Below are 142,656 nucleotides of genomic sequence, written 5' to 3' on the forward strand. Positions count from 1 at the left end.
AGCCATGGGAACCTGCTCCCAGTGGGTGGGAGCCTGGGGCAGCAGGAGCCTTGGGCATTGTCAGACTACACTGGTACGTGTGTTGGAGTCTAGGATCCAGGGCCGGCTCTAGCGTTTTTGCCGTCCCAAGCACAGCTGCGGCCATTCGGCGGAAAGTCCTTCCCTCCGACAGGGAGTGACGGCCCCGCTGCCAAATTGATGCTGAATGGCTGGACGTGCCACCTTCCTCTTGATTGGCTGCCCCAGGCACCTGCTTGCTAGGCTGGTGCCTGGAGCCGGCCCTGCTAGGGTCTCTCACAAAGAGACCCCTGGCACCAGCCCTTCCCATCTCTCAGGCAGCCAGATCCCAAACCAGACAGGGCTTTGCAGGTCACAGCCAACACCCCTAACCAGAGGGGGATGCTGCTCCACTCTGTACCAGCAACAGTTTGGCTTCAAACAGCCCCCCGTCCTTGCAGGCCTTGGCCCTGCTGCCAACCTGCTCATCCTGCATGCCCCTGACTTCCCTCCTCTCACGTCCCCCATTCTGCCAGCTCCACTCCCTGTCACAACCCCAAGCAGCTCTGCACCTTTTCCTGTGCTACCCCCCAGGATCCTTCCTGAATCTGCAGCTATGCCCTTCCCTCTGCTCCTTCAAACCCTACCCCAGACCTACTCCTCCCAGGTAGCCCTGTCCCATTATCAATGCCCCAGTCCAGCCTTTTCCTGGGCACTGCCCCTGAACACACCACCAAGCACCACCTCTCATACTCTTTCACTTCCAGACATCTTGATCTCCCAGTGTGCCAGATCCTCAGTGCCACAGACATCTCTGGGTCAGCAGGAATACCCTTGGATGGTCCTAGAACACCCTTGCCTACAGCCCCGGTGCTCCCATAGGCCACTGAATTCCTAGGGCAATGCCCACTGGCAAAGGTGGGTGCTTACCAGAGTGTTCTACAGGGACAGCTGTACCTAGTGGCCTATTCTGCGTGCACTCACTGAGTACATGAGCTCAGAGCAGGAGTTCTCTTATCTTGTTCCAAAGTTCCCTGTGAGGCTCCCTGAGTTCAACTCAACCTTTCACATCTTCCAGCTCCCTGGGGTGGGAAGGGGTTGGGTAAGGTTTCAGTCTAGCATTGCTGAGTCATAGCCGGCCCTCCACCTGCGTGACTCATCCAGCATTAGTAGAGTGCTTTTTGTGCTCCCATTAGGCACTGGGCCACTCACAGACACAGGTCCCCAAACCATCCCTGCTGCCAAGGGCATGCAGCCTACACATGACAGGACGCAGCGAGTGAATGGACATGGGACACTGAATGAAATTACCCCAGTGCTCATGGATGGGGCTCAGATCTGCCTGGTCTCAGCAGGAACCATCCTCAGGTGAAACAACCTGTGGTTAGAAAACCCAGTGTAACCAGTTCCCATGGTGCAGACACTTGCGTGGTTATCCTGCTTTCTTCCTCTCACCGTTTCTGCTAGAGGGCAGCATGACCACATAGCCACTGAAGCTAGGGTGGGTTCTAGATCCTGCAGCATCCAGCGCCAAAACAACCTCACCTCCAATCCAGAGCGGGTGCCATTTCAAGAGACTTGTCCTGTCCAGGAAGCCTCTCCCGCACTCCTCATAGACTCTAGGACTGGAAGGGACCTCGAGAGGTCATCGAGTCCAGTCCCCTGCCCTCATGGCAGGACCAAATACTGTCTAGACCATCCCTAAAAGACATTTATCTAACCTACTCTTAAATATCTCCAGAGATGGAGATTCCACAACTTCCCTAGGCAATCTATTCCAGTGTTTAACTACCCTGACAGTTAGGAACTTTTTCCTAATGTCCAACCTAAATCTCCCTTGCTACAGTTTAAGCCCATTGCTTCTTGTTCTATCATTGGAGGCTAAGGTGAACAAGTTTTCTCCCTCCTCCTGATGACACCCTTTTAGATACCTGAAAACTGCTATCATGTCCCCTCTCAGTCTTCTCTTTTCCAAACTAAACAAACCCAATTCCTTCAGCCTTCCTTCATAGGTCATGTTCTCAAGACCTTTAATCATTCTTGTTGCTCTTCTCTGGACCCTCTCCAATTTCTCCACATCTTTCTTGAAATGTGGTGCCCAGAACTGGACACAATACTCCAGTTGAGGCCTAACCAGCGCAGAGTAAAGCGGAAGAATGACTTCTCGTGTCTTGTTTACAACACACCTGTTAATGCATCCCAGAATCATGTTTGCTTTTTTTGCAACAGTATCACACTGTTGACTCATATTAAGCTTGTGGTCCACTATGACCCCTAGATCTCTTTCTGCCATACTCCTTCCTAGACAGTCTCTTCCCATTCTGTATGTGTGAAACTGATTGTTCCTTCCTAAGTGGAGCACTTTGCATTTATCTTTATTGAACTTCATCCTGTTTACCTCAGACCATTTCTCCAACTTGTCCAGATCACTTTGAATTTTGACCCTGTCCTCCAAAGCAGTTGCAATCCCTCCCAGTTTGGTATCGTCCGCAAACTTAATAAGTGTACTTTCTATGCCAACATCTAAATCGTTGATGAAGATATTGAACAGAACCGGTCCCAAAACAGAACCCTGTGGAACCCCACTTGTTATACCTTTCCAGCAGGATTGGGAGCCATTAACAACTACTCTCTGAGTACGGTTATCCAGCCAGTTATGCACCCACCTTATAGTAGCCCCATCTAAATTGTACTTTCCTAGCTTATCTATAAGAATATCATGAGAGACTGTACCAAATGCCTTACTAAAGTCTAGGTATATCACATCCACCGCTTCTCCTTTATCCACAAGGCTCGTTATCCTATCAAAGAACGCTATCAGATTAGTTTGACACGATTTGTTCTTTACAAATCCATGCTGGCTATTCCCTATCACCTTACCACCTTCCAAGTGTTTGCAGATGATTTCTTTGATTACCTGCTCCATTATCTTCCCTGGCACAGAAGTTAAACTAACTGGCCTGTAGTTTCCTGGGTTGTTTTTATTTCCCTTTTTATAGATGGGCACTATATTTGCCCCCTTCCAGTCTTCTGGAATCTCCCCCGTCTCCCATGATTTCCCAAAGATAATAGCTAGAGGCTCAGATACCTCTTCCATTAACTCCTTGAGTATTCTAGGATGCATTTCATCAGGCCCTGGTGACTTGCAGGCATCTAACTTTTCTAAGTGATTTTTTACTTGCTCTTTCCTTATTTTCTCTTCTAAACCTACCCTCTTCCCGTAAGCATTCACTATACTAGACATTCCTTCAGACTTCTCAGTGAAGACCGAAACAAAGAAGTCATTAAGCATCTCTGCCATTTCCAAGTCTCCCGTTACTGTTTCCCCCTCCTCATTGAGCAGTGGGCCTACCCTGTCCTTAGTCTTCCTCTTGCTTCTAATGTATTGATAAAAAGTCTTCTTGTTTCCCTTTATTCCCATAGCTAGTTTGAGTTCATTTTGTGCCTTTGCTTTTCTAATCTTGCCTCTGCATTCCTGTGTTATTTGCCTATATTCATCCTTCGTGATCTGACCTAGTTTCCATTTTTTATATGACGCCTTTTTATTTTGTAGGTCACGCAAGTTCTCGAGGGTAAGCCGAGGTGGTCTTTTGCCACATTTTCTATCTTTCCTAACCATCGGAATAACTTGCTTTTGGGCCCTTAATAGCGTCCCTTTGAAAAACTGCCAACTTTCCTCAGTTGTTTTTCCTCTCAGTTTTAATTCCCATGGGACCTTGCCTATCAGCTCTCTGAGCTTACCAAAATCCGCCTTCCTGAAATCCATTGTCTCTATTCTGCTGTACTCCCTTCTACCCTTCGTTAGAATTGCAAATTCTATGATTTCATGATCACTTTCACCCAAGCTTCCTTCTACTTTCAAATTCTCAACAAGTTCCTCCCTATTTGTTAAAATCAAGTCTAGAACAGCTTCCCCCCTAGTAGCTTTTTCAACTTTCTTGAAAGTTCTCTTGCCTTCTCTGGTGGCAGAGCACCTGCTGGAGACCATCTCCTTCTGCCAAGAAAGATGTCCGTGGTCACAACACGCACTCTCTCTCCAGGCACTATCAGAAATACCACAGTGCATGGGGCAGCTCTGCCTCTGTTTGGCCTCTACACGTAGGTGCGGATGGCAACAAGGCTTTAGCTTTTGTCTTTGTGCTTCAGCCTATTTCTCTAAACAGCCACCTCCTCACTCGGTCTTCACTGACTGTTTTCTCCAGCTGGACCAAACCTCCCCTACCAGAATATCTACTGTCTGACACCCAGGGCTACCTACAGCTTCTTCTCCAGCCCCGCTCCCTCTTAGAGCAGCATTTGGGATACTTGTCTTTCAAGTATCAGCCACAGAATCAGGTTGGTGCATTTCCTAAGCTGGCTGTGGGTGATCAGCTGGTGCATTCCTTAGCACCAGGTGCTTAGGAATATCACCCGCCTAGCAATGCAAGCGCCCACAGCATCTCTGACTGCACTGTGCCCATCAACGTGGTGTTCTGGTAGAGCCAGCAGAATGTTTCTAACAGCTGTTCAAGAGCATTTGGTCAAATCAAGCCAACAAACTCCCTTGCTGATATCTCGGCCCTTTCAGTCACTCTCCGGGGAACACTCACACCAGTAAAGAGTTGATTTGCAAGGATGTTCACAGAAGGTGAAAATGCCACAGATGCTTGTGCACTTCCTGGGTATGTGCACAGAGAAGGCGTCAGGCACATGTAGCGTGTGTTTTCTCTAGGGAGTTTTAATGCCTTCTTGGCAATGGGGGCTAGGAGACAGATCTTTGTACAGTACCCTGCACAATGGGACTCACTCTCTGCATGGGATTTGTGCAGTGCAATCATAACAATATTTACTGCTAACTCATACCAGCATGTTTGTGAGTGCTCCCCATGCACGAGGTACCCCGTCCCATGGGCATCCCAGGGCAGTCGCAGCGACAGGCTAGCAATGCTTTGCCAGGAAGATGGAGCGGAAACATTTGCACACAACACCCAGTAGGAATTCTACTGGAAAGCAAGGTGTAAAGCCTAGGTCCATCAGCGGCTGGTTCATGAGGTGCGGCTGACGGGGCAGCGTGTTCCAGCATCCTGCACTCTGCAGAGTCCACCCCTCTATCTCTGGGGCCCATGGGCCTCTGTCAAACATGCATGTCCCAAAGGCCATAAAACCCCTGGTCTTCCAGAGGCCCCATCAGCTGGTGCTGACTGTCCCAACCAGGTGCTCACTGCTGTAGACTTGCTGTCAAGGTCTCTTTCCCCACTTTGAACTTTAGAATGCAAATGTGGGGGACCTGCATGAACACTTCTAAGCTTAATTACTAGCTTAGATCTGGTACGCTGCCACCATCCAGAAATTCAGTGTCTGGCACACTCCCTGTCCCCCCCTCCAGACTTTCCCCTCCCTGGGTTGCCTTGAGAGGCTTCACCAATTCCCTGGTGAACACAGATTTAAACTCCTTGGATCTTAAAACAAGGAGGAATCAACCATCACCCCTCCTTCCCCCCCTACCAATCCCTGGTGAGTTCAGACCCAATCCCCTTGGATCTTAAAACAAGGAAAATCAATCAGATTCTTAAAAAGAAAGCTTTTAATTAAAGAAAGAAAAGGTAAAAATTATTTCTGTCAAATCAGGATGGAAAATGCTTTACAGGGTACTGAGATTCATATAGACCAGAGGGAACCCCACCCAGCCTTAGATTCAAAGTTACAGCAAACAGAGGTAAAATCCTCTCAGCAAAAAGAAACATTCACAAGTTGAGAAAACAAACATAAGACTAATCCGCCTTGCCTGGCTATTACTTACAATTTTGAAACATGAAAGACTGATTCAGAAAGATTTGAAGAGCCTGGATTTACGTCTGATCTCTCTTAGTCCCAAGAGCAAACAACAACCAAAACAAAAAGCACAAACAAAAACTTCCCTCCATTAAGGTTTGAAAGTATCTTGTCCCCCTGTTGGTCCTCTGGTCAGGTGTCAGCCAGGTTTACTGAGCTTCTTAACCCTTTACAGATAAGAGACATTAACCCTTAACTATTTGTTTCTGACACTTGCCCTCCACCAGCCTCTATGGCAGGTGGGTGTGTCCCTAGGGCAGCTGGTCTCTGGCATCACCTTCCCCAGGAGGGTCCCGCCTGGCTGTCTGGACATGCTGGGATGGCCCCTATGCCCGGTTGCTGCAGCTCCTTCCACTGAGCAGCACTGCTCATTCCTTCCGTTATCGGGGACTGTGTGTACCAGAGCTGTTCCAGTCCCCATAAAGCTATAAAAGCACTGCCACAGGTAGCAGCTCAGGGCCTTTTACAACCTTTTTATTGCCCCTCCCTGTCTCACTTTCCTCATTCTGTCTCACATCCCCACTGCTACCCCCTCCCTCATCACTATCCCCATCTCTCTATCCCTGTCTCCTTTCACTGAACTTCTGGCCAACTGGGCTCCCACCTTCCTCCCCACAAATGGCTTAAGGTTACACATGGCCTGGAGCCACTGGTAAGAGGAGTTTCCAATTCTTCCTCCTTGCCTTCCCCCCCAACTCTTCCTCCCTGCAGTCCTTCCACACCCTCTCCTGGAGAGCTCTTCCTCCCTGCCCCCCCCGGGGCCGTAACAAGGGCGAGGTGACTGGCGAGCAAGACAAAGCAGAGGGGCGCAGCTCTACCACGATCGGCGGCACTTTGGTGGCAGCCCTACTGCCGCCGCTTCTTTGGCGGCGGGTCCCTGAGTCCTTCTCAGAGGGAAGGACTTGCCTCTGAATTGCTGTCGCTGCTTCATTCATTCTTCACAGACTAGGTTTTCAAGAGAAGGAGAGCAAAGGACTGCAATGGGGCAGGGCTGCAGGCCAAGATGAAGGCACATCAGCAGAGCTTTGGGGGAGAGTTTAGGCCTGGCTTAGCAGGGGGATGCAGGCCAGGATTGAGGGGCAGTGGCAGACCTGTGCGTAGGGGCCCAGGACTGAAGCAGCAAGGGCTGCAGCTCGCACTGCAGGGACACTAGTAAAGCTGCACGTAGGGGCCTGTGAACAATTCCCTCCTGGGCCCCCTTGCAGCTGAGCCCCTCATGGTGCTGTTACTACCCCACCTCTTTTGGGTCTCTAAGGACTCCATGCCAGGCTCCCTTGCCTCACAAATCCCCCTCCTCAGGGCCAGTGTATTACTAACCCTAGTGCAAATCATCAATCCAGGAATAGGGTGGCCAACTTTTTACTCCCACAAAACTGAATACCCTGCCCTGAGGCCCCACCTTTGCTCACACCATCTCCCCTCCCTCTGTCTCTCATTCTCCTCATCCTCACTCACTTATTTTCCACTGAGGGTGCGAGCTTTAGGGTAAGGCCAGGAATGAAGAGTTCAGAGTGTGGGAAGGGGCTCCCAGGCTGAGGCGGTGGGTTGGGATGTGAGAAGGGGGTGAGGGCTCTGGGCTGGGGCCAGGGAAGAGGTACAGGCTCTGGGCTGGCGGTGCAAGTTCCAGGATGGGGCCATAAATGAGAGGTTCAGGCTGGGGCAGGCATTTGGGATGTGTAAGGGGTGAGGGCTCTGGTGTGGGGCCAGGGATGAAGAATTTGGGGTGCAGGAGGGGGCAATGGACTGGGACCAAGGGGTTTGTGTGGGAAAGGGCTCTGGGTTGGGCCAGGGTGCATGGTGGGGGAAAAGTGACAGCTCTCGCTGAGGATGCCAGCTCTGGGGTAGGGAACCTTTTTTTCTGTCATGGGCCATTGACCCACAGAAAAAAAACAGGATGAGTTGGCACTTGTGGCTCCTGTCCCCACAGGGGGTATCTCTTTTCAACTGGTGGCTCTGGTAAAAACTCAGACACCTGGTCACCCTATCCAGGAGTTCCATAACATAGTCCATGTCTCACCCCCAGGGCATGCAGTCCTTAAGAGGCCCCTGTCATTGAGTCAGCAAGCAAAGCACGGATGACGCTAAGGCAGCTTCCACATCTAGGCTGCTCTTCTGTCCCCTCCTGCCCTGCCAGGACAGCCATCCCAGCCCTTTTAGCTGGGAGTTCATCCTTACCAGGGGAGCTTCCAGCACTGCCCTTGTTCCATTAACCTCCCACCCCAGGCAGGCCAGAAAGTAGGCCTGGCCTAGCTCTTCCCCACCCCCTGATCCTCAGCAGGTTGCTAGCTCAGCATGGAAACCCCTTTCTCCCCCGTTACTTCCCTCTTCAGCGCTGGCTCAGCAGGCCCTGTACTGCCTTCAACCCTCTCCAGCCCTGGCTCTCCAGCTTGGGGAGATCACAGCCAACCCCTCCACTCATCACCTGCCTTCAACCTTCCCCCAGGAACTACCTCACTTGCTGAACCTCCTTGATAGGTCCAGGTGCTGCCCTGCCATCTTTATTGGCCCAACTGGGAGCACCTGCTCTAGCACAGGGGCACTGGGCCTGCTTCTTTTAAACGGGACGGGTCACCCTTGCCAGGGCCTAACCAGAGGGCTGCAGGGCTGAACTGAAAGACATGAGGAGGTCTTGGGGGAGGGGAGCTCAGAACCCGGATAACTTAGTAAGGAATTTAGAGATCACAGCTCTTAGAAATGGTTTAAATTCACCCAGTGGGCCTAATTCTCCTCTCCACTACACAGATTGTACCTGGGGTAACTGCTGGCTTCAGTGGTGTTACTCCTGATGCTGCAACACAGTGTGGAGTGAAGACTCAAACCCCAGCTAGCCAAACCTGGCAAAGGGTGCTCTGGGAAAGGCCCTTTTTTCAGTAATAAAGGAGAAGCAGGTGTCTAATCTAGTGGCAATCTACCATAACCTTTGCGCTCAATTTCATGGCTTTCTCCTGGCCCTTCTCTTTCTCCTATCCCTTGGAGAACAGGATCTTGTATAGGAGCGCCGGCAGGAGAGGGAGGGGCTGTCAGACAGGGCTCAGGCGTGATCTCTAGCTTGTGAGCACTTATCGATCTCCTGCTATCAGTGGACTGTGGCTTAGCAACGGTGCTGTTCCCCTGGCACAGAGCTGACCCCTTGGTTTTTGAGGCGCTGCCGTTTTGAACCATCCAATATGATTTGTACCCAGGGCCGGTGCAAGGATGTTCCACGCCCTAGGCGAAACTTCCACCTTGCGCTCTCCCTTCCCCCTCGCGCCTCCGCCCTGAGGCACACCTCCACCCCTCTCCGCTTAGGCGCCGCAAGCCTGGGAGGCGGGAGAAGTGAAGCGGCCACGGGGTACTTGGGGAGGAGGCAGGGCAGGGGTAAGCTGGAGCAGGGAGTTCCCCTGCATGCCCCCCCCGTTACTTGCTGCAGGCAGCCCTCCCCGTGCTCCTCTGCCCCAGCTCCCTCTGCCTAAATGCCGGCGGCAACTGGGGCGGCTGCAGATCTGACCACCGCGGTCGCTGCCGAAGAAAATGGCGCCCCCCAAATCCTAGTGCCCTAGGCTACCGCCTACGTCGCCTAAATGGTTGCACCGGCCTTCTTTGTACCCACTCGTCACTACAAATGTGTTAAACTCCTGAGGCTCCCTCAGGCTAGCGGCTGCTGGAGTCACTCACAGCAGGGCCTTGTGAGTGCGAAATGCTGCCCACTCAGAGGAGCATTTTATTTGGTTCCAGGGGACGTGGCGGCACAAAGAGCCAGGTGGGGGAATTGGCCCACAATCGTACACCGAGCCTACTGGTATGGGCCCCTCACCCCAGAGCAGATCCTCGCCAGGAGGCTCTGTGCTGCAGGTCAGGCTAAAGGGGCCTGGGCAGGGCTGTGTGGAGGGCCCAGGAGTGGAGTAGTGGAAGGCTGCGGGTCAGGAGCCTGGGGCAGTGGCTGAGCTGGATGGGGGTTGGGGCAAGCACAGCAGTGCAGAGCCTGCTCAGGCTGTCCTGGCCTGGCCAGTGCTCTCGGCCCTCCCTTTCACATGCATTAGAACAACAAATGAGGAGACCTAGAAAAGAGAAAACTGAAGGGAGGCTTCCCCGGGTCTCTGTAGCCACCTGTCCTTGTGCAGGGAGAAGCTTGTCTCCAACTACAGGCTGGCGGTGCTGGACTCACATAGCTCCCACATGGCTGTGCGGGGCTGGTTGTTACAAGAAGCCTGCGCTTGCTGTAGGGATAAAAGCATATCGTCCCACATCTCATGCACCCACCCAGCTTGAGTGCCCTGTGAAAAGGGGGAATTGTCCCCCAGCTTGCTGGGAACACGTCCTGCCTGCAGGATCCCTGCTCAGCCAAGGACAGTTCTGCTGACTTAAAGCTTCCAGATAAAGATTCCCGGGCTGTGTGCCTTGGCACTAGGGAGCTGGGTGGGGGAGTGCCTGCCCTGCTCCTGCAGTTAAATTAATCTCACAAGGGGGCTGGGCTGCCTACCAACTTTAGCTTGGAGTTTGTCCTCTGCTATGGTGCTGGGGTGTCTGGCTGTGAGGTCTGGATGGGCCCCACTGGACTATAGGTGTTTATATGGCTCTAGCACTGTAGGAGGCTGTGGTCTCAGCTTTCTAATTAACTGCTGGGCTCTCAGCTATTACTCCAAACATCTCCTACTCCCAGTGCCCCCCCTTTTTCCCTTTTCACACACCAATGCCTGCACATCCCCCTGTCTATCTCATCCCCTCCCACTCACAGGCAGACTCAGAAGCGCTCTTACTCCCACCCACCCTTCTTTTGCATGGTGCCCTTATAAGTGGGGCAGGGGGAGGGCCCAGACTCTATGCCAGCTGGTCAGTGGCAGCTCAGCCCTCCCTGCTCCCCAAGGAGATTAGCTGAGGTCCATGCACTGTATGGTACCTGGGTCTTTTGGGTCAGACCTTCAACCGTATGTGCCCATCTCCTCTGCACGGTTATTAAAGAGCCTGGGGCACTTCTCCAGAGCTGGGCTTTCCCACCCACACCCTTGCTTAAATCTTCCCCTTCCCCTTCCCCTCCCTCCAGTGTGCAGCAGGCTGTGTTCCTGCTGACCTCCGCCCTCCAAGCCCAGTGTGGCTGGTCACAGCGGTGCTGTGTGTGGACAGTCTGTACAGCGCACTGGGCTTCTGTGCTGTAGATGGCTATAGCGACGGAACGAACTGAACCCCGGAGCAGAGTGAGACACAGGAGGGAGCCTAGGACTTTTATAGAATTTTATTTTCAAATCTGGAGCTTTCATGGTACAATTTTACACGGCCAGGGACGGAGCCCGTGGGCCTCTCCACTCCCTGCCAACAAACTGGGCAAAGGAGAGGAGACAACCAACCCACCAGAGGATGCGCTCCGCAGCCGAGGCCACAGCAATACAATCCGCAGAGTCACTAGCTAAGCACAGCTTCCAAAGATGGAGGTGGTCTCCCCTCCCCAGAACATTCTGAGCTGCAAGGCAGCAGGTTGTAGCGGCACAGGAAAGGCCAGCAAGGCCTGGCACAAGGCTAATATCGTTGCTGCTCTCTTTTTTTTGGCACATGTCACTAGCTCACCATTTGGCAGTTGTGTGAATTCCTGTCTACAAAGAGTCAGAGGGAGGCACCTGCGGGCCTGAGCAGGATCCTGCCCTTCTCCCCGAAGTCGCTAGCTGGCTAGTGTTGGACAGGGCTGAAGATGGGGGCTGTGTTCACTCAGCAGTGCAGCCAGTGTGGAGAGCTCTGCATGGATGTTTCCTGGGGAGCTTTCCGGGGGTGCGGATATAGCCCTCCACCAGTGTTCACCCGGGTGGCAGGCTGGAAAGCAGCAGCATTCTAAGGGTTAATGGCTATGGTCTCAGCTGCTCCACCCATATCAGCTAGCTCCAGCCCAGAGCTATATTGGCACCTGCCTCTCCTGAACACAGGGTTGTGATCTCCCACAGCCATCCCTCACTGAACTAATGCTCCTTGAGTGTAAACAAACCATTCATCCAACCAACCCCCTCCAGAAAAACAATTCCACAGAAAATTGCGTTCCATTCAAACCCAATTACAAGCCAACCCAACCAGCTATTTGATGATAAGAAGTAGTCCAGATCCCCATGGTCTCACAACAGGCTGGAAGGTACAAACAGCATTTGAAGAAAGATGCAGTTGTAGAAATCAGTGTAACAAACAGAGCTCTAGGTCCTGGTTATATACAGCCTGAAAAACAGTGTAAACAAGATTGTTCCTGAAAGGAACATCGCGCTGAGAAGGTGCCACAGGGTGACCAGCACAGATGGGGAGTCTGCATTCCCCAGCGTTGTCAGAACCTGCTCTTTCAAGACAGAAGGCCAATATCGTGGCCTGTGCTTTCTGCTCCACTGCACATTAGAGCTTCATTTCTGTAAACAAGTAGGTGTGTGTAAACCTCTTGCCCACCCGCCCATCTTGGGGAGGGAGGCTGCAGCATGCTGCCCTAGTCTCCACGGCCAGTCGAGGTGAGTGAATACGTGAGCGGCAATGCTGCGGTGGGCAATACGACCTGGGCGGGTGCGGGGAGTTTCCTCCACTCCTAAAGGGCCTTGCTCATGTCAGACCCGGGCCACGAGGCAGCTCTGATCAATCGCTTCCAAGGCAGAGGTTCTCCTCCTCCTGCGCACACTTTGCTCAGGCTGGAAGGCCACAAGGCCCTTTCCACTAGCTGCCAACTGTGGCGCGTATTTGAGAATACAGTTTTTAATCACCATTAACATTTCCAAGGCTCCTGCTGGTGGTGGCATGGGCAGCGCCAGGGCGGCCAGATCTCAGAGGATGCAAACCACCTTCCATCCTGTTTGCACAATCACTGGAAAAACTTTCCTTGTGTAAACATTACATAATTTTAGTCAACATTACGCTACATGTTCTATGGTAATAAGGCAGTAAATAGGGTGTCATTACTCTGTAAGTGGTTGATAACCAGAGCAAGACACACGAGGCCACTGAGGGCTGCAGCCTGGAGAGAGAGACAGATAACACCCAACACTCACTTTAGTAAACACATTGCTTTTGACAATCAAAATGGACTGCATTGGTGGTTGAGAGGGTACAGCCAGGCACAGACTGTCACCCATGGCAGGGGGAGGTAATGCCTGTGCCTCTGGGGAAAACAGCAGCAATACACCAGTTAAAGAGGGCTGGGGGGGTTGGCAAACTTTCTTTTACTTCCATCTTCATGTCGGGTTCAATAAGCACAAATCCAGCCTATAAAATGACAGGGCTCATGAGGGCCTCCTTGGGATAATCAAAGTCCCCAGCCCCTTTGATGTGGGGAGGAAGGATAAGCCATCAGGGTGGCTTAAATGTCAAACTACAGTGGGTTGAAAACAGCTGCCCTCTCCCTCTTGACATTCAGGCCATTCTGAGCTGCGGGCCTTTGCAGCAGACGGGGTAGCTGTCACTGCTGCCAGGGGAGCGTTGGGACAGCGGGGAGGGGTGCACATGTGTGGACATGCACATGGAGCCGCCTGGGTATAACTCACTACGACCCTATTACTGGAATCTGTGCCCGACAGAAGTGCAGCCTGCAGTACAGGCCAAGGGAGATGCTGGCTCCTGTGTGCTAGGGACTGGCGTGTAAAATGGAGATAAGAGGCTGCTCCTCTATTGCAACAATGGTGCCCTGACCAGTGCCCTCCAGCCATGCTCCCTGGCTGGCTGGGACCATCTCAGAGCTCCTCCTCTTGGGCCACTTGGTGCTAACCTGGGACTTGGGAAATTGCCCACTCTTGGAGACAGCACAGGAGAAATCTCCCCACTCCCCTGCAGAGCACCCAGGTCTAGGTCCCACGGAGAGTGGTGTCCAGCCTCTCTCCCTGAGCCAGTCTGTAACTCTGAGGCTCCTGGGGACGTGAGGAGGGTGGGGTTTGCTCCAGTCAATACTAGGAAAAAAAGAGGACACTGCACATGTGATGGTGGCTAAAAAAAATCAGTGTTCTCTTCCGTCCTCCCTACTGAGAGGGGCCTGCTGGGGACTCGGGCCTTTGGAGATGGACACTCAGGGAGAGGCCCAGAGTGTAGGTGCCTTTGGAAGGCTTCTTAGAGGCTTGTTTCACTCAGCAGGAACTCTCACAGATCAGCTTTGCCTTCCTGTGTTCTAACTCTATGAACTCAGCAGGCTTTCCCACTCTGCCCGTTTCGAGCAATGGCTGTGTGACACAACATAGCTCTAACACAAACACAGGCTTCTACCCAGCACAAAACCTCAGTCCAGCTGGGCACAATTGGCAGCCTCTGCTCAGCACTCAGACAGTAGGAGACTCCTCCTGAGAACTGAAACGCATTGATGAGCTACAGTATATGCAGGACTAGAAAATCCAGGTTGCTGGGAGAGAGTGGGACTGGCCCTGGGAGCACCATGACAGGGGTGTTGGCAGGGCTGTGGAGGCACCAGGGCCGGAATAGCACGGAGTACTGCAGGTCAGGACACAACACAAAGGGAAGCCTGGAGAAAGCCGCTCCCTGGGCTCTGGGCTTCCACACGCACAGCCCCACTGTGGAAAGGCCAGCAGCAGCCCCTCTAGTCACAGCTGGGACTCGCTGTCAAGACAAACACTGTCAGCATCACAGCAACGGAAACAGAACATTCCGTAAAAATAACCATAGAAATTCTCTTCTCTCTGATTACAAAGATACAAAATGTATAAAACCCTCCCTGACCCCATCTCCTGCGGCCACCCCCTCCCCGCTCTCTCTCTCTCCCTCTCTCTCTCTCACACATACACACACAGAGTAGAAATGGTTCAGAAAGGAAGATTTCGGTCTGTTTGCTTTTGATATGTAACCAGCGGCACCAGCCTAGGTTTGCTCACGGTGTAGTACTTCTCCCCACCTCTGGGGGTGCCCTGTTAAGCAGGTGATTGGTCCATGCAGCTCCATTCTGGTGCAGAGGTACCTGAGACCCCTTCCTCCCAGAGATGGTTTGCCTAACTCTCCCCTCCACGAGTTGTCCAGAACCAATGGGTGGGGAGGGCGAGGTAGATTTGGGCCTCTGACCACCATCATCAGTTCTTTCCTTGTAGGCGCCTGGCACCCAGGGACTCCAAACCTCTGCTGAAAGTGTCTGGCCAGGTGATCATCCCTGCTTCTTCCTTCGTTCTCGCCGCAGCTTGGGCCCTTCAGGAATGACCTTCACTTCTTGTTATTCTTCTCAGGGAAAAGGAAACAAAATTAACAAATGTAGCCTCTGGTGCCTTACTCCCCAGGCCCAAGTGACACTCCCTGGACTCTCCCTGCTTGGCCAGGGGCTTGGGAAAGCATCATGCTCACCTCCTGGTGCAATAAATAATGACAAAGGCAGGGTCTGGCTGTGACTCCCAGAACAATGGCCAGGCCAGGCACATATAAGAAACGGAAGACAGATCTTTTCCCTTGGCCATACCTATTCACCCAAGTGCCTGTGCCATGCAGAACTGAAGGCAACAGACAGATCTGTACCCTGCTATGCATTCTAAAAAGCATAGCTCAGAGCCACTTCCCCTCCATCAGTACCCAGCAGGTGTGCCAGGATGGATGCTGAGCCCCAGAGGAGCGTAGGGGCGCCCCGTGGGACAGCTGCCCCTTTAGAGATGTTAGCACTTTCACCCATTGCACCAGTGTGACGCGGTCCTTCAGAGCGTCACAACCAGTAAGTACTTTTAGGGCCTAGTTTCATCCTATGGGGGTTGATCTCGTTTCACCAGGAGGCTTTGTGCTTTCAGATCCCATACTCCAGGTGGTAACACTTGGTTGCTCTTTCGTTTGTTTGGTAACTAAGTGGCTAGAAGATACAAACTATCCTCTGGCTATCTCACAGCATGGCCTGGACTGACTCAAAAGCTGCCCTGGAGAAGGAGTAATACTTACTCTGAATCTGGCGACAGCTCAGAGATACTGTGGGATGTAGCAGAGAGAGGTGGTGATGGGCACAGCACAGAGGGCGTTGAGGAAGTCTGCACAGCAGAAGGAGTTGCTGTGGTCTGTGGGCCAGAGGGAGTACTGGAGGATTGCACAGAGGACAGGACAGAAGAATTAAAAGAAGCAAGTATGGAAGAAAGGATATCTAATTGCTCAGTGGAAGGATGTTGGCTACGGATTGCTTCCAGATTTTCCCTAGAAGGTTGTCTCCTAGACAGAGGTTCTAGATTTTCTCGAGAAGGAAGCCTTCTAGAAAGTGGTTCTAGATTTTCTCTGGATGGCTGTCTTCTAGAAAGAAACTCCAGATTTTCCCGTGATGGATGCCTGCTAGGCACTGTATCCAGATGCTCTCTGGAATTAGATCGTCTGGATAAAAAGTCCAACTGCTCTCTTGAAGTTTGTCTAGCTAATGCTAGCTGGTCCCTTGAAGACTGTCTTCCTGAAAGCAGGTCCAATTGTTCTCGAGACATGTCTCGACTTAGTAAACTGTCCATTCGATCTCTAGATATTTGCCTGTTAGGCAAAGTGTTGAGCCACTCTCTAGAGACCTCTCTGACTGGCCCACAGTCTAGTAGTTCTCTTGACCCAAATCGACTGGGTAAAGTATCTAGATGGTCTCTAGAACCCTGCTTCCTGGGTAGTGTAGTCCCATGATCTTTCTGATCAGGCTTGGAAGCTAATGTATCCAAGTTTTCTCTAGACGCATGCCTGCTGGGTATATTTTCCAGATGTTCTCTAGACCCATGCCTACTAGGGATAGTGTCCAATTGCTCCCTTGATCCAGGCCTGTTGAGAATGATGTCCAGTTCCTCCCTGGACCCATGCCTGCTGCGTACAGCTTCCAAGTATTCCCCAGCGTCGTTCCTGCTCAGTTGTTCTCTGGACATCTGCCTTCTCATCAGCATGTCAAGTTGCTCCCGGGAAGAGTACCGGCTAGCTGGCTGAGAGAGGCTACCTGCACCAGAGTAGATTCTGCCATAAGAGGCAGCAGGAACAGCCCTGTGACCCAGGGTGGATGTTTTGTACCAGGAAAGCTCGTTGGTCATTCTGCCAACGGATGGTAAGCCTTGCAGAGCTGGAGGGTACTGGAGGCGATTCTTCAAAATCCCTGTGCAGACAGAAACAAAGTAGAAAGTGAAGAGAATCTCCGTGACAATGCAAACAACTCTCCTTACTATCTGCAAGAAAGCAAGGACAAAGAACTCGGCTTGGCAGCTTGGGCGGTCCTGCCCCTCCCCAAGATCACCCCAGGATGGAGGAAACTGCCAACTGTGTTTGCATGTTGCAAAGCTTTCAAGATCACAACACCCTGTGGCCAAGCACCACCTCACCTCCACAATGGATGCATGTCCCAGTCTACTCGACATGAGGAGAAGCCACTCCTGTCAGTGGGTTGCCTGTAAGAGTGCAGCACTCTTGGCTTAAAGCAGCAGAGGGGACATTACCAAGACCACCTCCCATTCTGTCCCCGGCAACACGTAGGGGAAGTTATAGCTCAAGTTCAGCCAAGGGAAATTTCCCCCTTGTCTCCGTTCCTTACACATTCTCTCTCTCTGACAGGCTCTCGCCCCACTTTCTGACTACGGGTGGATGGCCAGCCTAGCACACTGTCAGGGAGATGCTGGGCGTGCCAGGCAGGGGCATGGGGAGACTCTGGGGGTGCAGCCAGTGGGACACTGTGCCGGCTGGCAGCTGGATATGTGTCCACCCAGGGAGCACTAGGCTGGCTGCTCTGAGGCTAGTTACCTTTCCTCTGGCGCTGGGTCTGGGTGAGGGAGTTCTCATCCCCGCTGGTCAGGGCCAGGTCTGGCTGGTTGTTGTTGGCAGCATCCTTGTTGATGTCAAAGCCCAGCTTCCGCTCAGACCCCCATTTCTGCAGAGAGCAGGGGTGAACCTCACATTCGCCCAGTGCTGGCCAATAGGACATCAGGTCATTGCCATCCACATCTGGAGAAAAACAGTGCAACATTCCGGGGGGGAGGGGGAAAGAGGAATCAGAGTTATTCCCAGCTGTGAACGGAGCAAGGCCTGCTATGACACTCACTGGGATAAGGTCCCAAGGGCTGCCTGACCACCAGTAATGTGCTGTGGGGCCTGCAGGAGCAGAACCAGCAGATGGGAGGGATGAGGCGCCTTCCCTGCCTCTGCTAGAGTCACCACATCTCCAGGTGGTACTAACCCCTTCCTGCCAAAGGGGACTGCTCCCAGGACCCACCAAGCAGCGCTTTGCCTTTGGGAGGCCTTGCATCAATCACATCAGACAGCAGCTACATCAGAAACACTCACTGTGGAAGGAGACCTCCAGCTTGGTCTCCCCATGCACCCTCCCTCCCAAGCTACTTAGACCCAGGCAGCCATGGTGGCTCCCAGGCGGGCCCCCCTGCCTGTGGCATGGCTTTTGTATGGTACTTGCCTTTGGGAGTGGTGCTGGTGGGGTTGGTGAGGAGCCGCTCGCTGTGTGCTGCCCGTTTGAACTGGCGCTGGAACCGGCCCCGGAGACGCACGTTCTCCTCGCTCTCCGACGACGGGATGGAAAGGCTGCGCTCCTCATCCAGGGAAAGGTCACTGTCTGAGTCAGAGTCTTGGTCTGTCAGGGCACACGCAGGGTGGAAGCGGTGGGGATGGGGGCAATCGAATGGCTTTTGAGCAGGGCAGGGAGGGAAGGAATCTTGGTTTCTGGGTTTTGCCTGCTAGCGTCCCAGGGTTATATCCCCCAGTCTAGCACTCCTCTGGCATAAAACACACACCCTGTGTTTGGACATTCCCAGGCCAGACCAGGGCCCCAGCCCACTGAGGGGCCTGTGCTGTTGTTTTCACCCTGGGAAACTAATTGGCCCAAGGGGTGCACTGGGCACTCCCTCCTCCCCCCCAGGCTGAGCATCCTCGGGAGTCTGAGTGACGCTGCTGGGAATGGCAGGTGCTCAGTGTGCAAAGGTGCAGCAAGAAACTATCACCTCAAAGGCTGCTCACTAATGTGGGAAATGCCACTTGCTAGGGCAGCTTCTGGGCAGCACTGAGCCTTCTCACGTCCACGGGCAGGTCTCGGGGCGAGCCGGCTGGGTCTCAGCCTTACCTCCCCCTGCATCACGGTGAAACATGGCCACATCGAGGTCCGTGGGGCCAGTGTGACCAAGCAGGCTGTGATCCAGAGCTGAGCCCTGACGCGCCATCACATTCTCTCTGAAACACACATGGCAAAAACACTCAGACCCCAATTCCTCACCTGGCAGCATCTGTCCCTGTCCTGGGGTAACAGAGTGCTCTCCTCTCACCTCCCATATCATATCTGTGCCTGGCAGAGAGGTCAACACTTGGGCAGAGCCCTGGGACAGGGCAGAGAAGGGACTGGAACAGCAAGGAATGCTGCAGGGCAGGAGCGGGGGCCATCGGCAGAGCTAGGGAGAGCTCAAGACTGGAGTAGCAGGGGGCTGTAGTGGGTCAGGAGCAGGGGGCACTGGAAGAGCTGTGGGCAGAGCCCTGGGACAGGGCAGAGAAGGGACTGGAACAGCAAGGAATGCTGCAGGGCAGGAGCGGGGGCCATCGGCAGAGCTAGGGAGAGCTCAAGACTGGAGTAGCAGGGGGCTGTAGTGGGTCAGGAGCAGGGGGCACTGGAAGAGCTGTGGAGAGCTCAGGACTGGAGTAGCAGGAAAGCCCGTTATGGGTCAGGAGTAGGGGGCATGGGCAGAGCTGTGGAGAGCTCAGGACTGGAGTAGCAGGGGGCTGTAGTGGGTCAGGAGTAGGGGGCACCAGCAGAGCTGTGAAGAGCTCAGGACTGGAGCAGCAGGCAGGCCTGTCATGGGTCAGGAGTGGAGGGCACTGGCAAAGCTGTGGAGAGCTCAGGACTGGAAGTCTGTGGTGGGTCAGGAGTAGGGGGCAAGGGCAGAGCTGTGGAGAGCTCAGGACTGGAGTAACAGGGGTCTGTGGTGGGTCAGGGGTGATGCAAGCCAGCAGAGCTGAGCATGGAGTCTCAGGATTGAAGGTCATAGCAGAGGAGGCATAGGTAGCAATGGTCCAGAAGGGCCAGGAGGTGACACCTGCATCTCCAGAAGGAGGCAATGCCCTCCCCATTCCATGGTGGGCCCCACTCCCATCCCACTCCACATCTGTGGTTTCTCAGCTGTGGCCGTGTGGGCCAGCAGCCAGCCAGATGCCTCCCCCTCTGGCTGCTTCCTACCTGAGGTAGCCCCTCTGGCTGGAATGGGTGCGGGCTGAGCGCACGCTGCTGACTGAGGAGATGGTGGAGGCCCCCAGGGTGATGCGAATGAGGCCGCTCTCCTCAAACAGGGCCGTGTTATTATAGGCGTTGGGGCCCTGGCGAGGAAGACACGTGGAGAATTTGTTAGGAAGACTCTGCAGCAGCTGGATCTCGAGAGTCTCTCCCTGCCCCGGCCCAACACTGTAAAGGGCAGGGGTGGCCTATGTCCATTCAGGAGTTTCCAGCCTCAGGCACCGCGAAAGGGTTCTCTTCCTTCACTGGCGAGGGTCCCACAGCCTCCCCGTGGGGCACGTGGCTCCCAGGGACATGAAGTACATGAATTCAGACATGGGCTGTGGGGCTAGGACCTGGCCACGGGGTGGCTGCCTGGCTGAGGTCTTTCCCACTGACCTCCTGGAGCAGGACAGCAAGGACCAGTTAACCTGCATGCTCGGTGGAGAGGGTGGGCACAGGGAGGGATTCCCTCTCAGGCAGAGTGCAGGCTCAGGGACGGAGAAGGCTCTTGTCTTTGGGCTCACCCACTGGGGCAGTGCCCTTCCACACCCACCTGCGCAGATCTAGCCGCCTCCTCGCCCTGACTCTTCTTGCCAAGACAGGCCAGTTTCCAGGCCTCCTGCACCTCTTCATTCAGGACGCAGAACAGAACCAACACGGCCAGGCCCTGTGAGGGAGGGGAAGAGAGGCTGTGAGCCTGAGTAGGGAGGGCAGGGAAGCACTCAGCACAGCCGGGAACCCACACTTCCACTCTTCCTGGCAACAGGGCAGTGCTTTGGCCATTCAGGAGTGTGCTAATGGAGTCAGCCAGCTCTCCTCGATCGCACTGCCTGGCACTGCATCCAGCTACGTGCGTTTCAGTCAGTCACGTTCACACTGCACCCGGGCCTCCAGCATAGCACAGAGTGCTGCATCTAGACCCCTGACAGGGCAGCAGGGCCACAGAGTGGAGGCATTTCTGTGCTCACCAGACTCATGACTCTATTAGCCTCTAGAAGAGGAAGGGACAAGCGGCTGCTCCTTGGAAAGTGCTTCCTGCTGGCCAAATTTATTGTGGGTCTCTGGGGGAAGGGAAGGGGAACAGTGCCTGCCATATTATCCCATCTGATGCGTGAGGCCCAGCAGTGGTTAAACCAGTTTCTTCCCCCAGGAACCAGCGTGTCTGTTCTGGGGTAGAATTGCTGACAGAGCTTTGGGCCACAGACAATTACTAACATGGATAGGCTCCAGTCAATACAATGACTCAGTGCTAGGAGCTTGGTCTCACAAGATTGGTCTAGCTGCTCTCTGGGCCGTCAGAGACTTATGAGGAGGGCCTGCTTGCTGAAAGCTCCTGGGCCCAGTGGCATGGATGGGGAGAGAGGCTGCCTAAGCGTGACGGGGTTAGTGGAAGAGGAAAACTGAAACTGAGATTGTCTGGGCAGCTCTGATTCTGTACTGTGCGCACAGTGACTAGGGAGCAGTCCGAAGGCACATGACAGCGGTTCCAGGCCCACTAGGGTCACAGTGACAGCGAGGAGCTTAGCAGGCCCTTGGCTTTGGAGGTGGTGGGGGATAATTGGCTATACAGAAAAGCTTAGGATGGGGGAAGGGGTAGCTCAAACAGTGGGTGCTGGTGGCTGTTAGCTTTCCCCTGCGTGCAGTTCCCAGCAGCCCAACTCTTTGCTGATTCATTTTATGACAGCAGAAAACTCCACTGAAGATGGTTATTATTGTCCCATGATGTCCCAGAGCAGGGCTGCCTCAGAATGGGTATAATTAAATCATAATAACCAACTCATTTGGGCTTACAACTGAAGTCTCTTCTTGGTGCAGCAGGTCTCTGTTTCTCTAGAGCAGCGGTTTTAGCCTATGTCTAAGGGGTCCACGAAAGGTGGTCATTACCACAGAGCAGTGATTTTCAACCTGTGGTCTGCAGACCCCTGGGGGTTCACAGAATGTCTGAGATTTCCAAAGGGGTCCTCACTTCCATTCGAAATTTTTTAGGGGTCCACAAATAAAAAAAAGGTTGAAAACCACTGAGCTAGGCTACAGAATTAGCAGGTGAACATGGACAATGACCACTAGAGGGAGCAGTCAGTTCATGAGTGAGCGGAGCAGCAGGAGGGGGCCTGAAATCAGGAGCTCCAGGGCAGCCAGGGCTTTAGCTAAAGGAAGCCAGAATGTCTGGCGAATTTGTGAGCAGAGAAGGAGAGTGACAGAGCGGAAGGGCACAGTCACTGCTGTAAGGGAACACCTCTGTCTGTGTAATGCTCCTAACGAAGGGAGGCTCGGTGCAGGGCCAGCTCTAGCCATTTCGCTGCCCCAAGCACGGCAGCACGCCGCGGGGGGCACTCTGCCGCTCACCAGTCCCGCGGCTCCAGTGGACTTCCCACAGGCGTCCCTGAGGAGGGTCCGCTGGTCCCACGGCTCTGGTGGACCTCCCACAGGCATGCCTGCAGATGCTCCACCGGAGCTGCAGGACCAGCAGACCCTCTGCAAGGATGCCTGCGGGAGGTCCACCGGAGCCCCCTGCCGCCCTCCCAGCACCTGGCAGAGCGCCCCCCGCAGCATGCCGCCCCAAGCATGCACTTGGCGCGCTGGGGCCTGGAGCTGGCTCTGGCTCGGTGGGACAGTTCTTGAGAGCCAAACCCACAGGGTGACTGGCCAGTGGGAAGCTCGAAGTGCTGAGGGGTTAGTGTTTGCCAATGTGTTTGAAGTGTGCACCAACCTCAGCTTGTCTCTGTGCCATACATACCAGAGAGGCATGAACAGCTAGTGTGTGTGTGTGCACATGAAAGAGCAAGCCCATCAGCAGGTGTGTCAGTGTGTGTGCATGCACATGCGTGTGATAGAGCCCATCAGCAGGTATGTCAGTGTGTGTGTGCATGCACATGCATGTGAGTGGCAGAGTCCATCAGCAGGTGTGTCAGTGTGTGCACGCGCACATGCGTGTGAGTGGCAGAGCCCATCAGCAGGTGAGGATTTGAGCTGTTTGGAAGAATCTGTTTTGTGTTGCTTTCCTAAGATAAACCTGCTTGCTGAGTAAAAGCTCAGTGTACAGCAGACCTTGCAGTGGAAAGAATAAAACATGGGAGCTGCTGTAGTACTGCAAGGCAGGTCTGAGCTGGGGAGGAATGCATGGGGGAGCTGGAGAGCGGGAGAGCTCCAAGAAGGCTCCAGGGCTCCAGAGCCGGGTTGGGCCATGGAGCTGAGCACAGGGGAGCTGGAGAGCGGGGGAGCTCCAGGAAGGCTCCAGGGCTGGGCTGGGCCATGGAGCTGAGCACAGGGGAGCTGGAGAGGGTCTCATGGGGGAGCTGGAGGAAGAACAGGTGAACGCTGCAGAGTGGGTGCCACCAGACCCCAGCTCACTGTTTCCCATCTTTCCTGCGCTCCTCTTGTCTGTCTTGTTTCCCTTTAACCTGCCTTTCCATTGTTTACATTTTCCCATCACTGATCCTAGTCCAAAGGCACCAGTGAGAGATGCTCCCGAGGGGAGGGGCAGAACTCCTGCTTGGCCTCCCGATGGGCAGGCTGGATAGAGAGTTACCTGGAGACTGCAGAGGACAGTGTGGAGGTAGTGGAAAGCCAGGACACTGTTGTTGACAGCCAAGAGGCCAAAGAGCCAGGTAGTGCTAATAACTAGAAGCAGAACAAAGGAGCTTCGCAGCATCATGCTGGAGAGAGAGAGAGGCAGACAGATACACACACACACAGAGACAGGGACGCAGAGGTTAGAATCTCTTGTTAATCTACAGTCTATCACTCAGAGACAGAGACAGAGGGGAAGTACACTCCTGTCCTGAGCCACCAGCTCCCCACTCTGCACGCCAGCACCACAGTGGGACAATACACTCCCTGCAGCACGTCTCCAGCTCGTGGGCCCACACCCAGTCTGGACAGATCACTACAAGCTGAGCACTGACAAAGCACGTAGGAAGACACAGCCCCAGCCCCAAGGAGCTTCTCTTCTGGACGAGACAGACAGGACGGTTCAGACACAGTATCCCCAGGGTGACCATTTGGGCTCAGGTGAGGCTTAAGGGATGGCTTGGAAGAAAGCAGTGAAGGCAGGAGCGAAGAAGATGCAAAAGGGGCATTTAGGAGGGCTGGGAAGAGCATAGGCAGCAAGAGGGGGAGAAAGAAAAACAAGCACAGAGATAGAGGCTGGAACGGAGCCCTGGATACAAGGACAGGAAGCAGGAATGGAAATGGCAATTGATGGGGAGCCAGTGGTAAGGTTTGTGCAGGGGACTTACATGGGCAGAGCAGTGGGAGAGGAAGCACCTTTCAGCAGAGGGCAGATGGACAGACTGGAGAGGAATAAGGTGAGATGTGGGGGACTGACAGGAAGAGGCTGTGGGAGCGGGGATAAGAGGAAAGGACGGATGTTAGAGAAGTGACTGATATTGGCAACAGAAGCAGTAATGGAAGGTGACTTCAAGGCTGAATCCAGGCAACAGGGAGGCCAGGTAGATTTTGACAGTGATGGAGAAGGGGATGACTTGTGGGGAAGGGAGAGAAGTTCAGATACTTGTGCCAGGGAACAGAGCAGCAGACCCTCCACTGGGATCCTGGCCAATCAATACTCACAGAACTGATTTCTTCTTGGTCTCCTTCTGACCTGGGGAACATGACATCTTGGCCACCAGCAGGAACATCATCCCATTCATCTGAAAGCACAGAGAATGGTTAGAAGCTGCTCTGCTGCTCCTACACTGAGGCTCTCTTTCTCTCCAGTCCTCGATCATGTGCCTCCACAAGCTCCTGTACCTGGGAAGCTGAACTCTGTGCAGACCCAGGCTCGTCCACCTCCTCCTCTCTCTGCTCTACACAAGCCCCACTTCTCTGGGCTACATACTTCTGCCTGGGCTTGGTGACGTGTGACAAGAAAGGAAGCCCCGGGGGAGGAAGAGAGCACAGGAGAAAGGAGCAAAGCTCAAGGGATAGAGAAAATATAAATGGAGGAGGGAAAGCAATGAGAAGAGGAAGAGGCATCAGAAACCAGGGGAAGGTAAGTAGAAGGCAAGGGCAGCAAACAGATGGAGTGCAAAGAAGGGGAGGCCATGGAGGGGTGGGCCCGGACTCAATATAAACACAAGAGGAGTTTACCACAATGACGACAGTAATGGGGCCTGCAAAGCTCCAGACCAGCTTATCGTGGATAGAAATCCAGCAGAAATCTGGATTCCCATAGCCCTCTGGGTCCAAGCCAACGGCAAGTCCTGAGGGGAGAAAAGGTAAAGGTCAATTCCACGACACAGCCACCTAGGAGACAGTGGGGTCACTTTGCACTTCCACTGTGGCCTCTTCCACCAGAGGATTTCAAAGCAGAAACCAAACATTGGTCAATGCAGCCTCAAAATGCTCCTTGGAGAGCAGTATCATTGTCCTCATTTACAGATGGGGAAGACTGCAATACAGGGAGGAAATAACTTGCCCCAGGCCACAACAGAGAGCTGGGGCAGAACCAGGGACAGAACCCATGTCTACTTACTCCCTGTCCAGTGCTCCTCCTTTCCCTCGGTTCCTGCCAGTGCCTCTGGCCAAGTTGCCATAGCAATGGTGATATCTAGCAATGGCTAAGCTGTCTTTCCTGCTTTGTGAGGTCTGTGTCCTATGCCTCGAGATGTCCACCTCAGCAGAGCCTCACAGCAGGGCATTTGCTGCCAGGAACACATGTCCCCAGTGGTGATGAACCTTGGGAAATGGATTGAGATGAATTGCCAAAGAACATTTGCATCTCATGCTATGACTCCTAGAAGGGCAGGAGCTTCATGGCCATCAGGCCAGAAATGGTGCGAAGCCTTGTAGGTTCTTCTGAAAGAGTAAGACCCTGGCCTCTAAACCCTACAGACATTTCACACCAGAAAACTACAGCTCACCCTCTGTTGTGGTATCTACCACGTCAAACACAAGGAGTGGTATAAATGCATAGTGTCTTCATCACTGCCTTGTGTCTAGATAACTCCTGCACCATATTGTAGCTTACTGACTGTGTCTCCATGGTCTAGAATCCGTCAGCGGTGTTGCTCCTGGCTAGACCCATACAACACAAACACACACACAGTGGCAAATATGGATGCTCACAGACATGCACATACATCCCCTCCACACCTGTTCCCCCACCAGGCTGGACAATGCACATGGAATCAGACAGGAGACAAGCTCTGAGGCCCATGCACTGTTCCTTCAGCAGCTGGCATTGACCAAAGGGGGTTTCTGAGGCCAATGCCTTTGGCATCGCCCAAGCCAAGCAGTTTCCATGTTGTAGCAAGCTTTATCCATTTCCTCCCTCCCTCAGAGTGGGAACCTGTCTTCCCAAGCATCTTTGCCCAGTGTGCGGTACCTACCATTGATGATGGCAGGCACCCCCCAGCCAATGGCATAATAGAATCTCATGGCTCCAAAGTTGATGTTGCGGGCTTCGGTCTGCATGCGATAGATGTGGAGGCCCTGCACGAAGAGCCAGGCGAAGGTGGAGAGGAAGACGTAGTGCAGCAGGATGGCAATCACAGTGCAGAGGAACTGAAAGGAGCAAATCACCACTCAAAGAGTGGACAGTCCCTCCAGCTGGGGAAGGGGAAAGGCCCTCCCTTGCCTGGCAATCTCCCTTGCTGCAGCAGAGTCAGTCCCAGAGCATTTCTGACATCCCCATTCTGCTCTACACATGGCAGGGAGCTGGCTTGTGGGATCCTGTACCTCTGCTGCATGCCCCTGACCTAAGCTGCTGATTCCCAACCTCCTAGAAAGGGGCTAGAAGTCTGGGTCCACAGTCACAGTAATAAACCCTGGAATGACCCACCTCAAATAGCCCACATCCAAACCAAGCAGACTCATAACCCTGCTCATGTCCCTCTCCAACACACATGTCAATATCCCTTGGGTAGGTGGATTGAGTGATGCCATCTGTTCTTCAGGGATGTGGGGAACACGCTGTCATTTCTGAGGCTTGAAACAAAGACCTAGCTCAGATCCAGGAGCTGCTCCATTGGTGCTACAGGAGACTCTCCAGTAGTCACCTCACTTCTGAGCTGGATGCACTACAGCTTCCAGGAGTGAGAGCTCATCATCCCATCAGACACGGGCATCTCCTGATTAGCAACAGCCTGCCCTAAGTCGCAACCAACTGCCCTGTGCCTGAGAGTTGGCACCACAACCCAATGCTATGGCTGGTGCCAGGGCCCTAAAAAGGGTTGGGATTCCGTGGTGAGGAGCGTGGTATGAAACGCAGAAAGAAAAGATTGGATTACTTCAAAAAGATAATTTAGGGGGAATCTCCCACTCTTCCCCTATGCATCCCTATGAACCTGGGAGGTTGCATCGTGCAGGATGATTCCAGTGCTCAGGTTGCTTTATGCAATACTCACAGGGCCATTATTTAAACTAGGTCAAATATGAAACACTGGAGACTAAACTAGCAAAGCATTTACACTCCTGCTGCATTCACCCAACAGTTCTGTTCTCCTGGGCCTCCTTCCTACCCTCTAGGTCTCCCCATCTGATGACTGCAGTACTGTGTCCAGTTGGAGTACTGTGTCCAGTTTTGGGCCCCACACTACAAGGAGGATGTGGAAAAATTGGAAAGAGTCCAGTGGAGGGCAACAAAAATGATTAGAGGGCTGGAGCACATGACTTATCAGGACAGGGTGAGGGAACTGGGATTGTTTAGTCTGCAGAAGAGAAGAATGAGAGGGAGATTTGATAGCTGCTTTCAACTACCTGAAAGGGGGTTCCAAAGAGGATGGGTCTAGACTGTTCTCAGTGGTACCAGATGATAGAACAAGGAGTAATGGTCTCAAGTTGCAGTGGGGGAGGTTTAGGTTGGATATTAGGAAAACAAATTTCACTAGGAAGGTGGTGAAGCACTGGCATGGGTTACCTAGGGAGGTGGAATCTCCTTCCTTAGACATTTTTAAGGTTAGGCTTGAGGAAGCCCTGTCTGGGATTATTTAGTTGGGGATTGGCCATGCTTTGAGCAGGGGGTTGGACTAGATGACCTCCTGAGGACCTTTCAACTCTAATATTCTATGATTCTATGATGCCATCACACCTAGCTGCACTCAGGACTGTTTCCTCCTCCCCTTACCTGATTCTCAGTGCGATTGATTCCCAAGAGGAAGAGCAGCTCTGAGAAAAAGAGGGTGACAGATATGTTGGAGTGGATGCCCCGGGTGTTGGACTTGAGGCCTTTCAGACATGTCAGGAAGGAGAAGGTCAGCAGCAAGGCCACAAGAGAAAGAGACACCAAGGAATAGGTGACAATGGCCAGGGTCTCCAGGTCACCCTCCAGCTGCTGCAGATGGAAACCACAGACAAAAGGCAGAATCAGGCAGGAAAGCATGAGCATGTGTCAGCTTCAAAGGTCTCTCCCTCTGGCTGGGAATTAGATGGGAGAAACAGCCTGGGATTTTCTGCTACATTTCTGCAGTAGGCACTGTCTGCACCTGTGTTACCCAGAGTTCTACCCTGAACATTCTGGTGCGTTTAGATCATGGTCTCCACCGCATCAACGGGTGCTCCATTCTGCTACTTGTCCATGGTGTGCCCAGCACAACCTCATGGAAATACATCCTCTTGTTCTGGTTTTCACCATTGGTGCTTCCGGCCTTCCCTCCCCCCAGCCTTCCTGCTCCTTCCTCCCTTCCCTCCTGCCTCTGCAGAGGTAGGGTTACCTCTCGGTGGGAGCTATCCATCAGCACCCCAAAGGTGCCAAACTGGGAACACTGGCAGCGCACATGCGTGGTGTTTCTGAACACGAGATCACAGTCCCTTGCTGTCCAGAAGCCAGAGGGGTCAGTCCTGCAGCCACAAGAAAACACAGAGCAATCTCAAAGGAATAGGCCTTCAAAATCACATCTCCTGTCAGGCCCTGGGAGGTCCGGGGGTGCATAGGTCAGGAGCATCAGCCTGCTCAGAGGTTCTTTGGCTGCCTAGACAGGGTCTCTACTCCTCCTAAGGTGCAGGATGTAACAGGATATTTCCATGTTCGGATGCTGAAGCATCTACTCAATGCTGCCTGAAGTTGGTGACTTGCTCTCAGCAGTAAGGACAGTGCAATGTGCCAGAAGGCAGCACCTTGGTGGGCCAATTCCACCCTCCCTGGTGCTCCCCCACCTCTGCCCTAGCAAGAGGGCTATGTGACAGAGCTCCGTCCCAGCACACAGCCGCAAGGATGGTTCAGGAGAGTCAGGGAACTAGTTAACATCTCCAGTTTCTTTTGCTAAACCCTTTGAAAGCAGCAGCAGTGAATGGCCTCGGAGCTAGTGAGACTCTTGGGCTGAAGCGTGGCACAGACAGGCTGGGCACTTACTGGCTGGAATGATTCCACTGGACACAGAGGGGCTTGCTCCGGTTGGCTGTCTCCAGCAGGCGGAACTCCAGCACCAGGGGCGTGTCCAAAGTACCCTGGACAAAGGTGTGGTTGCTGAACACAGACACGCTCACTATGGGGGAGTTCATGATGGGATTCTTGGGCAGTCTGCAAGAGATGACAAGGGTCTCGTCACTGAGCCCATCATCTGCCCAACCGGTCAGACCCTTGTCAAAGAATGCGAGGGGGGTGACAAGGGCTGGGCTGATAGCCTGAAACACATCCGCCTGCACAAGACAGGCTGCACACTGCCCACCCAGCCTCAGCCCTGCTTTAGGCCATGGAGAGAGGGCAGTTCATCCTCTGTGGTCCATCCAGGCCTTGGACTCTTAGAAGGCTGCCAACACAGGGGCCAAGCAGGACCCGTTGTGAGAGTGGTTTCAGTGTTGCAGATACCAGCTCTGGACAGAGCCCCTAGCCTCCACACAGGCCACTAGGCAGCAGTCAGATGAGCCAGGCTGGAATGCTGAAAAGCCTCGCACCCCAGAACCTGCATGGCTGGCAGTACCCAGTTGCTTGCCGCCTTCTCTGTAGAGAGCGCATGTCCCGGCAGGGTGACAAACATGCAGTGGCCAGTACCTGAGACTGCGGCGATCCACCTGGTAGCGAGCTGGCAGCAGCCCCCCCAAGGTGCGGTAGATGATGAGGATGATGATGGTGACAGCAGGCTCGGGCTCCGGGAGGGCCAGCTCTGGGGAGGAGCTGTCCACTGTGTCGTTCACTTCCCTGCTCATGGGCGTGGGGGCTGCTGTGGGCAGAGCTTGGGTCAGAAAAGGTGCCTGTAACAACAGTGTCTTGTCTTGTTCTGAGGCAGAGCGTAGAGCCCGGGGGAAGGAAATGCCTGGTGCCACTGGCAATCTCTGTGGCCACGGCTCATGAGCCACATACCAGTGCTGGGCACTATGTAAGGGACACAGCGGTGTCTCTTGGGAAGAAAGTTGTACAAAGCCCCATTCATCTTTGCTGGGGCTGCAGTGAGGAGCCCAGAGAAGTCCATGGCCATAGCAATTTTCCCATTATGGGAGGCATCTAAGACGTGGATACCACCTGCAGGGTCCCTGTATCATGGCAGCTTCCCCACCAAGGCCAGAGAGGCCCTCCCGAGTCCAGCATTCGGTGCTATTCCCAGAGATCGCCAGCAAGCAATTCTAGACACTCCCTGCAAGGGCATAGCAGGCTCCCAGCTCCTGCGGGCCCGGCAGTCACAGTACCAACAGGATGCTCCCTCCCAGCCCAGGAAGTGAGGGGCTCTCTCCTCTTGGCCCAAAAAAGGTACCAGGAGCCTTTGGGGTAAGGCACAATTGGTTTCTGAGGTCCTGGGGCAAAGGAATCTCTGACAGTCCCAGGAGACAGCCCAGGCTAGGATTCTGGCAGTTGCATGTCCCCTCACCAGCTACCCTGCATGCAGTGCTTGTCCCTTGAGAAGATGGTACTGAATACGGTGCAGGGCATGAAGAGAGGCCCAACAGAGCCTGCTGGGGAGGCAGCCAGTAAACCATGGTCATTCCCTTGGGCTCAGGGCAGCCATTCACTTACCTTCAACTTTGGGGGGTGTAAGCACCGAGAGTGGCAGCACCACGTGGGTGTGTGGGTCCCACATGGCCTGCCCCCGGAAAAGGCTGCTGTGGTAGCGGGGGTAGCGCCGTCGGACGTGGGTGTGGTTCTCCATGCGGTCAATGCTGAGCACTGTGTGGGGAGGAGACAGAGGAATCAGGGGCCTGGGACAGCTCGGGGAGCCAGGGCGCACGGTCGTTACTCTGGTTGGACAGCATGGCAATGGGACAAGTTCAGCGTTCCAGGGTTAACACGTTTGCTCCTCTCTTTCGAGTAACCAATTCAAATGTGTCTGAGGTCAGGAGTGCAGTGTGATGGGCTCAGCCCAGCCACTTGCGGATCCCCGGTCACATCTGCACTTGCAAAGCGGAGGGAGGGAGCAATGCTGTGGGGAGTGAGAAGAAAGTCCAGCTCCCGTCTGCACTTGCTAGCTCTCTCTGTGCTCACTTTCAGGAGCAATGCACTCACTGAGTTTGCTGGGCCTTGATGTGGGGACTGTAAAGGCACATGTTCATTCCCGTACATATGCTTCCTAATAGGACCACGTGAGAGACCCAGCTCCATGTGAGAGAACTACCTATGGATGCATGCCCCAAATCCACATGTGAGTTTGGAGAGAGTGGAACCAGTCAGTCTTCTAGTCATCAGAACCTCATGGCAAAACCTCAGCGAGTTAACAGCATGTAGCCAAGGGTATGCTGGCCCCTTCTGCGGGGTTAGCACTTAGGAGGAGTTGTAGAAGGTTGTGGTCAGTGGAGCCTTTCCTAAAGGATTTATGGAAGACTGGGAATAACAGACAGGCAGCAGCTTTACTGTGGTAGAATCACCGTCCCAAAGACACCTACTGGCTTGCGGCTCCCTTGGGGGAGTGTTCAGGGCAGTGAGGAATAACTTCTTTAGCTGACACTACTGGGGGAATAAACTGGAATGGAATTGCTATCATTGCGATTTGGCCAGGACAGAGGGGGTAACACCACGACTCTCACAAAGAGCAACGGGAGCTTTCATGACCCGAAGGGGTGGGGGCCATGATTTTAGCTTTAGATCCCCTCCAGCAGCACAGCACCCCAAGTCTCAGCTGACTCAAAGGAAAGACCACCACTTTCTGCAGCACTCCAGGCTTTCCTGGGGGCCTCCCACCCAACAGCTGACCAGCTGCGCCCTCCTCAGCTGACAGTCACAGATTAGCATTTGTGCCCATTGTAACTCTCTGAGGTGTGGTGTCAAAGCTGCATGCCTTGCACCACCACCCTCCTGGCAACGCTTCCAGCCTGCTGCCTACTCACTGATGTTGGGGGTCACCACACCAACGGGGTTCAGGTAAGTGAGTTTCATGTTGCTGGCGAGTGTGCCCGTGTACTCTTTCAGCTGCTCCATCAGCCCCATGCTGCCGTGTTCACTCTGCAGCAGCATGTCCCAGTGCTCCTGGTTCTCCGGGGCCAGCACCGAGCTGCCTGCCCTCAGCAGGTTCTGCAGACAAAGGGAGAGTCTTCAGCGGGCTTGAAGGTAAAAGACCTTTGTTTGAAATCTTCTAAGCCTCCTCTCTCTGTAACCTTCCCTGCCTGCTGCAGGTGAGTCAGGAAAGAAGGGGGACAGGGTGTTCTCAGAGCTGAGCATTGCACCACTGGGAGACAAGCCCACACTCACCCTTCGCTGTACTGGGAAGGGTTGCCTCACTCAGTCCACACTGGCCCTTGTTTGGTCGCTCTCCCTTGGCTCTCCCCTGCCCACCGTGGGCTTCACAACCTTTAGCTACTCGCAGTAGCAATGAGATGGGGCAGGCACCACCCCTGATGGCTCACAAGCCATGACAAAGGTTGCAGCCATCCTACCTGGAGGTAAGGACCTCTGCTCCACAGGGCTCAGAGCTGGGGCTGGTGAGGCTGAGAAGGCAGCATCCTTCGTCCCAGAGAAGCTGTGCTGTGGCTGACCAAGGGGCAGTGCCAATGAGTTCTGCCTTGCTCAGCAGGGAAGGGTAAGGATGAGGGCTCCTCCCAACAGGAACAGCGCTCACCTCATTGAAGTGGGCGTCCTGGGTGGCCGTCAGGCCGAAGCCATGCTGCCTGCTTTCAAACTCCATCAGGTGGGACAGCAGGCGGTAGGTGATGTGAACGTCATTGCCAAAGTAGCGCTCCATCTGGTCCGTCACCACGCGCAGCCGGTGAGCCAGCTTCTTTGCCTCAATGGTGTTCAGCTCCGTCTCGTTCCGCTCCAGGCCCTCCAGCTGCCAACAGAGAGAATGAAGACAGGATGAAACAGTGCGATGTGGAGCTAAAATCTGGTCCCTCCCTCCCCAACTTTAAGCTAGGGGTAACAGGGAGAAAGGCTGAGGAACTAAAGTCCCAGCTGCTGGGTTGGGGGATCAGATTGCCCTTGGACTGTGCTGGCCATCTCTGCAAGCCTGTCAATAGAAGGATTATCTCTAGGGACAGTCACAAGACCAACGGAAGGCACTGGGACCAAACAGTAGCTCGAGTGAGCAGCAAACTGTGCCTCAGGAACCTGCTCCCCAGGGAGAGAAGAAACCCCTGATGACAGCTGGGTGTCATTTAACTCCATACAAGCGGGTCTGATAATTATAGAGACACCCCTTCAGCTGAAATCTAGTAAACTTCCAAAAGAAGTTTCAAAGTGGTTTCAGGTGCCACGTCTGCCCAGGGGCCCAGCCGGCATTTGCTGTGGTGTTACCATCACATTTTCCTGTTTTAAAACAGACTCTCTTTTCTTCTCCGCTGCTGTGTGAAAATCCACACAAACCACCAGGTGAAACTGACTATACTAGGGAAAGGGCTCTGCACAAAGTAAACAAACTCGGGGGAAAGAGCAGCTAATACAATGTTTTCTCTCCCATCTCATTTAATTACAAGAATCTTCAGCATTAGTCATAACTGAGGTGGACTAAACAATATTCAGAGAGAATTTTGATTGTGACAGTTGAGAGCATCCTTTTAACTCTCTACATCTACAGGCTGTTTAGCTCTGGAACAGCGGAGCTCGGTATTACTGAACCCCAGGCAAACAGCAGCTAATGATTTGTTGTTGTTATCCATTTGTGTGACAAAACAGTGAACAAAAAAGTAACTTCAGCGGAAGCTCCCCAGCAGGGCAAAGGAATTTCAAAGACAGGCTAAGAGTTGAAATTAACAATTCAGCTGTAATGACTTGTCCCAGTGCTTGGAAACTAAATTGTTAGAGGAACCTAAAGATTCCTCATTTAATCTTACTGATCAGCCAATAACTAAGGCTATGTCTACACTAGAGAGTTTACAGAGGCGCAGCTGTACTGTATTTGCTGCTGGAAGCTCTCCCTTGTAGTCACTCTATGCCAATGGGAGAGCTCTCCCATTGACATAATTAATTCACCTCCCATGAGCGACAGTAGCTCTGCTGGCAGGGGAAGCTCTCCCACCGACATAGCGCTGTCCACATGGGCACTTCTGTCAGTATAATTTATGTCGCTCGAGGATGTTTTTTTCACACCCAAAGGGACATATGTGGTTGTGTAGACATGGCCTAAAAATGAACACACTGGGGGTAGTGAGAGAGAGGCTGCATGCATTTGAAATGGAGGATGCTGAATCATCTGATCCTGTGGCCCTCTTGGGATTATTGATGCTTTCTCTTCGAATACTGGGCTGGGATAAATGCACTTATTCATCAGGGGCAGTTTGTGCTTGTGATAGTCTGACAAATTAAACTAAAATTAATCTCTATTTCAAGGAAGGGCAGGTTTGGAGGATCCAAGTACTGAGAGGGGCTCCTGGTGGAAGCAGGGTCATGTTCTGGTCCCTTCTAGGGCCGGATTTTCAAGAGCTCAGCACCCATAATTGGGACCGGATTTTCAAAAGAGCTCTGATGTTGGGTGCACGGTAGGTACTGAGCATTGTGGAAAGCCGAGCCATAAGTCTCACAAGGGTAGCTGCTGAGCACTACAGAAAGTCCAGCCCTTATTTAGGGGCCTAAATGGGAACTGAGCTCTTTTAAAAATCTGGCCCTGAGCTCTTTTGAAAATGTAGCTTCCAAGGGCTACCCTGTCCCAGTGAGCTGCAGCCTGGAGAAGAAGTAAAGGGGGCAGTTACCAGCATAGAGAGCTCCTTGAAGGCAGGCGATGTGCAGTTGAAGAGATCGGGCTCCAGCCAACCTTTCTCTTCATCGCAGTAGCGAATTGCTGCACCTGAAAGAAGAGGGCGCTGCAGATTCAAAACTCAGAGATGTGGGACACAGCTTCCCAGCTGGTTAGGATACTGCTGTTCCCAAAGCTAACCCACCACGCTGTCAGTATTGCTCAGAATAGCACCGGGAAGTAACACCAAAGCCCAGGATTGCTGAGGGGGCCAGCTGAACTACCCATTCTGAATTCAACTCGCATTCATCTGGGAGTTGTCACTAGCAAGTCAGTCTTTGAACAGTTCCAGTTTCCATAACAATTCACCCAATAACTGGGAAAAATCATGATCAGATTATGGGTTGTTTTTCCTATTTGTGGCATGTGATTGGTTACCCGTGTAACACGGTGTAGCTGACTGGATGAGACTTTTAGAGAGGGAATAATGAATAGCAAATAATAAGCAGTGTAATTCACGGGGGTTTGGGGGCTCAGTTCTATGCAACTTTGCATATTGACAGACAAGTATGTACCTCCCCCAGTGCTCACCAGAGCCCACAGCTGACTAAAGACATGACTGACAAATCAATCCACCTGGCCTGGTGCTTGCATTCACTGAAATCCCTGCTGGGACACTGCATCTCTCTCTCACAGCCTTTGTCTACTTAGAACTTTTTGACACAAGGAAGTCAGTATGTATAACTACACTGGTGTAATTATACGGTTTTAGTTACACCAGTATCTCCCCCTGGGTGGTCACACACATTCTAGAATAAGTGTCCACACAGAGAGTTACACCTGTATAGCTACAGCAGTACAATTATGCCAGTGTAGTTATGCTGGTAGCTTTCTCTGTGTAGACAAGTCCTTAAATGATAAGCTCTTTGGGCAGAAACCATTTCCCACTCTGTATGTACAGAGCCTAGCACAGTAGGGGTCTGATCCTGGCTGAAGCCTCGGAGCTCCTGGAATATAAATAATAATATATGTACTATCAACCAGTTCTGTTTAAAAACCATCTACATAACCAATATCGTCATTAACAGCCTCCCAGCAGGGTCCACGGTATCCATCCCCAAAGCAGCACAGTGATAATCAGCAGCAGCAAGTGCATCATTAATGCTAGTCAGTGTCACACCCCACAGACCTAGCTATCACATGAAGCACACCATGCACTATCGCCATGAGTGGCACCAGCATTGCCCATGTCAGTGTCCGGAACGGGAGCAGCGCCAGCAGAACAACAACTCAGCACTTAGGGGGCTGCACACACCTCTCACCCTCAGCTGGGTCAATGGCATTATCTCAGTTTTACTGATGGAGAAACTGAGGCTCAGAGTGGGGAAGCAACTTGCCCGAGGTCAGACGGGTTGGTGGGGAAGCCAGAATGAAAGGTCAGGAGTTCCTGGTCCAAAGGAGCTCCCACGTTCAGCCTTCCAGCCCCTTCATCATCATCATCATCATCACTATCTTTGCCTACAGGTTTCTCCTCCTCGTCCTCCATATTGCCAACATCAGCATCAACCCAGCTACCCAGGCCAGAGATGGAAGGGGCTCAGTGGTGGAAGTAACCAGCAAAGGGGGACCCACTCTCCCTGTTCTCTGCTTCCTGCCCTCCCTTCAGCAGAAGACTGAGCCTTAATCCCCGTAGCAATCCCTGTAGCCTCCATATTTTGGATAGGATCCTGCAGAACATTCTTAGTCACTGAGTTCCTTTATCAAGGCTCCCTTCATGATGTGCTAACTAGAGAGTGGCCCTTCCCATCCAGAAGGGTGAATGGACAACATGGCATGTGAGATAGTAGGGTTGCCAACTTTCTAATGGCACAAAACCAAACGCCTGGCAACCCTAAAGGTAGGGTTGGGGCCACTCTACTTCCAGAACATGGGACATGATGAAGCTAGGCCATGGATTGCAGTGATTCCCCATTGAACTGGCCCAAGGGCCATAAGCCGGCCTGCCAGGCACAGAGATCTCCTCTCTGACAGCTGTGAGTTTGTTTCTGCTCTTTGTGCACCCCAAAAGATCCTCTGCCTTGGCCACGCATAGCCCCCACCTTGATCAGTCCAAATGAGGTCCTACTACTGTCACTTATTTCCATGGACTCTCTTATGGCCCTTCATCTGCCTTCCCCGATAGATGGCAGCTCCTTTCCTCTGGTCTGAAGGCAAGTGCCCACTAGCCTTTGTGGCCCATAGCACCCTGCGAACCAACTAGCAGCAGGTGCTAGCAGAGCAGACAGCACTTACTCTCCTCTTCCTCTAGTTACTAGCCCTTCCCCCTCAAAGCCTAAAGAAGTGAGCTCCTCAGTAGCCCATGGCCAAGGCTGACTGGAAACTGGCACACATCTCATAGGGACAGGAGCACTGAGAGATGCCAGCACCACAGCCTATTGGGCCACCCAGAGCAAATGATACAGTGTAAAGGCAGCAAGATATAACGGGGTGGGAGGGAGTCCAGCTGCAGTTCAATCTCTGCAGGTTAGTTTGCTCAGGGTTAGGAAAAGCAATCGAGGGCAGACATGGATATAAGGAAGCCAATGCGCAGTGCAGTATTAGTAACACAGTCAGCAGCCCTGGAAGCATGGGGTCTGCAGGTGTCTCAGGCAGGGAGAGGGGAATGAAAAGCCACGCAGCGCAGACCTTGCAACACATAGTGAGGGAAATGGGACAACACTGGGTCCTTACCTGCACCCCGCAAACCTGATCAAAAGAGAGCAAAAACGGGGAAGAGAAGCAACATGGTTAGGAGTTGAAACCTGGAGTGGGAGAAGAACGCACGTCCCTGGGGAAAAGTCTGGAGGAGGGGAGGGGCTGGGGCTGGGACCGGGACTGTCCCTTTTTGGGTCAGTGGCACCCAGGCTCAGAACCGCCCTGGATTCCCAGAAACCAGTGATTCCCATCTCCCACTGGCCTGGAGGTTGCTCTCCTCCCTTTCTGATGTGGCACTCTCCAAACTCAGCCATGGCTGGATCACTACAACGCACTCTAGCTGGGGCTGCCTTTGAAACCTGCTCGGGAGCTGGGGCAGAGTGTGGTTGACAGGGCCACATCAGATCTCCACTCTGCTCTGACTCATCTTTGCTTTAAGGTGCTGAATGTCATCTCCATGGCCTGGGCTGCTGCTCTCTTCCTCTGCCCCACAGTGGCAGTTACAACTGACTGGGACTCTCTGGCTCTCTGCAGCTAGGGTTGAACTCAAGGAGGAGGAGGGAGCAGCAGGGCATTGTGGGTGCAGAACCTTCCTCTGTGTTTCAGGGTGCAGTGCCCACAACATCTGCTCAGTCAGCAGTGGATACAGTGATAGGTAGGGCCGGAGGGAAGGGGTGTTCCCAGGATCCCCCTCCTGTTTTTTGTATGAGTGATGTTTGTGGACCAAAGTCTAGGCTGCTCAGAGAAGTGCCCTGCACTCCTGACTGTGTTGAGAAGACCCCCAGAGAAGCTCCAGTCAGGTAGCTTGGATCTCATTGTGAGGTTGCAGCCCCACTTCTCTGTCTGGAACAGGGTCTGTGCAGATTGCCTCTGCTCTCACAGCTCCTCCTGCTCTCTCTTTTCCAGTCCATTTTCCCTTAGACAACAATTCTCCGCACCTCAAAGCCCAGAGACACAGGCCTCCACAGCTCCAAACCTGACAATCACAGCAGCTCCTCCTAACTGCCAGGGGCAGTGCTAGCAGCAGGAGCTGGCCATCAGGGGGTTTAGAACCTTGTTGTGGACTGAGGGGGCGGGTTTTCATCTTTATGAGGCTGATGGACATGGCAGGATGTTCCCTCCAGGGCTCCAGCCACATGCCCCTTTCTGCAGCCATCCCGTGAGGATCACTTACCCAAGGAGCCTTTGGGACAAGGCACTGCAGCTGGGAGCCCAAACTTGGTCTGAGGCCACCAGACACCAGCTCTCAGGGTTTTAGGGCAGCCGTCATAGAGCACTGCAAATGAAAATGGAGGAGCCGAAGTTAAGCAGGAGCAGAGGGGAGGGGTTTTGCCCCAGGAGAGTGTCCTGCAGGAGGGGATCAAGGGCTGTGCCCCAGGAGAATGTCCAACACCATCTCTAAGATTCTAGTGCCTGAGCTCAGAGGCAGGCCATGTTGCTCTGGCTGCAGGTTGCTGTCCCATGCAGAACATACACGTGTCTCCAAACTCACCCTCACAGCCACTTGGCGTCACCTCTGCAAAAGGGCTGTCACAGCTGTTGCACTGTCGACCTATCACTCCGGGCCTGCAGTGGCACTGGCCCGTTTCCTGGTCACACGAGCGTGAGGAGGAGCCAATGGGGTAGCAGTCACAGGGCAGACAGGTGTCACTTCCTTTGGGACGGTAATGGAACTCCTGCCGGAGAGGGACAGGGAAGGCTGTTAGACAGATGAATCACGGGAGGGGGAGGAGCAGGGTGGCCACAGGAAGGGCCCCAGGGGAAGAGTGAGGGGCCTGGTACGATGGGGAAGGACACAGTGGGGAGGAAAGGGGGACCAGCCAGACAGCAAGAGCAGCTAGGGAGACAGGCACCTAAATTTCAGCTTCTTAACACTGCACTGGCTGGGCACATCCCCAGTTTGGGGATCAAGGCCAGCCCAAGGCCGGTGTGGCAGCATCCTATGCAAAGCAGCACATGCTGTAACTCTTCCAGCTTCCTCTCAACTTACAGACAGGTCTCCCCAGTTCTGTGTGCACGTACGCCCCACTTCCCACCTGCCTGCCGCTGCCCTCTCCCCTCCACTCTCTGTGAGGCTGCCAGCAGCAGGGGGGACTGAAGCACAGCTTTCCACAGGAGAGCAAGGACGGCCCTCAGGGAATTCATTCTCTGCCCCAGCTGGCCGGCAGTGGAGTCCCACAGGGCCAGGGCCAGGGGACTACAAATGGTGCTGGCAGGTTGGGTGTGCGCAAGGGGTGTCGGCCATTAAGAACAGGGTAGATAGTGGTTACCTAGAGTACTACAGGCCAGAGGAGGCCACCGACAAAGGCGGATGGGATGAGGGCCATGGCTCAGGTACCCGAGGGTGGGCGAGATGAGGGGTATGCGTGCACAGCTGCCCCCTCACCTTACAGTGGCACTGCCCATTGGTTTTATTACAGTCTGGGTCGAAGCCCTTGTTCACGTCGCAGTTACAGGGCCCACAGGTCGGGTTCCCCCACCAGCCCTTCGGACATTGCTGATCCACCCTGAGGAAAGAAACCCACAATCACCTGACAGCCTTCTCTCACTGACCCACTGTGTCCTGACACCCCCCAAAGGAGCACGGTCACCTTGTGAGTGCTTGTGAGCTACTGGGAGCAGAGTCTGGCTCCGAGGCTTGGCCCTCGCTCCCGGCAGGCAGCAGGCTTCCCCACTGGGGTTGGAAGGAAGGACTTGCATTGGATTTGAGCAGTCCCACTTGGACACTATTCAGAGCAGCACTGATGGGTGCTAATGAGAGATGGATTCAACTTTCCCTCGGCCAGAGGGAGAGAAAAAGCAACACGGGGTCTTTGAGGAGGAGCAGAGTGGAGTACAGGGAAGGGAGATCCCAGGGGAGCCCCCATCCCTCCTTTAAAGCCTGCCCACCTGTCGGTGCCCTTGCACTAAGGAGTGCACTCTAGTGACCGGCCAGAGGGGGAGCGCTGCTTCCCAGGAGAGCCACGGGAGGGAACACACAGAACAGGACCAATCACCTAGTGCTCTAGAGCACATCTGTTGCTGCAGCTTATTCTCCACCCTGTGTCACCACCTCCTTCGCGGCTGCTTCTCCACTAGCCATTGGTAATGCTACAAAGGGAGGAGCCTGACCTCAGTGGGGCAGTAACAAGCAGTGGCCAATTCCAAGCCCTGACTTAAACACCAACATTCTCTGAGCACCAGGATCCCTGCAAGGGGCCTGGAGACTGTTGCTGGGAAGAGAGCCAAGTCCCCCCGAGGCTGGACTGCCCTTTGGCTCACCTGTGCTCGCAGTACTGCCCAAAGTGGTTTCCTCTGCACTCACACACGTAGCCAAGGGGAGAGCCTGGCTTCCGTCGACACACCGACTTATTCTTGCAGGGGTTCAGGTGGCACACGTCCATGCAGTCCCCACCGTAGTATCCTGAGGGGACAGACACAGACCTTCAGAACAGGGAGCGAACCACCTTGGCTTCCTAAGGAAACACTGTGAAAGTCCAGCTGTGCTGGGGTAGAGGCAAGAGAGGGATGGAGTTTATTCAGGTGGATGTCAGGGCATTATGCTCTCTGAGCCAGGCCAACCAAACTTCTGCCTGCCGCTTTCTAAAGGGATTTCCAGTCTCTGGCCGCGACTGGGTTTTAGCCTCTCAAAGGTGAGCAAGCTACCGAGTGACCCATGGCTCAAAGTGCTATGACTCAAGGGAGCGTTGCTGTGTGTGGAAATAGCCCTGAGGTGTGGTGGCAGGAGAGAGGAGCCAGGCAAAGGGGAGAAGCAACGAATGGAAGAGAAACAGAAAAGGGAAACGGGGAGTGAAAGGAAGCCAGAGCTGCCTGCCACTCTGTTGGATGGGCCCTACCTGGCTGGCACACACAGGAGTAGCGCTGCCACTCATCCCTGCAGACACTGTTGGCAGGGCAAGGGCTGGAGTCACAGGGGTTGGGCACGCTGCATCCTGCCTCCACGTTCAAAGCTCTGTTGGGCTTGGGCAATGCCATCCCAGAGGGCGTGTCACCTAGGCGCACCCCCTGAAAACCAAGTCAGAAATACATGGTAAAGCCAGGTATATTCAGGAATGGGGCTCAGGGCTTCAGCAACAGGAGCCTGGCCAGGGTGACCCAGCTTGGCTCTAAGGCAGGGACCCTGGTTCCACCCTTATGGCTGCAGGAGGCTCCAGTCAGCAGAGCTGACTCCTACAGATCTGAGAGGTGCTGCCCTAGAACCGAGCTCCCCAGAACTGCCAAGGGCCCTGGAGAGTCACCCAGCAAACATTGCCAAGCCGTTCCCATCAATTCCCCTTCCCTGCTGCTCACATCCTGCTGCTCCACCCAGTGGTCACCTTCCATTCTTCCAGGGCTCCCCACGAGAGTGCTCAAGTCTGAAGCATATGTCCACAGGGGCTCTGGGTGCAGCCCCTGGGAGCGGAGGGCCCTGGACTAAATTCCTGTCCGTGTCTGGAAAGGCCTCTGGGAGCAGCCTCTGCAGCTAGGTCTGGGGACTCTAATTTTCTACCTCTAAACACCGCCCAGTGTGGGAGGCTGCTGGAACTGAGCGCTCACCTGTACGCAGCCCTTCAGACCACTCTGCACCTCGCCAGACCCTGGGATCCCCCCAATATGAAGATGCTTCACCTTCAGCCCATGCAGCTCATTTCCAACAACCACTGTGTCCTGCAAAAGAGGCCAAGAAACAGGAGCTTCACACAGCCATCCTGAGACCCCAAACCTGGGTCTGCAGGTCACCGGACTCCCTTCCTGCTCCACACAACCCTACTGTGCAGAGATCTAGTTAGGTACATGGAGATGTACATGCCCAGCTACCCCCGAGGCCAGTGAGAGGCATATTAGCAATGCCTAGACAGACAGATGGAGTCAAAGATTACAGATCTCACGGTCAGGACCCCAGCCCTCACACTCTGCTCCCCAGCCCCCCTGAGTGAGCCCAGTGGCTGGGGATGTGAGGCTACAGACCTGGTAGAGCCCAAAGTCCAGGTTGACAGTGATGATATAGCGCATGTCACGTCCACTGCGAACATCTCGCAGCTCCAGCTGGAGATCGTGCCACTTCCCGTCGCTCAGGTGCAACTGGTCCAGGAGGAGCTTGGTGGTGTGCCCAGAGCCTCTACTCACCGCGAAGGAGAGCATGCCGGAGTCCAGCTGAGGAGAAGGGGAGCCAGTGACAGAAATGGTGAGCAAGGCTCAAGCCAGCTCAGGTTACTCATAGACTCATAGACTTTAGGGTCAGAAGGGACCAATACGATCATCTAGTCTGACCCCCTGCACAAAGCAGGCCACAGAATCCTACCCATCCACTTCTATAACAAACCCCTAACCTATGTCTGAGTTATTGAAGTCTTCAAATTGTGGTTTGAAGATCTCAAGCTGCAGAGAATCCACCAGCAAGTGACCCATGCCCCATGCTGCAGAGGAAGGCAAAAAACCTCCAGGGCCTCTGCCAATCTGCCCCGGGAGGAAAATTCCTTCCCGACCCCAAATATGGTGATCAGCTAAACCCTGAGCATGTGGGCAAGACTCACCAGTCAGCACTCAGGAAAGAATTCTCTGCAGTAACTCAGATCCCATCCCATCTAACATCCCATCACAGACCACTGGGCATACTTACCTGCTGATAATCAAAGATCAGTTGCCAAAATTAAGCTATCCCATCATACCATCCCTTCCATAAACTTATCAAGCTTAGTCTTAAAGCCAGATATGTCTTTTGCCCCCACTACTCCCCTTGGAAGCCTGTTCCAGAACTTCACTCCTCTAATGGTTAGAAACCTTTGTCTAACTTCAAGTCTAAACTTCCTAGTGTCCAGTTTATACCCATTTGTTCTTGTGTCCACATTGGTACTAAGCTTAAATAATTCCTCTCCCTCCCTGATATCTATCCCTCTGATATATTTATAAAGAGCAAGCATATCCCCCCTCAACCTTCTTTTGGTTAGGCTAAACAAGCCAAGCTCTTTGAGTCTCCTTTCATAAGACAGGTTTTCCATTCCTCGGATCATCCTAGTAGCCCGTCTCTGAACCTGTTCCAGTTTGAATTCATCCTTCTTAAACATGGGAGACCAGAACTGCACACAGTATTCCAGATGAGGTCTCACCAGTGCCTTATATAACGGTATTAAAACCTCCTTATCTTTGTTGGAAATACCTCGCCTGATGCATCCTAAAACTGCATTAGCTTTTTTAAAGGCCATATCACATTGGCGGCTCATAGTCATCCTGTGATCAAGCAATACTCCAAGGTCCTTCTCCTCCTCTGTTGCTTCCAACTGATGTGTCCCCAATTTATAACTAACTATAACTATACTTCCCTTCCTCCTCACTACTCCTTACCTGTGCTTTGAACGTGGGGATGGGTGCCCAGCTCAGCCAGGAGCCCGCCTGAGACTTCCCAGCTCTGCGCCAGCCAGGAATCTGCTGTGACACATAGCGTGTCAGCCCTGCTGCTGCACTAGACTGGAGGATAAGTCACAGGGACCTGGCTCTGACAAACCCCAACTGCAGTAGCTGCTTCTGGCCCCATGCATGGAGCTACCAAGTGGCAGGTTCCCTCTGTATTCGGTGAGCAGGCTTTCCTCTCAGAGCTGGGAGGAAAGCATGGGAGGCCCTGCTGCCCACGCTGCATTTGTGGCTGCTGTGGCAGTACCTGGCAGAGGATGGTGGTGTACTGGCCAGCATGAGCCTGAAGCAGCGCCCCATCCAGCTTGCGTGTCCGGAACGCCAGCCCCACGTACCATGGCATGGAGATTTTCACCTCATTCTTGAAGTCCCAGGAAAGGATGCTGTTGCCATGGAAATAGTGAGCATGGTGCATGACTGGAAGGGAAAGCAGGAGCATGAGGCCTGTGGAGGTTTGGAGCAATGTGGGGAGCACTGATTCCCACCCAGGGCCTTCACTCACACTTCATTTGGCAAGGGAGACTAGATGGCTCAGTCTTTGCAGGGTCTGAGCAGACCACAGCCCGGCTGTGCCTCTTGCCAAAGAGGGGCAGGAAGCTCCATGTACTGCCGTCCCCAGAAGGCACCAGCCTCTCAGAGGAGTTATGTATTTATTTCTCCAATCTCTACTGCACCTGTTGCCAGGGCAACTGGCCACTTCCCTTCTGGGAAATAAAGCACGAATGCTGGTGACCCCACACACCGCAGGGCCCCGGTGGGGAACCCCTGTAGGAGCGACTCCCACTGACACATGGACAAGACCATGCAGAGCCTTCAGCCCCACTGGCTCCTTCTCACCAGAATGTTCAGGGACAGTTTCAGACCAACACGTCCCTGGCGCACCCCCAGACTGCCTCTCCGCAGGACTCACTCACCATGCCTGCAGTCCTTGCCCCCGAAGCCCACAGGGCACTTGCAGGAGAAGGTTCCCCAGCCCACTGAGCAGGTGCCACCGTTCTTACAGGGGTTGGAATCGCAGAAGGTGTGCTTGGCGTGGCATCCTGGGGACATTGCCGACACGCGGCCAAGGCAGAGACAGAGGAGGGGACTGTTACTTGCAATGGCTCAGCCCTGACCTTCCCCTCCCAGCACCTTGAACACTGAGATGGGGGAGAAATCTCAGCAGTTCCTCAGAGCGACCAAAGGTGGAAGCCGCGGCTGAGATCTCTATGCCCTGGTCAGTACACAGCCACCGTGCTCTGCCCTCCTGCCCAGGAACCAGGGCCCCTTATTGTGTGAAAAGACAGCACAGAGATAGAGTGACGTTTGCCAGGGAATCCCCCTAGGGACAGGCTGGCTTTGCATTCTCCATATGTGCTACCAGACGTAAAGCTCCTGGATGGTGCAGCATGGCAAAGCGCTATTTGGGGATGAGAACAGGAGTCTTTCACCGCTAGGATCCTGGCTGGAATATGGCCCAGGTCTGGACTATCCAATGAGATGTGAAATAAGTTGCTGTCTGTTCAGGTCCTTGGCAGGGCAGAGGTGTCTACTTCACAAAGAACACCAACAGAACTGGCAGGCCCTGCACTCCTGGACTTAATGGGCTCTGAAGACCGAGTTTCTCTCTTTTTCGTGGAAAGAGTCGGGGTCCTGTGAGGAAGCTGGTGCTAATTGCTGCCTGTGCAGTTGTTATTAGAGCCTGAGCAGCCCTGTCCATGGACAGAGGATTCTGTGTCCTGGGCTGTCAGCCTAGCAACTTTTGGTAGCTCCGTTTTGGGGAGACAGTGGGGAGCAAGGAGGACATGTAGCCCCCGGGCCATGGTACAGAGCAGAGGTGCCACACACTCCTGTTACCTGCAGAGGTCCCATTGTTTGCAATGTAGGTAGCCAAGTCGATCCGTTTGCTGTCGATGTACAGGTCTCTCATGCACCCCACAAAGTCCCTGTGGGCCACTGGGAAGTTCTCAGGCAGATTGGGAACCCCTCCGAGGAGCAGGGGCCCTGTGAGGTCGAGGGACCTGTGAGAAGAGGCCTGTAAGAGGCATTTGTGCAGAGATCCGGGCCTCACACAGCACTACACTGGTCCGTTCCCCTCAGTGCAGCAGGAGGCTGTTACAACCTGCTGGGGATGGGAACAATAACTGAGGTCTCATCCTGGGTCCCATAGCCAAGGGAAAGAAGCGGAAGCTCCATGCTCAGGCTCTGTGGCAATGTCATCATGCATTAATGCCAGGCCTTTGACACTGTCCTGCCAGCCAGGCATGCAGGATGTGGGACAAACTGGAGACAACCAGGACTGTGGGGGACTTCTGGCTCCGTGGCACCCCAGCTTTCCCAGGTAAAGTGGAGTATACGCTGAGTGGGAGCAGTGTAGGCTCCTTCCTGTCAGGATTTGGAGAGCTCAAAGCTCCCTTTTAGTCTGGTTATCCCTGTTCCTGAATCCCTCACCCTCCTGCAGTGAGCAGCAGGCCCTCGGGACACTCACTTCTTGGAGCTGGACTGCGTGCCCTCTGCTGCGCAGGAGTAGTTGCTAATCTCACTGCCGAACTGCAGTGCCACTGATGCATCGCATTCATCCACCATCAGGATGGCCACCTTGTCTTTGGAAGGCCCCTGCACCACCCCCAGGGAGCCAATCTTGGGCTGAAACAAAAAAAACAAGGAGTTAGTAGGAGGTTTCCCTCAGCGCTGGCTTCTTCAGCACAAGGAGACACACCATGTGCCTCAGATCTGCAGGTCTCTCTGGGTGGCCTCCTAGCCTGCATCCCTTCTACTTTCACAACGATAGAAAAATGAGACCCAACTCCCATTGGTGACGAGGCCTATCAGTGGGACAAAGAAGGCAAGAAGACAGGTCTCCTGGCTAGGAGAATCAGAACTGGAAAACTGAATCAAGGCTTGGAAGGCAGGACAGCAGGGACCTCCCTAATGAACTGAGGGTCTCCTGTCCCGGACATCCAGCCTCAACATTCCCAGCCCCTCAGCACTGCTCAGCTCCCCCAAAATGTGCCTGCTGGGGAATTCCACTCAGTGATTGCAGCTCACCAATTCCAGGCTTGCAGCCAGTGGCACAAACAGGATAATCCCAGGGAGAGAAAACAAAAAGTGGCACGTACCTTGTTGTAGTAGCGGAGCTGCACTGTATGCCATTGCCCATCACTCACACCCCCCGGCAGGTACGGGGTCACCAGGGTGCTTGACTCACCTGAAAAGCACAACGCTGTTACACATGGTCAGACAGACAGACGTGGTCAGGCAGGAGGGAGCAGTGCAGCAACGAGGGTGTGAGTTATGCATCCACAGGGCCACACTCATTCCCTGCAAACAGTCCCCCATGCACCCAAACAGCCGCCTCGCACACCATGTCATTTACACACACACACACACACACACGGAGATACACACTAACACACCAGTGTACACACCCACCCGCACCTGTAGGAACAACAGAGAGTCATAGATTTTAAGGCCAGAAGGGACCCATCCAATCTGACCTCCTGCATACCAGAGGTTACAGGAGTTCCCTGTATTAATTCCTGCTTCACGTCGAATAGCTGTGCTTGAAGTAGAGAAGATCTTCCAGAAAAACATCCCATCTTGGGGAATCCACCTCAACCCATTGGAACAACTTACTAAGATTAATTCCCCTCACTGTTAAAAATTGTGCCTTATTTCTAGTCTGAACTTGTAGAGTTTCAGCTTCCAGCCACTGGAGCTTGTTATACCTTGTCTGCTACATCGAAGAGTCCTCTGTGATCACACTTCTGTTCTCTACGTAAGTTCTGCTAGACTGGGATCAAGTCACCCCTTAACCTTCTCTTTGTTTAGCGAAATAGACTCGGGGAGATTAATCTTTCTCTAGAATGCATGTTTTCAATCCTTTAATCATTCTCATGGCTCTTCTCTGAACCTTCGCCAACTGCTCATCAAAAGAGGTTACACTCACTAACTCCAAGTTGTTGGCTGAATGTTTTCAACATCCCCTCCTAGAAGATGGATCAGAGACACAAATGTCACCCTGCATGTATCAGTGCATAGCAGGCTGGGCCACTGCCTCCCTGGTCACAGTGTTGAGTGTTGTTCTTTGATTCACAAGAATGACAATTGCGTTTGCTTTGGTATTTCTCTGGCAGGAACCCAAGCAAAGAAACCAACCTTCACATTAATCTTCTTTAGTATCAGAGGGGTAGCCGTGTTAGTGTGGATCTGTAAAAGCAGCAAAGAATCCTGTGGCACCTTATAGACTAACAGACGTTTTGGAGCATGAGCTTTCGTGGGTGAATACCCACTTTGTCAGATGCATGCCACATGCATCTGACCAAGTGGGTATTCACCCACGAAAGCTCATGCTCCAAAACGTCTGTTAGCCTATAAGGTGCCACAGGAGTCTTTGCTGCTTTTATTAATCTTCTTCCCAACTTTCTCATTGTTGGCTTTCTTCCCACTAAGCGGCCCTCATGAAAAGAGCTGATGCACAGACAGGTCACTTGGAGGCAGTGAAATTACTGATGAGCTCTCTGTTATTTTTAAGAGGGGAAGGAAGCCCCTGCTACCTAACGACATGCGCTCCAGTGAGAGGCTGGCTGGATACCGAAATGAGGAAGGGATGAGCTTGCTCTGCACTCTCAGGCAGCTAAGCCAGAGAGCTAAGGACTTAGCCATTTAGGGAGAACGCTAGTGAGCAGATGAACAGCACCAGAGAGCTGTGCCTGAGAGGATAGATAATGACACCCCAGGAAGGGGCTGCTGATCTCGGAGACAACATGCCTGCCCTGACCCCTGCAGGAAGTGAGCAGGCAGAAAAGATGTGCCTGAATAGACTTGAAGCACAGTCACCCAGAACAGAGGGAAAAGAGAAGCCTAGCAGCCCAGCTGACCTCCCATGCCCTGTTCATACAGACCCCTGTCTGCTCATGACAGACTCTTGCAGCCCATCATACATCTAACCCCCGCCCACAAGCCTGACCCCAGCAAGCTTCCCTGGCATTTTTCTACCACTAAGACCTAAGCGGCACTAGAGCTGCTGCACTTGCATTTCCACTGGGAGAGTGAGCGGCCTGCCAGCAGCTGAGGTCACCGTCCAGATACTATTACAGCCATACAGGTGAGAGCCGTTTCCTTTGGTAATTGCACATTAGCTGATTTGCAGCTGATTGGTTTTGCTGAGCTTGAATTGCTTGGGAAGTGTTTTACTGCGCCTGCTGAACCCCATGAAAGGGAATGGGGTTGGGTATCTCGGCATGCAGGGAGTTGAGCTGGCTTTAAACCACTGCTCAGAAACAAGAGCTTCTGGGCCATACGTTAGTTTGTCTATGTTAGGCATCAGTTTTAAAGTAGAGCGCGGTTTCCTCCTCATGGAGCCGAGCCCTTCATCCTGAGAGCACAGCAGCAAAAATGGGCTTTCACGGGCCTTTCAGATTTCATCTGATTGGAATGTAAGTGACCTTTAGTCCCCCTAAACAACTATGTGCGTGCGCACACACACACACACACACACACATCGCTCCACTGCCTTCAATGGCGATAACACACACACACATACACACACACACACACACCCTGCACTGCCTTTGATGGCGATAACACACACACACACATACACTGCCTTCAATGGCAATAACACACACACCTCTCCACTGCCTTTGTTGGCGATAACACACACACATACACACACACACACACACACACACACTGCCTTCGATGGCGATAACACACACACACACACGCGCACCCCTCCACTGCCTTTGATGGCGATAACATACACACATACACACACACACACACTGCCTTCGATGGCGCTAACACACACACACACACACACACACACACTGCCTTCGATGGCGCTAACACACACACACACACACACACACACACACACACCCCTCCACTGCCTTCGATGGCGCCCTCACTGCCTTCAAAGGCAATAACACATGCACATACACACATGCACTCCTATGCATGCATACACACTCACATCCCCAACATACACTCCTACACACACACAATCCTATGCAAACACACACACCTCTGCATTCACACCTCCTGCCACCTTTGATGGATGCCACACACACACACACACGGGTGTGCACTCCCTCTCTCATAGCCATACCCCTGTGCACACAGCCCCTCTCCTCCACCCTCACACACACAGGCTGAGAGGCTCTCGTGCCCGTATGCAAGTTGCTGCTATAGCCCCAGGGCCACAGGATCCGGGCACACGCACCTGTGGAGTATTTCAGCTGGACCTGCCCATCAATGATTTCCATGGCCAGGAAGTCATGCTTCTCATTCAGGCGCCCATTGTAGAGCAAGAGCCCGCTGCGCTCCAGGGTGGCAAACCTGACACGGAGAGCAGAGCACAGATCCTGGGTGTGCGCTCACGGGAGTGCAGAGGGAACAGTGCCCCTTAGAGAGTCACAAGGGATTAACTGATCCAGCCATTCCATTCCCTTTCAGCGGGAACATGCTAGGAATCCCCTGGGACAATACTTTCCAGGGTGTATTTACCCACAGCAACGTGCATTTACCCCGCAGCGGGCAATGATTTGCAGGAAGACCTGGACACCAGTACAAAAGCACATTCTGGCCTCTGGTTCCAAGTGGTGAATGAACTCTCTGCTAGAAGAGCTCTGTACTCACACCACGACACACACCTGAGGAGGCGGGATAAGCACAGCATCTATTCCCTGGGGCACCCTCCAGAGGAAGGGCAGGCTGGGGACAACTGTAGATGGTATTCCAGGGGAAATGCCCCCTCGAACAGAATGGGAAATCACAGCAACAGCTGGCACATCTGTTACCCCGGTTAAACTCCTTGAGCAAGAGCACTGAGAGGCCCTCTGGTGAGAGAGAGCCTGACAGGGCCCCATGCCGCTCTACCAGCAAGGCTCCAAAGAGGAGCTGGGAGGCGGGGGGGATAGAGGGGGGCTGAATGCAATATCTGGAGAGAGCTTTTCCCTGAAAATCCCAGGAGTGAAGGGTTTACAGAGTGCAATGGAAATGTTTCATAGGCCCCTGGGCTGGACAGGACCAAGGCATTTCAGTGGGGAGGGCTCTGGGCACTTTGGCAATTCACTGGACAGGTGGGCCCAGGAGTGTGCCCATAGTTGGTAGACCCTAGGCACTTCACAGGAGCCTCAGAATAAATTGACACACTCCCCTTCCCCTCTCCCCTCCGGTGCTTCAGCAGGAACCTGGGCTGGGAGAGTCCTTGGCTGGGTGGGTCTCAGACGCTTTGGCAGGGCCCTGGGCACCCACGCCACATAGAAGGAAGAGCAGGACTTACGAGAGGGAGAGGGTGAGGTGGAACCTCTGGCGCAGCCCCCGGAACATGACAAAGGACGTGGGGGGGAAGGAGCGTGTGGAGACTTCGCAGTAGGGCTTCTCAAAGCCCCCGGAGGGGCACTGGCATTGGAAGCCGCCGTCCGCAGAGTTGGTGCAGGTGCCCCCGTTCCGGCACACACCAGGGAGGCAGCGCCCCGAGCGGCTGTCCACCTCGCAGTTGTCACCTGTTGAGGAACGGAACAAGAGGCTCAGAACACAACCTGGAGCAGAGCTGGGGGGTTCCCAGCTGTAAGGGATGGAAGTCCCTGCCCCAAAGTTGCCTGGACAGGAACCAGCCAGGCTGGAGGCCAGCTGAACGGGTTTCCCTTCCCATAGCTGAACGAGCATCTGACAACAGCCCACAGGCACCCCAGTTCCATTCCCCAAGCACCAGGGTGGGCGCGGCCTGGGGAACCTTGCCCTTCCCAGGCCCTGTAAAGAGTCCCCCTAACAGGAGGCTGACAGCTGGCCAAATATCCTCCCTGACTGTGAGTCACTCAACATCGGGCCCATCAGCCTCAGTGCCAGTTCCCTGCTCCCCAAAATTCCCAGTGCTGGCCAGTTCTGCCCTGCCACACTGAGACCCCGTGTGTGTGAGACAAGCTGCCTGTGGCTCTGGGACAGACGTGGCCCAAGGATGGCCAGTGCACTCTGGGTGGCAGGATTTACCTGCCCTTTAGGGCTGTAACATTGGCCCCTGCAGGAATATGACAGACCTGCAGCTCTGTCTGTTCTCACTCCTTAGTGGAGGGACATAAGTCACATACCAGGGTGAAACCTAAAGGTCCCCACATGTCCCAGGAGGCACCATCTCAGTGGTGCCTAGCCCCATCACCCTGAGGCTAAGTGTCTCCCATTGCTAGGCGTGAGGCAGCTGAGCACAGCTGTGGGTGCAAGGCGCACAGGCTGAGGTCTGCAGGAGTACTCCTGCCGAGCTAAGAGAGCTCCCTTCAGATCCCAGCATATGCACAAGGCAGGTTTTCGCTCGTCACCCAGGCCGCAGAGCTCAGCTGTCACCCAAAGCCTCATCCCTAAGGAAGAGATGTTTCCCAGCCCTGCCTGCTGCCTCCAGTCCCCAGAGGGGCTTTCCTGCCCCGGATCCAGCATAGTCCAGAGAACAATGCCACAGCAAGGTCAGTATGGTGTGGGCACCAGAGCCTGCAGGCAGCTGTTCCCCAGCTGCACTAGGCTCTCCCTCACTCTTCCTAATCGTCACAGGGGTGAGCCTCTAACCTCCCCAAGCTCTGGAATTTGGAGCACTGGCTCTCCAGCCCAGTGGTTGCAGGCAGGGGACGCTTTGGGGTTTCAGTCCCTCTGCCCCTGAGCTGAAATGCATCTGCCTTCTGGGCTGCTGATACTGCTGCCAGTGCCAATTGTAACCCCATAGGCTGGGAGAGGGGACCAGCCTGGAGTGGGATGTGTACTGCTCACCAACGACCCACCTCCCAGCAGCTCTGAGAGATGAATCTGCAGACAGTGCCTCCCAGCTCCTGCTTGCATCTGGCCCCCTCATCCCCAACTGCAGAGGGCCTCTTATAAATCCTCCCTTCTTCCTCTTATGAGACAGGCTTGGTGCCTGGCTGAGATAGGTCAGAGAGTTCCTCCTATGACGAGCCCAGACCCAAGTCATCATGACGCAGCCCAGCAGAGTGATCCAGTTGCAGATGTGGGGAGGGCAGCCAGAGGCAACCTCCTAACGCAGAGAGTCTCAGGAACAGTGACACAGCGAGTTGGGCCTCATATGTGCCTCACTCCACAGAGTTCATTCAGTGCAAGCACTTCCCTTTGGAGCATGAGTGCAGGGATGTGACCTGATCCCTGCAGGTACCTGGCCCACGGCACACCTGACCAGGCTTCACTGATGGTTGGACCCAGCAGCTCTGACCTTACCCCCAAGTTGGAAGCCACTAAAGATCCTCTCTGTGTTGGGTTAGATGGGCACTTACGGTGTGGAGATTCCCAAAGCTTTTCCCACATCAAAGCCCCTGCTGCCAACTAACAGGGTCCTACATCCTGGCACTAAGCACTAACAGGTTAGTATATTGCATAGCAAAGAGATCCAAGCAGAAGGAAATGCTTTGTAAAGGCCAGTGAGACACTACAAAGGTCCTCTCTGGCTTTTCACTCTGTTGCAGCACTGATGGTAGCTGTCCCCTCCAGAGCCCAGAGCTCACAGCTATAAGTGAAATAAGTTTGCTGTCCTCAGCCTAGTCCTTAAAGGAGGTTTGTCCACAACCCAGAAGCTACCAGGGGTCTCTGCTCGGAGAGGATTAGGCCTGGATAAAAGAGAGGTTGCAGGTCAGAAGTGAGGGACATCGGCAGAGCTAGGTAGAGTCCCAAGAATGTAATGAGGGGGAGGCTGCAGGTCTGGGCTGCAGTACTTGAGTAGAGCTTTGCTGGGACCAGAATTAGCATACCAGGGACGCTGAAGTGTGGACCGAGCTGCATTGGCTGCACAGCATGTGGGCCCACAACTGGAGCAGAAGGGGGTAGCCCAGGTCAGGACTGAGGAGTTGCAAGGGAAGACAGGAATAGCAGCAGATTTTGCTGGCACTGAAAACCATCCCATTTCCTTATTTTAATCTGTTGCCTTGGCAGCGGTGTTAGGAGTAAAGGGCACACATTACTGCTCCCATGAAAGGACTAGCAAAGAGATGGAATGGGGTTAGTGCCCCAGACTAACAGAACCTGGGTCATCCACGGGGAACCCAATCCACAGCCAAGAAACCAGGTAACATGACACAAGGCCTGGCTTTAGTGTAGTAGCCTAATGGACTGGGGTATTCATTATAAACCACCAGTGTAACTGCCATCCGATGAACTTTTTGACAGCAGGCCCAGGAGAAAGGCTAGGGACTGCATAAACTCTGGAGAGTGAACTCCTCTCTGTCTTTAGAGGGACTCTCCTTTAGCTTGGAACCAGGAGCGGCGCCAGGGTTTCTGGTGCCCTAAGCAGAATTCGGGGAGCGGCATTTTGTGCACTCCCCGTGGGGTGCTTGGGAGCTTCCGGTTCCACTCCCATCGCGCCGCCGAAGGAGGACCCTCCGCCGAAATGCCGAAGGCGATAGCGGCAGTCATTGAGCTGCTCAATTGCCTGCCGCTGTCTTCCGTGGCTCATTGGCAGAAGGTCCTTCTTCGGTGGCACGATGGGAGCGAAACCGGAAGCTCCCGTGCGCCCTGTGGGGAGCGCATAAAATGCTGCCCCCCGAATCCTGGCGCCCTAGGCGACCGCCTAGGATCGCCTAATGGAAGCACCGGCCCTGCTTGGAAAACTGGCTTGGGGGCAGCAATCCTGCGTTGGCCTTGGGGAGAAAGGCTGCAAGACCTAATGGGTCTTTTCCATCTCTGCTTCCTGTGCTGTTACATAGAAGTCTGTTGTGCATATGCTGTTAGAAAAACAAAGTAATATCCAGGGCCGGCTCTAGGCACCAGTGCTCCAAGCATGTGCTTGGGGCGGCACCTTCCAAGGGGTGTCACTCCGGCTCCTTTTTTTTTTGCTTGGGGCGCAAAAAGCCAGGAGCTGGCCCTGAGTGGAGGTGAGCTGTGGCGGTGGGGGGCACGAGGAGGGACACAGGAAGTAACCTGGGAGAGGGGGCAGAGGAACCGCTCCCTCCCCCAGCTCACCTCTGCTCCACTGCTGCCTGCTCCCCCAAGCGCACCGCCGCTCCGCTTCTCCCCCTTCCTCCCATGCTTGCCATGCGAATCAGCTGTTTTGTGGCAAGCCTGGGAGGGAGGGGGGAGAAGCGGAGTGGCGGCGGCACACTCAGGGGAGCAGGTGGAGTGGAGGTGAGCTGCAGCGAGGAGGGGCACGGGGAGGGCTGCAGGAAGTAACCCTGGGGGGGCAGAGGAACCGCTCCCCCTCAGCTCACCTCCGCCTCCTCCCCCGAGCGTGCCGAGGGAGGGGTAGGAGGAGAAATGCAGTGTGCTCGGGGAAGGAGGGGCTGAGGATTTGGGAAAGGGGTTGGAATGGGGTGGGGACGGGGCCGAGCTGGGGGGGCCGCAGGAAAATATTTTTGCTTGGGGCGGCAAAAAACTTGGAGCCGGCCCTGGCAATATATTTTATTGGATCAACTTCTTCTGCTGCAAGAGACAAGCTTTTGCACTTACACAAAGCTCAAATGCTTGTCTCTCTCACCAACAGAAGTCGGTCCAATAAAAGACATTACCTCACCTACCTTACCTCTAATATCCTGGGACTGACACAGCTACAACAGTGCATGCACTGTTGTCATTTGCCTGCATGGCCACTGGGTGGCGCTGCCTGCCATTCAAGGCCATGGCTGGAACTTCGGCAGGGTCCTAAGTTCACACTTGCACCATCATTCAGAGAAGCTGAACTCTTTGCCATGGCCACTGAGGCAGGAAATGTCAGTTCCACTGGGGTTTCTGTCTGCTGCCTGTGGCTCTGGAGAGGGAATGGAGGGGTAAGAAGGGACGAATCCCTCTCTATTTCAATACTCTCTCATTAGCAACGAGTCCCACTCTGTCAGCCTCACTGCATACGAAAATCAGCTCACAGTTCTGAACTGGAAGTCTCTGCCCCAGGGAGGCTGGAAGGGGCCCCCGCTGCATGAGGGGAAGGATCTGTGGGTCAGTGCTGTGGGGCATCAGCAGAGCTGTATGGGGAAAGCCGAGGTCTGGACTAGCAGGGGATGAATTGTATCAGCTGAGCAGTACTGGGATGCTTCAGCAGCTCCTGCCCACCCTTTCCTGAGTACTCAGCACTCCAGTCTCTTGGTTTCACATGCCCTCATTTCATCAGTTCCACTAAGAAGAAACCCTTATGGCCGTGCCCTGCAGCACTGCTGGTGGAGCATCTCACCTGCACGCTCTATAACACAGCTAATGGAGGAAGCTGGGTCTCCTTTCTTCAACAGGAGACTTCTTTCTCAGGAATGGCCAAGGTTGACAGGCTCCCTTTCTCCATAGGGAAAGCACCTGTAATCCCCAGAGTGTTGCCCTAGGACAGCTCCAGGGAAGATCTCTGAAGTCGTTGGCCCAGACCTCCAAAGATATTTAGGCTCCTAACTTCCACTGACTTCACTGGGAGTTGGGATCCTAACCCCCGGGGAGGAGCTGGGCCTGTGACCCGACTGGTGCAGGGTGCCAGGTTGGAGAGCACCAGATTTATCTACCCACCGAGAGGGCATAGGCCAGGGAGTGGTAGGGCAGGCTTCCCTCCCATGCTGCCCTGCCCGTGTGCCTCAGCCTTGCCCTGGAGGGACTCTGTCCCCAGGAGGTGAGGCGTTTACTCTCCAGGGCCATTCTGGTATGAGCTTTCCCACAGGGAGTGATTAGTACCACCCCGTGTGATCCTGCAGGAACCAGACTGGCACCCCACACCCATTTCACATAGGCCATGGCCACAATTACAGCTACAGCTGGCCAGCCGGTGAAAGGCTCTGTCTATCTTTCCTCCAGCCCTGGAACAGCCAGGCCCAGTGATCTCAGCCCCATCTTGGAAGGGGAGCACTGGAGGTGGAAAGCGCTATCTCTAGTTGCCCGCCCCCAGGCTAGCCACCACCCCTTTCACCTGGGTTATGTTTGTAATGACCCCACATGGTATCTGGAAACGTCTGTCCCTGCACTGTACCTCAGCTCAGGACGAACCTCCCAGCCTTTCCAGAGGGACATAGGGTGACCAGATGTCCCAATTTTATAGGGACAGTCCCGATGTTTGGGTCTTTTTCTGATATACCCCCCACCCCATCCCGATTTTTCATGTGTTGTCTGGTCACCCTAGCCGGACACCACATGACCCTTGGGAATCCCCACATCCTGGTCTCTGCAGTCTAAGTCCCCACAGTTGCCAACTGCAAACTGGAGCCCTTGTCAGTGGCTGCGAGGACGGGGGATTCCCACACACACCTGCTCTGCCTGCTGTAGGTTTGCAACATCAGCCTCCTGTTTTCTCTTTCCCTGCCCTGTGTCTCTCTTCTACCACAGATCAAGGCTGATCCATGCAGCTATCAAAAGGGGAGTTCCTGTCACTTTAAATCTGGGAACAGGCAGCCATGCACCCAAGGGAACCAGAAACATTTTTCATTGTCTCTGAAATGAAAGCACCCTCCCTTCCTTTGATGGGATCAGTAATGTATTCCTCTGAGCCGGCACTGTGGGGGGAAGGGAGTGGGGCTGGAAGGAAGGAAGCAGCAGCCATGTTTTATTCATCCCATCTGGAGGGCTGGGAACTCCTCCCCCTCCTCCCCTCTTCCTCAAGTGGTCGCAGGCTCCAGACAGGGGTAGCTGTAGGTATTTTGCAGCCCCAAGCACGGCAGGCAGGCTGCCTTCGGTGGCTTGCCTGCAGGAGGTCCCCGGTCCCTTGGATTCGGCAGCACGCCTGCAGGAGGTCCGTTGAAGCCGTGGGACCAGCGGACCCTCTGCAGGCATGCCGCCGAAGGCAACCTGCCTGCCGCCCTCGTGGCGACCAGCAGAGTGCCCCCCGAGGCTTACCACCCCAGGCACGTGCTTGGCATGCTGGTGCCTGGAGCTACCTCTGGGTCCAGAGCTCCTCAGAGCCCAGGGCTTGCAGTCCTGGACCCTCTGCTCTCCCCTCTTGGTCCGTCTCTCCTGTGGTATCTATTACACTGGCCCTTCCCCCACCCAACAGCATGTGTCCCCCACACCCACCCAGAACTTCCTTTGGAGTACTGCCCCATACCTTCTTCTTCTCCAGGGAACTAAGGTGCAACAGCTATTCACTTCCCTCCCAACACCAGCCCACCCCTTTTGTGCTGAAGGAGCACAACCAGGGCCGTCCCCAGAATCCGTTTCTGGACGTTGACATTCAACCTAGCATTAGCCTGGGCCCATCACACAGGCCTCCCCCCGGTGACACATATCGGCGCAAATCAAACAGCCCTCGAATGAGATGGGGCTACATCACATTGGTGACATGCTGTGGGGTAAGCAGCCTGATTCTAGTGAGCACAGAAACCCAGGGCCACCCCAGCATCCATCTCAGTGCACAGGGATCCAGGACAGTCCCCAACTCATTATTCCAAGAGAATCAGCATGCAGGGAGCCATCTGCCTGCCAGGCCCCAGTATCTCCACAGCCTAGCTCTAGGTAAGGCCTGGCCTGGACTCTGTGCTGTTACCCCACCACACGTTACAGGCTGCTGTTCCTAGGTCATTGGGGCCACAGGGTCAGGACAAGAGCAAACCAATGTGGGGAGCATGGAGCCTAGTGGAAGGCCCAGGTCCTGGAGGGGTGCCTATAGGCTAGGGATTCCTATCCACATGGGTGTGTAACCAGGCTGGAGAGGAAAGGGAGAGAGCAATGGGCCATGGACAGTCCATGAGAACCCTGTGCATGAGGGAGAAGGAACAGAGCTAGGAGTAGGACAGTGAGAGTCCTAGGCACTGACAGACCCCTGCTCACATCCAAAGGCCCAATCTGCAGCAGTTTCTGGCTGCTGCACACACCCCGGCAGGGCAATATATCCTGTGTGCACACAGGTGCTGGCTGGCCCAGGCTACCTGCCAGGCCCTCCCAGCAGGCTGACACTCCCTCTCCCCACACGCTGGCTGAGCTATCCTTGCCCGTGTTGGTCAGCCCTGACAAGGCTTTGACCAGACCAGGGGATGATGCTCAGAGCTGGGCTCAGGTGACAGAGCAGGAGATAGGGATTGAAAAACAGGTGATGAGGGCTATGGAAGCACTTAGACAGACAGACAGAGAGAACCCGGGGTGGGAAGGGGCGGGGGGAGCTGCCTCTTCCCATTTTGTCTCCTTGGAGCTTCCAGAGCCCAAAAGAGAACTACCCAGCACTAGGTCCTGTTACCTGCCCGGCTGCTTGTGGGGGATGGGGAGATGGCGGGAAGTGACAGGGAAATGAGCTCATTAACCTCTCTGCTAATGTCTGTTCACACTTTAAATGCTGAGGGTTAATTTCTATTGACTTTGCTTATCTCACCAGTAACCACCAACACAGGAGCTGCTCACAACTCTGCCATCTGCTACTCCCCATCCCCCACAGCAATTCTTCCCAGCTGAGGGGAGCCCCAGGCCTGGGACCCAGCAAATGAGATCCTCACTCCACCAGCAGCCACAGGCTCCCTTCCCACTTCTCTATGCAGCAAGCACAGGGCTAGTTTAGGAGGCCAATGCCTCTGCCAGTCCAGTCCTTGCACCTCTCCCCATGTCTCTCAGTCCTGACCAAGAGTACCCCCATCTATTGCAGTCCTAGTATCCCCACACAGCTCTGCAACGCCCCTCGCTCCTGACCTGCAGCACGTCGACTCCTCCAGGCCTGGCCCAGCCCCACCACAGCTCTGCAATGCGCCTCGCTCCTGACCTGCAGCACCTTGACTCTTCTAGGCCTGGCCCAGCAGCACACAGCTCTGCAATGCGCCTCACTCCTGACCTGCAGCCCCTCAACCCTTCCAGGCCTGGCCCAGCCCCACACAGCTCTGCAATGCCCTTCCCTCCTGACCTGCAGCACCTCAACTCTTCAAGGCCTGGCCCAGCCCCACGCAGCTCTGCCAATGCTCCCCAGACCCAGTCATGCTCCTGCAGTGCGAACTGTTCCTCATGCTCCCGGGGGGCTGGCACTGGAGTACAGATTCACATTTCAGCCTAGCAGCCTCTACACTCTTATTAGAATCTCCTTCCCTGATGGACAGCACAACTCAACCTCTCCATTCCTTCCCAAGTAGCGGGGGTGCTGGCAGTTCTGGAATGATGCTCGGTCTCTGCATTTCCCTGGGTAGAATATGCCATGCACCAGCCAGCCTTACTTCCCCTCCTAGGAGTGGCTCCCTCCCTGCCCTCTCACCTGCTGGAGGAGGAGACCTAAATGCACAGAGTGGCTCTGCCAGGCTGATAAACTGACTGGCTGGGGAGACGCAATAGATCTGGCTGCCTCTTCCAGCAGCACTGTGTGACCGTCACAGGCTGGAGCCTCCATCACAAGTCTCCCTAGTGCTCCCTCAGTGCACTCTGCAGCAATGGCTCAGAGGAGCAGGCTCCTTAGCAGTTTGATTTCCCCAAGTTAAATGAAACTTTCTGATTTGTCAGGGACAAAAGGCTGCTGAGGATGGAAAGCTCTAGCCACTGAAGAGCTGAGGGTGGATTCCATGTGTGGGAGGCACCTGAATGTCATGTCTGCCAGCCTGGAATAGATATCTGTGGCATTGCAGCCATGAGCAAGTGGGAGGATGAGGAGAAACAACCGCCTCTTTCCTCCCCACCCCACGCACATTCCCTAGCCCCTGAGAAACTGTTGTTCTGAGAAAGCGATTGAGTGAAGAGGACGGAGAGTCCCCTCTCCATGGAGTAACCCCCAAATCTCCACTTCCCGATATAACTGGGCTAGGACAAGGCATTTCGCTTTAGTCAAAGGGTTTCAGCCTTGTTACAAACAGCTCCATAGAGCCGGGAGCTCCCCTGGCTTTGATTCCTGGTGCCAAGCATAGGGCCATGGCATTTTGTACCTATTGCCTCCCGTCCTGGTTAAACCAGCAAAACACAAGCCAGGTGACATTTACAAACTCAAAGCAGCAGAATCCACTAAGTCTGCAGCATTAGCTGCTGATTCCTCAGGAGCGAGGGGCATGGGAAGAAACCAGGAGACTGCTCAGGGCCGTGTTAATACCACTCTCCTTTACCCTGTTACATACAGCACCACGGAAACATGGGGACTTCTGTGGGGTGAGAGGGCAGCAGCCTGGCCGACAGAATTGCTCAGCCCAGTGCTAGGCATTGCCCAGAATGGGAGGAGGCCTCTGCCTAGACTATCTATTGTCCACCCAGGCAGACAGAGTCTGACAGACCCACACGGGGTCCCCATTCTGGAAGGATGAAGGTTAAGTTGACCAAGTCAGCGTTTGCCCCTGTGGTTCTAGCAAGCCATTCCCAACGAGACTCTGACACGCTGCTCCAATGTGTCGTTTCGGATACAAAAGCCGTAACCAACCAACCCTGTTCTGGCTCCTTTACAGAGCGAAGACCCAGGATTATTACGGCTGGAAAGGTGTGTGGCAAAGACACGTCCGAAAGCTGGTCTCTTTATCCTGGGATAGCAGAGACCCTCTTCCCCACTGATGGCCAGGCCTGGCAGAGCTGTGCCCACAACACGGTGTGCTCCTCCCCCTCAACGAGGATAAGGCACTTACCTGTGAAGTGCTGGAGGCAGATGCAGGAGTAGCCACCCTCCCTGCGGGTGCAGATGCCCCCATTATGGCAGGGGTTGGAGTAGCACAGGTTGATCTCGGTTTCACAGTAGTCCCCAGTGAAGCCCTGCGGGCAGCGGCAGCGCAGGCCTGTGATGGGGTGGATGGGCCGGAAGAGGGTGGATGGGGAGGCGATGAAGGGGGCTGAGCTATCGAACTTGAGCACTGAGATGCACTTCATGTAGTTCTGGCATGGCTCCCGCAGGCAGACGTTGTCATCGAAGGGCAGCACCTCCAGCATGGAGACGGAGGTCAGAGTCATGCGCTTCATGTACAGCTGCTCCTGAAGCTCCTCTGAGCTGAAGAAGTGGCCGCCTCGGGGAGCCAGCGCAGAGAAGCTGACATTCAGCACCGAGCCACCCACATCCGTGTCATTCTGGATGTTGAAGATGAAGACATCCTCCTTGGGTGTGGCCAACACAGTGGCCACGCCCTCCAGGAAGCTGGTGAGCAGTGGCGAGAGGAAGCGTTCCTGCCACATGTTCTCCAGCCGCACCGTGATGCTGTTGGCCAGCATGTCCTCTGTGATGACGATGACACGCAGGACGCACTGGGCTGTCACGCTGTGGATCCCGTCTGCAGAACAGACAAGGAAAACATTAAAGCATGGCAGCTGTTTGACTGGAAGATGAGGGCATGAGTGGGATAGAGCTCCGAGTAGGGCCCTACCAAATTCACGGTCATGAAAAACATGTCACGGACCATGAAATCTGGTCTCCCCCCCATGAAATCTGATCTTTTGTGTGCTTTTACCCTATACTATATAGATTTCAAGGGGGGAGACCAGCGTTTCTCAAATTGGGGGTCCTGACCCAAAAGGGAGTCGCAGGGGGATCACAAAGTTATTTTAGGGGTGTCGTGGTATTGCCACCCTTACTTCTGAGCTGCCTTCAGAGCTGGGCAGCCAGAGGGTGGTGACTGTTGGCCAGGTGCCCAGCTCTGAAGGCAGCATCCCGCCAGCAACAGTGCAGATGAAAGGGTGGCAATACCATACCATGCCATCCTTACTTCTGCGCTGCTGCTGGTTGTGGCTCTGTCTTCAGAGCTGGGGTCCTGGCCAGCAGCTGATGTTCTCCAGCTACCAAGCTCTCAAGGCAGCACTGCTGTTAGCGGCAGCACAGAAGTAAGGGTAGCAGTACTGCAACACACACACCCCCAACTCTTTTTTGGGTCACGACCTCTACAATTACAACACCATGAAATTTCATATTTAAATAGCTGAAATCATGAAATTTGTTATTTTTAAAATCCTATGACCATGACATTGACCAAAATGGACCATGAATTTGGTAAGGCCCTATCCATGAGTAACCAGAGCTCCACAGATCCCACTTCAAGCTTGGCCTAAACCCCATGGCCAGGCCTAATTGCTGTGGCTACTCCAGCACCCAGAGAGAAGTCTCTGCAACAACTTTTGATACACTGAAAATTGGAGCGTATCACTGTGTTTAGTGTGAATAACCCACTTAGGTTAGCCCTTCCCACACTGGTATTTAACTGGCTATTGTATTCTGTTCATTACACTACCTCTGCATGTACAATTCTCAGCGTGCCACTGACCGGTGTATTAACAACACAACACAACCGCCACAGAAGTTGTCAGAGGGAAGCTGAGTCTCTGGCAATTGAAAAGGGCAGCTTGGGTTGTGGCCTAAGGATGTTACTTTTGAAATGATTGACAGTGAAACAGTCAGCAATGGTGCCATTTAAACCGTCATGATTAAGTTTGAGAATTAATTCTCCACTGAGTGTCAGAGGGCAGTTCCATTACAGAGTTATTGTTTCAGGCACTCTGCAGACTCAGGCAGACATCCCTGCATTGATTACATTCAGGTCACATTTGGAAGGCTTCCCTTGCTACCATGTGGGCTAGATATTTTTTTTAAATGATAGCTGAGATTCTGGAGCATGAGTCTGTGCCAGCACTTAATACATGGAATCACAGACTCCATAAGGCCTGTATATATAAACAACATGACAGGGTGTGTACCAGAGTGCATGCCTGCTGTGCTCAGCACACACTGGACCTGGGCAGAGTCTGCCACTACGTTTCTGTTTGATTTGGGTCTTTGCACACTTGGGAGCAAATTGGATGCTCATGAAAATGAGCAAGCAATAGTGCTGGCTAGCTGTGAGCACAGCTGGGGGAGGGGCTGAGGAGTAAGTGAGCACTGGGGTGGCGGGAGCTAAGAGCAGATAACTGGGTTTGAATGTGTTTTGGCTACTAGTATTCGGAAAATTAATTCTTTCTGCTTTTCCCTCCCCCTTTCCCTCTGTCTTCTCCCCTTCCCTCTCCATCCCCTTCCTCTCTTCTCCTGGGTCTCAAAGGCTCTATGCCTGTCTCAATGCTTCCTTCCTCCTCACCATCTGCTCCCCATCTCATTCTGCTCTTCCTTCCTCCCCCAACTTGAATTTTTTATTCTCTTTTATCTTTATCTTCCTTGCAAACAAACTCCAGTCCTTGGGATCCTGTTCCATGCACAGTTCTGTGAACATCCCTGGAGCTTGCTGAGGTGGCTGCCCCTTCCCTCCGGAGCACAGGCTACTAGCAGCTAACACTCTGCATCCCCATGACTTCAGATTCAGAGTCCTCAGCTCACCAAATGCTCAGGGGCAAGCCTGCCTCCTCTGGAATGAGAGCGGAGAGGGACCCTTCCTCTAGGCCGCAGATCTCAGTAAGCGATGTACAATCGAGGCAATGGGCTGTGTGGGACTCCCTTCAAAGGCCAGCAGGGATGCTGTGAGTCTCCCTGGCAGTGAGAGACTGCCCCCCCCGCCCTCCCAGGGCCTGCCCACCTAGCAGCGTAGATAAGAAAACAAAAGGTCACAAGGCAGACTCCTGGGTCTAATACTGTTACTATTATTGTCCATTATTAACTGGTTTCTACAGGGTATTCCAAAGCTTCCAATATTTCACAGAATTCAATTCATGTAGAGATCACTTTCCATACCCTGGGCATTCTGAGCTGGCTGCCCCTTCCCCTGGTGTCCAGGCTGCTGCTGGCAGCCGACACAGACCTTCCCCTGACTTTAGACTCAGCATCACTCCACTTTCCCTACCACTAAAATGCATCTTGCTTTGGGTGGAATGCAGCAGCACTTCCCAGCAACACTACACAAGAGTTTAGCACAAAACTTAGATACTGCAGTGATGAGTAGGAAAGTAGGTAGATAGAGCCAAGTTAGGGTTTAGCCATAGAATGGAAGAATATAATTACCCATTTGGGGTTTTGCCAGGACAATGAGACTAACACCCTGAATCTTGCAAAAATGCCATGGGTTCTTTATTCATCAGGAATGTGCTGGACCATAGTTTTCCATCCTGCTAACTACCCTACCTGGTATTAAGCCTGCTGGTCCCTGGTATGGCTGTTCTTAGCCTTCCCTGATCTAACTAGGGAAAAGTAGGTTTCTGTTATGTCTACACTAGCACTTTTGTCAGTATAATTTCTATTGCTCAGGGATGTGAAAAAACATAAGTGACACTGACAAAAATGCTCTCCCCTCCGACATAGCTACCGCCGCTTGTTGTCGATGAGAGAGCTCTCTCCTGTCGGCACAGAGCAGCTACACGAGCGATCTTACAGCGGCACAGCTGCATCAGTACAGCTGTGCCTGTAAGCTCCCTAGTGTAGACATGGCTAGGCAGTGATTTTATTTTTTTAATACTAACTGACAGCAAATTAGTGGCTTTGTCAGGAAATATTCCAATGCCCCATTTGATCACAATGCCAGCCCACTCACCCCTCAGCCACAAAGGGGCCCCTCCCTTTCCTCCTTCAAATCTTTTCCTGGAAGACACTTCTTCCTGCAACCCCTGCTCCCTTCAGGCCCCACTCATTAGAGACGTCAGCTGAATTGCACCAGAGATCAATCTGATCCTTCTTCTCTTCATGAGAAATCCCCACATCTTCACGCCCCTTCTGCATTTTTCTCTTTGTAAGCCAGGAAGCTCTTCAGGGCAGGGCACGTGCTCTGCTGATGCTCTGCGAGGCCGTGGGGAAATTTATAATGCTATAGGAATGTTTTATAATAATCATAGGAAAACTTTCAATTCACCATCTAATGGAACAATCCATCTTCAGACTTACTAGACAGCTGCCCTGGTGTCATTTGGCACTTATCCTTCACACGTACAAGGTGCTATTCCTTACTTATCTACTCCCGGGGTGGCTGTTGTGTGAACTTTTCCTATGGGCGGCACCACACGCAACACAGACTCTGGGAAACTCCAGATTTAAAAACAAACCTTCTTCAGCAACAAGACTAGCACCAATACTGTGAGCCAATATTCACACCAGCCTCAGTGTTTAGAACAGCTGCAGCAACTCATGCCAAAGCAGCCCCTTGCTGGACCAGGGGAGGTGACTTAGACCAACCTCAGCCACTCTGCCTCTGACCCCAATACCCCTTAAAAGTGCTAACACAGGAAGGGTGCTGGAAAATGGATGGAGCTGGTCCCCTGTAGAGACACAAAAGGCCTGCAGGCTACAGAACCAGAGTCCTCCTCTCTCTCCCCTTCCTGAGCCAGTGCCATCATCTCTGCAAAGCACCACTTGAAAGAGCCTTGATTGGTTTCCTGGAAGGGGCATTACTCTTCCCCTGTCTGCTGCAGAAAGATTGGACCTGGCATCTGACAGGAAAATGGATTCCCCAGAAATGGCCTCGCACATTCCCTTTCACAGAAACATGGGGAGTCTTTAATCCACGCTATTGTTAACATTTTTGTGCCAAGTTCAAGGAATATCTTGCGGCTTGGGACTCAGCACACACAAGGGAGGGGCGCTCTGATTTATGACACAGCTTAGGGTTCAAAGGAAACATTCATCTTGGCAGAAAAAGCGAAGAGATGTGAGTGGATTTATAGGGCTGTGCCACTGTGACTAGGACAACTTACATGGACTGGGAGGGAACCCCACCTTCTGCAACTGCCTCCACTCCTCCCACTCACCCCCCCACCCCCAGTGTCCCACTAGGGAACCCCTGCAGCACTGAGGAATCCAACACACTGTCAGTCTCTTTTCTTAACCTCCCCTCCATGCCCTGGAGAACCCCAACTGAGGGGGGAGACATTCTGATAGTGCCTTTCGACCCTTCAGAGGAGTTAAATCAGCAGTGGGCACCCACAGGTCAATACCCTGAACTTGAGACGCTGAAGGTCCCTCAGGATACTCCTCTGAAGGTCCCTCTTCCCAGAGTTACCATTTGTGGAGGGTGTTAGCATATCACTGCCAAGCAAATGCTAGAGCCCAGACAGAGGGGGACACAGGACCATTCCAGAACTGATGCAAACGGACTCAGGGCTATGGGAGGTCTGATGGAATGCCCTCCCCCCGCCAAGAAATGACATCCTTATCAATCCCCCAGCTGTGCTGAGAAGACATAGCCCATGCATCAGTGACTGACCTCTCCTTGGAGGTTTCAGTGTTGCTGGCATGATGATCTGCCTGAGCTCACACAAACAGCAGCCTCCTAGACCTGCCCATCAACCCAGTGCTGCCAGACCTCACTGCACCACCCGGCCCTATCTTCTACAGTGCACTGATGCATCCAAGTGGAACTCACAGCATCCTGTTTCCCAGACTGGTGCAATCACCCGCCCTGCTTTTTCCAGGATACTCCCGATTCCCAGGGGATGCTGCTGTTTGCAGCATCATTAGTTTGTGCCCCAAAGGACTGTGGGCCAGCGCAACAACCTCAGCTCCCCTCACCACACACAATCATACAGCTGTGATACCGAGACTTTCTCCTGCACAACCAACCTGCTAGAAATACAGGACTCAGTTTCTCTGCACATAGCTTCCTGCTGTGTCACTGCCCCTAGAGCTGTAGCAGGGCCTGGAGGTGAGGGGGTTCGACCTTTTCCTTGCGGGCTCCTTTCTAGCCCACACTAGTAGTGACTGTGACAGCAGCAGCCCCAGGACAACGTGATTGTGATGGAATGGCTCTCTCCAGCAAAAGCACTTCTGGAGAATGAGAAGTCAAGTCATTACGCTCTGGCCCATACATCTCTGCTTTCTTTGTGCTTTACACCTTTCATATTGTTTCCTGCAGCTGAAAACTGAAAGATGAGTTCTCAGCTACTCCGTCTATCTATAACCCATGCTGCCTGCTCCTCTCCACTATAACAGAGCACCTCCGGATCCTCAGCCAGTGTAACCGCTCCATTAGCAGGACACCACATCAAAGGCGAGATGAGGCCCTCACGCAACAGTCAGAATGGCTCCTACCATTTCCAAGGTGGGGAGCTGCCTGAATTACTAGCGTAAGTGCACAGAGCTTTTTAACTCATATTAATAATCTCTGTCCCACCCTCCACAGGCTCCTGCACAGAGAAGCATCATTGTGTTCTCAGTGGAAGGTCTGGGCGGACCCAAAAGTCCTTCTGGTCTCCCCTACATTGTTCATATCATGGTGTTGTGAAAGGGAGAGCCTGTATCCTAGGGACAGCACAGCAGGAGGATATTATCAGCCCCTCGCTCTATGTCTGTGCTGCCTGCCCTGCCGCTGGGAGACAATTGCATTCGCTATCTCCTGCAGCGCTGACATAACCTGGGCTTCAATGCATTACATACAACCAGTGGGCATTGTTACTGGGCTGCGCAAGAGGGCTGACGCTCCAATAGACAGCTGCATTCAGAACTTACTGCGCTCACAAGTGAAACGAGTTTGGAGGACTCAGTCTAATCCTTGTTAAAGGCTCCAAATCACAGAGCCCAGCACAATCTGTCACAAATGGCCCCGTCAGAGGTTGAGGTTGTACGTTTGTTGGCAGCACTGGGAGCTGCAAACTCTCCTGAGCTCTAACTGGAAGCTTGGTCTCAGGAGATGAAGAGTCAATGTATTTAAGTGCTAAGCTCCCCATTTCACTGCAACACTGCTCCAGCCCCACTCTGCCTCTGAGCTGCCTGCGCAACTTGGCTGTATTGTTTCACTCTCTCCAGGGCTGCTGTGCCGAGACGCCAGCCCTTTGATTTCCTCAGCCCCATTTGAAGTTCAGCGCTTGGGAGGATTTAAAAGATTGAAATTTCTGCCTTTTCCCTCTCTGTAAAAGGTGACTGCTTTTCTGCAACCCTGAAAATTCTGGTGGAAGCCTCCCTCACAAACACCAGCAGTGGAGCTCTGGAGATAAGATTCAAACAGGGCTGAGAAAGGGGGAGGGGGCAGGAAGGAGAGGCACCGTAGCAATCACCCAAGAGCTAATCTCCTGGTGGATGGCTTGGGGGCTTGCTTTTCATTTTAAATCCAACTCGTTATGTTTCATGTGGAAGTGAGGCAGAAAATCTCATCCGAGTTCTCCTTGCGAAGCCCCCACTGCTGACTCTGTTTGACTCAGAGGCAGAGGAGGTGGTGGTGGGGATAATGGAGGGTACCATGCTCCATTAGACGTTAACACAGGCTGGCGTAGGCCAGAAAACAACTCTGGTCCAACCAGTACCAATAGGATGCTTTTTACCTGCTTAGATCTCAGGGGAAGAAGCAACACGATCTAACCAAGAGCCCTCCATTAGGTGTCCTGAATGTGTGCTCTCCTCCTGATTGTTGGGTGTACTGGGAATCCCAGACAAGAATGCAGTGACAAGAAGTTGTCAACATTGGATGACTGTTTGGTGGCCCCCGCGTGAGATGAATTTGAGGCCTGTGTCACAAAGCGCACCTCTATCAGAGAAATCAAGGACTGGCTAGGCCATAGAGCATAAACTCTGCTTTGAGTGCTACAGGAGGTTTTTCTGTTGGCAGAAAGTGGTAGGTGGGAAGCTTCCCCAATTGCTGCTTTGCTCTGTAGGAGAGAGGCCTTCAGTCCGCAGGACCATCATTCTAGCTTGGAAATCCAGACCTCAGAAGTTAGAGGGATGGCCAAGGGCTATGAAACACCCAAATGCCAGCTCATCCTCTCATCTGGGGCAAACTGAGCACCACCCACTCTACAGCGAGTGAGTCTTTTCATACCAGACCCTAAAAGCTGAGCTCCCGTTCATCCTATGTGGACAAGACAGATCCCTGGGAACTTCCATAAGAACTGAAATTTGCCCCATATCTCTTCCCTGCAGGTGCTGGATGTTGACTGCTTCCTCCCCACCCCAGAGGTGGTGGTGCCATTTATGGGGTACTCAGGGTAGTGAAGTGGTGAGGCACTCTAGCAGGCTGCCTTCTCCATCCTTTGGACCACCGCAAACAGGCTGCATGCTTCTGAGTTTATAGACACGGGTGCTATTCACTGGGTCCCCTCCACCAGTACAGCCCTGTACAACAACGTACAATTGGAAGAACACTTCCTTTCAGTCCACCCTGGGGAGAGAGCGAGGGAAAGATCACATCCTGCTGCATTCCCTTACCTTCCTTCCTGAGCTTTAACTGTTCCCAGCTGACAGGCTGATTGCTCTCATTAGCTCATCAGCCTGCTGCCTAATTAAGTCACTGAGCACCCAGCCCCCTCAATTAAATCCAGTCCCTGAGGGAAGTAGCTAGTACTGTACCTCAGGGACATCTACACTGCAAAAAACACCCTGCAGCCATGAGTCTCAGAGCCCAGGGCAACTAACTCAGGCCATGTCTACATCTAAAATTTTGCAGCGCTGGTTGTTACAGCTGTATTAGTACAGCTGTATAGGGCCAGCGCTGCAGAGTGGCCACACTTACAGCAACCAGCGCTGCAAGTGGTGTTAGATGTGGCCACACTGCAGCGCTGTTGGGCGGCTTCAAGGGGTTTCGGGGAACGCGAGAGCAAACCGGGAAAGGAGACCAGCTTCGCCGCGGTTTGCTCTCGCGTTCCCCGAACCACCCTGCAAACCGCAGGGAAGGAGACCTGCTTGTTCGGGGAACGCGAGAGCAAACCGCGGCGAAGCTGGTCTCCTTCCCCGGTTTGCTCTCGCGTTCCCTGAACCCGAGCAAGCAGGTCTCCTTCCCTGCGGTTTGCAGGGTGGTTCGCGGAACGCGAGAGCAAACCGCGGCGAAGCTGGTCTCCTTCCCCGGTTTGCTCTCGCGTTCCCCGAACCCGAGCAAGCAGGTCTCCTTCCCTGCGGTTTGCAGGGTGGTTCGCGGAACGCGAGAGCAAACCGCGGCGAAGCTGGTCTCCTTCCCCGGTTTGCTCTCGCGTTCCCCGAACCGCCGAGCAAGCAGGTCTCCTTCCCTGCGGTTTGCAGGGTGGTTCGCGGAACGCGAGAGCAAACCGCGGCGAAGCTGGTCTCCTTCCCCGGTTTGCTCTCGCGTTCCCCGAACCCGAGCAAGCAGGTCTCCTTCCCTGCGGTTTGCAGGGTGGTTCGCGGAACGCGAGAGCAAACCGCGGCGAAGCTGGTCTCCTTCCCCGGTTTGCTCTCGCGTTCCCGGAACCACCCTGCAAACCGCAGGGAAGGAGACCTGCTTGCTCGGGGTTCGGGGAACGCGAGAGCAAGCCGGGGAAGGAGACCAGCTTGATTACCAGAGGCTTCCTCAGGTATGCTGGGATACCTGCTTATTCCACGGAGGTCAAGAAAAGCGCTGGTAAGTGTCTATACTTGATTACCAGCGCTGGATCACCAGCGCTGGATCCTCTACACCCGAGACAAAACGGGAGTACGGCCAGCGCTGCAAACAGGGAGTTGCAGCGCTGGTGGTGCCCTGCAGATGTGTACACCTCCTAAGTTGCAGCGCTGTAACTCCCTCACCAGCGCTGCAACTTTCTGATGTAGACAAGCCCTCAGGCTCCTAGGACTCACGGTCTAGCAGGGTAGGCATTCCTGCTTATGCTAGAGCCCGGGCTCTGGAATCTGGCAAGGGGGAGGGTCTCAGAGCCTGCGTTCCTGCCCAAGTGGGAATGTCTATGCTGCTGTTTTAAGCCCTGTAGCACGAGCCCAGAGCTTGCTGCTGCATGGTTATTTTGCAGTGTACCTGTACCCTGGGTTCTTGTTCCTAGCACTCTGCCACAGGCACGTGGGGCTGCATGGTGCCAGGCAGAGGGGAAATATTAAATGGGATTTTTTACAAGTCCCAGATATGAAGGTCTCCAAATAAACAGCAGCCCTTTGGCCCTCTTTGCTCCGCTTCATCAATCAGCTTTTCACAGAGGTTGTTGCTCTAGCCCTGATTTTGAAATCCCCTATAGTACCCTTGTCAGAATCGGGAGGGGCTGGGGTCCCAGCATGGCAGCCTCTTTGTCCATGTGAGGGGGAGGCTGTTAGGACTTCGCATTGCAGCCCATTATCTGCAGGAAGGGAGGGGATTTGAGACTCTGCACTGCAAGCCCATTGCCTCCTCTTTCCTTGCCCATTTTCTGTTCCAGTAATTGCAAGTACAATCTGTGTGTTTGGTTGGTTCCATCCCAGTTGTTCCCACTCATAGACAGAGGAGCTCCCTTCACTATGCTCACAGGGTGTTCAGTGCCAATCAACAGGCAGGGGGCACGTGCCTGATTTATAGCTGTTAGAGCTTAGCAGACATGGGTCTGAGTTCTGGGTTGGACAGGAGAATGCCTGGAAGCAGAACCTCTGAGCAGTGAGAAGGCGACATGCTGGACTGGAGGCAGGGGGCTGGGTGTGTACTTGGCTTTGGCCTCATCTGCCCTGAGACTGGAAAGCACAATTAGCACCTGTCTAGAGAAGCCTGTGGATGAAGGAAACAAACTCTCCATCCCCATTCAGATGCTGCTGGCTAGACTTGGGATATGCCCCTCATCCCCACTGCCTTATATCTGAGCCCTGAACTGCTGCCTTCAGGCTATGGTGAGTAGGAGGCAGAGAGACATGGGGAGGGAGAGGCAACAAAAGTCACTGTAGCTGCATCAACACTGCCAGGCAGAAAGAGAACAAGGAGCTTCTGTCCCTCTACACCTGATGCCCACAGATCTCTGCACTCCCCTCAAGCCTTCATTGCCTCTTAAATAATGCCCATGTCCTCAGGGAGCAATGAGCTCTCTCCCTGTGGCTGATGTGACGGGAGGAGGGACGAAGTGTCTATCCAGCATTAGACAGCAGGACCGTCAACAGCTCATCAATACCTCAGATTGATCGACCCAGTGGGTCCCAGAAGCTGTGATGAAACAGGGAATTTCCCACGTGCTGCAGCGGCTGCCCAGCAGCTGTGTCGACTTTTCTGCTTAGCATATCTGACCCAGTGTGAAGTGCCCTGCGTGTTTCCAGTGCTACAGAAATGATAACTGAGCTAGTGGGGCAGCCAGTGTTGGACTCATCTCAGGACTTCCCTTTCTCTGGAGACCTGGGCGATGAAGAAGCAGCCCTGACGTCTCCTGAGGGGAACTCAGACCCAATGAAGGGGATCCCAATAATGTGACAGTTTGGATCTCAACCTTGCACACTCCCCACCCCCCCGGGCTGACTGTGTAGAATCAGCCCTTCTCACCCAAGTGCTGGGAGGGTCATTCTGAGGGGCACTTCCCCCAAATGGAATGTGCCTGAGAGCAAATTTCCGGGGGATCCTCTATTTCCCTCTGTCCTCACAGAATGGACTTGTGCCATATTAGTGCTGCAGACTAGGGATGACGCTGAGACTGGCAAACTCATCTCCCCTCTGATGACAAGCGATACCAGAATCCAGACCATGGATGGTGCTTCTGAAGCACAAAGCTGCAATAGAGACTCCACCAGGCCTTGACAATGCATTAGCTGTTTGCGCCAGCATGAAGATCTGTTCATTGTAACATACCACTCAGCCCCTGCTCTACACAAGGGAGCTGCTAGTCCAAGTGACCCCATGTGGGCTGTTCAGTATTCACTGTCTGCACAACACAATGCATCCCACTGACAGCACTGTCCTTGCGGAGCTCAGGCCTTTGCCTGGCCTCCCTGTCCCTGCCACATCAAGGGGAAGCAGATGGTTCAGGGAATGACCCTCCAAAAAAACAAAGAAAGCCCAGAGCTGACTGGAGGCACTAACACCCCGGGGAACCATGACTCCTCAGCCATTCTGATTAAATCCAGGCCCTGGTGAATGGATGGAGAGCCAGATATTGGTGAATATTCATGTCCTACAAAGAGGAGTGTCCTGGAAACATGACTACAGGGAAGGTAGCGAGGACGAGGGGGGGGGGGGGAAGAGAGCTTCCAGCCTCAGGGCACATCCAGGTCCAGCAGCAGGGAGGAGGGCTTGCTACTTTTGCATTGAATTGAGGTTTACAATAACCATGTACAAAGCTGGAGAGGTATATAGCTATAGAGATTGGAGAAATACATAGCTATAGAGAATTCTTTCTGGGTGCTGGCTAGTGAGTCTTGCCTACATGCTCAGGGTTTAGCTGATCGCCATATTTGGGGTCGGGAAGGAATTTTCCTCCAGGGCAGATTGGCAGAGGCCCTGGAGGTTTTTCGCCTTCCTCTGCAGTGTGGGGCATGGGTCACTTGCTGGAGGATTCTCTGCAGCTTGAGGTCTTCAAACCACAATTTGAGGACTTCAATAACTCAGACATAGGTTAGGGGTTTGTTACAGGAGTGGGTGGGTGAGATTCTGTGGCCTGCGTTGTGCAGGAGGTCAGACTAGATGATCATAATGGTCCCTTCTGACCTTAAAGTCTATGAGCCTATGAGATTGAGGGAGCAGCTCAAAGTGCTCCACCCCCTCAGGATAAGCCCACCTATCCTGATAGAACAGGAGCCCTGGATAGGCCTGCATGCCTCAATGCCCCAGGTGTTTGCACTGTTGTTGTAGATGGTTTGGTCCCAGGATATTAGAGAGACAAGGCAGGGTGAGGTAATATTTTTAATTGGACCAACTTCTGTCGGTGAAAGTGACCAGCTTTCCAAGAGGAGCCCTATGTCGCTCGAAAACTTGTCTCTCTCACCAACAGAAGTTGGTCCAGTAAAAGATATTACCTTACCCACCTTGCCTCTCTCACTTCCTCAAGGGAGATCCAGCTATACACCTGGAAAGCTGCTCAGCTACCCACTCCACCCACCTATTCCCGGAGGAGATACCCATCTATATGGCCTGACAGGAATCAGGGCTTGGCTACACTGGCGCTTTACAGCGCTGCAACTTTCGTGCTCAGGGGTATGAAAAAACACCCCCCTGAGTGCTGCAAGATACAGCACTGTAAAGCCTCAGTGTAATCAGTGCCGCAGCGCTGGGAGAGCTCTGGGAGCTGGGAGCGCAGCTCCCAGCGCTGCAAGCTACACCCGTAGAGGATGTGGTTTACGTGCAGCGCTGGGAGAGCTCTATCCTAGCGCTGGCGCTCCGACCACACTCACACTTCAAAGTGCTGCCCCGGCAGCGCTTTGAAATTTCAAGTGTAGCCATACCCTCAGTTGTCAGCTCCTCACTTCCCATTCCTATTCCAAGCTGCACCACTTCCTGTCCCTCCCTGTCACATACATACACCTCTCTTTCTCCTTTCAGACAGATTGAGATGATTACATCTCATTTGAGGGGGTTCAGGGAGGATTCTTTTCCATTCATTTACCAGCCTAGCCTTGTCTCAGTCCATGAGGTACTCAATGCTGCATTATGATGGACCATCCCAGGCTAACTTTGCAAGTGAAGAGAGGCTGTGAGGTCTCAGAGGCTGCCCTTGAGTTAATGGCCTGAGAACTGAAGATAAAATTGCAGCCACATTCTGTAAAAAAACCCTCTGAAGAGGAAAGAGAAGAAAGGAGCAGAGCAGCACAGCCAGACTTGCTAAAGCAGCCTAGCATCTTTATCTCCTCTTCAGTCACACTGGGGCCTCTTAATTTCTCACAGCCATGGGGCTGTCTGGCTTGGGGCTCCCTCTGTTTCTCCCCCACACACTTACACATTTTGCTGTGTCATTGAGTGCCCTGGAGCAGAGAACATTAGTGTGCGAGAGCTTTTGCAGAGGCTTTGTGTCCCTCTCTGCCAGAGAACACCTCTATAAAAGTAGGTTTGGGTCCATCCATGGTGGAAGCCATGGACAAAAGCTTGTCTGTATTTTGGTAAATAAATGGCCTTTGTGTATGATCTTTACATCCCTGTCCCAGGCTCTCTGAGAGCAAGGAGGACACAACATTCAATCCCTGGCCACAACCTCCAGTCAAGCTCATTTTATCTCCGCTGCATTGCTGGTAGAAGCATGAGCTTCTAATTACTCTCCACTGACATGCCCAGGACTTCCTGCTGGACCTCCTTGCTGAGACTGCCAGCCAATGGAGATGATTATTGCTAATGGTGATGGGAACATAGGGAGTGTGGGGATTTAGGATGGGTGGAGGGGAATTACACGTTTATTAAAAACCCAATCAATGAGCAATGGAACACTAGACAAGACAGTTTGAACAGTGCAGCCAGGAAAATACTCCACTATGACATGGCAAAGGGCATATGGGGAGAAGTTTGCTCCTGCATTTACTTAACACGGAGCTTGGAAAGTGGTTCCTTTATCTCCCTGCCTCTCGTTTATGACACCTTTGCTGACCAGCTGAACCAGTACTTACAGAGGACAAAAACCAGTCTGCTTAGCTGGTTGTAGAGATCAAAGTTACAGTTCCAAGACACAGTACAAGATGTCAGAAGCAGGGCTGAAGTTAGTGGCACCACAGCTGCAGTAGGAGGGGTGGGAGTATAAGGTACAGCATGGCCATTCTTATCACAACCCCCCTGTTTCTTTTGCAGTCACACACAGTTTTTCCAGGGTTCTTTCTTGTTTAATCCAAATCCCAGGATCCCCCACCTCAATGCTGGGGTCCAAACTCTTGTCAATAAACCTACATAATTCTCATAATCAGTAATGGGAGTCACACATGCATCTGAATAGCAGAATATGTTATTTTGCTGGTTCCTTCCTACTATCCTTTACAGGTTGAGTTCTTCTCTCCAAACACACAGCAACTAATCACTTATTTATTCATCAGGCTGTTATGGACATCCTGGCTGTTGATTCCTATTAGACACATGGGCTTAGGGCAGTGGTTCCCAAACTTGTTCTGCCGCGTGTGCAGGGAGAGCCCCTGGTGGGCTGGGCCGGTTTGTTTACCTGCTGCGTCCGCAGGTTCAGCTGATCGCAGCTCTCAGTGGCCGCGGTTCTCCGCTCCAGGCCAATGGGGGCTGCGGGAAGTGGCGCGGGCCAAGGGATGTATTGGCGGCCGCTTCCAGCAGCTCCCATTGGCCTGGAGCAGCAAACCGCGGCCACAGGGAGCTGCAATTGGCCAAATCTGTGGATGCAGCAGGTAAACAAACCGGCCTGGCCAGCCAGGGGTTTTCCCTGCACAAGCGGTGGAACAAGCTTGGGGACCACTGGCTTAGGGTAAAAGACTGTCAGAAAACAGAACTTGGGTTGGGAATGGGAGTAAGGACGCTCTGCTGTTCCAGCTAAGGTATTTACAAGATGACAGTCATGCTGGGCCAGATCCTCAGCTGATAAAAATTCATGCAGCTCCATTGAATTCAATGAAGTTATGCCAATTTACAATAGCCAAGAACCTAGCTCACTGTATCTAGGCACTATACTGTTAAAGATACTGGGTAAGTGAAAGCTAATGGACCTAGCAGAAAGCCAACCACCAATCACGTTCAAACCTCTGACTCCAGAGTGAACCTCACTAGATGCTACATTATGATACTATTATATCTGCTCATGACAAATGCTGCCTGAGGAAGCAGCCATCAGAGACTAGTTCTGCACACTTGGAGCCCACCTCCAAAGTACAGAGAACAAGTTCAATTCAGGATATCCCAGTTCATGGTTAATATCTCAGTAGTCCCTTTGCCCCTAATGATAGCTTAATGTCTCTTTTTCTGGTGCCCAATGCCAAGCCAATCAGAAACAGCGAGAGATGCAGAATAAACAGTCTTACTGTTGTTTTTCCTAACACTTCAATTGCCAGGCCCCATAAGCCAAAGATACAGAGAAATCAATGCCTCATAGAGAACATTTTATTCAGAAACAATTCTCCCTGAACACCAGCTTTTCTGTATGTCCTCTGGGACCTTTGTCTTTTAGGAGCTCAGCAGCCTCTGATGTTTCTTTCCCCATCTCTTGTCATAATTCTGTTTGTAGCATCACAATCAGTTGTCTAAGAGAGGATGATGCCATCACAAAAAAAAAGATTCACAATGTTCACATGTGGGAATAAGGAGCAAGAGAAATGCCTATGTTGGAAAGATCTTGGTGTTCTTTACAAAAATGTCTTCAGGAGAAAGGCGTGAAAAGAAAGCGAAAAGAAGAGAATTGTTTCTGAGGTAAATGTTCCTCTTTATTTTCCAGGAGGCATCAGCAGCTTTTTCAAGTTTCTGATATATATAATTGGGAGGAATTGTGAAATCTTGTGAATCTGGTCAAATTTAACTTACATAGTGTATTATCACGAAATTAATTATAGGGCCTCTTGCCTTGGCAGCTTCAAATATGGAGATTAAAACATAACATCCAAGGACAACACCAGACTGTTACTTAACACCTAACCTAAATAAGTGTGTGTTGCACCATGCTCTAAAGGTTACTAGTCTTGGCCTCTAATGGACCTGCAAGAGAAGCAAATTCCAAAAGCAGGGCCACTCCAGAACAAAACTTGGAGGGCAAATTCATCCCTGTAGTAACTTCACTGACTTCAATAGAGTGATTTGACTCAGAGTGTTTAAACTAAGGACCTGACAATGAATGCACCCCACCTGATCTTAAATTCCATGGTGAAGTATAAGGTAAGAGGCACCTTAGATAACTGGTTCCCAGACCTTTCCGAGCTTTAACAATCATCACCAACACTTTGAATTGCACAGAGACGCAAACAGGAGTCTAATTCAGAGAGCTGAACTAACAATGTTATGTGCTCACTGTGAGCTACCCAGACTCTGCATACTGAATCAGCTAGTGTTTCAGGGTGGACTTCGGAGGTAGCCCTAAATAGACCATATTCCAGTTGTGCAGCCTGGAGTAACAAAGGTGTGGATGACAGCTGCAAGTTCTCAGGCTCCTGGCTACTTGGTAAAGACTAGTCACCAGAGCTGTTCAGGAGGGGCAGCAACTGCTGCAGTAGGACTGCAAAGTGCAACTCATTTTGGTTCGAGTTGGGCATGCACTCTCACCACTGCCAGGATGTGGAAGGTTTTGTGCACTGATACCCACTGTAAAAGATTTCAAGCACTGATGAGACAAAGTCTCATGCAAAATGCTAGCTGCCATGGAATAGTTAGCTATTGTGCAAGGTGGTTTTGATCTTGTCACTTTCTAGGAAAAGGCTCGTGCCGTGATGCCTGCCACAAGACTTGCCAAACCAGGTTAGACCAATGGCATATCCAACCCAGTATCCTGGCTCAACAGTGGCAGATGCTTAAAATGAAGCTGCAATAACCCCAAAGTGGGTTTTATGCATAGAGGACACTAATGATGATTGACTCCACAGGAAGCTGCATCCAGCCTTCTTTGGACAGAGTATAGGTCTGACATGGAGTCTTTCAGAGGGATTATAGGGGGATCCAGGTGGAACCATCTACCTACCTTCAGGAAACTCCTGTACATTTTCCTTTGAGACCTGCCACTCCAACTCAAACACTTTATTCCTTGGGAGCCAAAGAAGTCTATTGTTTTTGCTGCCTATCAGTGGTTTTGTTATTTCAGTCCCTGTACAATAATATTGTTTTAGTACTATCAAAGTCTTCCCTTCCTCCTCACACCATATTAACCCTACCAATGACAGGGTCCCGTCCTAGTAGATAACAAATACAGCTGGCAGCCAAACAGAGATGGAGACTGAATAGGCACTTAGCCTTCAATTTAGTGGTATATTCTGTTTCGTATTTTCATATATTCAGTTTAGTGGTAATCTATTCTTTAATGTAGTGTTACTTTCTAACCTTCCTTCCAGTCTGTAGCCCTCTAGCATTTTACCAAATTGACCAAAAACCCACACAGAGCAATGAAAGCTTCTCCCACCCTAGGAATGTTCTTGGTCTGTTATATGATCATAGTTCTGGGTATCTTACCAACATGCTTTTATTGCTGTGAATCTTCAGAAATGAACGTACTTGTGTTACAGAAGGAAGTTCATTTTGATGCAGTGGCTTTAGGACTGCACTGTATATAAATGAACAGTGTGATCAAATTTTAATTTCAGTTCATTTTAATCTGCAAAGTGCCCCTAGCCCTTTCTTTAGATGTTACTATAATTTTGTGTTGATTCCGACTGTGAGCTTTGTGCCTTCCATCACTATATGTTTATAAAGCACATGGATGGTGCTCAGTAAATAACAGAACAATAAAAAATGCCATGGCTACAGGAAGGTAACATTCTTACAAAGCAGGGTCTAAACCTAAACACCCCTCGCGCCCACTGAAGCCAACAAAAAGCACGTTTCCACTCTGCTCCCCTCCTGCAAGACTGGGCTTCCTTTCTTCCCCTTCTCGCCATGGTGAGCTTAGCTTTTTCTAGCCTCACTTCCACTGGAAAATGATGACACGGTAATTTCAAGAGCCTTGTTGTTCTAAGGTAGTTTAGTGCAAGGCCTTGAAATGTGATTTCCTCCTGCCTTTGTGCAGGGTTAAGTGTATTACGAGGCAGAGCCTGCACAAACATACTCTGGCAGAAGCAAGAAAGGTCAGCACGGCTCCCCCCATCTCTAGTAATCAGCCTGTGCATGTGTGTGTCTGAATATGATATTACCCTGCCCTGCAGTTACAATTAACCCCTAAAGAACCTCAATCTAGTGAGGTGCTGTAGCTGAGTACGCTGGGCTGGACTCAACATATCAACATTTAAAGCCCACACTGCATCTTTTGAAAGAAACACGGGTCTTATTTTCCGAGCTCACTCACTAAACGAGTTGGTAGGGTGGGGGAAGGGGGAGGAAGGGTTAGATGGAAGCTGAGGATCTGTGGAAAGTCATGAATAATGTATGCCTCCCTAGGCACAGCTAAATAACTTAGCCTGTGTCACTGATACCCTCCAAATGGACACCTCCCCCACCTCCTTCTACAAGTCACACATAGGTTATTTGGTATTTCAAGAAACACCCTCTACAAGGCAGGAAGGATGGTCTTGTGGTAAAGGCAAGGGACTGGGACTCACAAGATCTACATTCAGATTTGGCTCTGCCATCAGTTTCCTGTGTGACCTCAGGCAAGTCACTTAATCCATCTGTGCCTCTGATCCACATCTGTAAAGTGGGGATAATAATAATTCTCTATGTCACAGGGGAGGTTAGTATGGATACACACATTAATACAGGGGATGCACACCACACAAGGACCTACACTGACAGTTTAGGGGATACATTTTAAACCTTTCTTCTAAAACTGTGTGCGTGATCTTTTACACCCCATTTCTGTGCATGCAATAACTTGGACTCCAAAAAATGAATTCAAAATTGTAGAAAATGCTTTTGAAAACAGAGCCCTAAATATTTGCAGTATTAATATTCCAAAACCAGAATTGTAAAACATAAACTATTTTTGGAAGGGCGGGGAGAACAAAAAGGGGAATGGTAACAGCAAACATTTGAATAAGATTTTTTAAGGGCTGAGTTCAAGCCCCAAGCTTGATCCCTCACTCCCTGAATCAGCAAAGGCCGAGAGCACAGTAGCAAGAGCATGCTCAGGCCCCAAAGGATGGGAATGGCTCACTCCCTAAGCTAGGAGGGGCTCAAAGCAAAGCAGAGATGGCACATTTAGCTCCTGGGTCAGCAGCCTCTAGGAACCAGCAGGAGCAGTCTGTTCTGCCACCAGGAAAAGCAGTGAGCTTCCCAAGCCAGCATCCTATGCGGTGTATAACAGATACTTGCATTTACTAGAGAGAGCACCTCATGCTTAAAGCTATGACTAACTGATCTTCTAGCTAAATAACAACACTTTGCTGTTATACAGCATTGTAATCCTTACAATTCAAACACTTTACAAGACATTCCAGTAGTATGGATATTATCATAAGCACCCATTTTATTTTATTTTTTCAGATTTTAAGTAGAATAATGGCCCAAATGCTGAAAACTCAGCACCACAAGACACACGTTGGAGTCTCCAGCCTGGAACCACCTGAACGTCTCTAGGAAATGTTATACTATCACAGTCATCTAAAGAGTTTAAATATCTTACCTGTGACTGTCACTAGCATGGAGGCCACCAGGGGACGATTGTTGTCCAGCTTACGGCTCAGCCTCAGCTCACCACTAGACTGATTTACAATCAACAAGTGCAGCTCATTGCCCCGTTCAAAAGTGTAGAAGAGCTTGTCGGACACATCTGGGTCATAAGCCGGGATCTTCCCTATGACCCCCGAAGGGAAGGTGTTGGACCTGTTGGAAATGTAGTTGTTGAAGAGGATCTGGAAGTTCTTGAGGACAGGGCTGTTGTCATTCTGGTCAATGAGCTTGATGTGGACTGTGGCTCTGCTGACCAGGGGGGCAGACGTGGCCTGGACCACAATTACATACTCGGGCTTTGTCTCATAATCCAGGTCAATCAAGGCAGTGAGCTCCCCAGAAAATATGTCCATCTGGAAGATCTCCGGGATGTTGCCTTCCACAATCTGATACATGATCTGGGCATTGGGTCCCTCATCTGGGTCAATGGCTGTGATCTGGGCCACCACAGAGCCCACAATGCTGTTCTCCTTCACCAAAATCTCAAACTCTTCAGCTGGGAAAACAGGGGCATTGTCATTCACATCTTGAACAGTGACTTGAATGTTGACTGGGGTTCTTTGCGCGGGGACTCCCCTATCCACAGCATAGGCAGTCAGCTCATAGACTGGGACACTCTCTCGGTCCAGCCCGCGGACAATACGGATAATCCCAGAGGTGGGCTCTATGGTAAAATCCCCATCCCCATCCTCCCCATTCTGGAAGGTGTATTGTACCCACCCATTGGTGTGGGCATCGCGGTCAGTGGCAGAGATCTGGAGCACGCTGGTGAATGAAGGGGCATCCTCCGATATAATGCCTTGATAGTGAGCACTGACAAACTGAGGGGCATTGTCATTTACATCATTCACCATGATTTCTACATAGGTGGTGTCTGCTTTCTGAGGGATCCCATTATCTTTGGCAGTGATGGCCAAGGTGTAGGTGACCTGGTCTTCATAGTCCAGCTCCGCCTGCAATGTGATGGCACCAGAGTCCGCATCAATACGAAACTGAGGAATATTGTCCTCTAGATAATAAGTAATCCTGGCATTTTCCCCCACATCATCATCAGTGGCACTGATTACCACCACAGTGCTGCCCACAGGACGGTCCTCATTGACACTCACTGAATAGTGGGCACTTTGGAACACAGGCCTATGGGTGTTGGCATCAGTGATGTTGATATGAATGTGACAGTTGTCATGCAGGGTCCGGTCAGAGGCAGTCACTGTTAGCACATAGCGCCTCTCTTGCTTGTAGTCCAAGGGTAGTGAGAGAGTGATCAGCCCCACTCCTCCCTGAGTGCTGATAGAGAAGCGGTTCCGGGTGTTCCCCCCCGTTATCTGGTAGCTTATGGCACTGTACACATCCCTGTCGATTGCCGTGACACTGAGAACACTGGTCCCCACAACAGCATCCTCATTTAGCCGGATGAAATACTCCTTTTGGGTGAATTCAGGTCGATTGTCATTCACATCCATGACGGTGATAGTGACACTAGCGGAGGCAGATAAGGATGGAGAGCCATGGTCCCGAGCCTCCACCCCAAAGAAATAGTGCTCCACTGACTCACGGTCCAAGGGGCCACTCACTGTGATCCATCCAGTGGCGCTGTTCACCACAAAAGGGGTGTCAGCTGAGACCCCAGTTAGTTTATATTCCAGACGAGAATTCTCCCCATAATCTGCATCCACTGCCTGGATGTGGATCACTGAATGGCCAAGGGGGGCATTTTCCAGGACGGAGATTTGAAAAGGGGTGCTGACAAAGATTGGGGCATGATCATTAATGTCTACTACTTGGATGCTAGCCATGCCAGTATTGTTAGACAAAGGAGGGCGCCCTGCATCCTGAGCACGTATCCTCAGGGCATATTCACGTTCAACTTCAAAATCCAGAGGTGCCACCACCTGTATTTCCCCAGTCACACTGTCAATGGAGAACTGACCCCTGCTGTTCCCACTGATGATGTTATAATGGACTAAAGCATTATTGTCTTTGTCCAGGTCAGTGGCAGTAACTCGCAAGATTTCCGTATGGGGTCTTATATCCTCTCTCACCTGGACAATGTAGCGTTTTTCACTAAACTGAGGGGCATTGTCATTCTCATCCAGAACTGTGATATAGACTTTAACCATGGCAGATCTGGGTCCAGGCTCCTTACCCTGGTCGTTTGCCTCCACCACCAAAGAATATTTCTCCATTTTCTCTCTGTCCACTTGCCCACTGGTGGTGATCAGACCTGACCTGGGATCTATCTCAAAGACAGAGTGGGCTGCTTGTTCATTCACAAATCGATACCTGATGTTTGCATTGGGTGGGGAGTCCACATCCGTGGCCCTCAGCTGTAAGATAGGGTAGCCTTCTTCTACATTTTCCCTAATAGTCTCTCTGTACTCACTCTGCTCAAAAACAGGGTCGTGATCATTTCGATCAGCAACAGTTACAGCAATCATGGTGGTGGCAGAAAGGCGAGGGACCCCATGATCCACAGCAGTAACCCGGAAATAGTGCAGGTCCATAGTCTCTCTATCCAAAGCTTTGGTGGTGGTGATGAGACCATTCTTGGGGTCAATGCTAAACAGCTCCATAGACCTGCTATTCATCAGGGCATCCATGGAGTAGACTAGTTTCCCAGCCTCCCCTGAATCAGGGTCTTGTGCTGCCATAGTTATCACAGGAGTCCCTGGAGGCTCGTTTTCAGCCACCTGAACCTGGTAATTGTACTGAGGGAAGTGGGGGTGGTGGTTGGCTGCCCTGCCAGTCCTTAATAATGGTAGGAAAGCACTCTCTCTCCTCCTCCTTTGCTTGACAGGCGGATAATGTGATAGATCAAGCTGTATAGCTGGACAAGGCTTTACTGGCAGGTGAGCAAAGAGCTCCAGGGCTGACGGGCTCCCAAACTCCACGGCAAAGCAAAGAGTTTGTAAACAGCCTTTGGTGGAATCAAACAGGTGAAAAAACAGACAGGGATCCTGCTGTCTGTGCGGCGTGGGCGGAGCGCGGGCCGGATCGAGTCCCAGCTCCGCTCTAGGAGCTGTCCCGGGCGCAGGTGGTGCTGAAATTGCCTGTCCCAATTCACCGGCCTGTGGCTGCCCTTGAGTATCCGTCTCCAAGCGCACAAGATGGTCCGGGCTGGCCACCCAGCACTCACCTGCGCGCCGGCAGGACGTGCCCCCGTGCGGCTGTCTCCCTGCACACAGCTGAAGGCCGGTCACTAGGGTCAGCCACTCATGGAGGTGTGAGCGGCCGCGGCGGCGGGGTGGCGGCCTCAGCTGCATCTTTGCAAACCAGGAGCGGCTCTCCGAGGCCGGCGGGTACCTCTCCAGGTGCTGGGACCTCGCCCCCGGGGCCAGGGACCCCCAGATTTCCAGCTGCCAGGGATCCGTGAAGTTAGACGCTCCGGGACTGAGCTGGTGCCTGGACACTTGCATTACGCACAGCCTCTCGCCGTACACGGAGGGCCCTGCGCCCGCTACACTCAGCCAGCCCCCGGGGGAGCTCGGGACCCCTGTGGCAGCGCGCAGGTGGCTCCGGCTCGCACAGCCGCAGCAGGCTCCGTCCCTCTGGCCGCCGGTATTGTCCAGGGAGCCGGCCCCATTGTCCCGGCCCCGCTGCTGTCCGCTCGCCTCCTCTCCGGCGCTCCGGGCCCCGCTGCAGTCTGTCCCGAGGCAGGCGAAGGTGCCTGGGCGCTCCGGACCCGCACCGCTCTCTGACTGCTCGGCCGGCTCCCCGCCTTGGTGCCACGGCCGCTTGGTGCAGCCTTTCCCGCTAGTCCTGCGGCCGGGGCTCGGCGCTGCTGCCCAGTCGCCGGGGCTCTGGCTGCGGGGCTGCCCAGCGCCCTCCCGTGCCAGGCCCGGCGGCTTCAGGGGCAGCGCCTGGGCGTTTATAATCCACAAGCAGGGGGAGCCGCCGGCCCGCTCCCCCTGGGCAGCTGCCAGGCGCGGAGTCCTCTTCGTGCCCCTCAGCGGGGTCCCCGAGCCAGCTCGGGAAGACCCACTGCCCCGCCGCGGCTTCCTCGGCAGGGCTCCCCTCCGACCCCCCGCCCGCAGGAGGGGGCAGCCGCAGCGACACCCCCTGCCCGCGGCCAAGCCCCAGCTGCCCCCGGCGGCCGGGCCGGCTCCGCGCAGCTCACCCAGGAGGACTAAGCCCCGCCAGCGGCCCCCCGCGCACGGCAGCCCCCTGCTCGGCCCCTCCTGCTCCCCGCGGCGGGCGCAGCCCCCGGGCCCCTCGGCTCCCCGCTCCCCCCGGCCGAGGGGGAACAAAGGGAGAAGGAGAAGCAGCAGCAGCAGCAGGCGCCCCCGGCGGCTCGGTCCCGGCAGCGGCGACGGCGGCTCTGCCATGATCCCCCCGGCCCCCTCCCCGCCCCCGGGCGCCCGGCCCTAGCGCTCCCTCGGCCCCGCTCCGCCTCTGGCTCTGCCTCCCGCCGCCCCGCCACCATCTACAGGCGGCGGCTGCCTCCCGTGCGGGCCGGGCTGCTCCGCAGCGGCGGTATCGCCTCCTCCCGCAGCCCCAACATGGCTCCTGGCTGCCCCGATGGTCCGCTCCGCCCTCCCGCTCCCCTCCTGCCGCCCCGCAGTGGTAGCGCCCGCCCGGTGCAGGCGGCAGCCGCCGCCATCTTCACTGTGGGCACGCGGGGGCGGGGGGAAGAGGGGAGAGAAGCTGGCGGAGCTGACCAGGGTGCTGAATGGCGCGTTTCACTGCGAAGGGGGCTGCGCGCAGCTGGCAGGGCGGGAAGGGGAAAGGAAGGGCTGTGAGGAACGGGGGGGAATTGTGTGGGGGAAGGGCTGTGGGGAAGGGGCGGGGTGCCGGTGGGTGTGTGTGTGGGGGAAGGGCTGTGAGGAACGGGGGGAGGTTCTGAGGGGGCGGGGGCGGGGTGCCGGTAGGTGTGGGGGGGGAAGGGCTGTGAGGAACGGGGGGGAGTTGTGTGGGGGAAGGGCTGTGGGGAAGGGGCGGGGTGCCGGTGGGTGTGGGGGGGGAAGGGCTGTGAGGAACGGGGGGGAGTTGTGTGGGGAAGGGCTGTGGGCAAGGGGCCAGGGTGCCAGTGGGGGAAGGGGTTGGGGGGGACGGGCTGTGAGGAATGGGGGGGAGTTGTGTGGGGAAGGGCTGTGGGGAAGGGGCGGGGTGCCGGTGGGTGTGGGGGGGGGGACGGGCTGTGAGGAATGGGGGGGAGTTGTGTGGGGGAAGGGCTGTGGGGAAGGGGCGGGGTGCCGGTGGGTGTGGGGGGGGAAGGGCTGTGAGGAACGGGGGGGAGTTGTGTGGGGAAGGGCTGTGGGGAAGGGGCGGGGTGCCGGTGGGTGTGGGGGGGGGGACGGGCTGTGAGGAATGGGGGGGAGTTGTGTGGGGGAAGGGCTGTGGGGAAGGGGCGGGGTGCCGGTGGGTGTGGGGGGGGGAATGTGGGGAAGGTGTCTGGGTGTCTGGGGGGAGGAAGGGCTGTGGGCAAGGGGCTAGGGTGCCAGTGGGGGAAGGGGTTGGGGGGGACGGGCTGTGAGGAACGGGGAGGGTTGTGGGGGGGAAGGGGTCGGGGTGCCGGTGGGTGTTGGGGGGAGGGCTGTGGGGAAGGGGTCAGGTTGCCGGTGGGGGAAGGGCCGTGGTGAATGGGTCAGGGTGCCAGTGGGTGTGAGGGGCTGGGGGGAAGGGGAAGGGGTACCAGTCAGTGTGGGGCGAGGAAGAGCTGTGGGGAAGGGGTCAGAGTGCTGGTAGGTATGGGAGATGGGCTGGGGGAGTTGATATGGGAGGCAGGGGCTCAAAGGAGCTGGTCAGAGCAGTGGTGGGTGTGGGAGAGGATGTATTTGGGTGCTGGGAGCAGGGAAGGGTGCTAATGGCTGTGGTAGGGGAATGGTGCATGACGATAGGGGATAAGCCTCCAGCCCCTTTTTGCCTTTTGCTTACTCCCCCTTTGTCTCACTTGTGTCTCCCTTCTCTCCCCCTTTCTCCCCCTCTTCCCCTGCCCTCTAGCAGTAGCTGATATAAGACAAGGGCCAAGTAGTCCAGAGGCTGCTGCCTCCCCTCCCACGACAGACAGGAGCAGATAGGAGGATGGCTAGGCGCCTGGACTTGCTAATCCACATAGAGCCTTTGCCTCTGCTCCTATGCAGTATAGTACATCGCCCCCAACTTGCTTTTTTCATGTATCAGACAAATTAACTCCTGCTTCAGCATCTCCCTTTTTTAACTAAAATGCACAATCACGAAATAGCTGTTGCAGGACATATTCACACCATCTCTAGGTAGCATTTCTCATCCCCCCTTATTTTCTCCCTGCTTCATGCCTGCTCTGTCCAGCTGTTTTACTGGAAGCACCAGCAGAGGTAGGCTGGCCATATTGTATACTTCACATAGCATTGATGCTGCCATATAACTTGCATGGTGAATTTCATAGCCAGGGGTAGATGGGAATGAGAAGAGGAGGTGCCCACAAGCTCTGACCTGCATCTTTGCCTTTTTTGATTAAATTTACCATTCTAAGTCAAGGAGAAAACATAAGAAAAATGATAATAGGAATGCAGCTTCCTTGGCCCTTGGAAGAGGAACTGAACGATGTGATAGGGCTGATCAGTTCTGGCTTTTATGAATCTGAGATTACTCCATCAACTCCAGCCTAAAGACTCAGCCCCGACCATACATAGAAGATGAGTGATCAGACAACACATCTCTACTGTCTATTAGCACCAGTACTGAATGCCACTTAACTAGTTTTTTAATCTGGATTCAATTCTATACTCCTAGTTAACAAATATGGTTCCTCCCATGACCATATGTTTGCCCTGAAATTCTTCCTTCCTTTGATCATTAGATGGCAATGTGCTTCCTGCGGGAATGAGAGGAAAACCAGAAACTAGGGAGCATGTGGCTGAGAGAAGAGGGACTAAGAACATTGGGAGGAAAGCAAATGACCAGAATTCCATTTAAATTAATGGATGATACAGGTCAGGCTAGCATTACATTATCTTTCACCCACTTCCTCACCCCTGCCCATGAGTCACTCTCAGTTAATCACCAGATTCAATAACGCTTTTATGAGGAGGCTAATTTATGTATTACAGCAAGCTCTGGGATCAGTTTCATCAGATACTTCCTGGAAACAGCCTGTCAGACAAATTACAGAGCACAGCCTTATTTCACTTTCAATTCTAATATAGAATTTCATTGCTCTTTTGTAGCTTGTTCTTTTTGCTAACATTATATTTATAGTCGTACCACACAAGAAACGTCAAGAACAAATCGTATAAAAGGAGGTTGTCCTTCATGGCAAGCCCCCACTCTAGCTCTGTGCCCATGTAAATAGAGTAATCATTTGAGAAATTAAACATCAGAAGTTACATAGAGAGAAAGTTAGATTAGAACTTCTTTGGGCCATTTCCCCGAGTTTTGTCTCACACCTTTCCTGTGATTTCAGAGATCCTAGACATATGGATTGCCAGGCCATATGCGATATCTGGCTCTGACAGTAGCGAATCTCAGATTCTTCACTGGAAGGTGCAAGAAATCTCACAATGGACAATTATGTAAATTTCCCTTGTGGGCACCTGCTTATTTCTAATCTCAAGCAGTTAGTGGGTGGTTTATGCTTTGAGGATCTCTAACTCTTACATTGTTTAAAAAAAATTCTAGCTATGGTAACTGGGGATGTTCCTATTATTTATCTAAAGACCCAGTCCTTTTTTGACTCCTGCACATGAATTTAAATACCAAGCAGCGGACTGAGAGCCAGAAGCTGCAGAGCTCTTATTCGGACTGTGACAGCAATCTCCTCCTTGGACCTGGGTAAGTAACAACTTACTTGCTTCAGTTTCCCCAACTGCAAAATGGGGATAACAGCATTGATTTAACTCACACACAGGGCAATCTGAGGCATAGTTAGGGTGACCAGATATTAGGGGCTTTGTCTTAGATATGCAACTGTGCCCACTGCTTGTCTCCCTGAAAAAGTGCCTTGGTTTTTCACACTTGCTATCTGGTCACCGTAGGCATAATCAGTGAGTATTTATAAAGAGCTGAGCATTGCAATTATTTTTTTAACTCAAACTTCCTTAAGAGTTTTAAAACTTTTCAAATGTTCTCCTCCCAGGCACATCTGTGCCACTGGAGCAGAGGAGATGTCCACTATTATCCTTTTAAAGAGCTGACCATGGGCTAGGGCATCCCAAGAGTTAATACTCCATTGCCATTTCCAATGATGGCTTCCAATGGTACAGCCCTGACCACCCCTAGCCCTGGCATGTGGATGGCACAGGCCAATGCTCCACTGGCTAATGGGAGGCTGCTGCAGAGATTTAACAGAAGCTGGTCTAGGAAGAGAATTCAAATCAGAGCCTCATTGTCCTTATTATCACAATGGAGAGAAACCACCTCCTTCACTCACACCAATGCCTAGCATTGGCCATTGAGTCAGCCGGCTTTTTTCTAGGAGGTTCAGATTTGGAGCTTACGCTTCCCCTCTCATTGTGTAGAGTCAGAAAAAGCAGATCCTCTAGTTCCTTGCATTTCAATCAGGCTTCTCCACTCTCTGTACCATGGTCACTGCCCACTTGCAGAAGAGGAGAGAGGATTAATGTTTAAATATCTGACATGTTACCACATTAACTATTGATACAAGGCCCAGCGTAGAGAAGAGGATCTAACCAATAATCGTTTACTTAACAGAAATAACATTTAATGGGTTCAGTCTTATTTAATCTAAAGTGTAGCCATTACTCTTTATTTAAGTTTCTGTATTTAAATAAGGGAGTGATCTTGCCTGCTTGTAAAATCCAATTATGCAACACAGATAGAGATCACCTGGCACAGCCCAGCCGATTACTGCTGTGAAAACTTTAGAACCTGCTTAAAAGAGGGGCACAGAGGAGAAGCAAGGGGCCGTTGCAGCTCACCTCATTTGAAAGGGTACTTCAGCTCTCCCAGCTGAAAAGGAATTTTATGCAGTAGGAATAGTTCTTTAGAATGTGAATGGAATTCACTTTGAAATCCCAGTAACAGATACAGAGCATACTTTTTAAAGTAACGTTATTGCTGTCCCCTCATAGTCATTATCAACAACCAATTGGACTTAACTTGCTGGACACCATCTACAGCAGATTGAATTTTGCTTACCTTCTGCTCCTAAAAGAAATGAACAAGCAGGAGGACAAGAAGAGCTCTGATATGGCCTTACAAGTTTTTGCAGCTGGTTAAATATAGAGCGTGCACAAGTTTTTCTAGAGTACTATATACATTTTTTCTGAGACGGGATTTTGAAGATGGACTAGCTCCTAATAATATTTTGTATCGGTAAAGGACAGCACAAGCAATATACATACAGCAGTAGCTGCAGGCAGCAGGGTGTTTGAGGTTTCTTATTAAAATCCTAAATGTCTCATCATAAACCTAAGGCACCGATAGCACAGTGATAGGCAACAAACAATGCATCAACACATGAGCTAGAGACCAGATGACAGCACAACAATAGGGAGCGAGTGAGTAGGGAGTATTCTGGAGAAGGGTTGTGTTGCAAACCAACACAACTGTAGTGAAAAAGGTAATGTGATTGGGTAGTAAAAGCAGGGAATGTAGATTCTACTCTAGCCCATTCCACTGACCTGCTGGAGAAATCATTTAGCTACTTTGAGCTTCAGTGGCCCCATATGTATTATGGAGATATTTACTCCCCTTTGTGAGGCACTTTAAAATCCTTTGTGTTATGTTTGTACAGTTCCTGGTACAACAGGGCCCTAATTAGAGCCGCTAGGTACTGCACCTCTACCTCAATATAAAGCGACCCGATATAACACGAATTTGGATATAACGCGGTAAAGCAGTGCTCCGGGGGGGTGGGGCTGCGCACTCCGGTGGATCAAAGCAAGTTCAATATAATGCAGTTTCATCTATAACACGGTAAGATTTTTTGGCTCCCGAGGACAGCGTTATATTGAGGTAGAGGTGTACTAAACTAGAAATACCAGACCATAATAAAATGGTGCTGTAGAAGCACTGCATATTATTGTTAGGATCCAGGCTTACAGCCACAAATCTGGTTCTGTTCCAGCTTGTCATCTTATTCTGCTTACAGGAGGAGAGAGGAAAAGAACTGAGCGCAGATTGCACTTCCAAGGCAGATCTGTGAAGAAAGAATGAGAGAAATTAGAAATGGGACAGACCCTCTGATGTCATCCAGTCTGTCTCCTCTGAGGGCCAGTTCAGATTGCCCCTTCAGTACACTTGTGAGTGCCACATTCCAGACCTTCATGACCTATCCCCACCCTACCTATCATCTCTATTCATTACTGAAAGGTCAACTCTTGCCTCCAATCAGCCCATGATGCCAGCCCCTATTGTCTATTGTTACATTTTCAAACAAGCACCTTTGTTTTCTGCCCTGTTGCCCCTCACACCTGGGAAAAACTCCCTCTAAATATCTGCAAAACTAACTCTAAACCCTCTTTAAAACTTCACTCTGGCATGAAGTCTATAAAAACATGAAAATGGTTAGGCTACTGGTGTGCTGAGCCACCGCCTATTATGCTGACCAACATTGACTCATTGTTTCCCAGTACTCCCGTTGACCTGTCTGTATCCATCTATTGTTTCGTGACTCTGTAACAGGGCCAGCTGCCTCCTGAGCACCCTCTCATAGCCAGAGGTCATTCTGAAGTGCCCTGCTACCAATTTCTCCCCTTCTCAGGGCCCCACTTATTGACTCCTTCTGTACTGGACCCCCAGGCCCCAACCCCCATTCAATCACTCTGCCCCTTTAGGCAGAGTCTCCCCAGGACTAGATCCCAATACAAAGTCTCTCCGGCTTTACCTAGCTGGAGTTCAGCCTTCTGACTTTCAGGCCCACAAGCCTTTCTCTCAGTCAGGGTCTGTAGTGGGAGCTGGATCCAGTATTTCCAGGTTTTACCTGGCTGGAGCGCAGCCTCCCTCAGCTCTCTGGTTCTGGCTTCAAGTCCAAAACCCTTCTCTAAGTCAGGGTCCCTAGCAGAAACCTCCTACTCACTCCTGTCACCAGGGGTGACTCCAGGCCCCAGCATGCCAAGCGCATGCTTGGGGCAGCATGCCGCAGGAGGCGCTTTGCCGATCGCTGGGATGGCAGCAGGCAGGGTGCCTTCGGCGGCATGCCTGTGGAGGGTCCGTTGGTCCCGCAGCTCTACCGAAGCCACGGGACCAGCGGACCCTCTGCAGGCACACCTGCGGGAGGTCGACCGGAGCCACAGGACCAACAACCGGCAGAGCGCCCCCCTCGGCATGCCACCGTGCTTGGGGTGGCGAAATGTCTAGAGCCGCCCCTGCCTGTCACAGCTCTCTTAGGCAGAGTCTTCCCCATTGAAGCCTTTCAGAGTCTGGCTACCATTCCCTGAGCTCCCCCTTTCCCCTTCATTGCAGCCTCCTGCTGCTCTTTGCAGTATAGCCACTCTGATCTTTTCCAGCTGTGACTCATTCTGTCAGCAGGGTTGGCTAGCCACAGCCCTTTGGTGGGTGAGCCATGCTGTTACAGTGTCTGTAAGCTCTTTGGGGGCAGAGATAGTCCTTTTGCTGTGTTTACATAGTGCCTAGCACAATGGGATCTTGGCCCATGACTAGGGCTCCTAGGCACTATGATAAATATGATTCAAATAAGAAATAATCATTTGTCCCATTCCAGGGTTGAGTATTCCAAGTCTTCTCAGGACTAGGTGTACTAGAGTTCTCAACTTACCAATTCCAGTGCCGCCCTCCCTGTTCTCTGACATTATCCAAAGAAAAAGTTGGCAGATGAACATACCCAATCCAGCCAGGGTCCTTGCTCACAAAGAACTGCATGCAGCAGTGAGTCCCTTGTGCACTTCCCAAATGAGCTACATGGACCAGCTAGGGGAAGGGGAGAAATCTCACATTAGGGGTGACTTGGCTGGTCTGAAGAAATGACAGTAAAATCCTCCACATTTATCAGGCCCAAGAGTTTAATTTTGAAAGTACCAAAGTGCCCACTGGGAAACGGCCCAGGCATCTAGTGAAAGCACAGTCTGTGCCATGCAGACAGCAGGCTTCAGATCTGTCTTTAACCCAGTTGGCAAAGAAGGGGAGTGATGCAGGAATGGCGGGGGACCCTCCTGCTGGCCCAGCAGTGCTGTGATGAGAGCTGCACTCATCCCTTTTCAGCCAGCAGAAGGGGGAAATGGGGAATATCTTGCAAGACAACTCCCACCTGAACAATTCTATAAGCTTCAGCATTACACCACTGTCTGTGAAGTCGCAGGCTCTCTATAATAATACTTTGCCTATGCTCAAAGCCCTTTACAAACATTAACCAAGTGATTGGTGGCTGAAATGCAGGCAGAGGTGGTGATGGGGAAATATGTTATTGCTGAGTCATTGTTGCCTGGCTCCAGGGCTTCCTTCAGGTGCTATTTAAAGAGCATTAGGCTCCAGCCAATATGGTATACACACAAAAAACGGTAGGTACAAGTGAGCCTGTTGGGAACATTCTCTTCTGCTGGTTCTGGTGTCTGGCCCCAGCTGCGTGACCCTGCTGTTTTCCTTGGCGCCCTTACAGAGCAGGCTAAGGGGCTATTCTGGTTCCCTCTGAAGTGCTAGCACCCAGGATATGAAAACTAGTGAGAATGAAGAGGCTTTCTTGTAATTAGTGCAGCTCTGCTCTGGGGAGCCATTTGGATCTTAGAAAAACAAAAAAATAATAGAAAGACCCACCCAATTGGTGCCATCTGCAACAGTATGCTGGAATGGATGGTCGGGCAGGCTGCTAGTGGTTAGAGCCATATCACAGCAGCACTATTTCACATTACTATAGGACTTAGGAAGGCCATTAGGAGTCAGGTAAAAACATGACACCAGTAACAAATCATTATGCCAAAAGATGCGTCTGTTTCAGAACTTCATGGCTTCCAAAGTGTCTGTGATCTAATCTGGATCTCAGTGGTAAGGTATTGAGTGACTTTCAATGTAGATTTTTCAGCAGAGCCGATTTTGTCACATTCACAAAGAATGGGCTTTTGTTTCTCAGGCAGACAGCTTCCCTTTCTTCCATGCGAAAAGGAGCTGAGCAGAGGCGGATATTATGTGGGCAGAGATTCTCCAGGACACTGCTAATAGGATGCCAGGTTATCTGGAATATAACAACAGCTGCAGCCATTTGGCTTCTTCTCTGAGCACAAGTCTGCATGTGCATATAGCACTGATCATTTAGCTAATCTGCTCTTGCTCCCTGAAAGGACAATCGAACATTTCACATTTGGAAAGAACAAGACTAGAGGGAAAGTTGCATTGCAAATTGAGAAAAAGACACCCCCACTTTTACATTGGGGCGGGTCTCTCATCAGTGTTGGTTTATTATTTTGTCAGTCTCATGACTTACCTGTTAGTTTTATCTCACTCAACTAATATCGCAGCCTAATCCACTGAAGCCTGTAATAGGCTTAGGAATAACAGGGGTTTACATCCTCATTAGTGTTCAGCACTAGATGTCAGAAGAAAGGAACAGTGGCAGAGTCCTCTCTAAGAAAGCTGAATAGGGGCGGTTGGGGAATGGAAAAATCTACAATTCACCTTGAGGAGTGGAAATGGGGGACAAACATGGGTGAGGGGTAACTAAACGGGAGCAGGGATGGGCAGGAGAAGTACAAGGAGGGGGAAGTTATGAAGAGCCTGAGCCTGCGAACAGTTACTCTGAACTTAGTCCCATTGAAGTCAATAGTAGTGAGTATTTGCTCGGTGACTTTAAGGCAGGGACTACCTCCACCTCCCTGACGTTTACAGCATGGAGCTCACTGACAGCACTCCACTAATGTTTATACTATGCAGTATATTGATGTCCTTAGAATGCACATACAGTGAATCTAGAATTGCACATTGGTGTTGCGTGTATCCAGGCTCTGTGGAGCCTGCTTGCTGGTGATTCAGCCACCTTACACAGTGTGTGAAAAATTCACATGCCTGGGCTCCATAGCTATGCTGATCTAACCCCCAGTGTAGACACAACTAGATGGAGGGAAGCATTCTTCCATTGCTTGGAGAGGTGGAGTTTCTACAGGGATGGAAAAACCCCTTGTCGCTGTAAGAAGCATCTACTCTGTGGCGGTACAATGGTATAGTGATGGTGCTGTAGCTGTGCCATTGTAGGGCGCATAGTGTAAACACAGTCTTAGTGACCTGATTTTCAGAAATGCTGAGGACCCAGCACTTCTGATTGAAAGTGGGAGCTACTGGGTCCTCAACACTTCTGAAGATCAGGGGAGGCTCCAGGCACCAGCACGCCAAGCGCATGTCTGGGGCGGCAAGCCACGGGGGTGCTCTGCCGGTTGCCGCGAGGGCGTCAGGCAGGCTGCCTTCGGCGGCATGCTTGCGGAGGGTCCGCTGGTTCCACGGCTTTGGCGGACCTCCCGCAGGCATGCCGCCGAATCCACGGGACTGGGGACCTCCCGCAGGCAAGTCGCCGAAGGCAGGCTGCTTGCCGTGCTTGGGGCAGCAAAATACCTAGAGCCGCCCCTGCTGAAGATTACACCACTTATTTCAGAGCTTATCCATTAGCTCCGGCTTTTAAATACCTTAGTCAAGTACTCCTGCATTCTTTCTCAGCTATGCCAGTGACACACTGTAATTAAAGAGAAAAAGTGCTTGAACTTCCCCATATTGTAGCTTGTCTCTGTTTGATAGATCATGGATTCAGTCATAGATTCTTAAGGTCAGAAGGTATCACTATGATCATCTAGGTTATGTCTACACTAGCGAGCGTACAGTGGCACAGCTGTACTGCCGTAAGATCGTTTGTGTAGCCACTCTGTGCCGACAGGAGAGAGCTCTCCCGTCGACATAATTAAACCACACTCAATGAGCGACAGTAGCTATGTTGGCAGGAAAAGCTCTCCCACCAACATAGTGCTGTGCACACTGCCATTTATGCTGGCAAACATTATGGCACTCAGGGGTGTGTTTTTTCACACCCCTGAGCAACAAATTTTGCAGATGTAGGTGGCAGTGTAGACATGGCCCTAGTCTGACCACTGTGCCAGATTATTTTGGGGGCTTGTGCACTATGGAAATTGGAAATTCCCCACCTTAACTCAATTTGGCCTGGTTGCTCCCATTATGTCAGAGGGGTGGCCGGGTCAAACATGAGCAGCTCTGTAGCCCTGCGTGCCAGGTCGCAACACTACTCATTCAGGTTTGTCTAGCTGCTCCTTTGGCATGAAGAGGGGCACTGTCACGGAGTGTGGGGGAGTCCGGCCCTGCACCCCTCTTCCTGGGACCCACAGTGACTCTCAGCCAGTCAGTAAAACAGAAGGTTTATTGGACAACAGGAACACAGGTTACAGCAGAGCTTGCAGGCACAGTCAGGACCCCTCCACCGAGTCCTTCTGGGCTTTCAGGGTGCTTGGATCCTAGCTAGGATACCCTGAATTCCACCCACACAGCCCCAAGCCCAAACTCCAACTGCTTCCCTCCTGCCACTCCCTTCCTTTGTCCCCTTCCCGGGCAAAGGTGTTGACCTTTCCCCTCCCTTACCTAGCTCAGGTTACAGGCTCTGGCATCGTCCATCTCCTAAAGTCCTCCCCTGCTCTCCCACTCCCCACACAGACAGTCCCTACTGCATCACAACTGGTGGCAGCGGCGGGAGATACTGCACCCCGTGGACGGCGCTTCCTGCAGTAAGTGACTGGGGAGCAGTAAAACGAAGGGGTGGTTAACCCCTGGGAGTGTGTGCCCAGTGAGAAGGACTTTGCAGTAACAGGGTCCCCCGGGGGATTGCAGCGAGCGGTCCCAGGGGCGGAGGAGTCTGCAGCTCGACCCTGGCAGAGAGGTGGTGACCTCAAGAAGGGCTGGTGCACTAGGGGTCCCCCTGGAAACCGTGGGGAGCGGCGAGCACCCCGGCCTGTGAGTGGCCAGCAGGAAGATGTATGCCAAGCGGTGCAAGTGTGACCTGGTGGAGCTGTGCAAGCAGAGGGGGCTGCACCCAGGGAGACGCACCAAGGACCAGCTGATTGCCCAGCTGGAGGAGGGAGACCGCATGAATGAACGGAGCCCTGTCGCTGAGGGAAGCAGCCGAGCAGATGCAGCGCAGGCACCAGTGTCTGTCCCCGCTGGGAGTGGTCAGCCGGCGGACGAGGGCTTCCCGAGACCCCCCCTTCCTAGGCGTAGAGGAAGGGCGGGGAGGAGCCCAGTGTATACCGAGGGCACCGTGACAACCCCGGCCAGCAGGGGATCTGCCCGGCGAAGCCCACCCCCCAGCAGGGGATCCTCCCGGCAACGCTCGGCATCCGTGGAGCGGATGCGGCTGGAATATGAAAGGGAGCTGAGACGGGAGGAGCTCGAGTTAAAGAGGCGAGAGCTGGAGGAGAAGGCGAAACAGCGTGAACATGAGGAGAACCAGCGCCAGCGTGAGCAGGAGGAGAAGGAGAACCAGCGTAAACATGAGCGGGAGGAGAAGGAGAAACAGCGTAAACATGAGCTGGACCTGGCCCAGCTGAGGAGCAGTGAGGCCCCAGCTGCGGTGAGTGAGGGGGGACCCAAGCCTACAAAGAGCTTTGATAAGCACTTGCTGCCCCGGCGTAAGGAGGGGGAGGACATAGATACCTTCCTGACGGCCTTTGAGAATGCCTGCGAGCTGCACAGGGTTGACCCTGCAGACAGGATCGCAGTTCTCACCCCCTTACTGGACTCCACAGCCGTGGAGGTGTACAGCCGACTGAAAGGGGCGGAGGCAGGGGACTACGAACTGTTCAAACAGGCCCTGCTCCGCGAGTTTGGGCTGACTCCTGAGATGTACCGGAAAAAGTTCCGGAGCCAGCGTAAAACCCGTGAGGTCACATACCTACAACTGGTCAACCGGGCGCAGGGGTATGCCCGCAAGTGGACAGCTGGGGCCCAAACTAAAGAGGACCTGCTTGACCTATTCATACTGGAGCACCTGTACGAGCAGTGCCCGTCCGACCTGAGGCTGTGGTTGATGGACCAGAAGCCGGAGAACCCGCAGCATGCAGGCCAGCTGGCCGACCAATTTGTGGACAGTCGGGCAGGGGATGGCAGGGAGGAGTCTCGAAGGAGCAGGCCTGCCTCAACGCAGAGAGAGAGTCAACATGGGACCTCCCAAAGGGGGCCTATGGAGAACCCCCCCAAAAGGGGAACATCCAGCGGCAGGTCCCTCCGACCCACTCAAGGGGACCCACGAGATATGGGCTGCTATCGCTGTGGCCAACGAGGTCACATACGGGCCCAGTGCCCCAAGCTCAGGGACAGACCAAGCAGACCCAACCCGCAGAGGGTGGACTGGGTAAAAACCCAATCGGAGGAGGGGCTACATTCCCAGGAAAGGGGGGTTGGCAACATACCACCTATGGATGCTCCCGGTTCCGGGTTTTTGGTTTACCGGGTGGGCGCGGGGCTGCCCCTCCGGAAAGAGTGCATTGTTTCCCTGGAAGTGGATGGGAGGAAGGTCACTGGGTACTGGGACACGGGCGCAGAGGTGACGCTGGCCCGGCCCGAGGTGGTGGCCTCAGATCGGATGGTGCCTGACACCTACCTGACCCTGATGGGCGTGGGCAGGACCCCATTCAAGGTACCCGTGGCAAGGGTACACCTGAAATGGGGGGCCAAGGAGGGCCCCAAGGATGTGGGGGTACACCAATATTTGCCCACTGACGTGTTAATGGGAGGGGACCTTGAGGACTGGCCTACTAACACCCAGAGTGCCCTGGTCGTGACTCGTAGTCAGAGTCGGCAAATGGCACTGCACCCCGAAAACGGGGAAGGTACTCGACCTGAGGTGCAGGACCCTAACTCAGGGAGCGGGGAACGCCCAGGGGCACGGTACAGAGAGGCTGCGGCCTCAGACCCAGCCAGCAAGAGAGAGCCGGTCCCCATTCCTGTCCCAGCTGCTGAGTTCCAGGCCGAGTTGCAGAAAGATCCCTCCTTGCGGAAGCACCGGGACCGGGCTGACCTTAGTGCGGTACAGACCATGAGGAGAGGTTGCAAGGAGAGGTTCCTGTGGGAGAAGGGGTTCCTGTACCGAGAATGGGCTCCCCCAGGGGAAGTAGAGTCATGGGGGATCAGGAGGCAGTTGGTGGTTCCCCAGAAGTTCCGTCACAAGCTGTTGTACCTGGCCCATGACATCCCTCTCGCAGGGCACCAGGGAATCCGGCGCACCAGGCAGAGGCTGCTACAGAACTTTTACTGGCCTGGGGTCTTTACCCATGTCCGACAGTACTGCCAATCCTGTGACCCCTGCCAGAGGGTGGGGAAGGCCCGGGACAAGGGGAAAGCAGCTTTGAGGCCTTTACCCATCATAGAAGAACCTTTCCAGAAGGTGGCCATGGACATAGTGGGACCTCTCAGCAAGACGACCCGGTCAGGGAAGAAATACATCCTGGTGGTGGTGGATTTTGCCACTCGCTACCCCGAGGCAGTGGCCTTGTCCTCTATCGAAGCAGACACAGTGGCAGATGCGCTGCGGACAATTTTCAGCCGGGTGGGGTTCCCCAAGGAGGTCTTAACGGACCAGGGGTCCAACTTCATGTCGGCCCTGCTCCGGTCCTTATGGCAGAAATGTGGGGTCCAGCACAACTGGGCCTCAGCGTATCACCCCCAGTCCAACGGGCTGGTAGAAAGGTTCAACGGGACGCTGAAGATGATGCTAAAAACATTTATGAACCAGCATCCGCAAGATTGGGACAAGTACTTACCTCACCTGCTGTTTGCGTACAGGGAGGTACCCCAGGAATCTACTGGGTTTTCACCTTTCGAACTGTTGTATGGAAGGCGGGTGAGGGGGCCCCTAGACCTGATGAGGGACGAATGGGAGGGGAAGGACTCTCCCGAGGGAGAGTCAGTGGTGGAGTATGTCCTGACCTTCCGGGAAAGACTGGCCGAGCTCATGGGCCTGGCCAGGGAGAATCTGGCCCGAGCCCAGAGGAGGCAGAAGGTCTGGTATGACCGCACAGCCCGAGCCCGTGCCTTCGCCACCGGAGATCAGGTGATGGTTCTCATCCCCGTGAGGAGAAACAAACTCCAGGCCGCCTGGGAAGGGCCCTTCAAGGTTATCAAGCAACTGAATGAGGTAAACTATGTGGTGGAGCTGTCAAACCGGGCACATCACCGTCGGGTGTACCATGTGAACATGATGAAACCATACTATGACAGGGGGAATGTGGTGTTGGCCGTGTGTGGACATTGGGAGGGGCAGGGAGATGACCCCTTAGTGGATCTATTCCCTGGGACAAAAACTGGTTCCCCCCTGGAGGCGATTCCCCTCTCTGATCAGCTGACCCCGGGCCAGCACGCTGAGATCAGAGGGGTGCTGCATCTGTACAGACAGCTGTTTTCCAACCAGCCTGGACGCACTAATTTGACTGTCCACCGGGTGGAGACCGGGTCACACCCCCCTATAAGATGCTCCCCTTTTCGGGTCACTGGTAAAACTGCCCAGGATCTTGAAAGAGAGGTCAGGGACATGCTGGCTTTGGGGGTGATCCAGCCGTCTTCCAGCCCTTGGGCCTCGCCAGTAGTGCTGGTTCCCAAGAAGGATGGGTCAATCCGGTTCTGTGTGGACTATCGAAAGCTCAATGCCATCACCGTATCTGATGCCTACCCTATGCCCAGGCCTGACGAGCTCCTAGACAAGCTGGGAGGTGCACGGTACCTCACCACTATGGATCTTACCAAAGGCTACTGGCAAGTGCCGCTGGACGCAGATGCCAGGCTGAAATCGGCCTTTATCACCCCTCTGGGGCTCTATGAGTTTTTGACCCTGCCCTTCGGCCTCAAGGGAGCGCCGGCCACCTTCCAGCGCCTGGTGGATCAGCTACTGAGGGGGATGGAGAGTTTTGCCGTGGCGTATATTGATGACATCTGCGTCTTCAGCCAGACCTGGGAGGACCACGTGTCCCAGGTTAAACAAGTCCTGGACCGACTCCGAAAGGCTGGGTTAACAGTAAAGGCTGAGAAGTGCAAGGTGGGGATGGCTGAAGTATCTTACCTGGGCCATCGGGTGGGGAGCGGCTGCCTGAAGCCGGAACCAGCCAAGGTGGAGGTGATCAGAGACTGGCCTGCTCCCCAAACCAAAAAGCAGGTCCAGGCCTTTATTGGGATGGCGGGGTACTATCGAAGGTTCGTGCCCCACTTCAGTGCCATAGCCGGCCCCATCACTGAACTGTGCAAAAAGGGGAAGCCAGACAAGGTGATCTGGACTGAGCAGTGCCAGGAGGCTTTCCGGGCGCTGAAGGAGGCTCTGGTTAGCGACCCAGTTCTGGCAAACCCAGATTTTGACAAACCCTTTATGGTGTTCACCGATGCCTCAGACACGGGACTGGGGGCGGTGTTAATGCAGGAGGATGAAAAGGGGGAGAGACACCCCATCGTGTACCTGAGTAAGAAGCTGCTACCCCGGGAACAAAGCTACGCGGCCATCGAGAAGGAATGCCTGGCCATGGTGTGGGCCCTTAAGAAGCTAGAGCCATATCTCTTTGGGCGACACTTCACCGTGTACACCGACCGCTCTCCCCTGACCTGGCTGCACCAGATGAAAGGAGCCAACGCCAAGCTCCTGAGGTGGAGCCTGCTCCTGCAGGACTATGACATGGACGTGGTCCATGTGAAGGGAAGTGCCAACCTGACAGCGGATGCGTTGTCCCGGAGAGGGGATCCTGAACTTCCCCAGGTCACTGGGCAGAGTGACCCCGCTCAGTTCAGTCTCGAAGGGGGGAGAGATGTGATGCAGTAGGGACTGTCTGTGTGGGGAGTGGGAGAGCAGGGGAGGACTTTAGGAGATGGACGATGCCAGAGCCTGTAACCTGAGCTAGGTAAGGGAGGGGAAAGGTCAACACCTTTGCCCGGGAAGGGGACAAAGGAAGGGAGTGGCAGGAGGGAAGCAGTTGGAGTTTGGGCTTGGGGCTGTGTGGGTGGAATTCAGGGTATCCTAGCTAGGATCCAAGCACCCTGAAAGCCCAGAAGGACTCGGTGGAGGGGTCCTGACTGTGCCTGCAAGCTCTGCTGTAACCTGTGTTCCTGTTGTCCAATAAACCTTCTGTTTTACTGACTGGCTGAGAGTCACTGTGGGTCCCAGGAAGAGGGGTGCAGGGCCGGACTCCCCCACACTCCGTGACAGGCACTCAGGCCACATGTGAGTGACATTGCAACCCCATGAGCCAGGTTGCAATGCCACCCACCCAGATCTGGTGGTTGAGGGGGGGGTCCTCCTGATCTGGGGCCCCGGTAGAAGTGCACTGAATGCACATTGGTTAATTTAGGCCTGCTGCCAGGATAAACACAGGCCATAGCATTTCACCAAGTGATTCCTACATCAAGCTCCTAACTTTTATTTGAGCTATAGCATAACTTCTAGAAAGACATCCAATCTTGATTTAAGACCTTCTGCTATCAGAAATCTTCTCAGAGAGCTATTCAAACTGTGATCAAGATACCTTTCAACTTTCTCTTCGATAAATTAAATAGATCAAGCCTTTTCAGTCTCACTCTGCAAAGCAAGGTTTCTAAATTTTGAGTCGAACAGCTGGTGGACCTGTCCTTCTTATTTTTACTGAGTAGAGCTAAAATATTGATATAATTTTATCAACAAAGATGTATTAGAATTAAAAAGTACAAAGGGCAACAAAAATGATTAGAGGTTTGGAACTGCTTCCATATGAGGAGAGATTATAAAGATTGGGATTGTTTAGGTTAGAAAAAGACAACTGAGAGGTCTATAAAATCATGAATGATATGGAGAAAGTGAATAAGGAAATATTATTTACCCCTTCACGTAACATGAAGCAGGGGTCACCCAATGAAATCAATAGGCAGCAGGTTTAGAACAAACATAAGGAAGTACTTCACACAACACATAGTCAATCTCTGGATCTCACTGCTAGGGGATTTCATGAAGGCCAAAAGTGTAAGTTAAAAGAAGAATTAGGTAAGTGCATGGAGGATAAGTCCCTTGATGGCTATTAGTCAAGATGGTCAGGGATGCAACCCCATTACAGGGGTGTCCCTAAGCCTCTGACTGCTAGCTGGTGGGTCTGGAGGATAGGGGATGCATCACTAAATAAGTTGCCCTGTTCTGTTCACTCCCTCTGAAGCATCTAGCACTGGCCCCTATTGGAATACAAGATACTGGACTAGATGGATCATTGGTCTACCCCATTATGGCCATTCTTATGTCTTAGGTTAGATCTGTTCTTGTTTGTGAAGCATTTTATTTTATTTTGTATGACACCCTTAGAAGCCCAAATATACTTTCAATGCATTTGGGAAACACCAATTTCACAACCACCCCATTTCCACCAGTGTCCAACTAGACATGGCCCCAGATTCCTTACTTCTTTGTAGTCATACCAACAATGGCTGCAGAAATACGCATGGCTGAGAAAATCTGAAGCATTATATTCGTTCCAGTGGAAGATGTGCACTGGGGAGCCTAAGATCACAACACTGCAGTTTAGTATAGAGCTGATGAAGCATCTGTATTTCATTTCACTGTAGTACAGTATTTCATATAAATGTCTTGAGACCAAAGCTGTAAATTCCAGACCATTTAAAAACCAGAGACCATTCCCTCCCCCACTGAAAACACTGAACAGTAGGTCCCTTGTGCATTCTCATAAGTTTCCCCTGGCCTGTGAAATGTGCCCCTGACTAACTTACCAAGCTACTACTCTCCTCGTTCAAGTCTCTGCCCCCACCACCTTTGGTGCTGCCCGCAGAGTATTTTTCAGTGTTTTAATCTATTTTATTTTCATATTTAACCCCCCTGGTTTACACAGAATAACCACATGCTCTTTTGTCTGTTCCCCTCATCCTCCCTCCACCTGGTTATCACCCTTATTTCACTGGCCCTTGTCTACACCTCACAAGTAAACATCTTATGTCCTCTGAGAAGGGCCTCGCTTGCCATCTTGGATGCTATAAAAAAATAAATCACCAAGAGCCTTTATTGCTTTTGATTTGAGAGATTTTTCATTTCTGAAATGCAAATGTGGAACAACATATACAGAGCTGATGCGACCATGGGGAGAGGAGATGTTACGGTGCTGTGGACTTTTCCGATAACATCCTAGTTCACACATATAGAATCATTTTATCTGCATTCACTAAGAAACTTTAATAGGGCATCTGAGACGACACATTTATTTGTAGGAGGATTCAGTTTCTGCTTTTCAGCAAAACAATATACAGCCAACATAGCTCTGTCTGTTCACTGACATCCCCGCAGCAATAGAGGGAGTGGGAAACAAGTGGGAAATTTCATCTTCAACAACTAAAGTCTAAGCAAGAACCACTCACAGCACAGGGTAACTCCTAGGGATTAAAGATGGGCTGGGAAGAAGTGAGGGCCCAGGGACCCCAAGGGGGAATTAAGCCCAAGAAGAGAGTGTTGTCACTGCTGAAATAAAGTTCAAACAAAACTAATAAGGCCTATGTGTGTGGTGGGTTTGTTTTTTTTTAAAATGGGGGCTGCTGTTTCAAGTGGTTTTGCTAGCAAAGCTACAAGTGGCACAACTGGCAATGCAAGTTCTTGAATGCTTTCCCCGTTCTAGCCTCCTTACAATCTCCAGCATGGCCAATCTCTCGGCTCGCTATTCCTAAACTTGGGCCTGTGGACCTGATGGCAACAGGCTTTTCCTAGCACTGCTTTGCCCCTTTTGTCACCAGTATTCTCCTTACTGTTATTCCACCCCAAGGCCAAGGAGACTTTTGACTCTCCCTCTCAGCAAGGCCCAGATCACAACATGCAGTTTGTACAGCACAAAACCATCTTCTGTATTAGGAGAATGCAAAGCAAACTTTAAGGAGAAAGGGCGGCATGCCTTGGGTAAGGAAAGTGACCTTCCTCATGGCAATACAAAAGGCAGGGAACTTGCACCGAGTTTTCAAGCTTTGCTTTAGCCTAAGATCAGATTTAACCCCTGTCCAGGCAGAAGTCCCCCAGCATGTTTAAATACGCGTCTGTCTCATCTTGCTATCCTTAATTGGACAGCAGGCTGCTGGTATCACATTGCAGAGCGCCTTGTGGGAGCGCAGGGATTAGGCAGATGTGCGGCCAAGACAGACACACAAGAGTCAAAACGGACAGCTCGCTGGGAACCGCTTCAACAGACACAGTATTTCCTTTTCTGGGCAGAGGTCAGTCTGTGCAACTGCAGTCTGGCGTTGTTTGATCCTGGGATTGAGCAAGGCAATTAGCGAGCCTGCATATTATACGGCAGGGACAGTCTCCCAGGGCAAAGGCACCAAAGGGGTCACAGAGCACTTCATACAGTCTGTCAGGGCAAGCGAGACTAGCTTGCTGCTAGGAGAGGGAATAGGGGGAGAGGGCTGAAGCAAGTGACTTCACTTTGGAGAGCTCAGCAAGAGAAGAAATAACATTCTAGGGAAACAGTTGGACATGGGAAAGGATAATGGGACCTGGAACTGGGCAGCTCACTTCACCCCAGGAGATCTGGTCACATTTATACCCTGCTAATCTGGGATGGGTTAGTTCACTTCTGCCAGAGCCGGCGCAAGAACGTAATGAGTGCTAGGAAACAGGAACAGAACCACTCACAAAATCTGCCTCCGCTCGTTTTGGCTTCTTTTTGTTGTCAGAGGTCACACGGCGCCAGAACTAACTTCTCTCCCTCTTGTTTTAATAGCAGGTGAGAAGCATGTTCCCCTCCAGCATTTTACAGTGAGCTTGGCAGTGGTTACTAGGGAGCCATTTTGAAGATGCTTCCTGTGAGCAAGTGGCTTCCCCACTCTGCTCCAAACACCATCTACTCAGGCTGGAGAAGTCAGAGCTTACCCACTTCCTGGGGGTGGGGTTTTAGTCACAGAAGGAACTCAAAATGAAGTAAAGTCCAACTCAGGCCTTCTCAGCCCACACCCAGTCTTCTCTAGCTCCCTTCTGTCCAGCTAGAGTAGCTGCAGGCCATTGGACTGAAGATGAGGGAGATGCATAGTGAATCCATGTCTTCACGGTGCTGTGTTATTGCTCCTGGCTGAGCTCTGTGTTGACTTTTCACAGTAGCACTTGCCATGTGTTCATGCAAGCCTTTTAGCACGTGAAAGAAGGCGGCCTGAAGCTTGTCTCTTACTTTTTGAGTTTCAAGATTATAGATTTTTTTTTAAAAGGAGTAAAATGCAAATAGTTGCCAGAGATGATGTGTCATATTCCCTCTGGGTTTGTTCCAAGCTCATAGACTCAGACTTTAAGGCCAGAAGGGACCATCAGGATCATCTAATCTGACCTCCTGCACATTGCAGGCCACAGAACCTACCCATCCACTCCTGTAATAGACCCCTAACCTCTGGCTGAGTTACTGAAGTCCTCAAATCATGGTTTAAAGACTGCAAGTTGCAGAGACTCCACCATTTACTCTAGTTCAAACCAGCAAGTGATCCGTGCCTCATGCTGTAGAAGGCAGTGAAACACCTCACCCCCGGGGTCTCTGCCCATCTGACCTGGTGGAAAATTCCTTCCCAACGCCAAATATGGTGATCAGATAGACCTTGAGCATGTGGGCAAGACTCAGCCAGATACCCAGGAAAGAATTCTCTGGAGTAACTTAGAGCCCTCCCCCTCTAGTGTCCCATCTCTAGCTGGTGGGGATATTTGCTACTAGCAGTTGCAGATCGACTGCATGTGATTGTAGGCAGTTTCATCAGACCATCCCCTCTATAAATGTATCAAGCTCAGTCTTGAAACCAGTTAGGCTTTTCCTCCCACTGCTTCCAGTGGAAGGTTTTAGTAGCATTGCAGGGACTGAAATGGGTTTCCCTGCTGTGACTCACCACGCTACTCAGGGGTGCTGTGGCACCGACACTAAGCAGAGAAGAGTGTCTCCAAGCTCTCAGTGCTCCAGCTGCTGATGCTAAGCCAGTGTGGAGGTCAGAAGACTGGCTGGAAGCCCCACTCTCCTCTGGTCTCTCCCAGTTTCCTTGAGGAAGATGGGAACTCACTGGCCATTTTCCTTTTTCAGGTTAGGTCCAGTCACTCTTTCCATAACTGGATAAGCTCTATGCACAGAAATAAGCTCCTCCCTCTCATGAAGACACATTAAGGGAAAGCTACAATAGGTTCTAACAACATATGGGAGTACATAAAGCTAAAGTATTGTCTCCAGCACATGGCAAAGTTTACTGCAATGGTGTGCAGTAAATCAGTCGTGGTTCACACATTACATGAATATAAAAATAATCAGCAGCCTCATTCCCTCAGCATCCTGCTGGTCACCAAAAGCCCATTTTGAATGAGGAAGGAGATAATTGATGCAAGCACATGGGAAGATACAGATCTCCTCCCTCAATGGCTTCTTCAGTTACAGACATCACTATAAGGCTGCATGTGATAGACTAGATGGCAGGGGTTCTCAAACTGGGGGTCGTGAGTTGTCAGCCTCCACCCCAAACCCTGCTTTGCATCCAGCATTTATAATGGTGTTAAATATATAAAAAAGTGTTTTTAATTTATAAGGGAGGGTCTGTCATAAACAGATAGCTAAGGGTTAATGTCTCTTTCACCTGAAGCACCTGACCAAAGGACCAATCAGGAAACCGGATTTTTTCAACTCTGGGTGGAGGGAAGTTTGTGTCTGAGTCTTTTGTCTGTCTGCCTGCTTTCTCTGAGCTTTGGAGAAGTAGTTTCTACTTTCTAGTCTTCTGTTTCTAAGTGTAAGGATATCATAACCTTAGTCCCAGATTTGGACCTTAGCGTCCAAAATATGGGGGTTAGCATGAAAACCTCCAAGCTTAGTTACCAGCTTGGACCTGGTACTTGCTGCCACCACCCAAAAAATTAGAGTGTTTTGGGGCACTCTGGTCCCCCTGAAAAACCTTCCCTGGGACCCCAAGACCCAAATCCCTTGAGTCTCACAACAAAGGGAAATAATCCTTTTTCCCTTCCCCCCTCCAGGTGCTCCTGAAGAGATACACAGACACAAGCTCTGTGAAACTACACAGAGGGACTCCCCCTCTCTGTTTCCAATCCTGGAAACAAATAGTACTTTTCTATTCCCCCAGAGGGAATGCAAAATCAGGCTAGCAATCCAACACACAGATCTCCCCTTGATTTCTTCCTCCCACCAATTCCCTGGTGAGTACAGACTCAATTTCCCTGAAGTAAAGAAAAACTCCAACCGGTCTTAAAAGAAAGCTTTATATAAAAAGAAAGAAAAATACATACAAATGGGCTCTCTGTATTAAGATGATACAATACAGGGTCAATTGCTTAAAAGAATATTGAATAAACAGCCTTAGTCAAAAAGAATACAAATCAAAGCACTCCAGCACTTATATTCATGCAAATACCAAAGAAAAGAAACCATATAACTTACTATCTGATCTCTTTGTCCTTACACTTAGAAACAGAAGACTAGAAAGTAGAAACTACTTCTCCAAAGCTCAGAGAAAGCAGGAAGACAGACAAAAGACTCAGACACAAACTTCCTCCACCCAGAGTTGAAAAAATCCGGTTTCCTGATTGGTCCTCTGGTCAGGTGCTTCAGGTGGAAGAGACATTAACCCTTAGCTATCTGTTTATGACAAAGGACAAAGAGATCAAATAGTAAGTTATATGGTTTCTTTTCTTTGGTATTTGCATGAATATAAGCGCTGGAGTGCTTTGATTTGTGTTCTTTTTGAATAAGGCTGTTTATTCAATACTCTTTTAAGCAATCGACCTTGTATTTTATCACCTTAATACAGAGAGACCATTTGTATGTATTTTTCTTTTTTATATAAAGCTTTCTTTTAAGACCTGTTGGAGTTTTTCTTTACTTCAGGGAAATTGGGTCTGTACTCACCAGGGAATTGGTGGGAGGAAGAAATCAGGGGAGATCTGTGTGTTGGATTTGCCAGCCTGATTTTGCATTCCCTCTGGGGGAATAGGAAAGTGCTTTTGGTTTCCAGGACTGGGAACGGAGAGGGGGAGTCACTCTGTTTGGATTCACAGAGCTTGTGTCTGTGTATCTCTCCAGGAGCACCTGGAGGGGGGAAGGGAAAAAGGATTATTTCCCTTGGTTGTGAGACTCAAGGGATTTGGGTCTTGGGGTCCCCAGGAAAGGTTTTTCAGGGGGACCAGAGTGCCCCAAAACACTCTAATTTTTTGGGTGGTGGCAGCAGGTACCAGGTCCAAGCTGGTAACTAAGCTTGGAGGTTTTCATGCTAACCCCCATATTTTGGACGCTAAGGTCCAAATCTGGGACTAAGGTTATGATAGGGTCACACTCAGATGCATGCTATTTGAAATGGGTCACCAGTACAAAAGTTTGAGAACCACTGCTACAGTGCATTGGCTATTGTCCAACTCCATTCCAGTGTCTCTGGTTAACTATGTCACAACATACAGGAGACACTACAAAGCTGTGCTTACTGAAATACAAGCAAGGCTATACAAAAGCCGTCCACCTTTTTCATATAGTACCCTGGAAATCACTTCTCAACTCCCTCTCTGTACTATTAGTTGCTTTTCCACACACACTGCCATATTTCACTGTTAAGAGGAGCAGAGTGACACAGATTAGCAGACAAGCAGCTTTGCTGAAATGTATAAGGGCAGATTAACAACAGCCAGTACCACAAGCTGCTTTGTTGAAATTTAAGTCCCAGGTTTCAGGCTGGTGTTTGCCGATGGCCTGGCAAGAAAACAAACAAACTACATGGAGGTTTCCTAACCAGTCCCTAATAGGTTAAACCCCACTTCATAAATCTCCCCCGAACAGAGTACAGTCATGGGGCTCATTGCCCCCAGAGGTGTCCCGCAGGTCCTGGCAGGCACTGCTCCAGTGCCTGCCAGACGGGTGGACAGGGTAAAAATAAAGTAACAATCCTGACTGAGAAAGGAGGGGAGAGAAACTGGAGCTACACAAGTCAGAAATGGATGGACATGCTTGAGAAATCTCCAGAGGTCTCAATAAAGGAGGGGAAGTGTAAATGCAAGCACGGAACAGACATACCCAACTAATGAGAGCCTCAGCCATCAAACTGATTGCACATCACACCTCCTTAAACACAGGATTTGTGTCAAGAAATCCAATTGGAGGAGAAGTGATGCTTTAAAAAAAAACTGTGAGGGTTTCCAAGTTTATTTGTTCTAATTACCCAGCTCATGTTGCTGGGGAGGGCTAGGAATTCATCAGGGCAGTGGCATGGCACAACAGTTGTAATTGAATCACTCTAGCTAGTAAGACAAACGCAAAGGATCATAGACAACAGACAGCTTCCCCTATGCTAGCTCCCAATGCCATTCACTGCTGAGGCACAATGAAAACACACTCATCTGAAGAGATACTGGTCTAATAATGGCCCATTAAATATAATGAAAACTCAAGTGTGTTATCTGTGCCTGTTGCCTGTCTTCAGCCTTGGCATGGCTAAACAGGCGCCACAATAATGAATTTACAGAGGGAAAGCTAGTTTGATTCTCTCCGATTTACTAAGACCTTTTCTCTCACTGCAGTTACATGGATTACATGACAGGATTTCCATTCACGCAGAAACTCACTAGCTTAGGGAAACCGCACAGCCACTCACCCTCTTGGCTGGGGGCAGAGAGCCTCTCACCACGGCATTAGAGCTGAAGTGAAACCTCACAACTCAGATATTTTTTGCTCCTTCACTTCAGTGATCTATTGTTTAGAAGGCTCAGGCTTTCCCAACCCATCGCTGTTCCCTTCCATTTCCTTCCATGTGGGCAGGTGAATCCTGTCTCATGATGTTTATGATCAGCTGGTCATATTGTCCAATCTCTCCTCATCTGCCACCCTGCCCGCTCTGCCATGACTGCCGAGATCCAGGGAATGCACAGCAGAAAAGTTCTGGGCATCAAAAGAATCCTTCAGCTCACGTCAATCCAAACGGCAGCTGATCCTCAGACAGCCCCCACGCAGGTGGCTGGAGTTCCCTACACAACGTGGGGACCTGGTGCACTCTAACACACCAGAAAGCACCGACGATATCTTGGCTGGAGTCCTTGGCACAAGAGGGGGCAGTGCTGAGAAGAGCTTCCTGCACCAAAAGCACCAACTCTTCGTGCAGGTGCATCTGCCTCAGCTCAAGTGCTCCAGCTGGACAAAGGTCCAACAGCTCCTAACAGAGGGTGAGTGGAGAGCCTTGAAGCCAGTACCGTGAGTGTCACAACAGCCAGGCAGGGGACCAGGAGTCAATGGGTGAAGTGGCAATGCAATGTATTGATACTCAGAGACATTCCCCCCCGTGCTTAGAGCAGGCAAGTAGGGAGAAAAGACAGTGGCCTTGATAGAGAACAACATGGGGCTAGCGGCTATGACAGTAGGTTCATTGGGGAGCTGCTGGTCCCCTTACTGTCTTCTGTATCAGCTTCTATCTTGTCTAACAAAGCCAGAGCTCAGTAGCACCAAGGCCACAAGTGCATTGGGGAACCGACACTTGAGGGAGCCCTCTATTGTGCTGGCAACAGCGCAGGGCATTTCACTGGTGATGCTTCCCCACTGGGCTGAGCCAACGTTAGCACCAAGTCTGGCACTCAGCCAGCTTGGCTCACTCAGGCTGTAGATTGGAGGGTTTACCTGTCAGAGCACCCAGACCAGCCTTAGGGCAGAGTGACAGTGGTCTCCCTGGGGTTTCTCAAGAACGGTTTGAGGGTAACTGCTCACATTTTATCAGTGCCGGGGGAGGCAGCTGCAGATTTGTTCAACACCCCTGCACACAGCCCCGGGGGAGCACTGGCTTCAATTTGGTGGCCCTGGCCCTGTGACAGTTCAAACAGCGAAGAGCGGGAACATTTTTCTGTGACTGTTTTATTTCCTTCATTCAGCTTCGAAGTCCACAGGACAAGCTTCTTGCACATAGAATTTCCAAGGTGCGATAAGGCCATTAATTAATCTTTTATATTGCCATGTTCCTTGATGGCCCATCTGATTTTGATGGCTTCTGGATGGGCAGGGGGATTATTCCCACACCTGGGTTCACAAGTTCAGAGCAAACAAACACTCTCAGTTATAAGGCAAAACATATGTATTTTCTTTAGTGTGGAATCCCGACATTACAGGTGAGATTAATGCAGGCAGCAATTAACAAGCATTTCATAGAGCCTGAACACTAAATACATTCTAAGACAAATACCTGTTTTGAGCAAAACAAACATACACGTGAGCTGGTCTGGTCTCCAGATATGAGTTTGTCAGTTCTTAGCTAATGCCTGCAGCCTGGGCACGAGCTGGCATCTAGCCTCCCAGCATCACGGAGACTTGCAGGCATCAGTGTCCAGAACACTGGTTCTCCACCAGAGACTGCACCTGTCCCATTGCGGTGTTGCCTCCTTGCTCCCCACAGCTCTATACGTCCTGCCCCTCTTGCTGACTTTCTCCAGACACAAGAGCTACTGCCCACTCCTCTGGAGCAGGGACCCAATCTGGCAGCCACTGCTGCCGCCAGCGGAGGGGGAGCAGGTCTCTTCCTGACTTGCTCTGATGCTCAGACCTGCCAGCCCAAGCAGGTGGCAGGAATCGCAGGAGGGCAACTATCCCCCTACTGAAATAGCACTCCGGGAGGAACCCATTTGAGAAGGAGGGCTCGCAGGTAAGCCAAAGGCTCTGGTAAGTTTTGCCCCATCTCAGAGGGGCTGAAATTGAAAGGAATTACCATGATGCAAGCCTAGAACAGCCTTCAGCAGCCCAACGTTCAGTGTAGCAGCCAAACGAGTCCTACCTCCAAGGCAATTGTGACAGGTTTCTCCATAGCAGAGTCAACATATACCCTTTCTATCATAGTATCCTAACGAGCACCTCAGAATGAGGCTGGAGCAACCCCTTGTCCCCACCTCATTTTTACCTATCCCATGGGAAGGGCTGAGGGTTGGTAAAGGTATATAGCTAGCTTCAACAGCAGAAGCTTGATTCCTTAATGCTTAACAAAGACAGTTAAAAAATCCTCTGTGATGCAGGATGCCAAGTGAAACGGAAGCTCTGCTGGAAGAAGACTGAAGTTGTGTGTTGTAGGATGTGAATTGCAACTCTAAGCAAACCCGTAATCTATTGGAGAGCTGTTTTGCAGACTATTGATTGCAGAGTCGTTTCACTGGAACCTCCTCCCCGACACTGTCCCTCAGACTTTTCCTCCTTCCTGCTCGGATCAGAAACACCCAGAGGCCAGAACAGTTAGCTCTCCCCATTTCTGCCCACCCTTTCATTGAGATGGGGCAGGGGAGTTGGGTTTGGACTCATGTATTTCCCTACCTGGGGCTCTGGTGTTTGAAAAAATCAACTCTTGAATTACCGTAACTCCCATTTAAAGATTAGCAACCGTGTACTTTGAACTAATATTTAGTGAACAAACCAAGGACAAGGGTTCACACCATTTTGCAGTGGCCTTTCCTCAGTCCCCACAATAAGGATACAGCAGTCCCAGATAGTGACCGAATGCAGTAGGCAACAGAAGTGTTCTCAGGCGCTCAGCGTTTAAGACATGTTTATTTCTTTGCGTGTTACATTTACGTTAGTGATTACGAAAATACAGCTCCTTTTTGGCATTCAGACATTTTGACAGGGAAAATAGATTTGTTTCTATCGGGCTGTTCATTAGCCTTGAATGCTCCAACGCCGATTTCATGATCCACTCACCCTCTTTAGGCTGCAGGGCCATCACAAGATCCCTTCCTGGGCTTCACACTCACATCGCACTTGAGGCCCAAGCCCTCACCACACAGACTTCAAGTTTTGCTCATTCATCTGCTAATAACCAGTTGCCTAAGTATTTCCAGTTTCATTTCTAACAGCATCTACACAAAACACTGCAAAGCTCCAGCAAAGGAGAGCAATCACTTATGCAGTGCCTGTGCATAGCAATAGATATTACAGACTCATGTTAGCTTGTGACCACATCTGTAACATATAAATAAGAAACAGATTAATCCATTTTGTTAGAGACCTAGAGAAAATATAGCGGGTTCTCCACACTTGTGCATATTCACAAGCAGAGTTACTGGACACCAGGCTCAAGCAACCTTCAGGCCACTGGCACAAGGAGAGGAGGTACAGCTAGGCAGAACCAATCGCTACTAAGCTCAAGGCAAGAAATCCACAGGCTTTAAGAACAGAGCACCCCATGCCCCTAGCTACAAATACACACCTCCATGTGATGCACCAGAGGCTGGGAAGACACTAGGAGACAAGCTGCAGGTTTCAGTTAGCAGGATACACCTTAGCACTGTGTCTAGGCCAGAGGCCTCTGAAAAGAATAACGTTGCCTGGACAACTGTTACTACTCCGCGGACACAGTGTGAGAATCTTGGATTTAATCATCACTATGTAAAGCAGACTGGAAAAAGCAGCTGCTGGACCACACTGTTATGACCCCAGTTGGTGGGTTGTAACCCAGAGGTCAGGAGGAAGTGAAAGGCTCACCAGACAGCAGTGGAGATGTAGCTAGTTATCCCATTTGCCAGGACTGCAGCATATTTGCACTAGCAGCAGAAAACAAAACAGATGTTATGAAAGCTTCTTCCAAACACTGGCCTACTCCACTTGGTAACTGTGTATGTGGATGAAGGATACTCTATGGCAAAGGTTTTTTACTTCGGGACCTCAGACCCCAGAACAGCTAAACATCCAAAGCTATCCAGCATCCAGGCTGGTAAGTCCCTCACAAGCTCTGTGTCCCCTACTGCTAACAATACCCACACAGCTGATGAATGGACTTCCTGTCCCAGTCAGAGCATGACACTAGTGCCAATTGTCCTCTTCCATTCAGGGTAACAACTCTCATAAAGGGCCAGACCTCAGGAGTGCCCTTAAAATGCTTTCTGCTGGGGTATTCCATTGCTGACACTTCTACAGGGCCTGTCTGAACCCTAGGTCTCACCTGGAGGAATAATATGTATAAGCAGGACTGGAAGGGGATGGGGAGAAGTGTCAACATGATACATTTTTGTTCCAAGTGGCGCTCTCAGTCCAATCTGATGGTCAGTTAGCTGGTTCCTGGAGACATTTCTGGGAACTCCTTATACATTTCCCAGATGATCATTTTGTCCATCTGGCACTGCTGCCCCTCCTCTTCCTCAGCCAAAATGCGCTGCAAGGTACCTTGCAGGTCAGAGAGACGGTGCTGATGCTGCAGGTAGGGTGTGGAACGCATGATCGCATGCATTAGAGACAGATACTCCATCCTCAGCTGCAGTGGGGGGAGACAGAGCACAATGCAATATTTAAATGAGATAAACAAGTGTTCCAGTTTTCAAAAAGCATTAACACTGGAACAGCTGCTGTGGTGTTACCATCAGGAGTGAGATTCCATTGTAAGCACCTGCTCTTCTGTGGGACTCATTAGTATCTATGGAATCTTGATGCTTTTCCCAGAGCAACTTACAAAAGTTACATCAACAGATCCCACTCATCTGCTTTTAGGGAGGGGGCTAAAGCAAGGAGCTCCCTGTCCTTTGGGAGTTCCCAGAGGGAAGGGACAGCAGCCAGTTACCCCGGGGTGGGGAGTGAAACCACCAACTGAAACGCAGAGAAATGATTCTCACAGGTTAGCTCTTCCTATATCTTTCTGTGAGTGGATGGAGGATGGATGGGGCAAATTTTAATGCCTCTCCCCATTCAAACCTGATCCCGGCTCCCTGATCACTGTAGTGGTCCTAAGGGCTGAAACACCTGATCTGACAGCAAAGTAGGGGCTCTGTGAGGGACAGAGAATTGGCAACAACTCCCTAAAAGGAGCCTTCAGTCAAGTACCTGGACTGTCTCATTCCTCCAGCTGCTACAAGGGCAGACTGAGCTTGCCTCACACTCTTGTCCTGTTGCTGAGGAGAGCCGGCTGGCCTACAGTTGCAGAGTTAGCAATGGGCCCTGAAACTCCAAGGAGTCGCTGGGTGTTACCTGGCCTAAGGCCAGCTCTGCCAGACAGGCAGAGGACAGGAAAGAAAAGGGATCCAGCAATCACTGATTACTCTCTTCCAGAGCACCCACTACTCATCTGGGCTATTCTGCTTCACTGCTAGAACCTGCTTCCTCTCTTCCCCTCCCCACCATGGCTTGGGTAGCAAGAGGCCTTCTCTTCCATTGCACTGGAAAGCTCCCTTCCTTCCCACATCCCAGCCCCAGTCCCTCTGGCTCAGCACCTTATCTCCAGGGGAGAGATCGGCAATCTGCCGCACTGTTATGTCAATCATCACCATCATGTCCGTGTGGTAGAAGATGTTTGCGGTATCCTTGCTGGCAAAGATGTCCTGAAGGAACTTCAGCACCGAATGCGGCGGCTGAGGCTGGTGCTTGAAGATACAAACTGGATCATCTGGGGGCCAAGCCAGAGAAGGGATGAAGGCAGGTTGTCATAGAAAAAAAGTGTGTGTTAAAATCTATAGTCAACATTTGTTCAAGTTCTCTGGCCACCTTCTTTGGATTGAATCTCTGCACCAGGACAGAGCCAGGACTTGAGCACCAGGTGCCTTCCCTGACCTAAGACAGCTACTCCAAAGCACTAGTTCAGACACTACACCATGCGCGGCAGCTGCGAATGCTGGGAGAGCACCGGCATGCACAGTGCCTAATTCTGGGCTGCATAATTGGGATGACGGCTCTGCAGGGCACTGAGCTGAGGCCGACCTCGTATATTAGTCTAAGTATTAATCATTATTTGTGTTTCACTAACACATCGCAGGGAAAGCTCATTACTTCAGCACTACCCAGCACCCCTCAGAACTTGCTGGCCTCCCTGAGCAGCCACACTCATTTTCTTCTCCCCAGGGTTTATTAATTTTGGTGCAAAACTCCCTCAACAGCCCCCTAGTCCAGCAGAGCTTGTATCTGAAATGAGCTTTCACCATGGAGACCAGCCTAATAACCTACTCAGAAGCAAGAAAATAATAAACACCTCCAGGTTTAAATAGGCCAGCAGCATCTCCACTCTCTTCTATTCATACACATCCCAGAGAGGCTTCTGAAGTACACTGGCCCCTCTCCTCTGCTTCAGGGGAAGGAGGAAGGTGAAGTCTCCCCAAAAGATTATTGCTACCAAAGGGTCTCAACTCCTGCTGTTTTCTTGCAGCCACTCAGGGTGAGGTGGCAGCATGAGGTAATTGGGTAGTGGAAGGGTTAAGTAAAGGCTTTGGAAGGAAGTCAGGTGGACAGCATGGAGGCTGTATGCAGTTTAACTGATGTTGTCCAAAGACCATGATTTACAACCCTGAAAAGAACTGAAGCCAGAGAAAAGAACTACACGTATCACAGACACAGGATGGGTTATTTAACAGCATGTCAACAGAATCAAGCTAATGCCAGTGCTCCAGAAGGTATTAAAAAGCACAATGCAGTGGCAGATAAACAGGTAGAAATACTTGACATTGTGCTGACTGGGAACTGAGCTTTATGGGCTTCTAATGATCTGCTTTACAAACACTATACTGGAGCTGGCAAATCAGATGGGTGATTTGAAAAGGGAAAGTGTACCTGTAAGCAATGTTCTCTGAGGACAGTATCCCTCTAGACCCAGCATCTGGGGCACCTGCTCCCCAGCATGGGCAATCAGGGGAGTGATTCAGAACTTGACAGACAAGAAAGGCAGGCAGGCAGATCCTGGCATGTGGGGTACCGAATGCCATCCCAGGAGGGGCATGAAGACAAAGGAAAAACTGCCTTCCATTCTCAGGAGGAGATAACGCTGCTGTGCTGCAGGTAGGCTCAGCAGAGTTCAATTGTTAGCTTTCTAATTGTGAAGAATTGTTATTGATTCTTATTTTAAAGATTTTTTCCCTATTTTAAACTATATTTATTTCCGTGGTTGTGGGGGGTAGGGTTGGGGTTAGGGCAGTGCTGACAGCTGGGCTGCAGGGGGCTCCCTGTGTGGCTGAGAGGCCCAAGACACTGGGGTACAAGGTACAGGGGAGGCTGTGGTCATCCTGGCTCAGCAGAGGGCTCCCTGCGTGGCCACAGGGCTGGTGACACCCAATCCCTGCAGACACAAGGTGTGGGAAAGGCTGGGGTTCTGGACCAGTGGAGCAGGGACTCCCAGCTAGGACTGCAAGGAGAAGGATGAGCCCTTGGCTCCCAGGGAGACACTCTCACTGCTGAATAGTTCCTGCTGGGGAATGCTCCTACACTCCTGGCTGGTGATGAGTGAGTGGGGCCGGGGAAGCCTGACCTCTGCAGCACGCCCATTTGTAACCAATTGATTCTTTTAGTCGATTTCAGCATTGGCTGAAATGGACTCTTACCTACAGTTCTTGATTAAAACTGAATCCCACCAAGCCTAGCCTAGCCATTCCCACAAAAGGCTGCACTAATCTCAGCTCACAGGGATCGGCTTGCAAGAGAACATCAGTCCACCTGCCGTTATTAGTTACTTAGCAGATGTCATCAGAAGGCCTTTATTTCAGACAGTTTCTTCCTCAGGAATGCAGCCTTGTCCACCTCACACTGAGACTTGTATCAGAGCAGCAAATCTTAGTGAAGCCATAAGCTCATCTGCCAGCCGCTCCCTCTAACTCTCTGACCTCTCGATGAATCAGCCTCATCTCTCTAGCTCTGTGCTGCCATTAACCTTTCCCACCTGCTGGGAATGTAATAAAGTTGCAGAGACACTCACCTCCCCTGTTCAGTAGCAACAGCACTTTTTCTGTGAAGGTCTTGACGTTGGAGTGCTTGCTCAGCGTAGTCATGATCACATTGTGTTCTGGAACTAAAAGATGAAACAGGCTCACTAGCAATGACAGATCTCTTTGCAACACATTTCAGGCTGGCTTAAGTGAGTGGCAAAGGAAAAGAAACAAAATTCTAAGCCTGTCTTCACGCCACTGACATGGGAATCTTTGGGATGTCACAACCATTGCTGTGCTCAGAATGAGAATGTCAGAGAGTTGGACAGGAAATCTCCTCCAAATTTAATGCATGAACACTGGAATTTCACTTTCTATTTGCACCTGGTGAGCTGGCTTGCTGCTAGCTCCCATCCAGGTGATCAGAGCAGCCTTTGGAATACCCTGCAAGGCTTTATACTCTGAAACATCACTTCCATTCTATTTCAGATCCAACACTTGAAGCCAGAGGACTCACCCACCCCACTATAGGATCTCCTTCACTTTGTCAGGTCAGCAATACCTTGGTGACCTGGCATCTTTTCCGAGCTCAAAAGTATATAAGGGCTGAGCATGTACTTGTAGAACACTCCCCAAAGGAAAACCCAGGTGCTGATGAAGTGCACCACACTAATGACCTCTAAGCCTCAGCATGGTGCAAGAGGGAGGCAGAAAGTGCCATCTTTTGTATGAGGTGACAAACAGATTAGTGGAAGACCTACATTTTTGCAAGAATAGATGGGTTAATCCTAGTGTCCTGGGCAAATTCTTACTTGAGTTATATTGCCTCCCTCAGGTTTCGTTTGAATACAGATTTATTCATCTCTTCCTGCTGTGAACTGTTGGGTGGAACACTGCCAAAGTGTTCCTGTCGTGGGGATAGGGAGCCCAGTCTATACTGTTTAATCTGTAAAATACTTCAGGAGCCATCAGGTTGAAAGGAGTTAATCTAGTAACAGATCCTAAGAAAGCTTTAACTACCTCTCCATCAGTGAAGTGCTAATGTTCTGACAGATTCTGAAGGTTTGGGAATAAAAATTCAACCTACTAATAAGGAGCCTGAACATCGTTTAGCAAGTTCTCGGAAGACGAGAACATGTCACTCTGCTCTCAGCTTCTTGCTGCACTCCAGGTGGGCAATAATCCCCCAGAAACGCACCGCCTCTCAAGTGTTAGTGCCTAATTACAGAAGCCAGCAAATGCACTGGGTAACAGTAAGAAAGGATAATGAATGAAAGCAACTGAGAGAGCATACATAATCGGTGTTTGTGCGATAAACTTTCATATGAAATTAGAAACAAAACCACAACTACCTTCATGTTAATGAAAGGGAATACAAAATAATGAGTGAGCTATTGCTGCTTCAGCCTTCTCTCTCCATGAAGCCAGGGATAAAGGCATTGTACAGAACAACAGCAAGGAAACAACATGACAATTACAACATAGCAACAGGAGATTTTGCATATTCAGGATTAATCCAAGCCTAGGCCCTAATATTACACTGCCATCCTCTAAATGATTACAGACTCCAAAACTCTTGCAAACAGCAGCAGCTGGGAGAGGTTAAGCGTCTTTCCACAAGACTAGATCTTTTGCCTATTAGTAAGGAGCTCAACATGGTAGGCATGATGAGGGATCAAGAAATCCAGGAGAAAGTGATGCCTAGCAGAATATGTTTATGGGACTGACCCTAATGCATCTACGTTTAATGAGATTCAGGAGGCACAGCCAGGGATAAGTAGCAGCTCTGCCAATCACCTGAAGGAGAGAGAAGATTAGCAGTTGTGCAATTATACTGATATGTGCTGTCATAACATTTCTTCCCAGATCTGGACCTTAGCGTTCAAAATATGGGTGTTAGCATGAAAACCTCCAAGCTTAGGTACCAGCTTGGACCTGGTATCGCTGCCACCAGCTAAGAATTATACAGTGCCTAGCTCACTGTGGTCTCCCCAAAACCTTCCCTGGGGGACCCCAAGACTCAGATTCCTTGAGTCTCACAACAAAGGGGAATAAACCATTTCCCTTCCCCCTCCTCCCCTCCAGGTGTTCCCTCTCTGGGTTCCTGGAGAGATATAGAGAAGCAAGCTCCGTGAATCTAAACAAAGGGATTCTACCCTCCCTGTTTCCAGTCCTGGAAACACAAGTACCAAGAGAGCTAATCTCTCTTCCCCCCTCACCCAGAGGGTATGCAAAGTCAGGTTTAGTAATTCTAACACAAAGAGATTTTCCCCCTGACTTCTTTCTCCCACCAATTCCCTGGTGAGCTGCAGACTCAATTCCCTGGAGTCCCCACTAAAGAAAAACTCCAACAGGTCTTAAAAAGAAAGCTTTATATAAACAGAATGAAAAAAAGGACATAAAATGGTCTCTGTAATAAGATGACAATATACAGGGTCAATTGCTTAAAGGAAAAAAATGAATAAACAGCCTTATCCAAAAAGAATACAATTTAAAACATTCCAGCAACTACACACATGTAAATACAAAAGAAAACAATATAAACCTATTGTCTTATTATCCTTGTACTTACAACTTGGAAACAGAAGATTAGAAAGGCAGGAGATAGAAAAATCACTCTTAGAGCCGAGAGGGTCAGACCCAAGACAAAGAACAAAAAACTCACACCCAAAACTTCCCTCCACCCAGATTTGAAAAAGTCTTGTTTCCTGATTGGTCCTCTGGTCAGGTGTTTCAGGTTCCTTGTGTTAACCCTTTACAGGTAAAAGAACATTAACCCTTAGCTATCTGTTTATGACACGTGCCCACTAAAGTAGTTAGATGTTCCTGTGAAGTTAACCCACGCAAATGCATGGCATGATATAACACCCCACCAAAATAACTGACTGAAAGAGTGGAGGGAATCATGTGGGCTCGGATGGCTTGGCCTGCCCCAAGGGGTTAACTGGTTTTGACAAGCTGTCATTCACTTAGAATGGTATTTTCACCTGGAATCCCAGGTGGGGTTGTATTTGCCGACTCAGTCCTGGCCAGAGAATGAGGGGTCAGGGTGTCTCTCTCTCTCACACACACACACACACACGTTCCTTAGTGAGTGATTAAAATCACGCTCTGCCCCCAAAAGCATTCTTTTTCAAAGTCCTTGCTCAGTGCCTACAATGGAAAGCTTGGAGGACTAGAAGAGGGAAAAAGGAAGAGAAGGGAGCTTGGCAAGTTAGCATAGTGCAGCCAGGAGGTCAAGAAATTTCCCTCCTGTAGACCACCGGAATTCTGTGAAAGGGAGGAAAAGTAGTATCACTGACCTGGAATGTGGAGATTAAAGGCCAGAAGGACATTAACAAACAGGTCAGGCAGTTGCTCTGTGGTATCTGAGGGCAGCCCCTCTTCAATCACATCCAACAAGAACTGGACAAACTGTGAGTTGAGGTGCTCTGTACATGAGGAGAAAAGGGCTTTCAGTATCTAGTGCTGATCAAACACGCTACTCTCCCTGATGCAAGACATCGCCTGCTTCTTTTACATTTACGAGCATAAATCAGCCGCAATTTCAGCCACCCAGGAGGTAACGCCCTGGTCACTGGATGGCCAGCTGTGGGGTCTTTGTGGTAGGAGATGTGAATGGCTTAGAAAAAAAAACTATGAACATTTCACAGCAGTGCTAGAAGCAGGGCACCGGATGGGCAGCTTTGCTGAGTAAATGCATTCCCAAATTTCTATTCTAGCTACTGTCCCAGCAGCAAACCAACCAACTACCATAAACATTATGGGCAAGAGATTTATATTCTTGCCCAGTACTTTAGTCCATTTAAAATTAATCCAAATCACTAGTAATAATTAATTTTAACCTAGTTATTAGGTAAGTGCTGCAGCCCATGCAAACAAGGACACCTGCAGAAAATAATCGCCGGGTTATACTAGGAGAGGAATACATGTTTCTGAAAGCTTGGAGAGATTCATTCTGTGCTCCCCATTTCACTGGCTTCAGAGATTGTGCATCTTTACCATGGATTCTAGTGAACTATCTAAGGAGACTCCTACACAAACCTCTCCAACAGCAGCTACATCTCTCAGGGACGTGGAGAATCCCTCCTGTTATTCTAGTGTATGTCTACACTGAAGCGCTGCTGCAGCTGTGCCACTGTAGCGTTTCAAGGGCAGACAAGCCCTTAGGCTTCTTGGCAATGTTGGGCCAATGACTCTCCTACGTCGTGCTGGTGCAAAATTTGGAGAAGGGATAGAGAAGGTGTAGGGGGCATCTCTTTCCTCCCATGCATGCAGCAGGGAGAATCCCCCTCTAGCACTCTGGAGAGCTCTTGGCCACCAGGAACTCCCCCAAGATGTCTAGGCAGTAGATTTCCCTCTCCACAATGCACTCAGTTCTTACCATAGTGGTGATATGGCAGCGGCTCTCCCATGGAGAAAATCATAGCCAGCACCAGTGCAGAGTAGCACATCTTTTGATGGTCTGCAAGATAAAACCATAGATCCAGCCATTAATACTCCCAAGTGTCTGCCCTCTGGTTTGAGGTGATAAATGATTTAATTCATATAGGAAGGTAGGCAACTACCCTCTCCCTTTTTAAGAGGAATCTCAACTGTGAGGCTTAGAAAAGACGCCCAGCCAATTAATGATGGCAAGGCAGAGGGGCATTTCAGGACAGCTGGAATGCTGCAATACAAATAAACACCTGTATCTAACAATACATGCATGTGACTGTATCCCTCTCTCTACACTCTTCACATATCATGTGTCATATTCCAGTCAACGCATTTTGGAACCAGGACCAGGTCTTCCTATGTGTTTGAGAACACCCAGCACAACAAGCCTTGATCCTAATGGGGGCCTCTGAGCCCTGCAGTGATAAACACATTAACTAACAGCACAGTGAGGTAGCACAGGATAGATTTAGGAAATCTAGATTCAGTTCTCAGTTCAGTTGCCACATTTTAAATTCCCAACACCCATTCAAAAACAAAAAAACAAGCAAAAAAACAAACAAACCCCAAGCAGCATTTTGAAAGGATTCTTTGTTCCCTGCAGCTCTGCCAATGCAGCTCACACTTCATTTACACCATCCTCTATTACCATAATCCTGTACTTTCACAGATGTGTGTACAAGCACACATCTAGCTCAGCCAAGGCACCTCTCTTCTGACATGTACTGTGCCTGCTAGTCTAATCTTGGACTTCTTGTGAATATGAAGTCCAGTACTAAACACGTGTTAACCACTAACACAGATCGCATCTCAACATCTGAACCTGCCAGAAAGAGCAGTTACAGATAAAAAGTTCATGAAAGGTGGCCAGGGTTAAAAAGAGGAAACCCATTTTCATCCATGACCCAAGGCAGGGTTTGAATCCACGTCTGTAGAGAAGACAGGCCAGTTCCGTAACTCATGTCATCCAGACTCTCATGTATTTTACACAGAGTTTGGAAAATACACTTTGGGGGGGAGAGGCAGGGGAGGAGTTTGATGGTCTGAAGTTTCCTTTGATCCGTATTATTTCTATAGAAATTGCATAATTCATCCAGCTTTGGAGGACACCCTGTTGAACTACACCAACACATCAGCTAAGTGCTTCAGTGGAAAGGGAAGAGGCAAAAGCAGCAGGATGGGAAAGAACATGGCGGACATACATTTTCAATCAATTTTGGGATCTTAATGAATGTTCTTGTTTTTTCCTTCTTTCTTAAGAGGCTCTTAATAAACATGACAGGTGAATAATTAAAATCTCCCCTGTGCCATCCCTGGACACCTCCAACAATTTATGTAATAAGTTGGAACCAGAAAAGCACCCATCCTTCTAGCCATCTTTAAATACTTCCTACTTCCTGCTTCAATGGTTAACATGTCATGGCTAAGTTTCTTTGCTACTGTGTCTGCATTCTTCCATTTTCAATGGATCAGATGTGGCTAAGTTTGTTTAAAGTCACTGGAGGCTGCAGCACACAACGCTCAAGACTCCAGGTGTGAATTCTGCTAGCTTTCCAGGATACACTTGTCTCATGCATCAATCTGTCCCACAACCTGCTAGTCTATCACAATTGTCACTGGCAGTAGCTATACAGGAATGCTCCACAGAATCATAACCACTGCCTTCCCTGAATCTTAATTAGCTGGTGTGCTTCAGTAGGGATCTATAGAAGAACCATACAACAGTGCATATGTCACAATGAAATATAGTCTCTATCCCCTCAATTCCATCTGGAATATTTCAGGAAGTGGAGCATTAATGTTTGTGCTGTGCTCTGGAAGTGCAGAGTGCTAGATAAAGGCTAAATACTATGCTCAGTTACATCTACCTGATAGTGATTGGGTCACTTATACATCTGATATAAATAAAACCCAGGTGGTTTTTTTTTTTTAAGTTGAACAGAAAGATACTTTTTATGCCTTGAAAATGTAGATTTGGAAAAAGTTTTTCCATCTAACACACATTTCCATAATGACGCCATATTTACTACAAGAGGCACTCTGTCTCTACTTCATTTCCAGAGCACCTCACCCAATCCTGCCAGATCTAAACATACCATCTGCGAAGGGTTGTGTGCCATAGAGTTTGTTCTTGCATGTACAGACTACAATTCTATCACTGTGGTATCTTACTGCTACATAATTGACTGAAACCTGGCGATCACTATTGAATCCAGTAGCTGTATCATGAGAAGAAGTTGCCAGACAACCATATACAGTCTAAAGCCCCTGAAAAGCAATCTATACTAATGGTCTCTTACACACAAACTGAGGGAATCCAGTTGAAGTGTGGAGTCAAACACATATACACCATCACACATAAGCTGCTTGTCCAGAACTTTTCAGATTGTAAACTCCCTGGGCAGAGATTGTGTTTAGGTCAATGACGCTTAACCAAAAATATTACAGCATTATTAAGATTAAGAGATTACCCGACAGAGGTCTATAGATTGAATGGCTGAGAAGGTAAACCGGGCACTCCTGGTTAGTCCCATAATACAAAAATGAGGGACACTCAATGACATTTTGAAAAACAAAATTCAGAATGAATCTGTGAAACTCTCTGCTACAAGGTATAACTGAGACCACATCTTAGTTTAATTTTAAAAAAGAACTGGACATTTGTATGCATAATGGGAACATGCAATTAGAGGGGATGCATAGGGAGAATATGGGGCAGGTGTGTGTGTGACCATACCTCCCATAAGGCTTTATGGAAATATGCTTAGAATGTGTTTTATGCTACATATGCCATGTAACATATCTCAAAGGTTATGATCTACTGAATGTATTAACCCTATTTGTATTCATGTATCATTTTTGTATTAAAAGTTATGAATGTTATGAATGTTGACTGTCTACTGCCTTGATTTCTAAATAACCTTAGCAGAGCATTTGGTCAGTTCCTGGAGAAAGGAATGTTGAAATTAAGTACCCAATCAAGAAACACTTAAAGAACAATGGATCTTGGAATGCTCCAATCCACATAAGAAGTCTACTTGAGGATGTTCAAGGTAGTATGTAAACAATGGATGCTACCTGTAAATACTGAGAGTCATGCATGGACATGTGACTTGCCCAGGTGACTCCTAAATTCCATTTGGAGCTGGACTTTGCATAGGAGGAGAGGGTCTCCACCCACAAGAGAAAAAGTCTATTTAAACCCCTGGGAGACCCCTCCATTTTGTCTTCAGCTGGCTAAAGAGAGAGCCTCTCCAACCCCCAGGATACTTAGAAGAAACTGGAACAAAGGGCAGTGACTGCAAGGGGTGTGAGTGATTGCTGGACCCAGGCTAAAAGGAGATTAGTCTGTATAAGGGAGCATTCTGGAACTGGTGAGGATCTTATCTGTATTCAGTTTGATTAGACATAGATTTGCGCATTATTTTATTTTGCTTGGTGACTTACTTTGTTCTGTCTATTATTACTTGGAACCACTTAGATCCTACTGTCTGTATTTAATAAAATCACTTTTTACTTATTAACTCAGAGTATGTATTAATACCTGGGGGCGCAAACAATTGTGCATCTCTCTCTATCAGTGTTATAGAGGGTGAACAATTTATGAGTTTACCTTGTATAAGCTTTATACAGGGTAAAACAGGTTTATCTGGGTTTAGATCCCATTTGGGAGTTGGGCATCTGAGTGTTAAAGACAGGAACACTTCTATGAGCTGCTTTCAGGTAAACCTGTAGCTTTGGGGCAAGTAATTCAGACCCTGAGTCTTTGTGGAGCAGACGGAAGTGTCTGGCTCAGTAAGACAGGGTGCTGGAGTCCTGAGCTGGCAGGGAAAGCAGAGGTAGAAGTAGTCTTGGTACATCAGGTGGCAGCTCCCAAGAGGGTTTCTGTGATAGAACCTACCACTGGGAGGGGTGTCAAGTGACTCCTCAGATTGGCCAGCAGGGAGTGGGGAGGGAGAGGCTCTCTGTCCTCTCCCCGCACCTCTTCCCTGGCACATTCGGCTGCTCTCCCTGTCCCTGGAAGTTAGGCGGGGAGCAGGATGGAGCCACTTCTGCCTTAAAGAGCCTGGCTGAGAGGAACGCTCCTACATACACACACACACACACTCACCCCCCAGCCAAGCTCTTTCAGGCAGAAGCAACTCCATCCCACTTCCCACCCAACTGCCAGGGACAGGGAGAACAGCTGAACGCACAGGGGGAGGAGGAGAAGGGAGAAAGAAGATACAGGGAGAGGAGGACAGAGCCTCCCCCGCCTCAGGGAACATGGGACAGGGACAGTGCTGTGGCCCTGGGCTGGGCACAGGGTGGGAGGGGTCACTGGACAGAGGAGACATGTCAGGTGGTCACGTGTCCTTCCCTTTAGCTGGTACTCACCCAATATGGGAAGGCACCAGTCACCTAGCCTCATTACCTGGAGTTGGGAAGAAATTTCCTGCCATAACTGTCCAAGTGTAATTGTCTTACATCCTCCTCGGAAGCATCTGGTGGGGGGCCATTGTGAGAGGCAGTATTGTGGACTCTTCCTATGTTCCTATGAAGGCTCTGGTTTGTGCTTGAGCTTTAAAGGCAATACTGGAACATGAATAAACGCTGACTTGACAGTAGTGTAATCACTCAGTACGGAAGCAGGTACATGGTTTTTTATCAGTATATCGAATGATAGGCTGATGTTTTGGGGCATTCGAACCCTCCCTAGTCCCCTTCAAGAGACTGGACACTCACTGTATCCTCTATAATGCCAGCCTTGTGTTGAAGAACTGAGGCAATAATCAATCATGACTTGTTTTTAGGATCATACCAATGGCCAGATGGGGAAAAATAGTATTAATACAATTATTTTGAAAGAATACAAGACTGTAATTCAGCTGAGGGGCTCTATTGACTTCAGATGGCATGCACACAGCTCAAGCGGTTACAAGATGCAGTAAGGCATGCTAGTGAATGCCTGCCAGAGATTTCTCAAACTCACTGTGGTATTTTGTACGACAGCCCTTTGGCGAAACATATTTTCTGAAGCTTCTTGAAGGTCTTCATAAACCCCACCCTACCCCACCTAAAAATGCAGCAATGGAAAAGCTGGGTAGGGCAGGTGAGGGTCAGTGCTTAATTTGTAATGAAAGAGGTGCCAGGGCTCAAGTGATTTTTTTTTTAAAACATTCATAACTGACACAGAAGTGCCGGGGTATGAACTGCTAGAGGTGTCAGCCCTGGCACAAATTAAGCACTGGTGAAGATTGTCTCCAATGCTCAAATGAAAAGATTTGACAGTAGAGTTGTGTGTATATTGAACTGCAAGAGGGAATGGTCATGATTACAGAGGAGACTGTGTCTGTTTTCCTTAGAATTGTTCCGGTTAATTCTGCCTCAGTGTGTCTTATTATAAACCTTTCTAACACATGGATAGATCTGCAAGCTAGCGGCATCACAGGAAAATGACTATCCAGGAGCAATAAAAACAAAGCATCTGTCAGAAGACCTGGACAACAGCCAACGTGCTTGCATCAACCCCAGGGTAAGGCTCTCATATCAAAGGCGTCCAGGATCCACGCAGAGAGCTTGAGCCTCAAGTGTTCCTCTGTAACTAGTCAGGCAGGATCCTGTGGAACTCCTGCAGCCTGCTGTACAATCCCCAGTTGCTTGAGGGCTGGCATGGATTGCTCTGGCCCCTACCAGCCACAAAAGGGATTAGATACTCTATAATATATCAGACAATGGAGGAGCTGCTATTCTCAAATTCCTAGGGCCAAAATAAGCTTAAGTCACATCACGATTCAAGGTCATTTCACTCACAGTACTGTTTGTAGTTAGTTCTCCGTGGCAGAAACCTCAGTGTTTAGCTCCAAAATGGTATGTGGATACTGGTAAAGCCTTACAAATCTATCTTTGGATGACAGGAAAAACACACTGCAGGTTGGCCAGGGGCAAGAATACAGGCCCATACTATCACTTCTCACCACTTGCTTTCTCTGTGGCTGAAGCCCTCCTGCGGCTGAAGCTTTACGATGAGCTGCTGTTTAAACTTTCCATTAAAGTGAATGGAACATCAGTACACACAGGGTTTTTTTGGCAGCACACGTGATGAGGTGCACCTGGCATGCATAACACAAGGCAACACAGGATCCAGACACGACTCTATAAAGCTACCACAGCTAAAAGCAGTCTCTGCTTCCGGCCACATAAACCAGGGAACACCTCCTTTAGGCAGAATGGGAGCCTTTCCTGATGTGTTTCTCTGATGCCTAAACACTACAGTGCTGCATGGATCAAAAGGCTTATACTGGTAGAATGCAGCTGCAGTTTAAAGACATCAGGTGAAGGTTAGGGAGGGAGGGGATACTGAGAATGAGTCTCAGAGTCCAGGTCTACTGACTCAGGCTTGCAGAGCTTACACTATGCCACTAACAGCAGCAGTGTAGGCATTGGGGTTGGAGTTGCAGCTCTGAAGCCCACTCCTGTTCCCTGAACTTCAGAGCCTGAGCTCCAGCTTGAGCTACAACATCTACACGGTGCTGATGTTTTCAGCACCATAGCGCAAGCTTGAGTCTGCAGCCCCTGACGCAGACTCAGTGACACAGGGTTTTAAAACAGAGTGTAGACATATCCTGGGAGGTTGCAGGGCAGGAGTCCAACAGGAGAAAATGAAAATGTTTCAGTCCCCACCCCACCTGTATCCGCCACTGTGGTGCTTTGTAGTTGTTCAATAGTGAAGAAAGATTATGCTGCAGGGAAGCCAGATTCTACCAGAAGAGCTATAGGATGACCCCATTCTACAAAGAAAGCTGGGTACATATCAAACAGGATTACGATGCTCCACTCACGTGCAGCTCAGCAAGGAGACGCACAAGTCAGCTACTGTTGGAACTTGACACTTCCATTCTAAGGGAACCAGACTTTGATTCCTAGGTTAGCAGCACTGGGAGCTACACAGCTCCTGGGAACAGTGACCCCTCTGGCCAGTTAATGAGCAATGCTGAGGGGCTCCAAAGGAAGGGACGGCACAGATAAAGGGCAGAGAGAGGCTGAATACTGCGGCACTGCCCTAGCACGGAGTATAGCACGAAAACATCCGTCTGGAGACAAACTTCATGAATTAGTTATGGATGCAAGAGAAAGTTTATTTTTAGATGGCAGCAAACCAGCAGTAACCTTGAACTGGAGGCAAGCATCCTGCTACAGTAACAATCAGAGCTCCAGCTCCAAGCATTTCCAAGTCAGACAGAAAGAAAGGCAATGTGTCATACTCATTGTTAAGAGTACATTTTAGTCACAGGTATTTTTAGTAAAAGTCACCGACAGGTCGCAGATGGTAAACAGAAATTCACGGGCCCATGATCTGTCCGTGACTTTTACTAAAAATACCTACTGTGAGGGGGGGACAGTCCGGGGGTGCCCTGGGTGCTGGGGGAGGGGTCAAGGTGACCTAGGACCTCTCTCTGTGCTGGAGGAGAGGGGGGGATGGGTCATAGCGCATGGCCTGGGACCCCCACTCGTACTGGGGGGGGCAGGCTGTGGCATGGACCCCCGTGGTACTGAGGGAGGGAGGGCCAGGCTGCGACCCATGGCCCAGGACTCCTGGTGGTACTGAGGACAGGGTTGGGGCTCCCTACCCAGCTCTGTGTCCCTGAAGCTCCTGGGCCAGCACCAGCTGCTGCAGAAGTCACAGAATCTGTGGGTATGGCTACATTTGGAATTTCAAAGCGCTGCCGCGGTAGCGCTTTGAAGTGTGAGTGTAGTCAGAGCGGCAGTGCTGGGAGAGAGCTCTCCCAGCGCTGCATGTAAACCACATCCCTTACGGGTGTAGCGCTGCTGCCCTGATTACACTGACGCTTTACAGCGCTGTATCTTGCAGCACTCAGGGGGGTGTTTTTTCACACCCCAGTTGCAGCGCTGTAAAGTGTGAGTGTAGCCAAGGCCACACTTCAGTGAGAGACTCGCAGCCTGTGTATGGTTGATAAGCCAATGTAATTTAAAGAGAAAGTTTATAATGGTATAAGCATAATGAACTGAGTCCTTGCTGTATTAATCCAATATGCATTGTGCTGCTCCAAGCTTAAAGCATTTTTCAGTCACTCCCCTTCTGAAATGCATAATGTTAGAGTCTAAGCACAGAGGAATGCAGAGGGCACCGCATTAGGCTCAGCCCTCATTCCCCAAGGCCAGAAGGAAGCATTGTGATCATCTTAGTCTGAACTCCTCTATACACAGGCCAGAGAACTTCACCAAAATCATTCCTAGACCAGATCTTTTAGAAAAACACCCAGTCTGAATTTGTCTAGCTTCAACTTCCTGCCACTGGACCATTCAGACACCAAATTAGCTGCGTCTGTCCTTTCCATTACACAGACTGCTTGGTTGGTATGGGCAGGCTGAGTTAAGAGACACAGTAAATTCCATGACCTCTGTGACATTGCACCCCATAATACTTTATAGAAATATGCTTATGAGTGTAAATATGACATAACTGGAATATGTTTTATGCTAATATGCCATGTAACATATCTTTCCAAAAGTTATGATCTACTGAGTATGTTCATCCTATTTGTATAAATGCATCATTCTTGAATCTGAAACTAGGAATATAAAATACTACTCCAAGGTCCTATTGTAGTTATGCAAAGTGTGGGCCATTAATGGTGGTTTGGAATCTCAATGGCTCCCATTAACCAGGATGATTGGTTGTAAATGGCTCTGTTTACTTGCAAGTCTTCCTGTATACAGGTGTGCTGGCAAGCGAGTAATGAAGTCTTACAGTGACATGTGATCATGTCACCTGAACTGGAATCCATCTTTAACCTGGTGCTTTTCCATCTAGAAGGAGGGGTGGGAACCCAGGGAGGGACAAAGGATTCCTGCCTTGTGCCAAAGATCTATAAGGGGGTGGAATAGAACAAAGGGAGCTGCAGTCATGAGAAATCCCCTAGCTACCACCTGAACTGGAACAAGGACTGTACCAGGGGAAAGGATTGGGTCCAGACTAGAAGGAGGCTAGTCTGTCAAAGCAGCTTATTGGAACATCTCTGAGGGTGAGATTTACCTGCATTTAGCTTCCTACTGTATTAGGCTTAGACTTGCGTGTTCTATTTTATTTGGTAATTTACTTTGTTCCGTCTGTTATTACTTGGAACCACTTAAATCCTACTTTTTGTATTTAATAAAAACTCTTTTTACTTATTAATTAACCCAGAGTATGTATTGATACCTTGGTGGAGGGGCAAACAGCTGTGCATCTCTCTCTATCAGTATTATAGAGAGCTAACAATTTATGAGTTTACCCTGTATAACCTTTATACAGGGTAAAATGGGTTTATTTCAGGAGCTGGGTATCTTTGTGCTGGAGACAGGAGCACTTCTTAAGCTGTTTTCAGTTAACCCTGCAGCTTGTGGGGGACATGATTCAGACTTGGATCTGTATTTGCAGCGGGAAAGTCAAGGTACTGAAGTCCCAAGCTGCCAGGGAAAATGGGCTCAGAGGTAGCCCAGGCACATAATGTGGCAGTCCCAAAGGGGTTTCTGTGATCCAACCCATCACATCCCCATCTCTGAGAGGCAGCCTGCGTGGAATTTACTTAGCTCCAGGGAAACGTATGTGATGGTCTTTGTTCCAAACTGAAGGATAACAGCCCTATTAGTCCCTTTGGAAAACACGGTCCTCACTCAGAACATAACAGGTGACGCTTCTGCAGGTTTCATAATCAGCCGAACTTGTCCAAGAATTTAAGTTTTGCCCAAACATCTCTTTGCAAGAGAGACTTCAAACCAGGGTACCTGTGTAACAAGGGGAGACTGACTCCTCATTCAGTGGGTAGAAAACTATCAGGTTATCACTGCATATTAATAACACCACAGGAGACTGGATGGGACACAGGATGGGCTCAAGGTATTAATAATGAGAGAGACTTTCAGTTAAATTACTGATTCTAATCTAGCCCAAGTGGTCAGTGATTAAAAACTACCACCACTTGATGGGCTGTTCAGTGGGCCTCCATTTAAAGTGAGGCAATGGGTTCTCAATCCAGTTTCTAATAGGCAAAGTATCAATGTTAAAAAATAACACACACCACTGCCATTGACATTAGCTGGCCATCTGACCGTTTCAGCAGAGAGACTAGGAATGAACAGACCACAGAGACTGCCTTCCCCTCTTATCCCAGAGGTGGTTCCTCCAGGGGAGGATTTAGGCATATAAGCAAGGAAGCATGGAAGAAGACTGGAGTGCTGTTTCTTGCATCATATCTGTGAGCATAGGGTGTCAGTCTCCAAGGCTGAGAGTCAAGCACTTTTTACATGCAATAATTCCACTAAAACCACTCTCCAATGCCTGCTACCAGTCTTTGTGATGAAGGACTGTACGGCGTGTTTAACAGAAAACGAAAAAAGGAAGAGCAGCAGGAATATGCAAATTAACCCTCAACATCAGCTCTGTTATGATGAAGAGACCACAAGAAAATGTCAAGAGGACCCACTTTGGGGTAGATGGGGGAGCAGGAAAGACTCCAGGACTCTGAGTCAAAAGCTTTGGAGTGCCAGGAAATGGTTAATTCTAGATCATTTGGGTTTGGCAGCAGCTGCAAGAATAAGTATTTTATAAACAGCTTCCAAATAAAAAAAGCATTTGGGGCATGAGAAAAGGGGGGTGGAAAGAGAGATGTTTAATGCACTCCTGCCACATGGCTTTACATCTCAAGCTGCTCTAAAGTCACAGGCCTCCAATCTCCCACACAAATATCCCAGCTACTAAACTAATTTTACGTTTTAAATGTCAGGCCCTAATTTCCTGAATGGGAGCAGCTCAGCCCCAGCAAAACAAGCTAGTTGTAAGTACAGAGTCGCCATCTCAGAGAAAGCCCCAAATTTAAGGGAATGAATTGAACATGTTTTGATAACAAGCTGCCCCCTGCCAAGGATCCATAGGGCACACTATGTCTCTGTCTTCCACAGTCTCTCATCAGTGCACTCCTCTTAGGCTTGGCCTACTCTTAAGAATTAGACTGACCAAACTACATTGCTCAGGGCTGTGCGAAATGTCCTGTCCTGTGTGATATATTTAGATCGACATCACCCATGGTGTAGATGTAGCTAGGCTGACGGAAGAAACTAACAGCTCTTTGAGAGGTGCATTATATACATTGATGTGAAAACTCTGTGTCAGTGCAGGAAGCAGCTACACTTGAGTGGCACAGATGCAGAGACTGCAGTGTAAACATACTCCACGATAGGCTCTGGGCCTCCATTTCGCTCAAGGGGAGCCCTGTGGCCCTCCTACTCAGACTGGACCCCTGACTTCAGGATGCATTTCTCTCAATGGCTCCTTAGCTCAGTGCTCAGAGAAATGGATTAAAATACAAGTCCATAGACAGGAATCTTACCTGTCTTGCTTTCCCTTGATTAGGTAGGTAGGTAGGTAGGTCTCATTTAATATTGGACTGGGAGACTGTCAGACGGCATCTTCCTTACTGCCTGGCCCACAGTGGAGCTCAGGAGGCCCAGATTAGAGAAGTCTCCCCAGCTGTGGAGGGCACGTTACTAACAGAAGCCTCAAGTCCCAGTCACCTGGCCTGTTTTCATGGGCACTGCTCCTTCTTCAAGTTCAGGCAGAGGAGGAACTATGTTCAGATAAATTCTCTCTCATCCACATTCCAAAAAGTTGGTGGTTTGGTTGAGACAAGGACCAATTTTTATGGTCTAGTTGTCAGGCTCCATTGTATCTTCAGGGCATCTTCATTCACTTGCTGACAGTTCCTGATAGCCCAGTTACCAATCCCAGACATGGCTACATGACACACACTCTAACCCTCTGACTGCCTATTCCCTGCTTCCAGAGAACCTCTCTAGACAGACTTTAACCCTTTGAGACCAGGTAACAACCAGCACAAGATTAAACTGAGTCACAAAAAATAACATTTCCTAAGAATAATGCATAAGCCTTCCATGTTCTCCACACCCTTCACTGAAGCCAGGCTGATCCAACAGTGGTCTTGGAAAAGAAAAGGAAGATCAGACCCAGCTTTCTGGCTTGCTAAGGCAAAGGATAGTGGAATAGCAACCTGAGATTTGAGTGTTGGAAAGCAGAGAAGGCTGTTTGGCATTGCTACTGCTACTCATTACAAAATGTCATGGCTTTTCAGAGTTAATTGCTCTTCCTCCTTACTCCCAGAGAATCCAGAGATAGCAAAATTACCGAAGGCTACCGTAAAAAAATTAACCACTTCACTGATAACTGGTACTCTGGTCTCCTACTCCTGTCATTAGTGTTGAATCTCTGTGCTTGGCCTCTGGCAACTACCCAATTCCCACTCATTTGTGTGGACTCTAGCCTACACTTAAACTCCATAAGGTCTGGCAAGAGTGGCCTGACATCCAAGGGATGGGAAGTAGTAGTATAGCTGAGATCTCAACCTGGGCGTGGTACCATTTCTAGTGTCCATCACCAGAGTATCCAGCTGCTGATCAGGTCAATTAGATCTGCTTAAACTGGCAGGTGCTTGAAGAGTCTGGGAACCGCATGGATGGAACTTTTAAAAAACATTTTAAAGTAAACCAATCTTCAAGCCAAATCCACCCCGAGCCCCGGATCTCTGGTTAAAAAGAGAAACAAGTGAAGGGAAAATGGCATAACAGTAAATGCAGCACAACCTATTACAGATGGGACCTGTTCAGCACAGACAAACTATTCTGTTTAAGCAGTATGAGCAGCTGGTTAAGTGCTGAGTTGCCCTTAATTCATTATTTAGATCATATGGAGAGGCAGAGGTTTGAAAATCTGTCTTTTGGATCAGACCAGGGTCTATTTTTGACCTGTATTTACTACAAACCTCTTAACGCTCCCTCCTGCATTATAGAAACCTAGCTAAACAGTTCCTCCAAACCCAACAGGAATAGACAGGGCAGGTTTCTGAAGAGAATATGTACATCAAATAGAAAGCAGTCAGGAGAGAACCAACCCGACAACTGGGAAGGCAGAATCCTTGGCAGTGGTGTAGTTCTAGTGCAGGCAGAGTGAGACTACGCTGCATAGTGCATTCAGGAGTGAAGGTGAGAAATAAGTAACCCTTCTGTCCCTGGTTTTAACTGCACACCATTCCCTAGTTCAGCTGTCAGTCCACTGCTCCACACCACAGAGCTAGACAAGTCTAAGCTGCAGACAGACTTTGGAAGTTGCCTGATCCTCTTCCTTTCAGGGAAAGAGGGGGCTCCATTTCAATTGCATAAGGATAAGGACACCTATTCCCGTTATTCCCTCCCAGATAATAGGGGTTTTTAGAGTTACATCTGATACAAGGGAGGAAACAGTCCATTGCTCCATTTCCACACAGCTTTAATTAATGCTTTCCTTCTCTGGATTGCATCTGACAGTTCACACAGGGGAGAGGCAGGCAGACTGTGACAGTGTCCTCACGCCCTGCACTGAGGGTTGCACTGAGCACGGGTATCGTGTAACAAGGCAAGAGAGAACCGTGCTCAGCTTGGAAAAGTGAACAAGTTCTCAGGGGAGTTTCCAGCTGTAAGGTTTATTCTTTGGTTTTTCTAAGGGGCAGCAGCAGCCTAGAGGGGCTTGTTAAACAGTTTTCTTTGTGTTTGACATGGAAGCACCACCCATTCCCTCAATTAAACTTGTACATATTGACACATTAGCGTCACATGTCTCCCACCCCCCTTCCCCGCACCAGCCCCTGGTAAGGAGGGGTTGTTTTCAGTCATCTAGTTTCAGGTAGTAGATGAGAAATTCAGCAGAATAAACCAGCTTTAATTGATTAAGAGTGCACCTGGAAGAGTATTGAATCCATTGCCTTTGGGACAACCTATAGTGAGAGCCCTACACACCAGAGCCAGCCCATTCCTGTCATTGCAGGATGCTTTCATTTGCAACCAGTTCTCAGATATGCTCAGGCTATATGAGGGATCCGAATCCAGCTGACTTCAGAGGGAGGGAGAGTATGGGTGTTCCCAGGCCAGTGGTGCTGACAACACCCGTGAGGCAGGTTTTCTGTTAAACTTAATGAAGCGTCAGCTTCTATATCTGTCCTTTACTCGGGACCCAGGCACACAGCATGAATCCAGAACATGGTCTGCATGGCACTCACTCGTACACCACCTCCCGTAGGCTGCCTGCACGCACTCCTCTGAGGGACAGGTTCAAGGTTGAAGGGATAAAATTAAAGGAAGAGTTACACATAGTAAAGTGAACTGTCATACTGGTGAGATGTATTGGGTCACATCACCCCAGGGAAAGGGTAGAAGCTCCACTGCTTGCATTGAAAACTTGACTGGACAAGTGGCCAGGAAGTATAGCATCAGGAACAATCCTGCACTGACTCCTAGTGCTGGTGGATTGATAGATGATGGTTTATCCCCATATTCAGCTTCTCGGCGTCTCGCATGTTTAAACCCCTGGCAGAGTGGCTCCTGACCCTAATGAAGGACCAACGGAAGGAGAGAAGACCTATGACAGGAGCTATGCCTACACACTCTGCACTAACTGGAAGCCTCAATATCAGCATCCATTCCAAGCACACTGGCGACGCTAATGAGCAACAAGACTAATCGCAAGGAGGGTTATTCCATTTTAGCCAGTACACATCTCTCCAGTCGTCAGCAAGGGATGCACACTTAGCAGTGGGGTGAAAAGGGTGGTGTACAGAGACAAAGCCTGCCTGAAAGAGGCCAGATTTCTTCCTCAAGGATCTGCATGCATCTTCCATTAACACCATGAACCAAACAGAAAGTTGAGACTCAAAGCAACACTTGGCAGAAATAAAGAATAAGCTGAAATATTAATTTATGCCACTTCCTGCATACCTGTATATTCAACAGCAAAAATGTGGGGTACTAAAATATATACGGCATTTATTTATTTAGCCCTAAATCAAAGGATTAAAACCAAAGCTAGGTTTTATAAGGTTTAATTAAGTTGATACTTATTTTAAAATAAGTGTACATGTCTCCCCTAGAATGCTTAGGACACACTGAACGGGAAAGCTCAGGATGGGCTTGAACTCCAAAATTTAAAATTCCCCAACAGCACGTAACCTTTCTAATGGAAAGCCGTGCCCCTAGGAGCAGTCCATAACTACAGCTCACCTTGCGTATGAGTCTGCATGTCACGTGCCAGCTCCATTGGAAGGACGGAGTTAACGAGAGTGGAGATAATAGCAGCGTCCAAGTTGCACATTGCTCCAAAGCACTTCAGCAGCAGCAGCCGCAATGGCACTCGGTGTTCCTAGAAAGAAAGGAATCCTTCCAGTTAGACAAAACCACAGTTGAGTACTCGGTTCAAGACTCAAGCCAAGCAGGGAGCTTGCAAGTCCACACTTACTGTGACCAGTGCAGGTGAACGAGCAGAAGTGCTAGGTAGCCCGTTTCAACCCATTATCAGGTATGGCACAGATCTTTCCAGTGTACAGGTTGATCTAGCCCCAATATCAGCTTCTAAAAACTGCACAGATTTTTTTTTAAATTCATCTTTGTGCTGGAATCAGCTACTAATGCCTGTACTATTGATGCTAACAAAAGGTACAGGGAGGCAATACCTCACACCTGAAATACCGTGCATCTCATCCACAGTTTGACTGTTGTGACAAGACAGATGAAGAGAGCCTAGGGTGTATGATCCTATTTTGGCCCCACCAAAACCAGATCTGATTCAATCTGAATGCCTGTGCCTCTTACAGGGATGCACAGTTTTCTTGACCCCGGTAGAGGGGGCAGACACAGTGCTCCTAGAAGATCTATAGCTTGCAACCCGTCCCTTTACTTCGGGAGTAATCATAGTGAAGTGCCGAGTGTGGAACTGAAAAGGAGTTTTAGCACCTCAAAATCTATCAGGATCTATTATAATCTAAACCGATTTTGCAGCATCTCTGATAATTAATGAAAAGGACCTTGAAGGGCTGCTATAAAGTTGTCAGGTTTCATGCTGAGAGAATGGGTTTTTAATCAGAAGGCTTTGAGTGCACAAAGCAGAAATTCCATCATCAAATCTCTTTTCAAGGCAGTGGTTCTGCTTGATCCTGAAGCCCACCCTCTCCCTGACAGGAGCCCTGAAGCTAGGCTTCACCTGATATCACTCCAAACATCAGCTGACAAACTGGTCAGAGAGGTCAAAAGAAACCCAGAACAGAGAGAAGAATCCTGGCACCAAGCATCACAGGTACTAAAGTCCAATGGGTAACTGTACCACTCTCCATATGGTCATTCATCCTGTGAAGTCACATTCACAGAGCACACCATGGAGAACAATAATGCACTGGGAAAGCCAGCAGCCTGCGCTGCGTACTCCTGACTGGGCTTCCCAGTTCTCTCTAACATGTTGCGGCCTCTTCCATAGCCAAGCTCTGGGTTTATCAGAGCAATGTTTTATTAAAAGCTGATTGCACTGTTTGCTGTGCTGTGGCTGGGGACTAAGGAAAAAATTTTCTACCCATGTCTAAGTGCTACTGCAGTGAGCCTTAGGAAGAAAATGGGGCACAGAAATATTTCTATAGGCACGGAAGGCAAACTCCCTACTTCTTCCTCTGAACATCAATTTCCTTCCTCAGTCCCAAGGCAGCTCCTCACAACCCACTTTCCTAATCAGAGCTGTTTACAGATGTAGAGCCACGCATCAATTAAGAGAGGAGAAGCCACAGCCTGTTGGCTTTCCCAAGGCATTCTCAGAAATCCTTCCTCTAAACTATAGTAGAGCTGCTGCTTCTGTTCCTTTTGGAGCTAAAAAGAAAGCGGCAATCTTTACCTTTCAGACTGCTTACAGGTACAGTACTAGATACTGCTCCTGAAACTAGACTCAAGTCCTACCTTCTCATCGTCCATGTAAGCTCTGCACAACCCACAAGTATAATACATAGTTACCTAAGTGTGCAAGAAGGATTTTTTGAAACTCAGTCTAGTTCAGGGAGCAAACTGTCCAAACGGGGAAAAGGTTTACATACATTCATGCTTGTTAACCTTTTTCCTTTGGGTCTACAGGAAAACCTCCAATAGAAGATAGGAAGAATGCAACACCTCTTACCATCTGATAATATGCCACAAGGGATAGGACTGATTCAAACTCATTCTTTTTGCACATTTTCTTGCAAACGTCAGGATCTGCATCTGTCTGGAAACACAATCGAACAAGTGAGATTGTTGGCATACCGGAGAAGCCAAAGGATCTCTATCTGGAACACAGAGAGGCCCCAAGTCAGGCTGGCCTTTCAGCAGGATAAAGAACTGTTCCCATCTCACCAGCTCCTCCATCCCCAGGACTTCAGTCTCCACAGCCCAACCACCCTACAAAGAAATTAGGAGAAAAGCAAAAAGAGAGTGCCTGGGGAAACAGTTGCCCTACAGATTCCATATCAAAGTGAACTCCTGGAACTGCCTCAGTGCTGTGCAATCTCTCCCTGCATGCCTTACATGCTGAAAGCATCTGAAAAAGGTGAACCAAGAAGAGTTTTGAAAATACTGTTTGTGTTGCAGTCACACCCGAAGCCCCTGTCAGTGCTGGGCTTGCTATGTGAGACACACGCATATGATGCTTGCAATCTATAAACATTTTGGTTACGCTTCCATTGTCTTCCTCAAACTTGGCAGATCTCACCCTGCAGAGTTAGTGGGGGGGAGAAACATAGAGGAAGCTGGATTAAGCCCATCTGATGAGCTGTATGTTTTAGGGTTGGTCTTCACTTAAAAATTAGATCAACCTAACAACCCTGCTCAGGACTGTAAAAATCTTCATGCCCTAAGCGCTGAACTAGCCCCCACTGTGGATGCAGCTAGGTCGACAGAAGAATTCTTCTGTCGACCTAGCTACTGTCTCTTGGAGAGATGGACTGATGGCATCAACAGGAAAAACCCTTCTGTTGCCATAGCAAGCATCTACACTAAGGCACTGCTGTAGCTCCATAGCTGTGCTCCTTTATCGTCCGCAGTGTAGACGTGCCCTTGGAGAAGCAGCTGAAGCTCATGTGTTCAGAAGAAATTAAGAGTTAAGACCTTCTACACTGGCCTTCACACAGTGCTGGAAACAGTGTTTTTAAACAGTCCCAATAACACTTTTCACACAGTTTAAAGACCAGGCAGTGTTAGCACGTTGTTAGGGCTTAGGCTAGAACACTAATACTGTTTGGCCTGTGCATGCTGGCCAGCCAAATCATGAAACAAGTTTCCAGTGGAACAGTGTTCAACTGAGCTTGCAGTGTGTCTGGGGAGGAGGTTTTTGGTGGCTATTTATTTATTTACTTTTTAAAGACGGGTGAATAAAGAACCTAGCACTGTAAAACATGGGTGGATGATTATCTTGCAAGGTGGATTTAATCCTGGTTCCTAAGCACGACAGACCCCAGGCAGAGTCTTATTCATAAGCTTGCAACTTAAGTCGCAGGCTGCATTACAGTATTTTTTATTTTTATATATATACACACACACATATATATATACACACACATATATACATATATATATATATATATATATATATATATATATATATATATATATTTATATATATATACATACACACACACACACACACATATACACACACACACACGGCAGGGCTTGTTTTAACACCCGTTATTAATAAACGGCAACATACTCTCGAACAGCTGTCTGATGATTTCACTAAGGGTTTGTCTACAGGGTGAGTTCAAGTGGTGCAAGCCAGGATGTGACTCTGCAATGCCCCAGCTTGCTCCACTGTAACTCACTGTGTGGACACTGCTATAGAGCAGCAAAAGTCCCACAGTGTGCCTCAGCATACTGTGCTTTCAAGTCACACTCCAGGATCCTTACTGCACTGGAGCAGTGACCAAACAGCGAATTACTTTGCAGCAAGCTGGTGCATGGTCAAATCTCACCTGGCTTGCCAAACACTAACGCTCCACACGGACAAGCCCTAAGGAAAGGATATTGACAGAGGAAATCTACAAGGGGATCTCAGCTTCACTAAACCTACTTAAGAAAGCAACCCACCAAGATACGGAGCAGCTCTTCCAAATAGCAGCAGATGACATTTTCATCCTCATAGAGTGCCCAACTGCGCTGCTGGGCATCTTCTTTGTGCCTGGCCAGATCTGCAAAGATCACCTCAAGTCGCTGCTCATCATGGCAGATCTGCCCTGAAGGCAGCCCAGAATTCAGATTCTGCAAAAAGACAGAAAAGAAATACCAGTAATAGGGGTCCTGATAGTTAGCAGTTTTTTGGAGAGTAATTGTTTCCATGGGTATCCGTTACCTGAGTCCTGAGAGGTCACTTCATTCAGATAATAACTGGCAACAGGTGGACAGTGAGTTTCTCACACACACACACACACACACACACACACACACACACCTACCTCTCTGCTACTTCTAAACACTGTTTTCTGGTTC

The 142,656-nt window shown here is 51.0% G+C and overlaps 3 protein-coding genes across 4 annotated transcripts in view; all 3 read right to left on the reverse strand.

Moving 5' to 3' along the window:
• Positions 1 to 14,493: 14,493 nt before the first annotated feature.
• CELSR3 (cadherin EGF LAG seven-pass G-type receptor 3) lies at positions 14,494 to 84,856 on the reverse strand. The gene is made up of 36 exons (XM_050958489.1): positions 81,394 to 84,856; positions 61,374 to 62,006; positions 51,218 to 51,440; positions 50,156 to 50,271; positions 47,049 to 47,137; positions 46,418 to 46,575; positions 45,787 to 45,950; positions 44,865 to 44,990; positions 44,198 to 44,367; positions 42,511 to 42,696; positions 42,100 to 42,210; positions 41,400 to 41,568; positions 40,825 to 40,966; positions 39,950 to 40,070; positions 39,056 to 39,239; positions 38,738 to 38,839; positions 37,600 to 37,614; positions 34,886 to 34,980; positions 32,821 to 33,030; positions 32,093 to 32,276; positions 30,789 to 30,938; positions 29,832 to 30,000; positions 29,193 to 29,360; positions 28,555 to 28,681; positions 27,969 to 28,175; positions 26,233 to 26,407; positions 24,992 to 25,104; positions 24,473 to 24,552; positions 23,430 to 23,556; positions 20,454 to 20,567; positions 19,865 to 20,001; positions 18,764 to 18,870; positions 18,104 to 18,277; positions 17,437 to 17,637; positions 15,640 to 16,798; positions 14,494 to 14,940 (listed from the first exon to the last, which is right to left on the reverse strand). The coding sequence occupies exons 1-36, from the start codon at positions 84,854 to 84,856 to the stop codon at positions 14,913 to 14,915; spliced, it is 9,897 nt and encodes a 3,298-aa protein (XP_050814446.1). The 3' UTR covers positions 14,494 to 14,912.
• Positions 84,857 to 111,393: 26,537 nt separating this feature from the next.
• Positions 111,394 to 142,656, reverse strand: part of LOC127053554 (protein ATP6V1FNB) — a 354,802-nt gene continuing 323,539 nt past the window's right edge. Inside the window, exon 3 of the transcript XR_007775078.1 lies at positions 111,394 to 111,404. The gene's annotated coding sequence lies outside the window, so the exon portion shown is untranslated. The remainder of the gene's footprint in view (positions 111,405 to 142,656) is intronic.
• The window catches only part of NCKIPSD (NCK interacting protein with SH3 domain), a 94,678-nt gene continuing 65,812 nt past the window's right edge, over positions 113,791 to 142,656 (reverse strand). For both annotated transcript variants that reach the window (XM_050958456.1, XM_050958457.1), the window contains 8 exons: positions 142,258 to 142,428; positions 140,315 to 140,401; positions 138,388 to 138,526; positions 123,254 to 123,334; positions 122,172 to 122,300; positions 118,920 to 119,012; positions 116,458 to 116,630; positions 113,791 to 115,508 (listed from right to left, as the gene is read on the reverse strand). In XM_050958456.1, the coding sequence (XP_050814413.1) occupies positions 115,305 to 115,508; positions 116,458 to 116,630; positions 118,920 to 119,012; positions 122,172 to 122,300; positions 123,254 to 123,334; positions 138,388 to 138,526; positions 140,315 to 140,401; positions 142,258 to 142,428 (1,077 nt within the window). In that variant the 3' untranslated portion in view covers positions 113,791 to 115,304. The remainder of the gene's footprint in view (positions 115,509 to 116,457; positions 116,631 to 118,919; positions 119,013 to 122,171; positions 122,301 to 123,253; positions 123,335 to 138,387; positions 138,527 to 140,314; positions 140,402 to 142,257; positions 142,429 to 142,656) is intronic.

The sequence above is a fragment of the Gopherus flavomarginatus genome, chromosome 6 (assembly GCF_025201925.1).
Source record: "Gopherus flavomarginatus isolate rGopFla2 chromosome 6, rGopFla2.mat.asm, whole genome shotgun sequence".
Taxonomy (NCBI): Eukaryota; Metazoa; Chordata; order Testudines; family Testudinidae; genus Gopherus; species Gopherus flavomarginatus.

Excerpts from the sequence above, each read along its gene's own strand:
- CELSR3 (XM_050958489.1), bottom strand. The coding sequence starts at position 84,856 with ATGCAAGTGTCCAGGCACCAGCTCAGTCCCGGAGCGTCTAACTTCACG. Across the intron at positions 50,272-51,217 it reads CACCTCACCCTCTCCCTCTC|GTTTGCCACCCTGGAGCGCA; the intron begins GTAAGTCCTGCT and ends TCTCCGTGTCAG. Across the intron at positions 47,138-50,155 it reads CCAGCTGAAATACTCCACAG|GTGAGTCAAGCACCCTGGTG; the intron begins GTGCGTGTGCCC and ends TGTGCTTTTCAG.